Here is a 131,519-nt window from a genome sequence, read left to right as displayed (position 1 = left end):
TGTAGAGCTGGAAGCGACCTCAAGAAATTGTGTTAAATTAAATGAACATTTCTAGATTGAAAGTAGCTTAATACAATAAGTCACATGCAAAAAATCCCCCTTGATACAATATGGAGGTTGCCCAGAGAAGCATTCCAAAAGTAAAGAAGTGCCAATCTTAAGGATGAACCCACAACCTGAAGTTTGCCTATATCTCATTACTCAGTCTTTACATGCTATACTGTAAGTAGTAGTCTCTTCTATGTACATGTAGGATCTACTAATATTTGTGTCATCCTTATGCACAATGGTAATCTTTAATAACTTAAAGCCCAGTTTAGTGACTTCTATGGACTTATATACATAATAGACAACAAGACCTTGTCATATTCAGTGTATTTACATTTTGTGCAGTGCAACTTACACACCTCATCATAATTTCCCCTTCCCCTCTTTGGGTGCAGCTACTCTTCTGAGCAATATTTTACTAATTGGTGTAATGGTTTACTAAGGGTGAAATTCATGCCTGTGCTCCGGTGGAGGGTGGGGGGGTGGGGGTGCAGTTTCACTCTAAATGTTGCTCAGAGAAATACTCCCGGAGCTTGTTTTTCCTCTAACTCACACTGAATTTACAAAAGAACTCCACTGAAGTTTCATGGTTGAAGTTTGGTTAAATGAGGCACACCAGACCTATAGAGTTGCATTAGCAGGATGGGTATTCTAATGCTGTTTGTTTTACAGTGGGCAAGGTGTAAGTCAGCGTTGACTTCAGTGGCAGCTGTTCCAGTTTACACTGTGGGGATCTGGCCTTACGTCTTAAATCTAGATATGTATGTTGTTCTGTGAGTATTGGATGTAGTTAGAATATGGTAAAACGAATTGTTTCATACAGTTCGTTGTGCCCTTGTTTATCCCTCCCATAATTCATAGAATCATAGAATATCAGAGTTGGAAGGGACCTCTGGAGGTCATCTAGTCCAACCCCCTGCCCAGAGCAGGACCAATCCCCAACTAAATCATCCCAGCCAGGGCTTTGTCAAGCCTGACCTTAAAAACTTCTAAGGAAGGGGATTCCACCACCTCCCTAGGTAACGCATTCCAGTGTTTCACCACCCTCCTAGTGAAAAAGTTTTTTCTAATATCCAACCTAAATCTCCCCCACTGCAACTTGAGACCATTACTCCTTGTCCTGTCATCTGCTATCATTGAGAATAGTCTAGATCCATCCTCTTTGGATCCACCTTTCAGGTAGTTAAAAGCAGCTATCAAATCCCCCCTCATTCTTCTCTTCCATAGACTAAACAATCCCAGTTCCCTCAGCCTCTCCTCATAAGTCATGTGTTCCAGACCCCTAATCATTTTTGTTGCCCTTCGCTGCACTCTCTCCAATTTTTCCACATCCTTCTTGTAGTGTGGGGCCCAAAACTGGACACAGTACTCCAGATGAGGCCTCACCAATGTTGAATAGAGGGGAACGGTCACGTCCCTTGATCTGCTGGTAATGCCCCTACTTATACAGCCCAACATACCATTGGCCTTCTTGGCAACAAGGGCACACTGTTGACTCATATCCAGCTTCTCGTCCACTGTCACCCCTAGGTCCTTCTCTGCCAAACTGCTGCCTAGCCATTCGGTCCCTAGTCTGTAGCGGTGCATTGGATTCTTCCGTCCTAAATGCAGGACTCTGCACTCATCCTTGTTGAACCTCATGAGATTTCTTTTGGCCCAATCCTCCAATTTGTCTAGGTCCCTCTGTATCCTATCCCTACCCTCCAGCGTATCTACCACTCCTCCCAGTTTAGTATCATCCGCAAACTTGCTGAGGGTGCAATCCGCACCATCCTCCAGACCATTAATGAAGATATTGAACAAAACCGGCCCCAGGACCGACCCTTGGGGCACTCCACTTGATACTGGCTGCCAACTAGACATGGAGCCATTGATCACTACCCGTTGAGCCCGACGATCTAGCCAGCTTTCTATCCACCTTATAGTCCATCCATCCAGCCCATATTTCTTTAACTTGCTGGTAAGAATACTGTGGGAGACCATGTCAAAAGCTTTGCTAAAGTCGAGGAATAACACGTCCACTGCTTTCCCTTCATCCTCAGAACCAGTTATCTCATTGTAGAAGGCAATTAGATTAGTCAGGCATGACTTGCCCTTGGTGAATCCATGCTGACTGTTCCTGATCACTTTCCTCTCCTCTAAGTGCTTCAGAATTGATTCCTTGAGGACCTGCTCCATGATTTTTCCGGGGACGGAGGTGAGGCTGACTGGCCTGTAGTTCCCCGGATCCTCCTCCTTCCCTTTTTTAAAGATGGGCACTACATTAGCCTTTTTCCAGTCTTCCGGGACTTCCCCCGATCGCCATGAGTTTTCAAAGATAATGGCCAATGGCTCTGCAATCACATCCGCCAATTCCTTTAGCACTCTTGGATGCAACGCATCCGGCCCCATGGACTTGTGCACGTCCAGCTTTTCTAAATAGTCCCGAACCACTTCTTTCTTCACAGAGGGCTGGCCACCTCCTCCCCATGCTGTGCTGCCCTGTGCAGTAGTCTGGGAGCTGACCGTGTTCGTGAAGACAGAGGCAAAAAAAGCATTGAGTACATTAGCTTTTTCCACATCCTCTCTCACTAGGTTGCCTCCCTCATTCAGTAAGGGGCCCACACTTTCCTTGGTTTTCTTCTTGTTGCCAACATACCTGAAGAAACTCTTCTTGTTACTCTTAACATCTCTCAATAGCTGCAACTCCAGGTGTGATTGAGCCTTCCTGATTTCACTCCTACATGCCCGAACAATATTTTTATACTCATTCCTGGTCATTTGTCCAATCTTCCACTTCTTGTAAGCCTCTTTTTTGTGTTTAAGATCAGCAAAGATTTCACTATTAAGCCAAGCTGGTTGCCTGCCATATTTACTATTCTTTCTACACATCGGAATGGTTTGTCCCTGTAACCACAATAAGGATTCTTTAAAATACAGCCAGCTCTCCTGGACTCCTTTCCCCCTCATGTTATTCTCCCAGGGGATCCTGCCCATCAGTTCCCGGAGGGAGTCAGTCTGCTTTTCTGAAGTCCAGGGTCCGTATTCTGCTGTTTTCCTTTCTTCCTTGTGTCAGGATCCTGAACTCGACCATCTCATGGTCACTGCCTCCCAGGTTCCCATCCACTTTTGCTTCCCCTCCTAATTCTTCCCTGTTTGTGAGCAGCAGGTCAAGAAGAGCTCTGCCCCTAGTTGGTTCCTCCAGCACTTGCACCAGAAAATTGTCCCCTACATTTTCCAATTGATTCTAGTTAAATCTATTTCTGCGTTTAACAGTTAAACTAAAGTGAAAACTGGCTTTTTTCTGATTAAGGACAGAAGTTGTATGTGTTTTAAAATGTTTATTTCTTTGTCTTGAACAGTACATTAATGGTAGTTGAATCATGCAGTTCTTTGAAGTCAGATGGGAGTTTGGACTGGATAAGCACTGACAGAGTGGAGCCAGAAAGATTTTTATATTGCTCTCTTCATGAAAACAACATGATGTGGCTACTGAAAGAGCTCTAGCTGCTGGTTTAATTGTCAGCACCTAACACTACTCACTGTTACTGCATTTTGCTACAGTGCAGCAGTAGTCGGTTGCTTAAAATTAATGAGTTTTGTTTAGGAAATGTCTTTATTACAGGAAAATAATTAGTAAATTGTCAATATTTTGCATCTTAAAAAAAGCTACTCAACTGCTCAAAGGTATGAAAGATCTTGGCTATGATGATTGGCTAGGCTTGGGTTAAAGACTGCACAATTTGGGAAAGAGGAGGCTATACGGTATTTTAATTCATAGATATTAAGGCCAGAAGGAACCAGTATAATCATCTCTTCTGACCTCCTGAATAACACAGAGCAGAGAATTTAATCTAGCAAATCCTGGATCAAGTCCAGATCTTTTGGATGAGCTCCAGCATCTGTATTAGAAAGAAGACATCCAATCCTAATTTAAAGACTTCAAGTGATTGAGAATTCACCACAGTCTTGTGCAAATTGTTGCAACAGTTACTTACATTCCTTGTTTTCAGCCAGAATTTGTCTGCCTTTTGTTCCAGCAACTGGGTCTGGTTATGCCTTTGTCTGCTAGATTAGAGAGCTCTCGCAGAAAGTTTTCCCAGGTAAATATTTCTAGACTGATCAAGACCCTTCTTAGGGAGCTCAGTCTATTTAGTTTATCCAAGGAAGGCTAAAGTCTTTCACTGTAAGGCAGGTTTTCCAGAACACAAGTAATTCCTGTAGCTCTTTCTGGAACTTTTTCCCCAATTTGTCAACATCCTTTTTGAAATTTTGACATCAAAACCAGACACAGTTTTCCCAATAATAGTCTCACCAATGCCATAGACGGAGGTAATATGTCATCCCAAATTCTACTGGACATTCCCCTGCTCACACATCCCAGGATCGCATCACCCTGGGAGCTCATATTCAGCTGGTTACACACCATGACACTTCTGTTCAGAGTCTCAACTTTCCAGGATACAGTTACACATCCTGCAAGTATGACTTAAATTTTTCATTCCTAGATGCATGACCTTGCATTTGGCTGTATTAAAATGTATCTTGTTCAGATGAGCCCAATTTCCCAAGTGATTCAGATCACTCTGTAAAACTGACCTCCTGTTTGCCACTCCACCAATCTTTATCAAGGATTTGGAAGGAAATGTAAAATAGTTACTGGTAAAGAGGTTGACTAGCATGCCAACAACAGATTCCTGGGGGACCCCACTAAGGCCAGCTCCTTTGAGGGAGAATTCCCAGTTTACAGTAATGTTTTAAGATATAGTTTTAGTTTTGAATATTCAACATTGATTACAAATTAGCACTGTGCAAAATCAGAATGTCCTGCAATACGAAGTCCAAGTATGTTACGTTAGTTCCTTTATCAACCATACTTCTAATCTTATCCAAAAGGGTAACAAGTTTGAAAAGACCGGTTTTCCATAAACCCATGCTGCTCAACATTAACTGTGTTAGCCTTTAGTTACAGCCTTTTAGTAACTCATATGCAACAAGAAGCCAATGGGGTCATGGAGGAGGCCCCCCTTTGAACTATACAGGGAGGGCACTTCTGGAAATTAAAAACGTTAGATGCATCATATGCTCCGCTCCTCCCCTCCCCCGGTAATGGTGTCTGTGTGAGGGGGTGTTCACCCCACATTAACCTCAAACTGGTTAATGGAGGACAGATGGGCCAATTAACCGATCAGGTTGCAAGATGAGGGAATTAATCATAGAATATCAGGGTTGGAAGGGATCTCAGGAGGTCATCTAATCCAACCCCCTGCTCAAAGCAGGACCAATCCCCAATTTTTGCCCCAGATCCATAAATGGCCCCCTCAGGGATTGAACTCCCAACCCTGGGTTTAGCAGGCCAATGCTCAAACCACTGAGCTATCCCTCCCCCCCTGAGGCTGAGAGGAAGGGGAAGCTCACCTGTGCCAGAACAAGCAGGGGGCTTCTCTGAAGCCAGGGAACTTATAGCAGAGAGGGGCTGCAGGGAAGGAGTCTGCAGTACCTCCTGGGGGAAGGCAGGTGTGTTTGGGGCTATAAAGGCAAGTAACCTACAGTTAATCTCTGGGAGGATGGAGCTGTGGGGCTGTCGAACCCAGAGGAGGGAGAGCCGGAAGGAGTAGGTAGGAAGGGCTGGGAAAAGGTTTGAGATGGAAAAGACCCTGGTTGCTGACTAGAGGGTCCATGAGCTGGAACCTGGAGTAGAGGGTGGGTCCAGGTTCCTCTACCAGCCCCCGGGGAAGTGGCATCATAGGGGCAGTGAATGGGAAGACTGCTGGTAAGGAAAGGCTTTGATACCCCAGAAGGGGTAAACGCACAGTGACTAGCTGGAAGGCTGAGTCTCAAAGAGTGAGCAGCAGAAGGGGGGCCTTGTACCTGGAAAGAGCTAATCCCCAGAGCAGCCTGGAGGCTGCACCACCTGTGGGGAGTGGGTGCCGTGCCAGTCCGGTTCTTTGGACCTTGGATGTGCTGACGATCCATGTTACTGACACAAGGAAAAGGAATATTGACACCAGCCTCCTCTCTGGTCTGCTGGGCAATCTTGTAAGCACCCCCGAGCAGAGCAGTACGCCTTCCCCCCAGGCTCCATGTAGTTAGGGGATGAGCAGTACCATGCAGAATTGGGTCCCTAATGCTTAATTGTAGCAGTTGCTCTGGGTCATGGTGATCAGACTGGGGGCAGGAAGGAAATTCTTTCATTTTTTTTTGTAGGCATTTTTAACCCCCCAAAAAAAAGGGTAACGAGCAAAAACTTGTTACCCTTTTTCCTCCTCCTTGCCTCTGCAGTATTGAATTGTATTGAAGGTAGTTCCTGTGCAATGCAGCTGCAGAACAGTAGTTATTGGTGCTCTTGTTGTTTTAGAGCTGTTTCCCCAGCCTTCCCCTGGCCAGGATGTAGGAGGTACGCCTGGCCGAGGCTGCTCTTCCCTTCTCCAGTCCAGCTTCTAAACTGGTGTAGCAGAAGTGACTGGCTGCCAGAGGCTGTCATACTCCCACAGAGGAGACTGGCTGCCAAAGGGCTGATCTCTCAGACACAAAGCATGCTTGTGTGCCCTGCCTGGAAAGTTCCCTGCCTTTATACAGCTTCCAGAGCCACGTGTGTTCTCAGTGCTACTTTTCCCCTTGCCTCTCTATTTATGGCACTTATACACTCTCCATTATTGTATTATCTAAGCACCTCTGAACTGGCAATGGATTTATCCTCCCCACCCCCTGGGAGACAGGACAGCGCTGTTATCCCCATTGTAAAAATGGCAACAGCGGCAGGGTGCAACAGAGGGTTTGTCTACACTGCAAAGTTAAACCCGTGGCAGGGAGGCTCGTGCTAAAAGTAGCATCATAGATGTTCCTGCTTGGACTGGAGCCTGGGCTCTGAACCCTGGCAAAGGGGTGAATCTAAGAGCCCAAGGTGGAATGTCGACAGTGCTATGGGGCTAAAATTAGCAGGAGCCTGGGTCAGGTGGCCTGGACTCTGAGACGTGTCCCCCTTCAGGTTTTTTGGCAGAGTAGCTGTACCCTAAGTGACTTGCCCAAGATCTCATGAAGTCTGGGGCAGTTCAGGTCCCTCCTTCCTCTAATATGTTACCATCCCTGTCTAGAGAAGTAGCCGCTCCATCCCTGTCTCTCAGGGAGTGCATGGGTTAGCCTTCAGCCTCAGAAAGGAAGTGGAATTCTTCCTCGCAGCGCTTCAGCCCGGCCCAGGACTACCACCAGCGTGTCAGCAGCAGCAGCAACCCATGATACCTAAAAGGTCACTTCTTCAGTATTGCTTGGCCCCATGCTGCTGAGCACATGCCGAAGTGGATGCAATAGCAGGTCTGTGTTCATGTCATGCCACAGGTTCACCCAAGGCTCTGCCACTGCAGATAATGATGGTGACAGCTGCTCAGAGGTTCTTGGTTCCCTCGCAGGAACCGGGAGGAGGCACTTGCTCAGCACCATGAGGAAGCACTGGGTTAGCCTTCCTGACAGGAGGGCTAACGAGGGGGGTTGGCTCCATGCCGCTGTGCCCAGCTCAGGGTAGTGAGGGGGGATGGTGAAAGGGTTAACCCGAGTACCAGAAGGTGTTTGGGGAATGCATGCAGAGAATGTGCACTTTGTGCCAACCACTTAGCCATCTGAAGAGAGGGCTGTGCAAGCATCTGTCCTGCCCAGAATGATCAGCCCTGCCCTTCTCCATAAGCCTTATCTAATATTTTTAGATTCTAATCCCCATAGCGGGGCCAGATTATTCCCCACCCTGGGTTGTGTAATTCATACAGCTAAGGGGTATTGTGAGAGCCAAGGCACGGGGGAGCACAGACTTTTGGCAGGATTGCTGAAGTGCAATGTTTTTCTCCAAGCATACCCCTTGATACAGTGTTTCAGGGACTAGTCCAACTTCCTCTGCCCTTGTACCATCCACCAAAGCCAGCTGCATGCCTCCTTCAAACACATGACCGTAAGCATTGGGACCAAAGACACCAGCAGTGCTTTCTAGCATAGGCTTGCTGCAGGGATGGGATTTAACCATTCAGAGGAACCGTCCATTCTTCTTCGAATGATTGTTCCCATCCATTACAATGAGGTGTGTGCACACCGCATGCACAGAAATCGGAAACTTTTTCCCTTAGCAGCTCCAGTCGGGATGACAAGGGAGCCCTCTAGAGTGGCGTCCTTATGGTGATGTATATAGTACCCTGCCAACCCAACCGCCCTTCAGTTCCTTCTTACTGTCCGTGGCGGCGTTGGAACGTTCTCTCTCTTGCTTGCGAGTGATCCATTAGCCTTTGTCTTCTAGTTGGAATTGTTCTTAGATAGTTATCAGTTAGCTAAATACCATTGTATTCAGGTGTCTGGAAACTAGTTCCAGCACCAGCCCTGGGCTGTGGGGCATGCCGCAAGCCCAGGGTTTCAAATCTTGTGCCATGTGCCGCAAGTCTATGCCTAACAGTGACCCCCACGACTCCTCTCTCCGGTGTCTGGGAGAGGCTCATCAGGCAGAGCACTGCAAAATCTGCAAAGCTTTCAAACTGCGCATTAAGAAATAAAGAGACTTTCGCCTTAAGCAGTTGCTCATGGAGGCTGCATTACAACCACCAGCCCCAGACCAACCAGCACTGGGCCCGGCTTCCTCAGAGCAAAGTGCCCCAGCATTGGTGCATGATCCGGCACCGCCCAGGCACTGTAAATCGCCGGCACCGAGGCGGGACGACCAACCTCGGCACCAGTCGACCTCTCTGGCACTGACTAAGCATCACAAGAAAGGGGAAAGAGCGCTCTCCTCAAAGAGCTGCCAAGATGCTCAGAGAGGCTCCCACCACGCAAAGACAGGTTGCGGGCCCGAGCCAAGAACTGACACCTTCGACTCCGACACCACAGGCCCCGTTGAGTCCGGTACCCAGCGAGTTCAGTGCCGATTAATATCTGAAGGAGGTCCTGGAACACCCCTCCACGCCTGACATGTTTGAGGCAGTGAAAAACCTCATTGACCTGTTGCCGCCAAATCCCCTCCCGTGCAGGGAAAAGCCTCCAGCACCGCCTAGGAAGGTGCAATCCAGAGAGAAGCCAGCAATAGTGCACTGCTCGAGGTCACCGTCTCTGCACCGCTCACGGCACCATTCCCGTTCGAGCTTGGTGTCCCGCTGCTCCCCAGCACCCGTGACCCAGCGCAAGGTTACGGCACCGGAGGCGAACCTACCAGCTGTACCCGCGTCAACTACATGCCAGTCCATGATGCCATTGGTTGCCTGGTGCCGGAGCACAGCACCAGCAACCTTACCGCCACCGAGTGAGAGGCTCCAGTCCCGGTCCCGAGACTCTCGGTACCATTCGTGGTCCCAGTCAGCCAGGCACCGCTCCCTGACATGCACCTCGCAGCACCCTACAGCTGCTCGTTTGGCACCGCCCTGGTCCTCTCCGTCTGCATCCTCTGGCTCCAAGGCCGACTCTGGCCACTCCAGATATAGCAGGCATCAAACTGTGGCCAGCAGAGAGTCCCACTCAGCATGGCAGCCACCCTGGCCCTTCTGGACCCATGGGCCTACCATCAGCAATAGGTCACCATCTCCAGAGCCTCCAGGTCTGGGCATTCCATGTGAAGCCATTCCAGGTCTCCACACAGGCACACATCAATGGCAAGGGAGGCCACCCTCGGATACCCAAGAGCAACTGGCGATGGCAGACCCAGTGCCCGCGGCGGTACCAAGCACTACAACACCTCGAGAGGTGTCAGCCCCGTTGGGCCCTGAGGTGACCCAGGCCTATGGGGACCCACAGGAGGGTCTAGACAAGGGCACCCAGCAGCAATTCACATCCTCCTCTTCCCCAGACAAGGCAGCGGCGGGTACATCAGTCTCAGGACCGCTACCAATCGACCACAGGGCTCACCAGGAGCTGCTCTGCAGGGTGGCCCTCAATATGGGCCTCCAAGCGGAAGAAATGGTTGAGCAGGAGGATCCGATGGTGGACATCTTGGTTCCTGAGGGTCTCTCCAGAGTAGCGTTCCCTCTCATAAAGATCATACTGACAAATTACAACACTATATGGCAAACCCCGGCCTCCATCACGCCGATGGTCAGGGGAATAGAAAGGAAATACTTCACCCCATCCAAGGGCTACGAGTTCCTGTTCTGCCATCTGACTCCCTGCTCCCAAGTCATTTCAGCAGTCAACGAGATGGAATGGTAGGGCCAACAAGCCTCAGCCCCAAAGGCCAAGCGTCTGGACCTCTTCAGTAGAAAGGTCTACTCATCCAGGTGCCTCCAACTATGTATAGCCAACCAGCAGGCGATCCTTAATAGACCTAACTTCAACTCTTGGATGGCCATGTCCAAGTTTAAGGATTGCCTGCCCCAGGACTCGCGATCGGAGTTGGCTGCGTTAATCGAGGAAGGAAAGGCAGTGGCTAAGACTTCGCTACAAGCCTCCCTCTATTCAGCTGTCCCTGCGACCAGAACCACTGCCTCGGGGGTAGTCATGAGATGCTCAGCATGCTCCAGGCATCAGGCCTCCCTCTGGAGGTCCAGAACACCCTCCAAGACCTCCCTTTTGAGGGCGCAGACCTTTTCTCGAAGCAAACCGACTCCAGGCTGCACGGCCTTAAGGACTCTAGGGCCACTCTGAAGTCACTAGGGATGCATATGCTGGCAACCCAGAGAAAGCCCTTCAGGCCTCTGCAGCAGAGGCAGTATCAATTCCGCCCCAGACAGGAGCCATATCACAGGTGGGGCAGAAACAACAGGCGTAGCAGCAGAATAATGGACCTAATCAAGGCCAGAATAAACCCCAGCCCGGAAACAAGCAAGGGTTTTGAAGGCACGCTCGAGGACAGTGTACTAACACAGTCCTCTGTTTTTAAACCAGCTATCCCACTTCTACCGTGCGTTGTCCTGTATAACATCGGACCATTGGATCCTACGCACGGTACAGGTGGGATACTCCCTCCAGTTCTCCTCTTTCCCTCCCTCCCACTCACTTTCCCCGTCCCTCTTCAGGGACCCCTCTCACGAGCAATTCCTTCTGCAGGAGGCCCGTTCACTGCTCGAGATACGGGTGGTGGAGGAGGTTCTGCAGGAGCTAAGGGGAAAGGGGTTTTACTCCCGTTACTTTCTAATCCCCAAGGTAAAAGGGGGTCTCCGACCCATTTTAGACCTTCGCGGACTCAACAAATTTATGGTCAAACTCCGGTTCCGCATGGTCTCCCTAACCACTATTCTCCCATCACTGGATCCGGGGGATTGGTACGCTGCCCTCGACATGAAGGATGCCTATTTCCACATTCACCATCCATCCGGCACACCACCGCTTTCTCTGCTTTGTCATAAATCAACATCACTATCAGTTCACGGATCTCCTGTTCGGCCTGTCCACAGCCCCCCGAGTGTTCACAAAATGCATGGCGGTGGTGGCGACCTTCCTACAGAAAAGGCAGATTCAAGTGTACCTGTACCTCAACGACTGGCTACTGACAGGTCATTCCAAGGACAAGGTCCAGTCCCATGTGATAATGGTCATGGACACCTGTCATACATATAAAGGGAAGGGTAAACACCTTTAAAATCCCTCCTGGCCAGAGGAACAACCCTTTCACCTGTAAAGGGTTAAGAAGCTAGGATAACCTCGCTGGCACCTGACCAAAATGACCAATGAGGAGACAAGATACTTTCAAAGCTGGAGGGGGGGAGAAACAAAGGCTCGCTCTGTCTGTGTGATGTTTTTGCCAGGAACAGAAAAGGAATGGAGTCTTAGAACTTAGTAAGTAATTCTGTATAGCCCAATCCATTCAGCTGGAAGCTTCCTACCTTCCAGGGGTACAGAACAAGCTGGTGGATCGCCTCAGCAGGTCATACCACGTGCACGAGTGGTCAATCAGATTGGACATCATACTGTCAGTCTCCTAAAGGTGGGGTTATTCCCAAGTAGACCTCTTTGCCACCAAGAGCAACACACAGTGCCCTCAGTTCTGCTCATTCCAAAACCACAGTCTGGGCTTGATTGCCAACACGTTCCTAATCCCGTGGGGCAAGGGGCTGAAGTACGCCTTCCCTCCTATCCCGCTGGTCCTTCTCAAAATTTGCAGGACAGGGTGCAGTAATCATGATTGCCCAGTCCTGGCCATGGCAGCATTGGTACACGACCCTCCTAGAGCTGTCCGTAGACGCCCTGATAGCCCTGCCTCTCCACCTAGATCTGATCACGCAGGACCATGGGCGCTTTCTCCACCCGAACCTGCAGTCTCTACATCTCATGGCTTGGAAACTCTGTGGCTAAATCCCATGGAGAGCCAGTGCTCTCAATCAGTGAGAGATTCTCCTCGGTAGTAGGAAACCTTCCATTAGGGCTATCTACCTGGCAAAGTGGAAAAGGTTTTCCTGCTGGTGTGAACCCAAGTGCCTTCAACCGCTCCAGGTTCCTATCCTGGTTATTTTGGACTACCTCCTACACCTTAAGCAACAGGGTCTGTCCCTTTCATCCATCCATCAGGGTGCAGCTGGCAGCCATTTCAGCTTTCCATCCAGGAGAGTCTGGGCCCTAGGTGTTTTCAAATCCCATGGTGGGGAGATTTCACAGAGGGCTGGAGAGTGTGTTCCCATATTCTTGCCCGCCAGTCCCAATCTGGAACCTGAACCTGGTCCTCTCCAAACTCATGAGCCCTCTGTTTGAGCCCCTGGCCACTGGTTCCCTCCTCTACCTTTCTTGGAAGGTGGCATTCCTGGTGGCCATTACAATCGGCAAGGAGGGTGTCCAAACTGAGAGCTCTCGCCTCCGAACCCCCTTACATAGTGTTGTGATGAAGTGGGTATGTTCTTAATGTTTTCTCTGAATACTGTGTGAGTGCCTCAGTTTCCCCTATGCAGTTCTTAAGTATCTAGGTGGTGGGATAAGCTGGGTGATTGTTGCAGAGCCTCAGAGGGCCAGTGTGATGCTGTCTGCACAGAGAATGGCCAATACCCTGTCTCCTGGCAACTGATGGCCTGGCCCCCTCCTCTGCAAAGGTGCCAACTGAAGGTGTTGGAGAACAAAGATCAGGTGGCCTCCTGGCCTGGGAAAGAGACAAAGGCGAGAGGAGAGGCTGGAGAGTTTTTTTGGAGCTGGCTGAGGAAATGGAGGGAGGCCCAGATGGGGCTCTGGCCTCCCTGCCCCAAAAGACAGACCTGACTGAGGGGTCCTGTTCTCTGTACCTACAAGCTCTGTTTTAGACCATGTTCCTGTCATCTAATAAACCTTCTGTTTTACTGGCTGGCTGAGAGTCACATCTGACTGCAGAATTGGGGTGTGGGCCCACTGGCTTCCCCAGGAGCCTGCCTGTGCGGACTCGCTGTGCAGAAGCGCACTGTGTGAGAAGGGGATGCTGAATGCTCAGAGGTCAACCCCGGGAAGGTCGAAGCTGTGGAAGCTTCTTGCCCTGGAGACAGACTGCTCAGAGGGAGGAGGCTCCCCCAGAGTCCTGACTGGCTTTGTATGGAGTAGTTCCAGAGCATCGCCGGTGACTGTGACAGGTGTTTCATAAGGACAAGGTGCAGCTTAGACCGCATCCCAAATTCCTCCCCAAGGTGGTCTCCCAATTCCCCATAGGACAGGACATTTGCTTGCTGGTGTTCTTTCCAAAACCCCACATGAGCCCGCAACAGCGCCGCCTACACACGCTGGATGTTCAAAGGGCCTTAGTGTTCTACATAGAGCGCACTAAACTTTTCCACAGATCAACCCAATTGTTTGTTGCCATAGCTGATACAATGAAGGACCTTCCGGTCTCTGCGCAAAGCATATTGTCCTGGATCACAGACTGCATTCACATGTGCTACGAGCTGGCCACGGTCCCGGCCCCAGCGATTATGGCCCATTCGACCAGAGCGCAGGCATCTTCGACTGCCTTTCTGGCTCAGGCCCCCCATCCAGGAGATCTGCAAGGCAGCCACCTGGTCTTCAGTGCACACATTTACAGCTCACTAGGCTGTCACCCAACAGGCCAGAGATGATGCGGCGGTTGGCAGAGCTGTTCTTCAATCAGTTGTTCCATGACTCCTACTCTCCTCCAATGTTAAGCTTGGAAGCCACTTAATTGGAATGGTCGTGAACAATCACTCGAAGAAGAAAAGACTGTTACTTATCTCTTGTAACTGTTGTTCTTCGAGATGTGGTGTTCATGTCCATTACCATACCCACCCCCCTTCCCCTCTGTCAAAGTCAATGGCAAGAAGGAACCGAAGGGGGGTCGGGCTGGCAGGGTACGATATACACCACCATAAGGGTGCCACTCTAGGGGGCTCCCCTGCCATCCCAACGGGAGCTGCTAAGGGGAAAAGTTTCCGATGTCCGTGCACGTGGCGTGCGCACACCTAATTGGAATGGACGTGTACAACACATCTGGAAGAACAACAGTTACGAGAGGTAAGTAACAGTCTTTTCCATTACTGTCTTGCAGCAACACTTTAACTCCAACCGAGTCCTATTCCTCTCTCCTCGTTGAGGCTAAGAGATCCTCCTCCTACAGGTCACCCACCAGAACTTTTCCAAGCCATGGCCTGTTTTGTCAACATGAACACACCATGCTCCAGGCATGAGAGGAGCCACTTACATTCACCCACCTCCAGGAGGTGCTGTCTGGACAGCAGCCGCCGTACATGGAGCCCACAATGGAATCCACACCAGCTCATTGTCTTACATGGGCAGAGGAACATGTACGAGTTCTTGCCAGTTGCACCTTTGCTGCTCTGCTTGCATGTGGGACTGAGCAGCCCTGGAGCAGACCGTCAAAAATTATGCTAATGTGCTATACTCAGAGACCTGCCATGATTATTCAATATTTATACCGTAGTGGTGCCTGGAACCCAGGAAGACCAGGGCCCCAGTGAACTAGGCTCTCACAAACCTAGAAAATGATTGCCACTGCCCCAAAGGAACTGCTGCATGTCTGAGCTAAACAAGCCCAGACTGTGCAATGCAGGTACGGCAGTTGGCAAACTTGCTGAGCGCCAGAAGAGAAGATGCATTTGCTCTTGACTGAGAACTCTTGAGGCAGTCATAGATTTTTCTCCTGTATTTACCTTCAGGGCAGCCGCTCCTCAGCTTGTGTGGGATCAGGGTCAAAATTCAGCCTTCAACACGTGCACCAGTGCGCTCCTTGGTCACTGCTCAGAGGGGCCTGCGCTAGGGTCAGGGGAGTTGTCCTCCTATTTATTGCCCTCCCCACCAGGCAGGACAGGCAGCTGCCTCATACAGCCTCCTTCCATATTCCCCATCCACCACCATCCCCCTACCTTCACTTACCCCGCATATTTCCCCTCAGTCTCCTGTCCATCATGTTCTCCCTGCCACACCCTCCCATCAATCTGTCCACCCTCCCTTCCCTTAACTCCTCAGTTGCCCATCCTGTGCCCCAGCCCTTCCTCTCTTCTGCTGCCCCCACCATCCCATTCTAGCACCTCCACCTTCCCTTGTGCCCTGCCTGGCCCTACATAATGAGTAAAAGGCTGCCATCTTCCCTCAGAGCAGCTGGCCTAAGCCCCCCTGGGAACAATGGATAATGGCAGCCATCTTTGGTAGTGCAACCTCAATTTCATCTACCAAGGACCATGGCAGCTATCTTCCTGAGGGTAGCCTGTGCCTCCAGGCCTACTGCCAGCAAAGGGAGGTGGTGGCCATTGGCAAAACTTCCGCAGACCAGGGAAGAAATGGGAATTTCCTAAGAAGTTTAACAATGCCTCCAAATCACAAGACTCCCATTAAACACAGGAGTTAGCAATGCTGTGACTCTGCCTCTCCCTGCCCCATCTAGGACCAGGCCCCAGCCTGGGGCTGTTTGCATCCTCAGACAAGGCCCTTGTCCTGTTTAGAAAACAGAAAGGAGGTGCTGATCATCGGAGCCCTCTCCTTACCGTGCCCAGCACATGCCCACGCACCCACCCACAGTCTGTGTATCAGCTGTCACTCCAATGGGGCTCTCCTTGGCCATCTTCCTCAGTCTAACCCTTGAACTCCAGATGCTGATTTACTAGGATGTTCTTGCAAGACCCAGTGATGCTCCAAGACCTGCCCTCCCCCACCCTGCTGCTCATGTATCCGATCCCCAGTATGTGGCCAAATCTGAATATCACTGATGCTTGAGCTGTGCACTAGCTTCAGCTCCTGCTCCCACAGCTTTCAGGTGGCTTTCTGGAACTCAGCTTCAATAGATGGCCAGGACACCTGGAAGCAGCCCCACTATTTAAGATATGGCACTTGCCCAGGGATCAATAGCTTCCCCACTGCCTTCCCAGGCACAGCGCACAGCTCTGTTTGCAGCAGTAAATCCTCAATGTTCTAGACTCCTGGCAGATCTGTTACCTCAGGCCTTTTCTTCCCTCCTTATCGCTGTTCCTGGTTCTCCTCTTTCATCATCATCCCTGTGACCTCAGAGCTGAAGGGGAGATTACGGTGGTGACCGGAGCTGTAAATCTCACTCATGAGGCAGCGATAATATGAGCACAGGCATCCGGCTATAAGTGCGCTCTTATCAAATACATTCCGCACAGCCAGGAGTGGCGCTGGGCCCAGCCGAGAGCACATTTCCACCCTCCCCATCCCAATATGGACGTGCTGTAGGGAGCCCAGCGGGTGGGTGGGGGTATTGTCTCCCTCACCAAGCAGGTTAGAGATCAGAGGAGTGCAAGCTCATATCTGGATGTGCTCTGTGGCACCTCTGACAGTCTGTTGTACCAAACTGGCTCTGGGTTTAGCTGAAGCTCCTCTGTGCTTGGATAGCAAGTAAATTAGAAGCAGGACACCTTAGAGCTGTGCATTCAGAAGCTAATCCAGCCCTCCATGGCTGCCAGTAATTGGACCAGAGCACAATTTCTTGGTTTGCCAGACCCAGAAAATTTATTCAAACAACTTAGGAGGCATTTGTCATAGGCCTCTAACTCAGATCTATTTATTCCATCCTATTGGCCATTTCCCCCTCCATTTCTCCCCCCCTCCCCCAAGCTGTTGCCACATTACCCACCTCTGTCCAGAGGGTGATGGGCTTGCTGTCCCTGCCTACTTTGATAACAACTCGGACACAGATGCCTTTAAAGGAAACAAGCTACAAGCAGATTTCTGTAACTCTGAATATAAGTAGTGAAGTGATAAATCAATGACATATTCTCCCCCCTCTCCCCGCCCCACACACCACCTTCCAGGGCCTGGAGACAGCTGACAAACTGTGGCATGTGCTTCTTGACAGATTCCAGCTGGGAATGACTCCACTCTGTCCCATCTACCCCCACTCAGCCTGCAGCCTCTTCAGGGGGTGGCTGGGGTGGCTGCAGCTGCAAGAAGTAGTTACTAATTTTTACTCTCCATCTATGCAAGGCAGAGAACTAAACCCTTTCCTTCAGCAACAGTCCTGGACCCCTCTAAGTCCTCCTAGGCCCAAAGAAACAGTAGCCTTGTGTACATACATGGTATCCCTCTCCTTGGCTCGGCTGTCTGCTGTATTCATGTGGGGCTTCTCAAAAAGGCCTTAAGGGGAGATTTTTATTTTTAATGCAGTCAGGTCATACAGATTCCCTAGGCAGGCCTGCAAGTGGGTGTCAGGTAGGAGGGGGAAGAGTTTGAGCACAGATTGTGTGGGTTGCAGGGAGGTGGAGTTCTTCCAAGCCAGGCGGTGTAGGTTGGGAAAGGGTCCAGAGCAAAGGCAGTGGGTCTGAGCTTCGGAAAGTTTAGCTCTGAAGAGAAGCCTGAGTGGATAGAGATGTGTGTTTGTGGGAGTCTGGAGTTGCTGGAGGTGAAGTCAGAAGGGTCTTGAACATTCTGAGTCAGGAGGGGATGGAAGCAATTAGTGACTGACCATATGAGTGAATTCATGGGAGGGGGGGCAGAAGAGAAGGAAAGACCTAGATGGAAGAAGGAAAAAGTTGGGAGAGCACACTGAAGAGTTTGGAGAGATTATAGGCAGCACTTATCTAAAGTTAAGATTGTCTGACACTTATAAGACCCTGTTTTCAGTTGCCTATAAACTTTGCCATGCTTTAACCAGTTGGGTTGAAGTTGTATAGAGCAGGTTTCTGTCTCAGGCTGAACGTTTTTGGAAGGTTTCAGATTAAATGGTTCAGTCATTTCTGAGAATAAGGTTAAGGAAAATGTTTGTTTACCCTGTGCTAAATTCTTATAGCCATTCAACTGAAAAGTTCTAGAGCAATGGTTCTCAAGCAGGGGTCTCGGGGGCTGTGAACAAGTTTCAGGGGGTCCTCCAAGCATGGTCAGTGTTAGACTCACTGTGGGCCCAGGGCAGAAAGCCGAAGCCTCACCGCATGGGGCTGAAGCCCCAGGCCCTGAGCCCTGTCACCTGGGGCCAAAGCCTGAGCAATGTAGCTTCGTGGGGGCCCTTGTGGCATGGGGCCCCAGGCAATTGCCCTGCTTGCTATCCCCTAACGCCAGCCCTGGTTTTTATATGCAGAAAACCAGTTGTTGTGGCACATGTGGGCCAGGGAGTTTTTATAGTGCGTTGGAGGGACATCAGAAAGAAAAAGATTGATAACTCCTGCTCTAGAGGCTCCGTGCTCTGGAAGTGGGACATAGAAACATAATGGCCATACTGGGTCAGACCAATGGTCCATCTAGCCCAGTGTTCTGGCTTCTGACAGTTGCCAATGTCACGTGCTTCGCAGAGACTGAATAGAACAGAGCAATTACCGAGTGATCCATCCACTATTGACATGAAAGTTAATTTGGGGGTGCGGTATTGTCCTGATATCAAGCTGTGCCTTCTCCTTCCCCTCTGAAAATCTATCCAAATTTGACCAAGTTATAAGATTCTGACATTCACAGCTCACATATGCACAGTTAGAGGCCAGAAGCACTGTTATTTGAAGGTTTCAATCTGCACCGAGCATGCTCAGTCCCTGCACAACTTCTATGTGCCGCCCAGGCTATGTGTCTTCTACACCGAGGATGAGAACGTTCATCCTTCACAAAGCTGCAGGGCTGGAGTAGGACTTCTCCTGCAATTCCTCCTATGCACAACTGGTGGGCCACCATGGTGCCAGGCACAAGATCTGAGACCAGGGGAGACTCTCTCCCTGCCTTGTTCACTACACACCTTCCAACGCCTGCAACAAATGAGGCAGGGGTCCTACAGACAATAGTGCCCCCCGATTCATCCCCAGAATGCCCCCCATCCCATGCATGCACTGAATGAGGCAGGGGTCCTGTGGAAAAATTAGCATGCACTCATGTAATGAGTGACTGACATTGCAACCTAAACACTTAACTTTTTATGTGATTTCCCCTTTTTAAAATTAAGATAAAAGGCAAAAATGAGTTCCATTCTGTACAACCAGCCCTCCCCTTGCATCATCATTAACATTTGAACCCTGGGCTTTCAGCACTGCACTTCAGCCTGCTTCCACTTAAGGTACAGGATTAACCAAGTTGGTGGCAGTGGGAGATGGCCACTGGGACTCTGTGCTGGGTCAAGGAAGCTTAAGGGGGCACCCAGCCCCTCCCTATCTTGTCCCTGCTTCCACACACATCCCCACTCAGGAGTTGCAGGAGCTCCTGCCTCACAGGGATGCCCCCTTAAGGGGGATGAGTACAGGTTGCTGAGGTCATGTGCCCCTCCCACCCCCAAGTCCTGAGGCATTCCCAGTGCCGGCCGCACTGGTCCTTCGCTGGCAGCATGGGCCCAGCTCTTTACAATGTTTGTTTTCAGCTATTCAGTTAAAGTTAGGGTAGTTTTGAGTTATCAAAATAGCCATAACAGGTCAGACCAATGGTCCATCTGGCCCAGTATCCTGTCTGACCATGGCCAAAGCCAGGTGCTTCAGAGGGAGTGAACAGAACAGGGCAATTATGTGATCCATCCCCAGTCATCCACTCCCAGTTTGTGGCAGTCAGAGGTTTAGGGACATCTAGAGCATAGGATTGTGTCCCTGACCATCTTGCCTAATAGCTAGGGGCCTACCAAATTCATGGCCATGAAAAATGCATCATGGACCATGAAATCTGGTCGTTTATGTGCTTTTAGTCCATGCTATACATATTTCACGGGAGGGAGACCAGCATTTCAGAAAAAATTGCAGGGGGGGGCACAGTTATTTTAGGGGAGTCACAGTCTTACTAACCTTGCTCCTGTGCTGGGTGGCTGTAGAGTGGCACCTGTTGACCAGGCACCCAGCTCTGAAGGCAGCACCCGGCCAACAGCAGCGCAGAAGTAAGGGTGACAATACTACACCATGCCACCCTTACTTCTGCGCTGCTGCCTTCAGAACTGGGCAACTGGAATGTGGCAGCTGCTGATCCAGCTCTGCAGGCAGCAGTAAGGGTGGCATAGAATATCAGGGTTGGAAGGGACCTCAGGAGTCCAACCCCCTGCTCAAAGCTGGACCAAACCCCAACTAAATTATCTCAGCCAGGGCTTTGTCAAGCCTGACCTTAAAAATCTCTAAGGAAGGAGATTCCACCACCTCCCTAGGTAACCCATTCCAGTGCTTCACCACCCTCCTAGTGAAAAAGTTTTTCCTAATATCCAACCTAAACCTCCCCCACTGCACTTGAGACCATTGCTCCTCGTTCTGTCATCTGCTACCACTGAGAACAGTCAAGCTCCATCCTCTTTGGAACCCCCTTTCAGGTAGTTGAAAGCAGCTATCACCCCCGCCCCTGCATTCTTCTCTTCTGCAGACTAAACAATCCCAGTTCCCTCAGCCTCTCCTCAGAAGTCACGTGCTCCAGCCCCCTAATCATTTTTGTTGCCCTCCGCTGGATGCTTTCCAATTTTTCTGCATCCTTCTTGTAGTGTGGGGCCCAAAACTGGACACAGTACTCCAGATGAGGCCTCACCAATGCTGAATAGAGGGGAATGATCATGTCCCTTGATCTGCTGGCAAAGCTCCTACTTATATAGCCCAAAATGCCGTTAGCCTTCTTGGCAACAAGGGCACACTGTTGACCCATATCCAGCTTCTCGTCCACTGTACCCCAGATCCTTTTCTGTAGAACTGCAGCCTAGCCCTTCGGTCCCTAGTCTGTAGCAGTGCATGGTATTCTTCCATCCGAAGTGCAGGACTCTGCACTTGTCCTTGTTGAACCTCATCAGATTTCTTTTGACCCAATCCTCTAATTTGTCTAGGTCCCTCTGTATCCTATCCCTACCCTCCAGCGTATCTTCCACTCCTCCCAGTTTAGTGTCATCTGAAAACTTGTTGAGGGTGCAATCCACACCATCCTCCAGATCATTAATGAAGATATTGAAGAAAACCGGCCCCAGGACCGACCCTTGGGGCAGTCCACTGATACCGGCTGCCAACTAGACATGGAGCCATTGATCACTACCCGTTGAGCCCGATGATCTAGCCAGCTTTCTATCCACCTTATAGTCCATTCATCCAGCCCATACTGCTTTAACTTGCTGGCAAGAATATCGTAGGAGACCGTATCAAAAGCTTTGCTAAAGTCAAGGAATAACACGTCCACTGCTTTCCCCTCATTGACCATACCATGCCAATATGACAATGCCATACCATGCCATCCTTACTTCTGTGCTAATCCTGACAGGGTGCTGCCTTCAGAGCTGGACTCCCGGCCAGCAGCCGACGCTCTCCAGCTGCCCAGCTCTGAAGGCAGCGCTGCCACCAGCAGCAGCGCAGAAGTAAGGGAAGCACTACAATAACCTTGTGACCACCCCACAACTCCTTTTTGGGTCAGGACCCCTACAATTGAAACACCATGCAATTTCAGATTTAAATAGCTGAAATAATTAAATTTATGGTTTTTTAAATCCTATGACTGTGAAATTAACCAAAATGGACCATGAATTTGGTAGGGCCCTACTAATAGCCTTTGATGGACCTATCCTCCAGGAACTTACCTGATTCTCTTTTGAACCCAGTTATACTTTTGCCTTCATGACATCCCCGGCAATGTTGTATGTGGTTGTATGAAGAAGTACTTCCCTTTGTTTTAAACCTGCTACCTATTAATTTCATTGGGTGATCCCTGGTTTTTGTGTTATCAGAAGGAGTAAATAACACTTCCCTATTCACTTTCTCTACACTAGTCTTGATTTTGTAGATCTCACGCCATCTCTTAGAAAGTTGTTCCCAGGGTTATTTACCCTCACTGTTAAAAACTGCCACCTTATTTGTGGTTTGAGTTTGTCTAGATTCAGGTTCCAAATATTGGAACTTATGCCTTTGTCTCCTAGGTTTAAAGAGCCTACATCTCATGTGGACTGCTCAGGTCACCTCTTAACCTTCTCTTGGGTTGCTACCAGCTCCCCCCCCATAATGTAAGTGCATGTGTGTCGCTGGAGATTTTTGTTTTACTGGCGTTTTGATTCTTCCGTGGATCAGTTTGAAAAGTGTCTCCTCACTAAGGGAGCTGCCAAGGAAGAAATACGTGCGGCAGCATTTTTTGTTTTAAGGGGGAGAAAACCTCAGAAGGTATTTTTGACAAACTTAGCACCACCACAAACCAGAGTAAAAAGGCTTAAAAGCTTGATTTGGGGGAGGGAGAAAGAGAGGGAGAGAGAGAGAGGTTTCCAGCACAAAGTTAGTTGTGGAATGTCTTAAAGTTGTACTTGCAGATCCAGCTTTGATTAGATCCAAGATCCTCAAAGTTCAAAGGGGTTAAAATATTGTGTTCTGGTTCTGATCCATCTCTCTAGGGCAGGACCTAGCTGTGAAATTAAGGGACGAGCTCGGACAGCCTATGAAAGTATTGTATTTAAGTCCCTGAAGACAGCTTTAGACAGGTGTCATGTTATAAACCATCATAATCCATCGCTTGTGGGATGATGTGCCACAAAATGTACATTCCACCTTTCAGCCCAGACCTGGGGGGTAAGGGAGGAGGGTGAATCGATACAGAGGCTTCATAGATTCCAAGGCCAGAAGGAACCATTGTGATCATCTATAACACAGGCCAGAGAACTTCCCCAAAATAATTCCTGGAGAAGATCGGTTAGAAAAACCATCCATTCTTCATTTAAAAATTGCCAGTGATGGAGAATCCATCATGATCATTGTTAAACTGTTTCAATGGTTAATTACCTTCACTGTTAAAAATTTACACCTTGTTCCCAGTCTGAATTTGTCTAGCTTCAACACCCAGCCATTGGCTAGTGGTCTACCTTTCTCTGCTAGATTGAAGATCCCCTTATTAAATATTTAGTTCCCACGGAGGTACTAATAGACTTTGATCAAGTCACCCCTTAACCTTCACTTTGTTCAACTAAATAGACTCAAGGAGCTCAGTCTATCATTATAAGGCATGTTTTCTAACCTTTAATAATTCTTGTGGCTCTTCTCTGAACCCCCTCCAATTTATTCATATCTTTCTGAAATTGTGAGCACCTGCACTGGACACAGTACTCCAGAAATGGTCGCACCAGTGCCAAATATAGAGGTAAAATAAGCTCTCTACTCCTACTCAAGATTCCCCTCTTATGCATTCCAAGGTCATATTAGCCCTTTAGGGCAGAGTGTCACCCTGGGAGCTCATGTTCAGTTGATTATTCCCCATAACCTACAAATCTTTTTCAGAGCCGCTGCTTCCCAGGGTAGAGGTTCCCATCCTGTTAGTATGGCCTACATGCTTTGTTCCTCGATGTACACATCTAGTATTAAAAGTGCATATTGTTTGCTTGCACCCAGATCACTCTGAATCAGTAATCTGTCCTCTTCTTTATTTACCACTCCAATTTTTGGGTCATCTGCAAAATTTATCAGTAATGATTTTGTTTTCTTCCAGGTCATTAATAAAAATGTTAAATAGCATAGGCCAGGAATGGATCTCTGAGCAACTCCACTAGAAACACACCTGATCAGTGATTATTCCCCCTTCACAATTATATTTTGAGACCTACTATTTAGCCAACTTTTAATCCTTTTAATGTATTCATGTCATTTATATAGTTCTAGTTTTTAAATAAAATTGTCATGTGGTACCAAGTCAAATTCCTAACAGCCATCTAAGCATATGATGTCAACACTATTAGCTTGGTCAACCAAACCTGTGATCTCATAAAAAAAAAATCAAGTTAGTTTGGCAAGGATATATATTCCATAAATTCATGTTGATTTGCATTAATTACATTACCCTTCTTTAGTATTTTATTGAGTCCTGTATCAGCTACTCCATTATCTTGCCCAGGATTGATGTCAGACCAACAGGTCATCTCATTTACCGTTTTAAAATATTGGCACAACATTAGCTTTTTTCCAGGCTTTTGGAACTTCCTCAGTGTCCCAAGACTTGTTGAAATCAACATTATGAGTTCAGCAAGTTCCACAGCCCCCTCTTTTAAAACTCTTGGATGCAGGTTATCCAGGCCTGCTGATTTTAAAATGTCTGACCTCTAGTAGCAGCTGTTTAATGTTCTCCTAAGATACTAGCGGAATGTGAAGTGTGTTATCATAGGGTATGACTACATCACCTGTTCCCCCCCCCCCCGTACAGAACAGAAATATGTATTGAACGTCTGCTTTTTCTGCATTATCAATAATATACCATTTCCATGTAATAATGGACCAACATTATTGTTAGGATTCTTTTTGTTTCTAATATACTTTAAAAACTTATTGTATTTAACTCTGCTGGCCATAGAATTCTTCTTGAGTCCCTTTTCTTTCCTTATCAATTTTCTACAGTTTCTAGCTTCTGATTTATATTAATCAACATCAACTTTTCTTCTTTTCCCCCCCCTTTTAAAAAAAAAAAGGACCCTTCACTTTCCCTCTAAACCAGCTTTGTTTAACTAACATGGGCATTGATTAACATTTTGCTTAAGAACAGTTAATAATTGGGAATATTTGTTTATTAAATTCTCCCTCCTGGCTGTTTTGGCTCAGTTGTTTTCAGCTTTGTGAAATTGGCCCTTTTAAAGTACCAAGTACATATTACTGATCTGGACTTTATTCTGCTTGCACATGATAAATGTGGTCAAGTCATTATCATTTGTGCCTAAGCTATCCATTAATATTTAGTTTGGTGATCAGTTCCTCTTTGTCTGTGAAGACAAAGTCTAATACAGAATCCCCCATGTTGGATGCAACACTTCAGTTAAGAAATTGTTATCTATAATGTTTAAAGAAAAGGAGGACTTGTGGCCCCTTAGAGACTAACCAATTTATCTGAGCATAAGCTTTCGTGAGCTACAGCTCACTTCATCGGATGCTCACGAAAGCTTATGCTCAGATAAACTGGTTAGTCTCTAAGGTGCCAAAAGTACTCCTTTTCTTTTTGTGAACAGAGACTAACATGGCTGCTACTCTGAAACCTATAATGTTTAGGAATTCCAAGGATGTTTTAGTCCTGACAGCATGAAGCCTTCCACATATGTCACTCGTATGAAGTCCCCTATGATCAAATAGGTTTTTCTCCTATGGATTACAGATATCTGTCCTCTTCCTAGTGTGATTTGGTGGTCTGTTGCAGACATCAACTATTACCCCATCTTGCGCTCTCTCTGTTAGGACATTGATCTATAAAGCATTCAAGATCATCTTTTTCAGAGGTATCAGTGACTCAGAAACAGGTAACATCTTTTAACAGAGTGCTAATTCCCCTCCCCTTTGCCCACTTGATCCTTCCTGATAATTGATTTTAACATTCTAGTCTGGGAGGGGGGTTTCCTTCCTTGCTTTGCAAGGGGCCTCAGAGCGGGAGAGGTCTCTCCAGGCTGCCCACGAATTAGTTCCCCCCGGCCCACACACACACACTTAATGCAGGGTACACCAGGCCCCCAATGCAGGCTGACACCCCATCCCCACCCCAGTACATAGAGGGGAGAACCACATTCACAAACTGTGGCACTGCTGTAGCTTCTCAGGGGGAGAAGCCAAGTTGCACCCCAGAGCGAGGAGCTCTGCTAGGCTGACATGTCATAGGGAGAGGTGAAGTAGGAAGAGCCTGGCATAGCAGCTCTGGTCACCCCCCACTTCTGCTGAGATTGGAGCCATCCTTAGGTACACACAGCTGTGTAGGGCACCTGAAAATTTGGGGCATCCTTGGGTCTTCATGTCCACCTTCCCACCTCTTCCGACCCTTCCTGTAGGCTCCCACCACAACCAGCTGCTGCAAGCTGGTGAGTCTTCCTCCAGAGGGGATCTAGTACTTAAAAGTGAAGAAGTCTTCCAGACCTATTAGTACAACAATTAGGTATTGGTTCATGGTCTCTGTGTGTATATAATGTCTACTGCAGTTTCCACAGTATGCAGCTGATGAAGTGAGCTGTAGCTCACGAAAGCTCATGCTCAAATAAATGTGTTAGTCTCTAAGGTGCCACACGTCCTCCTTTTCTTTTTGCGAATACAGACTAACACGGCTGCTACTCTGAAACTAGTACAACACTGAAACTGTTAAAGAGCCATTCAAGGGGTAATGAAGCCATTTAACAGGCATTTGCCAACCCCAGGTATATACTGTCAGTTTCTGAATTTACTGACAAAAACAGTTGTTCTAAGTAAATATTACAGTAACGCACATGTTAGTCTGCAGGACCGTAGCTTAAAATTTGCTTTAAATTTATTTCATTAGTGTGTTGAAGATTATAAAAAAGTCACATTTCTAAAAAATCCTTGCATAGATTTTTAGATGCACAATCTGTATATTCATCTTTAGCCTTAAATGCTTGGATCTTCAGACATGGATTTATTTTAAAATAAATCCTTCAAAAGACCACCCTTACCTAAAATATACATGCCGTCGGGCATAGGGGCACCAGTTTAGTAATACTGCATAGGGCCCCATAAATCCTAAGGATGGCCCTGCCTGGGATAATGCCTTAATGCAGCAGCTCCTCTCCATCTTTATTCCTGCCCTCCTGAACAGGTCCTGTCAACACAGCTGCTCCGCCAGCCTCCCTGTTCCTGGGAGCATGAGGCTCCGTGGCTACAGCAGGACATGATGCAGGGCAGGGGGACAGAGCTGCTGCTGGCTGCCATGGGGGTGGGCATACCACACTGTGCCGTGCAGCAGATAGCTGTCAGTTTGCTCCTTCCATTGCAAGTTCTTCAGGGCAGGAACTGTCTCTTGCTCCACATACAGCAGGCCCCGATCTCAATTGATATCTCTAGGCACTGACTGGAATTCCAGTAATAAACTCCATGTTCCCAGCAAAATCCCAGCCAGGTGAAGGGAATGCAGCCAGCTTCACCATGCAAACATGTCTGCTGGTGTGGCACAAACCTTTCCCCAGCCAGCAGCCCCCTACCTGTTTCTTGTATCTACCCCAGGCTGGATTACTGAAAGGTTACTGAGCCTCCACTGCTTCTGGGTTCAGTTAGCTATTTCCTTCCTGGCTTGGAGCCCCCGGCATCCTTCCGTGGGCCCACCCCTAACCATTCTGGGCCCTAGAGGAACAATATATCCAGTCAGATACTTTGAAAAGGGCAGATTTGGAGTCTACCAATTAGAAAAAGAGGACTTAACAGGAGCCTAGATATTTAGGAGTCAGGGCTGCAGGAGGAGGAGAGAACAGAGTGTCAAAGATTACTCAGGGTTTGTGACTGGAGGCCAGACTGATAGTGAAAGTGTCAATGAAGCCAGGGAGACAAGAAGCAGTGTTCTGATGAGGCTGAAATGGTGTCCAGACACTGCAAGAAGAGGCAGTGAATAGAACTGGGTGAATTTGCCCCCTAAAATGTAGTTTCAGGGCACTGAAACTATCTGCAATTTCAGGTCAAACTCATGATTTGCTTCAGCCAAAAAATTAAGTTGGCATATTTTGTTTCACACCCATGGAGTCAGCGCCTAAGGTGCCACTTTTGGCCAGTTAAATTTAGAAGCCCTTTTAGAACCAGTTGTCCCTCATTGAGCAACCGGTTCTAAAATGACTTCTAAATTTAACAGGTTCTAGCGAACCGGTGCAAATTGGCTCCAGCTCACCACTGATGCTGCCCCTTGGCAGTCCCCCACAGTTCTGGGTCTCCCCCTTCCAGGGGAACCCCCCCACCCACAATCCCTACCTCACCTCAGTCGTAGGCTCTTGCCAGTCACCAGCTAGCCCCTGCGCCCTAGGACGGACTGCAGTATGAGCCACTCATCACAGGCAAGGCTGCCTCTGCAACTCCTGTACCTAATAGGCCTTCCCAGGCCTGCGACCTGGGGCTTTCCTAGGCCAGAGCTCCCCAGCTCCCTTGGCCTTTCCCCAGCCCTGCTCCAAACTGGGTCCTCTATTCAGCTCTCTGCAGCCAGGTCCCTCCCTCTCAGAGCTAGAGAGACAGTATGCTCTTCTGCTCCAGACTTCCCTGGCTTTTATAAGGCCCACTGGGTCTGTTTGGGGCGTGGCCCCCAACTGTGGCTGCTCTGCTAATCAGCCCAGCTCTTCCCCTGCCCCAAAAATATGAAAGCCCAAGATGCTGTTTTTTACAGTCACTTTTCAGAGAAGTTCCAGCTTCTGCTCTAGGTGTTGTACACAGTGAAATACTAGCCACAAGTACCCCAATGGCCAAGACTCAAAGAGTAACTCTGAGATGGTCGCATGACTGACTGGTAAGGGTGGTGTATTGAAAACTGTTAAAATTGTAAGCTGTCACTTGAAATTCTCAGGGGGTTTCCTGGTCCTGCTTTGTAGGTAAGTGTGTGACCTGTGTCTCTTTCAGCAGACAGCCTGCAAAGAATCAGTTGAGAATGAGGTGGGCTGAGTTGTGCCTCACTCCTTAGGGAACAGCCTGTTTTCTCTCTCTGTATTAAGGTTCTGGATTTTAATGCAACTTTCCAGAAAGATTAAAAACAAACTATTCTAACTTCTCTGTGTGCTGCAGTGTAACAGCTGCAATGCTCTTAAGGAGACTTGGAAAGCTCTCCTGCTTTGGCATTTGTGCTCCCAAATATAGGAAAGCTGACTAGTGGCTGATTATGATTTGGCTGGCTGAGTAGGGCTGGCTGGTTTGTTGTTTAATTTGCAATCGTTAATAGTAATACTCTATTTATAGATCCTCTTTATCCAAGGATTTCAAGGTGCCTTGGAAAAATTAACCTTTGCACATGAAACTGGTAAATATAACAGGTGGGGAAACTGAGGCAGATAGAGGCTGGGTAACTTGCCGAAAGTCTGATAGTAAATCAGGAGCTGCCCAAGATTAGAACCCAGGACTCTGCTCCAACCCTGACTGCCATTTCCGCTTCCACCCTGCCTGATGTCTTTTATATTTCAGTATTTAAAATATTAAAATTAACATGTGAAAATCCTTGTGCAGCCATTTATGTTGTTGAACACACAGTCTGAGAAACCATACAAACTCACCCACTCTGCTGCTTTGTGCAGAAGTTATGCAGGGGGGGTTGGATAGAGGGCAGGAGAGTTTGGGTGGTGGTCAGGGGCATGGATGGGGTTGGGGGGTCAAAGGGCAGGGAACAGGGGGGTTGAATGGGAGCAGGGGTTCCGGGGGGGGGCAGTCAGGAAGGAGAGGATGGGTTGGATGCGGTATCAGGGGGTGGTCAGGGGACAGGGAGCGGGGAGGGGGTGTGGATGGGGCAGGAGTCTCAGGGGGGCAGTCAGGAAGGGGGGGTTGAATGGGGTGGTGGGGGCAGTTAGGGGCAGGGGGCAACTAGGGGCGAGAGGTCTGGGAGCGGTCAGGGAGAAGGAGTGGTTGGATGGGGCAGGGGTCCTGGGGGGGGCAGTCAGGAAGGGAGGAGGTTGGATGGAGCAGCGGGGGGCAGGTAGGGGCAGGGGCTCCGGGGGCAGTCAGGGGACCAAGAGCAGGGGGGGTGGATGGAGCAGGGGTCCCCAGGGGGCCATCAGGGAACAGGGGAGGTTGGATTGGGCAGGAGTCCCAGGGGGGCTGTCAGGGGACAAGAAGCGGGGGGGTTGGATAGGGAGCGGGGACCAGGCCATGCCTGGCTGTTTGGGGAGGCACAGCCTTCCTTAACAGGCCCTCCATACAATTTCAGAAACCCGATGCAGCCCTGAGGCCAAAAAGTTTGCCCGCCCCTGTCATAAAGAATACCCCCTTGTTTTGGTGCGCATGTGTAATTGGGTAATTCTGGCAATACAGAAATCAATAAATATCAAATATTAATGCCTCACGCTGTCATATTTATTCAGCCAACAAAGCCGGAAAGTGGAAGCTGCTCAGAAAATCTGGCTGCTGTTCATGGTGGATCTTTGAATGAGAAGAGGCTGAACTGACAGGCTGTCTTGCTGTGTGATTGGTGGAAAATGGGTCACTTAGCTATCAGGGGAATAATTCACTTCCCCACTGCGTCGCATTAGACTTCCAGGATACATGTGCTAGGAAAGCTCATGCTAGGCCTGGTAGACTGGAGAGCCATCAGGAGGGTGTGTTAGATCAGGGGGCTCACAAAAAAATTTTTGTCGGCCTCAGAGTGTGGCCACCAACCCTTGCTGGTGGCCACTCTGACAATTTTTTCTAAAATAGTTAATTAACTTTAGGAAAAACAAATACATATGCACAGATCCATGTCCAAATCATTGTCATTTATTTATGTAGGGTATTATTACAGACTCAATAATAAAAGTAATGAGCAGTTGTCTCTATGCTTTACTGGACCTAAACAGAACAGAAACAAATAAGGTGCTTTGCATGTTCTTATTTTTTGTTATTTCTTTTGGGAAGTTTTTTGGTTGCTTTTTTTTAATGTCTTGCTAGCTAGTAAGTCTGTTTCTGTGAAAAGTGATATTTGTATGTTTAGCACGGATCCCCTGGCCCCATCATCACCCAGGAGGCTGTGATGACACGAAAAGCCCCTAGTGGCTGCATCTGAGAAATGCTAAGCTAGATCCATGTCCCTTCAACAGTGTTGTACTTTCCTTCCCAGTCCTGTGAGCAGGGGTGGTGGGCTGAGGTGTTGCTGAAGACGCCTCTTCTGTTCTTTACTTTGTGGCCTAGGATGCCAGTTTTGGAATTTGCTCTGCATTTGAAGGGAAAAAAGGCCAAAAAGAGCAGTTGTGATGTAACATCAATTGCTATTGCTAGGGAAACCCAGACTCCTCACTCAGGTCTTGGCAGGTAAGAGAAGGCAGAATCAATTGCCCAACTGTTGATTTTAATATGCAGCTGTACCTGTCACTTGTTCAAGGATGCTGAAAGGTTTTTCTACCTGATCTAGGGTCTTGGAGTGGATGGTTCTTCCAAGCGGTTCTAGTGCATCTATAGACAATGCCCTGGTCTACACTACAGGGTTAGGTCGAATTTAGCCACGTTAAGTAAATTTTAAAATGAATGCGTCCGCACAACCAACCCCATTGCGTTGACCTAAAGGGCTCTTAAAATCGACTTCTGTACTCCTCCCCGGCGAGGGGAGGAGCACTAAAATCGACCTTGCTGGGTCGAATTTGGGGTAGGGCAGACGCAATTCAATGGTATTGGCCTCTGGGAGCTATCCCAAAGTGGTCCAATGTGACCGCTCTGGACAGCACTCTCAACTCCGACGCACTAGCCAGGTACACAGTAAAAGCCCCGGGAAATTTTGAATTTCATTTCCTGTTTGGTCAGCATGGCGCGCTCAGCAGCACAGGTGACTATGCAGTCCCCCCAGAATCGCAAACGAGCTCCAGCATGGAGCGAACAGGAGACACTGGATCTGATTGCTGAAGAATCTGTGCAGGCTGAACTCTGATCAAAAAGGAGAAATGCTAATATATATGCCAAAATTGCACAGGGCATGGCGGAGAGAGGCTACACCAGGGACACACAGCAGTGCCGCATGAAAGTTAAGGAGCTCAGGCAAGCCTACCAAAAGACAAAGGAGGCAAATGGTCACTCCGGGTCAGAGCCCCATACATGCCACTTCTATGATCAGCTGCATGGCATTCTAGAGGGGGACCCTACCACTACCCCTCCACTGTTCATGGACACCTGCAAGGGGGGAGTCTCATGCAACAGGGAGGAGGATTTTATGGATGAGGAGTAGGAGGAGAATGCACAGCAGGAAAGCGGTGAATCTGTTCTCCCCGGCAGCCAGGACCTTTTCATCACCCTGGAACCAATACCCTCCCAAGGCGGGATCCCCAACCCTAAAGCCGGAGAAGGCAGCTCTGGGGAGAGCACATTTGTAACTACAGTACAGAGTTTAAAAGCAATAGTGTTTAATGTTTGATTTGCCCTGAAGAATTGAGATGCATTCGTGGCCAGTACAGCTACTGGAAAAGTCTGTTAACATGTCTGGGGATAGAGTGGGAATCCTCCAGAGACATCTCCATGAAGCTCTCCTGGAGATATTCTGAAAGCCTTTGCAGAAGGTTTCTGGGGAGGGCTTCCTTATTTTGTCCTCCACGGTAGGACACTTTATCACATCAAGCCAGTAGCAAGTAGTCTGGAATCATTGCAGCACAAAGCATGGCAGCGAATGGTCCTGGATTTTGGTCACATTCAAGCAACATTCAGTCTTTATCTTTCTGTGTTAGCCTCAGGAGAGTGATATAATTCATGGTCACCTGGTTGAAATAGAGGAATTTGTGTAAGGGAACAGTAAAAGGACCACGTTCATGCTGGGTCATTTGCGCTTGGCTAAAAGGGATCATCCTGGAGCATAGCCACGCGGCGGGGTGAGGAGTGAAGGGATCATCCCAGAGAATAGGCATGCAATGGGGTGGGGAGAGGTGTGTGCTGCACATCCACCCGAAAACCGCACATCCACCCGAAAACCACCCTCCTTTGTTAAACCCAACCGGCATTACTTGCTATGGGAAAGGATGGCGCTGCAGTTTGAAACCATTCCCTCATGTTATGAAGGCGTAAGATGCCAACCCCGCAAACCAAAAGGCTTACCATGGCTGCCTGGAAACCGAATTCTGTTGCCCAGCCTTGTGTGATGTGTCACCCTACTGGCAGGCACTCAATATAAAAGGCAAAATGTGACCTTGTACCTAAAGCACATGTGCTCTCTGCTGTGAATTGCTTGATTCACTGTAAAAGAGTCTCCCTTTTGTTCTCAGAAATGTATCATCTTAAATTTTACTCTCCCTTTTTATCTCCCCCCAGGTGCAAATGTGTCTATGCTCCCCCTATCATCTGCGTCCCTGAGGTTATCGCAGATTAGAAGGCCAAAAAAACGCACTCACAGTGACATGTTTTCTGAGCTCATGCAGTCCTCCCGCACTGATAGGGCACAGTTTAATGCATGGAGGTATTCAGTGGCAGAGGCCAGGAAAGTATTAAGTGAGTGCGAAGAGCAGAGACAGGAGGCAATGCTGAGGCTAATGGGGGAGCAAACAGACATGATGAAGCATCTGTCGGAGCTGCAGGAAAGCCAACAAGAGCACAGACCCCCGCTTCATCCATTGTATAACTGCTTGCCCTCCTCCCCAGGTTCCATATCCTCCTCACCCAGATGCCCAAGAATGTGGGGAGGCTCCGGGCACCCAACCACTCCACTCCAGAGGATGGCCCAAGCAACAGAAGGCTGTCATTCAAACAGTTTTGATTTGTGGTGTGGCTACAATAAGCAATGTGTCCTTGTCCTTCCCTCCTCCTGCACCTCACCCCACCTGGGCTATCTTGTCAGTTATCTCACTTTTTTTTTAATTAATAAAAAAAGAATGCATGGTTTCAAAACAATAGTTACTTTATTTCCTTTGCCAGCTGTGATCGAAGGGGGGAGGGTGGTTGGCTTTCAGGGAATTAAAATCAACAAAGGGGGCGGGTTTGCAGCAAGGAGAAACACACAGAGCTGTCACACTGTAGCCTGGCCAGTCATGAAACTGGTTTTCAAAGCCTCTGATGTGCAGCGCGCCTATCTGTGCTCTTCTAATTGCCCTGATGTCTGGCTGCTCAAAATCGGCCGCCAGGCAATTTGCCTCAGCCTCCCACCCCGCCATAAACGTCTTCTCCCTTACTCTCACAGATATTATGGAGCACACAGCAAGCAGCAATAACAATGGGAATGTTGGTTGCGCTGAGGTCTGACCTAGTCAGCAAACAGCACCAGAGAGCTTTTAAACGTCCAAAGGCACATTCTACCACCATTCTGCACTTGCTCAGCCTACAGTTGAACTTCTCCTTACTACTGTCCAGGCTGCCTGTGTACGGCTTCATGAGCAATGGGAGCAAGGGGTAGGCTGGGTCCCCAAGGGTAACTATTGGCATTTCAACATCCCCAAAGGTACTTTTCTGGTCTGGGAAGTAAGTCCCTTCTTGCAACTGCTCAAACAGCCCTGAGTTCCTAAAGATGCAAGCGTCATGCACCTTTCCCGGCCATCCCACGTTGATGTCGGTGAAACGTCCCTTGTGATCCACCAGTGCTTGAGAAGTACCCCTTGCAGTTTATATACTGGTTGGCAAGGTGGTCTGGTGCCAAGATAGGGATATGCGTTCCATCTATTGCCCCACCACAGTTAGGGAACCCCACTGCACATTTCCCAGAGTCACTACCCTTGATAGCAGAATGTCAGTGATTGCACTGGCTGCTTGGATCACAGCAGTCCCCACAGTAGACTTGCCCACTCCAAATTGATTCCCGACTGACCAGTAGCAGTCAGGCATTGCAAGCTTCCACAGGGCTATCACCACTCGCTTCTCAACTGTCAGCTCTCATCTTGGTATTCCTGTGCTTCAGGGCAGGGGAAAGCAACTCACAAAGTTCAAGAAAAGTGGCTTTACGGATGCAAAAGTTTCGCAGCCACTGTGAATCCTCCCATACCCGCAACACTATGCAGTCCCACCAGTCTGTGCTTGTTTGTTGGGCCCAGAATCGGCCTATTTCAACCAGCACCACTGCCACCATGATGTCCCAATTGCCACAGCCCTTGCTTTCAGGAACATCTGTGTCCATGTCCTCATCACAATCGTCCTCGTGCTGGCGTCTCTTAGCCCAGTTCTGCACATACTCCAGGATAATGCGTGAGATGTTTACAATGCTCACAACAGCAGCGGTGGGCTGAGCAGGCTCCATGCTTGCCGTGGTATGGCGTCTGCATGGGTAACCCAGGAAAAAAAAGGCGCGAAACGATTGTCTGCAGTTCCTTTCACAGAGGGAGAGAGGGAGGGAGCTACAATTGACGACATCTACCAAAACCATCCTCGACAATGTTTTTGCCCCTTCAGGCATTGGAGCTTAACCCAGAATTCCAATGGGCAGCGGAGACTGAAAGACCTGTGGGATAGCTACTCATAGTGCACCACTCCATAAGTCGATGCTAGCCACGGTATTGGGGACACACTCCACCGACTTAATGCGTTTAGTGGGGACATACACAATCGACTGTATAAAATCGATTTCTAAAAATCAACTTCTATAAAATCGACCTTATTTAGTAGTGTAGACATACTCACTGAGATGCATTGCTGTCCAGTTACCAAGTGGTGGCAGATTTGGGGGCCTGGCAGGAGGTGAGTTTCTGTTGGAGAAGAAATGGGTTGCACAGTCAGGATGTTTTCATATTTACTTACCCGATAGATACATGCTCTGTTTACCTGAACCAGAAGTGGTCACAAATGTTGTCAGGTCCCTTTTGCAGACCTCAGGCTGTCACCACTCTCTTGATCCTGTCTGCTTAAAAACACTGTTCATTCTGTGTGGCTAGTGCCCCTCACCTGGGAAAGCCCTAGTCCAAAGCTGTTCTCCCAGGACACCAGAGGAGCCTGGGCATTAACTTTCATGCAGCTGTTCTGCATCAAAAAGAAGCCACAGAAAGGTCTAAGGCATCCACAGACAATCCCCTTAATGACTGTTCGGCAGTAGCTACTGTACAAGGTCCCTTTGCTTCTTACCAGAGAGGGTTTCACACTGCATGTGTATATTTCAGTGGCTCATAACACGCATGATTTTGGCACCATTTGCTGTGTGTGTCTGTGTTAGCCCCAAACTCCACAAGGGATGTATATCTTGATCTCACTTTAGGAAATTATATACAGCCTCAACCCACATTTCCTTGTGCCCTCTTCTCCCATAACAATCTAGCAGTCCCTCTTTTCCACACAGTCTGGATGTCTCACTCAGAATTGGTGGCCCTTTACCTTACAATTAAACTAATAGTAAAAGGAGAGGGTAAAAAGAGGGAAGATATGAGCACTCAGCATAAAATTGAGATATTGAGAACAAACTTGACGGAGAAATCAAAGGATATGGAGAAGCAATTATTGAATTGCCTGTACACCAATGCTCGGAGCCTGGGTAACAAATGAGAGGAATTGGAATTGCTAATTAATGAGCATAAATTCGCTCTAGTTGGTATTAGTGAAACCTGATGGGATGATTTGCATGACTGGAACATTAAAATCAATGGTTATAACCTATTTAGGAAGGATTGAGTGGGTAAAAGGGGAGGGGCAGTGGCACGCTGTCAAAAATGGCATTACCTGTTTCTGAGTCTCTGATAGTTTTCTTCCAAGTTATCTTGAATGCTTATGGATCCGTGTCCTCACAGATAAAGCACAAGATGGGGCATTAATTGGTATCTGTTACAGACTACCAAATCATGCTAAGGCAATGGTTTTCAACCTGTTATCCGCTGACCCCTGGGGTCGTCCCAGACTATGTCTAAGGGGTCCGCAAAAGGTTGCCATTACCATAGAACAGTGGTTTTCAACCTGTGGTTCTATTGACCCTTGGGGGTCCTCAGACTATGCCTAAGATTTCCAAAGGGGTCTGCACTTCCATCAAAATATTTTAGGTGTCCGCAAATGAAAAAAGTTTGAAAACCACTGTGCTAGGGAACAGTATGACCATCTCCTTGTGCACCTATCTACAGTGTGTAGGGAGAAAAACTGTGTGATCGTGGGAGACTGTGAACTGAGCGACATGTACTGGAGGAGTAAACACCCTTGGAATTTCTAACCATTATCAATGACAGTTCCCTAACTCAGAAAGTGTTCCATCCAACATGGGGGAATTCTGCCCATCTGGCAGTGACACCAGAAGCACCTGCTCTCTTGGGCATTTCAGCCCTGCCCTGCCCTGCCTGGGATGGGAGCCCAGAGGAATTTTTGGGTCAGGGAGGGGGAGGCAGAAGCAGATACCATTCTCACAGGATGGGAGGGGAAAGGAGAGAGCAGAAAGAGCCCGCTCCCTCTTCCCCCACCCCCATGAGCAGTGCATCAGTCTGCCCTGTGCTCCCTGCTGCCCCTCCCTCTCGGAAGCAATGGGTCACTCTGCTCTGTGCCTCCGCCCTCCCTACAACACCAGGCCTGGAGGAAAGGAGAGGACCTGTAGGGACCGGGGCATGGGTGGTCATGTCTCTGGAAACGGAGCTGGATCAGAGGCAGATTGCCAAGCCAAAGTTCAGAGCCGAGAGAGTCGGGCACCAAGCCAGGGTCAGAGATAGAGTCAACATCGGAGGCAGGACGTAGGAGCAGGAACTTGGAGTGAGGCAGGAACTGGGAACAAATTAGAGTCTGGGATAAGGAGGACAGAAGCCAGGGACAGGCTGGGAGCCAGGGGTCTGGAGCCAGGCAAATAGGCAGAGGCCAATGTAACAGCCTACCAGGGGTTGTTCAGACAACTTCCTGTGCCTCTTTCTGGCTTAAGTAGCGCTTCCCAGTTAGGAGGTTCATAGGCAGGGCCCTTTGTGAGCTAGAGCTTTGTTGGCCCTCTCCGTCAATTGTTCAGGTGGGCTTCTGGGTGGTGGCCATGATCTGAGTACTGCCTTCGGCCCCATCCTCCCGCACATTGCACCCTGAGGTGGTAGTTGGCCAGGTTTCTGAGGCTGGGATAACCTCAGATATCAGCGGGAGATAGTATTAACCCTAGGAGTTCTAGGGAGGACTTATCAAAGGCACAATTTTCTACCTTCACATAGAGGCCATGTTGGTGCAGCCTCTTCGGGAAGGAATGGACATGCATCCTGTGGTGTCTGGTGTTGGCCAAAAGAAATAAAGCATGTCACCCAGGTATGCTACCATATACTGATCCAGGATGTCCCTAAGTACATCATTAATAGACTTCTGGAACATTGCGGGTGCAGTTGTTAAACCGAAGGGCATCATGGGATAGTCAAAGTGACCATAACATGTTCAAAAGGCAGCCTGCCATTTGTCCTTAGTTCTAATACGTACCAGGTTGTATGACCTCGGAGGGCTAGCTTTGTGTATAGCAGGGCAGTGCTCACATGGTCCATTAGCTCAGGGATTAGTGGTAACGGATATCGGTTTCTAATTGTGACATGACTTGGGTCCTGATAGTCCACACGTAATCAGAAGCTTCCATCTTTTTTTAAACAAAGAGGACTGATGCTCCCACAGGCAAAGTGGATTTACTTATAAAGCCCTTGGTTAGGTCCTCCTGAAGGTATGTGCGCAGTGTGGCTAGTATTCAGGCTCCGACATAGCATGTATACACCTGGCCAGAATGTCTGCTCCTGGGTGTAGCTTGATTGGCCAATCACAGCCTTGGGTGGCAGCAAGGTGTCTACTTTCTGTTTATTAGAAAACATCTTTGTAGTCGCTGTATTTGGATGGAGGTCAAAGACCAGAGTCAGCAGGCAGCTTTGCAGAGCCAGCTACCCTGGCATGCGACCCCTGGGGAACTACTGCACACTTCCTGGGGTCAAGCAGTGCTGCTGGCAGAATTCTGAGAGAAGTTCAACTCCAGGATCAGAGGGAAATGTGGGGAACGGATGAGCCTTGGATGTCCTTGGATAGTGACTTTGAGAGGAATGGTTTCTGTGGCTACGGAGCCAGAGGATAAGAGGGAACTGTTGATCATCTCTATCAGATCCAGAGAGATCTGGCTTGGGCCACAGGGGAATCTGTAGTGGTTGGGCTGCCTCTGAATTGATACAGTTGTCTGCTGTGCCTGAGCTGATAAAGACTTGTGGTGGAGGAAGTGGTTGGGGATGACCCAGGATTTGTACTCGTAGATGTGGTGCCACTTGACGGGAGATGGTGTATGTTCCTGTCAGAAGCTCAGGTCGGGTTTCAGGGAGCATTTTTTCAGGACACTCAGGCTAGCCCCTTTCACTGAACCTGGGCTGGCTCATTTTCTGGATTCCTTTGGACTGGTTTCCTCGTGGGGCAATTGGAGGTAGCCTGACCCACCTCACCACAATGATAACACAGGTTCAGGTGTCACTGGGGCATTCTCTTCAGAGGGGAGTTGTTGGTGGCTCAGGTCTATCTGCATTGGTTCAATTGGTGGGGCAGAATCCGATAGTGGGGGGTGCAGTTGTGATGCTCCTCTTCTTTCTTCCAGTCACTCTCACAGGTACTTTTCAGTACAGATACAAGATCTATGACAGTGTCCAGACCTATTGGGGTCTTGACTTGCCAGTTTGTCCTTAAAATTGTCCCACAAGCCCGGAGCCAGATTAAGACCTTTAGAGGCCCTAAGCACTGAAAAGATTATGGTGCCCCCACCATGTAATTCAAAATAAAAACAATACTATACCATAAAATAAAATTTAATTTTTTGAAATGACACAAAACTTATATGAATGTTGAAATTAGAATAACTTCTTTCTAGATTTTCTGATTGCAAAATTCTGGATACGTTCATCGAAGCATGTCCGCTTCCATACACAATAGGGAAAGTGATTCAAGTCTGTCCTGACACATTGTAGTTCTCTGAGGGTTTTTTATTCTTTTCAGCTGAGAAAAAGAGTGTTCTGTGGAGCAGTTAATAATCATCAATGATAGAAAAATATGTAGTGCGAGCTCTACATTTGGAAACACACATTGTATTCCGTCTTTCAATATTGTGTCATGAAGATCAGTGTGACTGAATTTCATTTTACCTGTTTCATTAAACTTTGCATGCATATAACAGTGGAACTGCCTTACTTCTCCACAGAGATTCATGTTCAAGTCAACAGGGTATGAGTCAACTAGCTTTTGGGAACCTTGTGACTATTGTTCGTCAGATAAGTCCATGTCATTTAGAAAAGAAAATCTACTTGATACTTTTGCTCATGCTGTAAATAATAGGAGAAAAGATCCTGGTATTTAGGTTGATTTCAGTACCGATGACATAGCTTACTGGATGGATCATGGACCAAATGACTGTCAGCACCACACTTGGCCATTTGAGAAATCACGTTGGACTTTTATCAATGGCAAACAAACAAGTTATTGACTACAAAAAATATTTTTCGGCATGAAAGCGAATGGTGAGAAATATACTTGAGAATGGCTACTGTGTTCACCATCAACAGGGTCTGTGTACCGTTTTGTTTGCAAACTTTTTGCATATAAAGCTTTAACATCCCGGTTTGCTGCAGATGGATGTAGTGACTGGTGGAATACTGTTTTAATTGAACAACATGAAAATAGCACTACTCACAGAGATTCAATGTTGACATATTTAAATCAAAGACAGGGCTTTGGATTGACACAAAAATTGAAAGAACATATTAAAAGGGAGCGTGAATACTGGCAACATGTCTTGCAGCGTGTTGTAGTTGTTCTTCAAACATTAGCTGAACGTGGTCTGGGGATCAAATGACACATTTGGATCATTGCAGAATGGAAATTTCTTGGTATTGTTGGAGCTTGTGGCTCAGTTTGACCCATTTTTAGCAGGCCATATCTCAAAATATGGGAATGCTGGCAAAGGTAACCCATCATACTTATCCAAGACAATATATGATGAACTCATTGTTTCTAATGAGTGACAAAGTTTGTTCAGCTATTGTGGATGAAATAAGTACTGCTGGGTATTTCAGTTTATCTGTCAACTCTACACCTGATCTTTCACATATTGATCAATTGAGTATTGTACTAAGATATGTGTCTCCCACAGATGTAAAACCAGTTCAACGATTTATAACATTCCTCAATCTGAAAAGCCACACTGGTGAAGAAATGATTGATTGTTGTCGGGTGGCAGTAAGTTTTTTCTCAACAGTCCAGTTACTTTATACATTTTTCTCTGCCTCAACACACCGATGGGCAGTTCTTAAAACATATTTGGGCAATGGTCGTATATTGAAATCTCTTTCTAATACTCGCTGGGAGACACATACTGTGGCAACAAGTCCGATTCTGGAGTCCTACTCAAAGATTGTGGATGCATTAGAAAGTATAGCTGAAGACCAATCACAAAAGGGAAAAACTATACATGAGGCAGAAAACATTGCAAACAAGATGCAAGAACTAGAGGTTGTATTCATGTTGACCATGTGGAATGAAATTTTACAACACTTTTACCACACAAGTCAAGCTCTCCAAGAAAAAGAACTGGATTTGAAAACATGTGCAGACCTCTGTCAACCATTAGCAGACCACTTACACACCTTGAGGAATGATTTTGAAAGATCTGAAGACATATCAAAAGATATATCTTGGCTGATATTAACTACAAAGAAGCCCAGTCCTGCAAGCGAATCAGGAAAAAACAAGCAAATGATAGCAGTGCAACAGAAACAGCATTGAATCCTAGTGACAAATTTTGTGTATCTACTTACTATGCTATAATTGATACACTTGAAGCTCATATGAAGAGGAGAGGTGAAGTGTACAAAGAAGTATCAAGTAGATTTTCTTTTCTAAACGACATGGACTTATCTGACGAACAATAGTCACAAGCTTCCCAAAAGCTAGTTGACTCATACTCTGTTGACTTGAACATGAATCTCTGTGGAGAAGTAAGGCAGTTCCACTGTTATATGCATGCAAAGTTTAATGAAACAGGAAAAATGAAATGCAGTCACATTGATCTTCATGACACAATACTGAAAGACAGAATGCAATGCGTATTTCCAAATGTAGAACTCGCACTATGCATTTTTCTAACATTGATGATTACTAACTGCTCCACAGAACGCTCTTTTTCTCTGCTGAGAAGAGTAAAAAACCCTCAGAGAACAACAATGTGTCAGGACAGACTTGAATCACTTTCCCTATTGTGTATGGAAGCAGACATGCTTCGTCGAGTCAGCTTTGATGAACGTATCCAGAATTTTGCAATCAGAAAATCTAGAAAGAAGCTATTTTAATTTCAGCATACATGTAAGTTTTGTGTCATTTCAAAAAATAAAATTTTATTTTATGGTATAGTATTGTTTTTATTTTGAATTACATGGTGGGGGCACCATAATCTTTTCAGTGCTTAGGGCCTCTAAAGCTCTTAATCCGGCTCTGCCTGGATGGCATTGTTTAATGACCCAAGTGGTTTCAACAGCAGACTTACAAGAGAGAGAATGGCAATAGTCTTCTCTGAACATAGAAGCAAAAGTAATCCTCCAGCCTCACTACTTAGATATATCCCATCTTGGTAGATACTTTCCAAATCCAGTAATAATGGCTGGAGTAATTTTAAGACAACAGCCAAGGATCGCTCATGAGAAAGCCAGAGGGTTTTCCCAGGTTGGACTAATTTGAACTTCAGTCCCAGTGTAATCTTCTATATTTTCCAAGAAATTCAGTCTTTTTGGACTCTTGCTGTAAAAAGAATATAATGAAGACATTAAATGTATAGCTTTTTAAATGTCTTTTGAAGAGTCTGCAGCTCGTACTAGCGCTAGTTGGAGTAGATGGCCTCTGCAGTGCGTATAGGAGAGATTAGGGTTACACTTTTCTCTGAGCAAAGCTTATGCTCCACCATGTCTTCCAAAGATGTTTGCAGCTCCATCAAAAGCACAAGCAGCTATCTGTTTAGGGTCCCGTTGTCAAGCATTTAACTCTTCTAAGATGTGGGTTGTCACAGATGCAGCCAATCTGTCTTCTATAACTTGAACATCTAGAAATACATCTACTGTCCTACAACTGACATCAAGATAACATACACAGTGACTTAATACTTGATGACTTCATCAGCCATGTATGCAAATTTTTGAATGTGGTGAGAGAGTTCTTCACTTTTCCAACTGTTGAGTCTTTCACTGTTGCACCACATGTGTCTAGCCAGTCAGTTGAGTTTGCAGAAAGATAGTGAGCATTTGCTGGTCTTGTTCGGAACCAGTGTTCAACTTCAGGATGAACAAGTGACAATTCACTTAACATTGGCCTCTAGTTTGTAGTGTGTGGTATCTCTTGCTTAAATAGAAAGTATGATGCCACGGCCATGTTTGTTCGCGTGAACTGTGTTGTGTCTCCAGCATTCTTAACAGCCTCATTAACATTCACCGGTGTTGTCCTTGGTCAGTGGAAACTCAGAGTTCAGAAGTGCTTTCACATGAGTTCACCTCCCAGGTGGGGGCAAGAAGGCACCTTGCTCGTTTCTCCAGTTGCTCACTGTTCGCTCTGGCCACTGTTGTTCGCTGTGCCACCATTCACTCCATCAATCTGTTGCCAATGGCCCTGCACTGTCACCTTCTCCTGCCACTTGCCACTGTGACCTCTGTGAGTTGGTCTCTTGAGGTTCCACCCACCTCTCAGTGATTTCAGCTGCGCTCTCAGTGGGAAAACCTTGCTGCTAGTGCAGACTGGGCAGTCACTTCCACAGAAACACTGTCCCACAGCAGGTCTAAGCACTTAGATCTGATTATCAGTGATTTCAGCTGTAGTGGTCACTTAACACAACAAAAGACTATCTATGGAGCCTAATCAGCTCTGTCTTTAAACAGTGGAGAGGGGCAGGTCAAATAGTACTTGTGACTCAGGCAGACCATCAAGAAAACACCTGTCCCCACCCTCTCTTTTGATGCCCTCAATCAGCAAAGGCTAAGTACAGTTCTACTTCCCTTTACTCAGATAATAAGAATAACAACATTTCATTATTCCTCCCACCCTCTGTATCCTATCCCTACCCTCCAGCGTATCTACCTCTCCTCGCAGTTTAGTGTCATCTGCAAACTTGCTGAGGGTGTGATCCACGCCATCCTCCAGATCATTAATGAAGATACTGAACAAAACTGGCCCCAGGACCGACCCTTGGGGCACTCCACTTGATACCAGCTGCCAACTAGACATGGAGCCATTGATCACTACCCACTGAGCCCGATGATCTAGCCAGCTTTCTATCTACCTTATAGTCCATTCATCCAGCCCATACTTCTTTAACTTGCTGGTAAGAATACTGTGGGAGACTGTGTCAAAAACTTTGCTAAAGTCAAGGAATAACATGTCCACTGCTTTTCCCTCATCCACAAAGCCAGTTATCTCATCATAGAAGGCAATTAAATTAGTCAGGCATGACTTGCCCTTGGTGAATCCATGCTGACTGTTCCTGATCACATTCCTCTCCTCTAAGTGCTTCAGAATTGATTCCTTGAGGACCTACTGCATGATTTTTCCAGGGACTGAGGTGAGGCTGACTGGCCTGTAGTTCCCTGGATCCTCCTCCTTCCCTTTTTAAAAGATGGGCACTACATTAGCCTTTTTCCAGTCGTCCAGGACCTTCCCCGATCGCCATGAGTTTTCAAAGATAATGGCAAATGGCTCTGCAATCACATCCGCCAACTCCTTTAGCACTCTTGGATGCAGGCCATCTGGCCCCATGGACTTGTGCTTGTCCAGCTTTTCTAAATAGTCCCGAACCACTTCTTTCTCCACAGAGGGCTGGTCACCTTCTTCCCATGCTGTGCTGCCCAGTGCAGCAGTCTGGGAGCTGACCTTGTTTGTGAAGACAGAGACAAAAAAAGCATTGAGTACATTAGCTTTTTCCACATCCTCTGTCACTAGGTTGCCTCCCTCATTCAGTAAGGGGCCCACACTTTCCTTGACTTTCTTCTTGTTGCTAACATACCTGAAGAAACCCTTCTTGTTACTCTTAACATCTCTTGCTAGCTGCAACTCCAGTTGTGATTTGGCCTTCCTGATTTCACTCCTGCATTCCTGAGCAATATTTTTATACTCCTCCCCAGGGCCGGTGCAAGGTTGTTTCGCACCCGAGGCGAAACGTCCACCTTGCACCCGCCCCCCGGGAGTCCTTTGGCAGCTCCCCCCCCCAAGGCTGCCCCCGCAGCAGCACCCCACCCCGCCCTGAGGCACCCCCCCACGGCAGCTCCTCTTGGCGACCCCCTGCGGCAGCTCCCCTTGGCCCGGGGAGCTGTGTGCGGCAACTCCCTGCAGTACGGCAGCTCCCCGCCCCAGCTCACCTCTGGTCCGCCTCCTCCCCAAGCACGCTGCTGCCGCTTCTTCCACCTCCCAGGCTTGTGGTGCCAATCAGCTGTTTGGCGTGCAAGCCTGGGAGGGAGAGAAGCAGAGCGGGGCAGCATGCTCAAGGGAGGAGGCGGAACAGAGGTGAGCTGGGGCGGGGAGTGGTTCCCCTGCACACTGCCCCCCTCATACTTGCTGCAGGTGGCCTGCCCCGTGCCCCCCTGCCCCAGCTCACCTCCGCTCCACCGCCTCCCCAGAGCACGCTTTTGGCCGGCCCCAACCACTTGGCGCCCTAGGCGACCATCTAGTTCGCCTAGTGGTTGCACCGGCCCTGCTCCTCCCTGGTCATTTGTCCAATCTTCCACTTCTTGTAAGCTTCTTTTTTGTGTTTAAGATCAGCAAGGATTCCAGTGATTTGTAACCCAACCCCAACCAAAATCTATCACTTGGGCAACACAGCTGTATTTGCTAGATACCTAGGTAGATTAGGTGTGAATGTAAATCCAATCTGGTCCTGAAGCCTTTCCCCGCAGCCCCCAGCTCATCACTAGCTGTCAGGGAGACCTTATTTAGACTTTGCTTACAAATCATAATTTGAAATTATTAGGTTGGTCAACATCACTGAAATGAATGCACTGACATGGTCATAAAAAACAACAGCTGTATAAGGAAACTGTTCATACTTTTCAAATCTATTATACTTTTTCAGATACACGTATTTTATGATACACATTATATGCTTCTAAAGTGTGTATTAATGTTTCGATTTCAATTCAAATTTCCAAACAATCACTAAATTGGCAACACTGCATGTAACTAGTTCAGAAAATTGGGGGGCGGGGGTGTTGGGGAAATTCGGGGGGTAAACACGCCCATAGGGGGCATGTAGGGAAATCCCTGGACCAGGGCATGGGTGTTCAGGCCTAATGGTTATAGAGTCAGGAGCTTGGAACAAAGCCAGGGTCAGAGTTGGGTACCAAACCAAAGGTCAGAGCCAGAGATGGAGTCAGGAGTCAAGCTAGAGGTTAAAGCTGGAGTCAGTATCAGGGGTAGGACATAAGACCAGGGACCTGGAGTGAGGAAGGAGAGCAGGAACTGGGACTAGAAGAGGGTCTGAGAGAAGGAGGGCATGAACCAGGAACAGGCTGGGAGTCAGGAACAGGTAGGAAGGCAGGACGCAGGGCTCAGGCATCAGGCAGGAACATAGGGCCCACTGTAGCAGCCAGCCAGAGTCCTCTAGTTGGCTGGACAACTTCCTGTGCCTCTTTCTGGCTTAAGTACAGCTTCCTAACCAATCGGTGAGGCTGGATGTCTTCTCCAATCAGGAGTTTCACGGGCCGGGTCCTTTGTGACCTAGACATTTGCGGCCCCGCCAGCCCCCTTCTCCAGTCATTGAGGTGAGTCGCTGGGTGATGGCTGTCACCTGAACACTGCCTGGGGCCACTCGGGCTCAGGTTTGAAGCCTGAAATCTCTCACAGGACCCTGCTGCAGCTGCCTCCAAGGCCTAGGATGGGGGGTGAAGAGCCCCTAGGGCTCCAGGAGGAACTCATGTGGGATCTGGGGGCTGGGCAGATGTGGGGGGACACCCAGGAGAATGCTGGGATTGGGGAGAAGCTGAAAGCTCTGTCAGACCACAGCGTGAGCTGCTGCAGCAGAGCCAGAATCACCTTGCTCAATACCTGGGGTGACACCAATTGTCTGTCTCACACACACACACATACTGAGGCAAGCACCTGCATGCACACACTGAGATGGATGCACACACTGAGACAGGCGTGCACTCACACACACAGTGAGGTGGGGTAGGGAATCAAATCAAAAGACAGACTAAAGATGGACAATATAATATTTAAAAAAAGCCTGTGATTTTGCTGGGGGGAGCCTGAGTTCGGAGTTTTTGAAGTTTGGGGGATGGCCATAATGTAACTGCTTAACTATGAAACCTCTTTCTCACAGGTACTCTTTCTCACTCTGTACATTAAAATCTTTTTTTTTTTAATGGGGAAGAAGAAAATCCACTCTGTATAAGCTATGAGCTCCAGCATGGGTTGCCAGCAGGGTTTGATCTCCTGCTCCATCCATATTCACACCGGGAAACTGCACTGAAAACTCATCCAGTTTCATTCTTGTTAGATTTCAGAAAAAACATTTTCCCTTCTCACTTGTCTGATTATTGCTGGGATTTGCAACACCGCCTAATGGCTTTAGCTACCTAGCTCACATTGAAAGTCATCAGTGCCCAGCTCCCTCAGGCCGCCTTTAAAGAGCCAGCCTATAACTCCAAGAAACTGTGAGTAGGTTAGGGAAGGAAGAATTCTAATGTTAATGTATCCCAGCAAGATCAGGGAGACTGATATTAGCCCTGAGAAATTACACAAGCCAAAGAGATTGTTTGATGACATCAAAATTCATTGATGGCTGTGCAGGCCATGATGAGAAAAAAAACCCGTTTTGCAACAATAGAAATACCACAGATCAACAGCCAGAGAGAAGCTTGACTACAACATGCACTCCCAGGCATACTAGAATAGCCAAATTAAATCGAAACACAAATGCAGCAGGAATGTCATGGTTCCAAACATAATTGCGGTGCTGTAGTATTGAAACAGGTAGTGTTCCAGGAGCTGCTGAGGTTGCTGTGCTTGCATTGTGTGGTTTCTATGTATTGCCACTTGAAGGTTTTTAAATGCATTGCAGGCATTCCGGAAACTGCAAGGGGACCTCAAGGTCTCAGGTGAGTGATGCCTGGAGTCTTGGAGCTGAACTAATGGAGGTGGTAAATTTCAAATCCAGTAGCTCAATGAATACCTGGAGCCTCCCCAAAATCCTTTAATATATTATGTAAGATCAGGCTACTGTTGGCAGGCAGCATGGTTGAATGGACTGTGCATGGGCTGTCAGTGAGAAACTCAGGAGTTCTAGTCTCATTTGCTATGGAGCCTGCTGTGTGGCCTTTGGCACATCTCTTAACTTCCCTGTCTAAGCTGCCTCATTTGTATAATCAGGGTAATTATGATTTATGGAGTGCTTAGTACTTCGCAGGTAATTCAGAATGATAGATCCTGTGCAGGGGAGCTTTTATTGTGCCTCAAAGTGTCATTATGAGCGTGATGTTTATACAGGCCTAGCCTAATGCACCACGGAAGTACTAAATATTGCTGCTAGGTAGAGGGTCATTTTAGAGTGAGCAGTTCCTTGTTGGAAGAGAAATCACTGACACAGACTTGAGACTCTTTTCTCTTAATTACCATGTGGACCTAAATCCTGGTCACCTGGAAAAAAGATGGGAAAAATTATTGTAAGACAGTTCCCCTCGAGAAAGCCAGCTAATGCACACAGTTCTCAACATCTCTTACCAGCAACTTCTCCCTCTGACTCTGTGCTGCTTCCAGTATTCCAGCTGCTAAAACTGGGCTGGATGGAGGTTTCCAGGCCACAAAGCCACAAGCAGCAGCAGTGGCATTTGTGGCTAGCGGCACCAGTCAGGGATCGCAGTGCCAACATGTAGGGTGCTGGGGGGCGGGCATGCAATAGAAAGTTTGCAGTCTCTTTGGGGGTCAGCTTACCTATGTTGTGACAAGAAGCAACAGCTGGGGGAGCTGGACAAGCAGGGTGTGTGGTGGGGGAAGAAGGTAACAGTAAAGAGAACAAGGCGTAATACAATGAGTAGGGGGTCTTGGTGCAGCACCTGCCTAGCCAGTGCCACTGGGCTGCTCTGTAGGCAACAAGGCAGAAGTAAGTTTAACGGACTCTCCCTGAGCACATGGACTCACTCATTCTCACTGTTGAACTGGCTAGTCTATCTGTTCTGGCTGTTAACGCCCTGCATCCAACTGCCCTGCAACACAACAGCCCTCCTTAGCTAGGTTCAACCAGCAGCCCCATCCACTGCAACATTCTTCATCCACACGGAAGTCTCACAGTCACCCACGGACCCTTTAGTGACCATGCTTGTGCCAGATCTTTTGACCAGGCCTCAGAAGAAAATATCAAGTGTTCCTAAAATGCTAACTCCATACCATATGTTTCATTCACAGTATCAGGTAGTAGTTTGTTCCAATAGATGTGGCACTAGCCTGAGGCCCTGCTGACCTGGCTGCTCTTCCCAGCTCCGCCTGCTGTGTGACCTGAGGCCAGTTGCTTTGCCGGAGCTGCTGGTTCAGAAATCCAGAGCTTATATAAAAATGGACTAATATGGGCGACAGCTGAATATGCAAGTACGTTATTAACAAACATAAATGACCAATGTCCTGGTTACCAAGCTGCTGGGTGGAACACTGTGCATTGTGCCCAAGTAACTCTGGCAGCTCCTGGGGTGGGGAGGGCTGTTGCTGTGTGATTGCCCTGGGCTGGAAAGGTGATCTGGCAGCTCCAGGGATCAGCTGAGGGATATTGTGGCTGGGTGTCCATTTGCTCCCTGGCTGGGGTGAGAAGGTGGGGAATCTTTGGCTACAGTTCACCCTAGCTGTCGTTCCAAGCCTATGGCCGTGGGTGGATTGGAAGGCACTAGGCTTACAGCTCTCTGGTCAGAATCCTCCGGCTGGTGCTCTGTGTGGTTAGACTCCTGGAGGGCTCTAAGCATAATGCAGAGCAGCTAAACCAGGAGCCTTCTGGCCAGAGCAGGTGACTAACCAGGCCTGCAGCAGCTTTCAGGTTAATACCCTCCCTGGCAGAGGTACCGCCCTGGGTCTGTTTTGTCTATCTAGATTGTAAGCTTTTGGGGGCAGGGAGTTTCTCTGTTGACATGTCTGCACACTGCCTGGCACAATGGGGCCCTGGGCCCTAACCATGCTATTGTAATACAAATAATAATTTAGCCAGGACTAACGCTTACTACAGGGGTGAAAGTAACTTAAAGGATTTACCAGTATGCTGGAGTCCTGAGCAGGGGCGTGGCCTCAACTGGAAAAGGTGGGGACTTCAAAGATTTAAGGGCCCCAGGGCTCCAGCTGCGGCTGGGAGCCCTGGAGCCTTTAAATCACCCTCGGAACTCCCAGCTGCAGAGGCGGCTGGGAACCCCGGGGCTCAGGGGTGATTTAAAGGTCCCGGGGCTCCAGCTACTGCTACCACAGCGGAGCTCCGGGTCCTTTAAATCACTGCCCAAGCCCGGCTGCCTGAGCCCCAGGGTAGCAGCAGCAGGGCTCAGATGGCACTTTAAAGGGCCTGGGGCTCCTGCCGCTGCAGGGAGCCCTGGCCCCTTTAAATCAACAGCCTAGGGAAGCCGGTCTGGTCTGGCACGGTGTATCAGCTCTCGCCGATAGGCCATACCAGACCGGCTTACTTTCACCTCTGGCTTACTATAAAACTGTGTGGGCATCTCAGCCCCAGCTGCTGCTCCCGCAGCACTCCTGCCTGACCGCTTTCATACCTGGAGCAAAGAGGCATGAAGGGTCTTGGCTCTCGCTGAAGACATTGCGCCCCCCTTGCTGGAGTGCCTGTGGGATGAAAGGTTTGATTCCTGCTGTCATCCTCTCCTGCGTATGCCCTCTTTATCCTCCACAGCTTGTCCAGTTAGCTCTGAACCACACAGCCCACCATGGCAGGATGAGCCACCCTACCAGCCCTGTCCAAGTGTGCAAAGGGATAGGCCAGAGACCAGCCAGATGTCAGCCCAGACTGGGGAGATGGGCATAGAGCTACATCTGTTTGGGGATGTTTTGCATATATAGCTTCCTGGGACCTCCTTGGACTGACAGCCACATCTTCCTGCATATGTGAATCTCTGTTTTAGGAGCAGGATTAACTGATGACAACTGTTGAGTAGAGCTGAGCGAATAATTGATTTTTTCCGTACAGTGGCTAAACCAAAAAAGAAAAAAAAATTGGTTTGTTTTGAACCCAAACTGATTTTTTTCACCGTTTAGTCTCACCAAAGCGAAAAGCTGAAACCATTTGGTTTGGGTCAAAAACATGGATTTGAAACAAACTGCCGAAATGCTTTGTGGTGACATTTTCAAGAGGAGACGTTTTGTTTTGTAAAGGGGGGTAATGTAATTAATGCCAATGAGCATGGGTTTATGGAAAAACTGATTGTCAGACTGACTTGATTGCTTTTTTTGGATGGGATTACAAGTTTGTTGATAAAAGTAATAGTGTTGCTATAATATACCGAGACTTTTGTAAGGCGTTTGGCTTGGTACCGCACAAGATTTTGATTAAAAAACTGGAATGCTATAAAATTAACACGGCATTACAATGGGATACATAAACCCTGCAGTGGCATGGAAGGGGTTAAGGAGCTGCTTTGAGCTGCACCTGCAAATCACTCCAGGACTGGAGGAGGTGTTAAAAAGAGGGACGTCCATGCAGATGGGGGCTGCTCTAGGAAGGGAAAAGGCTGAGGTTCTCTGGCCCTGGAGAGAGGGCTGACAGCCTGCGGAGCCCCTGCCCTTGCAGAAGGAGGTGCAGATCCCCTGAGTTGAAGAGGAGAAGAGCTGAGACTTGTACTGGAGCCCAGTGACCTCTGATGTGGACAATGACATTGCTTCTGAAATCAGAGGGGCCCATAGCCCTGAGGAAGCTGCCTACAGGTTTTTCTTTTCCGTTCTGTTGGTGTAACCCCTTTTGTTGAATACAGGCTGTTTGGTGGCATTGCCAGGGACACAGAGTGGGGAGGAGACAGTTGAGAGGTCCCGGACCGAAGCTGAGTGCCAGACAGCTAGAAAGATGCCCCACAGCATCCGCTGGGGTGGGGCTGGAGTAATTGGACTCATGTGCATGCACTCCCCATATAGCCTAAAGATGGTGCCCTACCACAGATTCATGACAGGTACACATTAAATGGATTAAAAACTGGCTAACTGATAGGTCTCAAAATGTAACTAAACAGGGAATTGTCCTTGAGTGGGTGCATTTCCTGGGGGTCCCGCAGGGATCAATTCTTGGCCCTCCACTATTTAACTGTTTTATTGATGACCTGGAAGAAAACAAAATCATCACTGATAAAGTTTGCAGATGACACACAAATTGGTGGAGTGGTAAATAATGAAGAGGACAGGTCGCTGATTCAGAGTGATCTAGATCACTTGGTAAACTAGGTGCAAGCACACAACCGGTGTTTTAATACTGCTAAATATAAATGTATACATCTAGGAACAATGAATGTAGCCATACTTACAGGATGGGGGACTCTAGCCTTGGAAGCAGCGACTCTGAAAAAGATTTGGGCGTCTTGGTGGACAATCAGCTGAACATGAGCTCCCAGGGTGGCATCGTGGCAAAAAGAGCTAATGCGATCCTGGGACATGTAAATGGGAATCTTGTGTAGGAGTAGAGAGGTTATTTTACCTCTATATTTGGCTCTGGTTCGACCATTACTGGAATATTGTTTCCAGTTCTGGTACCCACAATTCAAGAAGGATGGTGATAAAATGGAGCGGGTTCAGAGAAGAGCCACAAGAATGGTTAAAGGATTAGAAAAAAAGGCCTTACAGTGATAACCACAAAGAACTCAATCTATTTAGTTTAACAAAGTGAAGGTTAATGGGTGGCTTGATCCCAGTCTGCAAGTACCTACATGGGGAACACATTTAATAATGGGTTCTTCAATCTAGCAGAGAAAGGTATTGCATGGGCCAATGGCTGGAAGTTGAAGCTAGACAAATTCAGACTAGAAATAAGGCATATGTTTTTAACAGTGAGCGTAATTAACCATTGGAACAACTTACCAAGGATTGTGATGGATTCTCCATCACTGACAATTTTTACATCAAGATTGGATGTTTTTCTGAAAGTTCTGCTCTAGGAATTATTTGGGGGCAGGTCTCTGATCTGTGCTATGCAGGAGGTCAGACTAGATGTCCACAATGGTCCATTCTGGCCTTAGAATCTAGGAATCTATTTCAACATAGATGGAATTTTGGTTTTCAGGGTTTTTTGACTGAAACTGTTCACTGAATTAGACTCAAATTCACAAATAGTTTTGATGCCCTGAAAAATGCATTTATCTTAAAATTTACTATTTGCTAAAATAAATCAGCCAGATGAACTGTTGGACTGAAATCCAGTATCCAGCCTAACCTGTCTCTCCCCCGCTGTCCCTTTTAATATCAGCAAGGAGCCGTCTGCCCAATACCTTTGCTAAAAACCCTAGCCAGACCCTTCTGAACAAAGAACAAGGTCTCTGTCAGATCTCCAGGGTTTCATCTTGAGTCTTCTCTCTGTTTAATAAATAGCTGAAGGAATTTTGATGCTGCAGTTGCCATGGTAACCAAGCAAAACTCTGCCGCAAGTCCCTGGGCACTGCTAGCTGTTTGATGATCTGGCAATAAATGAGGAATAATCCTTTTAATTTATTTTTGCAAGGGCTTGATGCTGCTCAGGCTTCTGTGGTCCTGGAAGGGAAAGAGGGCATATCTCTGTACCTCCCAGCTCTGGGCAGAGTCTGGACACACAGGGGTGAGGAGGGGCATGGGGGCAGATCCTTCACCCTTGGAAACAAAGGGTGGTGAAGCAGCTGTATTCCCCAGATCTCCACAAGACATGGTGGCCTGGAGCTTCTGGGGGTCGTACATCTCCCAGCAGTCCCCATATGGGATGTGACTGAGGACCCACAGTTGAGCAATGAGTGTGACAGAGTTTGCTACCCATCTGGGGTTCAAGAGATGCAGGAATTCCTCCCTTTCCTGGGTTTGTTGGCAGGAGTCAGAAGCAGGCAGGAAAGGGCCTGAAAGGTCATGGCAGGGGGAGCTCATTTGCGACTAGGCCCTGCTGCATCATACACCCCGGAGGGTGGGGCTGTGCTGACTGCTGGAGAGAGCTGCTGGCTTGGTCACAGTGTGGAGGTGACCTGGTTACTCTGGGGCAAGCTAACTGTGTGACAACCAACACTTCTGAGCTTCACAGAATTCCAGCTCTTCCAGCAAATACTAAACCCACCTGCTTCAAAGTCAGGGAACGTCTCATTAAAGACATTATCTATCCCACACTGCCCCGTGAGAAACACACTCGTACTGCGGGCAGTTAAAAAACCCATGTCATCACAACCACCTTAACTAAATGTTAAATAAATCAGCTAGAAGAGTCACCAGAGTGCTAGGTTAAGGAGTGGCATTCACTGGACAAGGAGAAAATGGCTCCTGTGGAGCACTATATCCTTCATTGTACACCTGACACCATTACAGAGCTAATCTAGCCCTGCAGAGTGAGCAGCACCTTCAATACCGGCTAGTCAATGTGATGGCACACCCACCTATGTGCTCAAGTTTCCACAGCCAATGCCTTACCCACTGTGATACCAGGCCTCGTGTCCAGGCTACTTAATCTTTGGGGTTTTTTAAATTATCCTATATCTGGGAAAAGCAGCTAATAATAATACATTGCACATACACAGTGCTTTTACCCCCTGGTAGAGGTCAAAAAGCCGTATTTTTACAGGTAGCCTAAATAAGTACAGAGGCATTAAGCTGTTTGCATCAGAGGCACTGTGACCCAGTGGCTCAGATGTGAGCCCATCACTTCCCAGTTCAGTGTTCTTTCCCCAATTCTGCCATAGGCTTTCTATGTAACCTTTGCAAATTGCTTAAATCTTCTAGGCAGTCTGTGTGACTGCCGCCTTGTAACCTACATCTGAGTAAAATGCCATCATTTGGACTGGGTATGACTGTGCTCGGGTAGAAATAACTGCACGAGGATCATCGTCGGGGACAATCAGGCCTTCTGTTATCCCCTCTGGAAAACAGAAATGGGTTTTTTTGCTCAGACCCTCAAAGATATTTAAGCACCAAACTCCCATTGATTTCTGTTGAAGTTAGGAGCCTAACAACTTTTGAGGATCTGGGCCTTTTCATCCTAGGCCAAGTGGGAACTGATGGGAAGGACCGACTCCAGCAGTTATGAGGTTTGCCTTGACCTTTGAAAAGGTGCAGGCTAACAACAAAGACATTACCCATCAATGCCACTTTTTGTGTGTCTCAGCTTCATTGTCTAGTTTTCAAAGAAGGACTGTTTCCGAAACCCTTTGCTATTCTTGCTGTTGAAAACTGCCTCTCGCTGGAGGCAGTGTTCAAACCTACCTGTATCTCATATGGTGTGGTGGGATGTTTTCAAAGGATGCACAGAAGCATTAGATGCTTTGTAAACGTTATCAAATGGCGCCATTTACCTATAAGTCTTTAACAGGCCTCCTTACTCAGACAAAGCAATATGTTCAGAAAAACGTCCCTAGTGTAGGAATGCGTCTGTGAGTAACGCTTTCTACCATCTTTGGCTCGGAGCCTCCACCCCATTCTGGCGGATGGAGACGTGGCCTCAGTTCTTCTTGCCTTTGTCACCTCTTGTCTGGATGACACCAGTGTGATACAGCTGGGCATGAAGCCTTCAGCCTTTGAGACATTCCAACTAGTACAGAATGCTGCAGTGCGTCTCCTCAACAATGCAGGCTCAGTAACCACCTGCACATCAAACCTGCCCTCCACTCCCTACACTGGGTTCCCATATTTATCAAGTCAGGTTCAAGGTCTTGGTCCTTCAAGGAGCTCCATGGCCTGGACTCAAGGTGCATGAAAGGGCCTAAAGCCCAGGCTGAGGTCCATGGCTGAGAACTTCACTCCTCTGCCACAGTGGAATTCTCTAGCCCAAGGGGAAGGCTTGTCTTTGCAGACGCCAAACCTTTTGTGGGGGCTGGTCCCAGATTGTGGAATGAATTCCCGCAGAAACTAAGGATCACCCTAAACCTCACCACCGTCAGCTCCAAGAGCAAGGCATGTTTCTTTGACATGCCTTCACTAATGGACACATAGAGCCACATATGTGTGTATTAATTTTTTTTCCAAAACAAAACACTCCCCTGCACACCCTTCTCCCTACGGGGCAAGGATGAGAGAACAAACCCATGACAGATGCTAGTCAGGTGCACTACAGGAAGGCACTCAGCTACTATAGTGCTGAACATGGCATAAGAACCTATGTAGAATGGATCTGGTTTAGGCGTTGGCTATTGCAGAACCCTTATGAGCAATATGTGCACACACACCCAGAGCCTGATCCTGCTCTCCATGGGTATTCAACTCCCATTTATGTGAATGGGAGCAAGAAAATCCCTCTTGTCTCCTCCTCCTGATTTGAAAATGGATGGTTGGTTCCCTTTGGAACGTTCCCTGTAGTTAGATCGCCTTCAGCTCTCATGCCCGGGCTCTGCTGGAAGGAAAGAGGTTGCAATTAAGCAAATTGATCAAAGAGTTTTGTTGTAGGTAATTTTGAGCACAATCCTGCTTCCTTTGATTTCAAAAAGAGGTATGGACCCAATCCTGCTCGTCTCCCCTATCCCCATCCTCCTCTTTGCCCTTTCACTGCCACCTGCCACCGAGGGCTGGTGGGAACCATCACCTCCGCAGCTGGCTAGGAGCGCTGTGCCCCCTGACTCACTGTCAGTGCCTTCCCATCGCACATGCCTTTCTCCTGGGCTTGGGCCTCTTCATTTGCTATCAGTTTTGCGCCTGTCACTCCCTGCAGCCTTGGGGGCTGGCGTTTCTACACATCCAGGGGAACTTGCCTTCCCTGTTCAGGTGGGGCCAGCGTGGCTGGGCTGCGGGGAGGGTGCGAAGGGGACACCTGGGGGGCCCCTGTCCTGCTCTGCCCAGGTGTTTGGGACCGGACACAGCCCCGGGCAGGGTGCAGCTCGCTCTGGGCCAGGGTCCGTCCGAGGAGCCCTGTGGCTCCCAGCCTCCCGCCCTGGCTCTGCGCTCAGCAGGGGCAACCCCCCGCTGGTGCCCGGCAGCTGTCTCCAGCCGGCCCCGGTTCCGGCCCCGCGCTCGGGGGGTGCAGACAGCGCAGCCCCGTGTGCTGAGGGGGCGCCTCGTGCAGCTGGGCGGCGGGGGCTGCTCCCTGCACCTGCTGGCGCGCCCGGCCCCCGCGTCGGTCTCAGCAGCGGCGCAGCGCGGGGAGGGAAGGCGAGGCGGGGACGGAGTCGCCCCCAGCTCGCCAGCGCGGCCAATGGGCGGGCGAGCCGGGCTGTGGGCGGCGCGGAGCGGAGCTTGGGCCGGGCGGAGCAGGGAGCCCGCACACAGCAGCGCGTCTCCCCGGCTGCGCGACCCGCGGCATGGCAGCCAAGTGCCCCCGGTGCACCAAGACCGTCTACTTCGGTGAGTGCCCGGTGCCCCCTGCCTCCCCAGCCCGGGGCATCCCCCGGGCACGGACCGGTGCCCCCCGCCCTCGCTCCCCAGCCTGGGGCACTCCCGCCCGGGAACAGGGGCTACCCCCTTGCGCTCCCCAGCCTAGCCGCAGCTCTTCCCCCCATCCCCACTCCTCGGAGGGACTAGTACCTCCCTTTCACACACGCCCCGCAGCCTGGGAAAAGGGAAGGCTACTCTCCCTCCATCCTGGGTGCAGCCCCAACCCGGCAGTAGGGGCTGCGACCCCCCCCCGCCCTGTATTCCCCCCCCCTTGCACCCCCCCTCCCGAGAGCTGAGCCCATCGCCAGTCCGTGCGTTCTTCCCGGGGGCGGGGCGGGCAGCTGGTGTCTCCCTTCCCCACCCTCTGTGCACCCCTACCTGGGAATAAGGGGGCTGAGCCCATCCCCAACCTGGGTGCACCCCCTTTCCAGTTTGCAGGCTCCCCCTCTCTGGGAACAGAGGGCAGCTGAGCATGTTAGACCTTGGTCTGTGGCTCTCTGCTTGGATTTAACATGATGAGTAGAGGCTATATGGATAGGGCGTGGCAGGGAAAGGGTTAGAGCTAAACCTCTGCTGCTTTGGTTGGTTAGGGGGGAAACACCTGCGTTGTTTGTATTTGTAAAGTTGTGAGGGCTCCACCTGATCTGGTCCTCTGGTACCGGCTCCCTGGGAGAGTCCCTGTGTGCGCTTACTGGGACAGGGTGATTGGGATCTCTGCTGTGTTGTCTGATCCCCTGCCCAGATGGGTGTGCGTGGCTGGGCCAATCTCTCAAGTGCTCGGTTCTGCAGCTCGGACCAGATTTTTCAAAACAGCTCGCGTCTGTCCCACACCCAGTGTGTTGAGATCATAGACTCACAGAAAGGTAGGGCTGGAAGAGACCTTGAGAAGCTATCAAGGCCAACCCCCTGGGTTGTGCAGGGCCAAATAAACCTAGTCCATCCCTGGCAGGTATCTGTCCAACCTGTTCTTAAAAATCTCCAGTGGCAGGGATTCTACAACCTCCCTTTGAAGCCTATTCCAGAGCTTAACTACTCTTATAGTTGGAAACTTTTTCCTAATGTCTAACCTAAATCTCCCTTGCTGCAGATTTATCCCATTACTTCTTGTCCTGTCTCCAGTGGCCATGGAGAACAAATGATCCCTATCCTCTTTATAACAGCTGTTAGCTTATTTGAAGACTATCAGGCCCCCCCCCCCCCCCGGTCGTCTTTTCTCCAAACTGAACATGCCCAGGTTTTTTAACCTTTCCTCACAGGTCAGATTTTCTAAACCTTTTTATCATTTTTGTTGCTTTTCTCTGGACTCCCTCCAGTTTATCCACATCTCTCCTAAAGTGTGGTGTCCACAACTGGGGTCTCAGCAGTGCCAGTAGAGCAGGACAATTACCTTCTATGTCTTACATACAACACTTCTGTTAATACACCCCAGGATATTACCCTTTTTTGCATCACATTGTTGATTCAGATTCAATTTGTGATCCACTATAAACCCCAGATCCTTTTCAGCTGTACAACTGCCTAGCCAGTTATTCCCCATTTTGTAGTTGTACATGTAGTTTTTCCTTCCTAAGTGATGTACTTTGAGCTTGTCTTTATTAAATTTCATCTTGATAAATTGAGACCAATTCTCCAATATGTCAAAGTTGTTTTGAATTTTAATCCTGTCCTCCAGAGTGCTTGCAACCCCTCCCAGCTTGGTGTCTCCCAGAAATTATATAAGCATACTCTCCACCCCATTGTCCAAATCATTAATGAAAATATTGACGAATACCAGACCTGGGACTGACCCTTGTGGGACCCCACTGGATTTACTCTCCTAGTTTGACAGCAGCCCTTTGATAACTACTCTTTGACTACAGTCTTTCAACCAGTTGTGCACTGACCTTACAGTAATTTCATCTAAACCACATTTCCCTAGTTTGCTTATGAAAATGTCATCTGGCACTGTGTCAAAAGCCTTACTAAAATCGAGGTGTATCACATCTACTGCTTCTTCCCCATCCATCAGGCCAGTAACCCTGTCAAAAAAGGAAATTATTTTGGTTTGGCATGATTTGTTTGTGACAAATCCATACTGGCTATTCCTTGTAACCCTATTATCCTCTAGGTGCTTACTAATTGATTGTTTAATAACTTGTTCCAGTATCTTTCCAGAGAACGAAGTTAGGCTGACTGGTCTGTAATCATCTGCAAATCTCACACTGATTGTGGGTGCTGAGTAGCTTTGATCTGACCAGTATTGCCAGGATGGCGGTGCCAGGAGGCCCGCCTGAGTTAGGACACATTGACTTTCCAGAGGATGGGCAAAGTTGTTTTTGGAAAGACAGGAGAACTTGGCAGTAGTGGGAAGAATGGGAGGTAAAAGTCAGAAATGAGTTCCAGCAGCATCTACAGACAGCAAAGAGCTAGAATGCAAAGGTTAACTACATGTGCCCCCCCACCCCTCAATTCTGCATGTTGAAGTACAGAGCATTTCTCATCCAAACCATTTCCAAAATCTCTGAATTGCTTTGTTCTCCTTTACTGTAAATTTATGTAAAATACTCTTATAGCGCACTTTTCACTAATGGAGCTCACAGCACTTTACAAAGGTGGGTAAAGCAGTATTAGTTTCATTTTACAGATGGGAAAACTGAGGCACAAAGACACTTAATTATATTTTAAAAAGTGCCTTCTGAATTTGGGGATATCCATTCTTGGGGTGCCCAGCCTGAGGCACCTTGGACCCCATTCTCAGAAGCACCGAGTACCCACAGTTCCTGCTGACTGCAGTTGAAGAGATGGCTGTTCTGCACCTGTAAAAGTCAGACCCTGGGCGTCTCCGGTGGAGCATCCTGATTTTAGTGACTTTCCCCAGTTTACAGAGCTGGTCGTGGCCAATCTCGGACTAGAGCCCAGGTCTCCTGACTCCTTGCTGTGCCTTGCCACCATTTGACAACTTACCTCTTCCAATACCGCTTTTATTACGTGAAAAGTACATGGTCCAGACCGTGGCTTGGCACCAACTAGAACCTAGCTTTGACTTGCTCCCTTGTCCAACCTGTCATGGTCTTAAGAGTCCTAAGAATTACTGTTGAAGATTAGGATAATTTTAAAGGCATGGGGAATTAATCTCCATTACCCAGATCACTTTCTGATTGAATTAGTTAGCTTTGCATTCCGGCTTAGTTTTGGCTAGTGCTGCTTGCAGGTTATTCCCACCCTGGAGAATAGTTCCCATCTCCCTCCTATGATCTACTGCCATGTAGCAAAGTGTGTGACTGCTCAAGCATCCATCTTCCCCAGTCCTTGCTGCTCCTGGTTGTTTATTTTGGTAGAGAAATACCATGGGGTTATGATAGCATCTGAGCGTTTAAAGCTTTGGGAAGGGTTGTGCACTTTCATTCCGCTGCAGCCATCTCCAAGTAAACATTGAGAAATAGGAATTTGCTTTTTCTCCCCTTCTAAGTCTTTTTGTGGGGGCGGGAATAACTCAGCCTGTTGGATTTCTTCCCTTGTGTGTGAATCTTTCCCTTTTAAGCTGAAAATACCGTGTCTGTTTTCCTGGAGGCCCCAGTCTGATGTTAGTTTCTTTCTCCCTGCTCTCTGGGTGACTCTGTTCTTGTGGAATCACTGGTTGCTGTTGGTAGTGGAGAAGACTGTCCTCTCCTGACTGCCCCAGCTGCAGTCAGGGAGATGGGGCCATATTTTGCCCAAGCAGAAGTACCCATGGGAGTGAGCCAGAGGAACCATGATCTTGCAGAGTTCACTTCCAATCTTCCCCGTTTAGGGAGGAATCAGGTCAGCATTCCCAGGATTTGTGATGAGTGGAAGTGTCAGTCCTGCAGAAGATCTAGGCTCTTTTACTTTGCCCGCCCTCTTGCCCCACGGTCCCAGGGAAGATGGGTTTATGCAGGTGTCATCCACCCACAGCTACATAAATGAGCTGCCTAGATGCATGGAGCAGGTAATAACCTAGAGAGAGGAGACACCCTATGCTCCCTACTTTGCAGCAACAACATGCAGAAATCCGCTTGGATAGAAGCCATCTTTGCATGCCATGGGCTGTGGCTGCTCCCTTGCTCCTCCCAGCCCCAGCTCAGCCTCCGCTGCCTGACATCCCATGGAGACCTGGCTTTATTTGTGGGGGAGGGCTTCTGAGGGGTCTGAGGAAAGGGGTATAGGGGAGACTGTGCCACAGAGCCAATGCTGGTTCTATGCCAGCCAAGGTGGTCTGTGTTCAAGAGTGGCGAGAGCAATCAGAGTCAGAGCTGGTCCAAAATTTTCTGTTGAAACACTTTTTTGATGGAAAATGTTGCAAAAACAGTATGCTTTTGTTGAAATATCTTGCATATAACACCCCCCCCCCAAACCCAAATATCAAAACATGTTCATTTCTCTTGGTATGAAAACAAATCAAACACTTTTTCTGCAAGTTGGGGAAATCATTTCCTGACCAGATCTAGTCCAAACATATCAGGAAAGTGGCAGAAGAAGAGGTGTTTTCCTGCTTCTTGTTTCCAAGGCCAGTTTTTATTTTGAACTTCCACTGCAATTGACCAATAAATCACATAACCTAGTGGGAAAGCAATAGTGGAAGTATCTTCCACAGGTTGCGTGTGTGCATGAATTCCTTTATTGCCTCTTAAGGGAGACTGATTAATAAAGTCCTGCTTGTTTGGAAGTGTTACTTCCTTGTGATGAATGACCCTTGGTTATAATTATTTTAGATGACAGGAGTTGTGATTCTGAATCTCAGGAAAATGTAACCAAATTATTTTTCTCTTCCCTCTGCCTGACTTTGTTGAGATGCTCATGTACTGAAATGGGCAGCTGTCCAGAAATAACGGTAATTTTATTTATGGAAAATTAACTTTCAGTCTTCCTGTTGCCTTTTACTCCACGGAAAAATCTGGCAGATCCTGCCTCTGTAATGAGAGGGATGTGGGTGTTTCCTGAAGTGCAGAATGAGGTTAAAGTACAGGAAAACATAAAAATAGATTTTTTTTTTGTTTTTGTTTTGAAAAAGCACATTGTGGCCTGGGATGTTTTTCCCAGTAGCAGCTGGGCCATTGGTTAGTCTACCTTTTTTTTACGATGTGATTTGAAAGATCCAGTGAATACTTGTTGGGACTATTTAAGTGAAAAAGTAACTGCTTGATGCTAATTCTCCGTAGCTGACTCCTAGACCCCTAACTGCAAATAGCCCATGTTTTGGTCTCTTCCACCAGGAAGAGTTGGTGGTCACAGTCACCCTGAAGCAAAACAACTGAGTATTTCCTAAGCTACCAATACAAAAGAGAGGCCTCCAAGTGAGTTTTGCAGGGTCACTGCCTTTGTGGCCTGTGCCTGGGGGAAAATTCTGAATTGCCCCTCTCTACCAGCCTTTGTTTTCAAACTAGTGAACTGCAGAGAGAAAACTGCAGCAGCTGGCGTCTTGCTGCTTCTCTGTGCAATGTTTATCACAGAATTCTGAGCTTGAATACAAAGTTAAAAAGACAAAATATGTAACAAGTACATGCGATTTATTGTCCATCTGCTGGAACCCAGGCAGGCAGATAACAAACAGGCATTTTTTGTTCTTGATTGCATTGTTCTAAAGGACCTCGTCTGGCGGTGGGTGTGTGAACGCGCATGCAATTACAGAGTCAGGGAGCTTTGCTGCAAGGGGGTGGCTTTTCTTTGTCCAAAGAAATGCCTATGGGTACATGCCAGCCCATGCCAGAGGAAGAAGTGGCCAAATAGCCCCAGAATTTAGCATTTTTGTGCAACTGGCAGCAGCAGCGAGTGCTGAGGTATTGGGGGGAAATTTTGTATGTGTGGAATGAGGAGCCTGTTGTCTGGAGGCAGCAGGGAGAGAGGCTTTTAGCTTGGGATCATTTGATTGCCAGTATTGGCCAGCATCTGAGGTTGGAGAGTGCTTTTGAGTTGGGCGGCGGGGGGTGGAGGGTATAAGGCTCACAGCCCAGCATCAGCCTCTGTAGCTTGGGCCAGCAGTAACCAGCACCATAGGAGAAGAATGGAGGCAAGCTGCCTCTCACTGATACCCTGGGGGAGCAGTCCAAGCTTCCCACAGGGGAATCCTTGGTAAGCAGCAGCCCAGCATCACAGGAAAGGGGAACAAGTGTTAGCAAGAGGTGAGCAGACCCCTTGATCCATGGTCACTGCAGCTGGGTCTGAGCTGAGTAAACGGGCCCATTGGCTGGTGTCAAAGTGCCCAATGCTCATCATTGCTACACCGGTCATCTGTGTATCAGCTCTCCTGCCGCTGTATTTAGGAATACAATGTCCTGGCCAGTACCGCTTCCTTCTGTGCTTTGCAGAGCTCTGTGCAGGCTTGTTTGCTCTGGAGAAATTCAAGCTAGAAGAGCAGAACCAGCTCTGCTATTAATAAGTAACCACTGTCCTTGGAAATAGATGCTTGCTGTTTTCCAGTGCCCATGGCCTGAAAATCTCCAGCCCAGGCCGGCTCTGCATGGCTGAGTGTGAGGATTTTGTCTGTGCGTGTATTATAGGTTTTCTTAAAATATTGAGAAAACTCCAGCCTTCTCTTCAGCACAGCCTGCATGGCAGAGACCATATGGGTGACTTAAGCACAGCTGCTTTATTGCCAGGGATAATGCTGATGGCCTGGAAGCTGGCTCTTATATAATCTCCTATTTTGATGTCTGAGAGGCTGCTCTCTGGGTGTGTCCATCTAAGGAGACAGGGTTTCTAGCAAGTTGCCGCCTGACTCCGGTATCAGAATACAAGCAGCTGACGGGGATTTAGCTGTGAAAGTCCTAGAGAGCAGGAAATTGCCCAAAGCTGCAGAGTGGGGTGACTAGCACAGTTGTAGTGTACTTGGACAAGTACTACAAATGACAGAAAATCACATAGGCCTTCCTGTAGTAGCAGCCCCTAACCTTCCTTCCTGTCTCTTCACTGGGGGTATGTCTGCAGCTTATTAGCAAACATTTCTATAGCAGTAATGGCTAAGGGTCACATCAGGGTGTGCCCACTCATAGGTGCCGACCCCGTGAGTGCTCCGGAGCTGGAGGACCCATGGGGAAAAATTAGTGGGTGCTTTGCACCAACTGGCAGCCAAGCTCCCCTCAATCCCCACCCCACCATCACCACCTCCTCCTCCCCTGAGCGTGCTGCGTCCCCATCCTCTGCCTGCCTCCCAAGGTTTCCCGCTCAGCCACCGCCAAACAGCTGTTTGGCAGTGTTAGCTCGCTCTGGGAGGGAGGGGGAGGAGGGGAAGCTGGGGTGGGGATTTGGGGAAGGAGTTGGAATAGCAGCAGGGAGGGGGCAGAGTTGGGCGGGGACTTTGGGGAAGGGGTTGGAATGGGGGCGGTGCAGGGGTGGGAAGGGGCAGGTCCTCAGGGAAGGGGTGGAGTGGTGGCGGAGCTGAGGCCAGAGGGGGGTTGAGCACCCACGGGAAAGGGGGAAAGTCGGCGCCTGTGGCCCCACTGTGCTCAGTGCGGTGCAGATGTAAATGCAAGCTCTGCTCCCAAAGAGCTTGTGGTTTGAAAGACAAGATGCCAGTTGTTAACTGTGTTTCATAGATTCCAAGGCCGGAAGGGATGACTGTAATCGTCTAGTCTGGGTCCTGTGTAACCCAGGCCAGAGAACTTCCCTGAAATGATTCCTAGAGCAGATCTGGACAGGTTAATTAACATGCCTGGTTAATTAACCACTTGTTCCTATCACTTGATGCATCTGAAGAGTGGGGTTTTTACCCACAAAAGCTTATGCTCAAATAAATGTTAGTCTTTAAGGTGCCACCAGACTCCTTGTTTTTGTGGATACAGACTAACACGGCTACTCCCGGATACTTGTTCCTACCTGTGTTCCATCCCACAATTAGCATAGACCCAGCCTTGCAGAAACCCCTGCAGGAGGTGAGAGCACCTAATATGCTGCTGTGTTTCATCCTTGCAGTTCTCAGTGGCTCCCCTCCTCCTCTGCTGTTCATTGGGAGCCAGCTCACAGCTTCTCCTTGCAGAGCAGCTGAGGGACAGATTGGGTGTGCCTGGGACTGGCAGGAGACTCCCCAGCTGAGGGACAGATTGGGTGTGCCTGGGACTGGCAGGAGACTCCCCTGCAAGCCAACTAGTATCTAGTTTTTCCATACTGCTCATTAGGTCAGCAGGGAGTGAGTGGTGCTTCCATTTCTCACTGAACTGCTGATTGACAGCAGGTGTGGCGAGAGCCTAGGCCCTGATCCAGGGAACGCTCCCGTGTGCTGTGCAAGTGTCTTCAGGAACAGGAGCTTAGTTTTTAGGCTGCAAGCAAGCAGTTAGAAGGGAGCTTCATATTGATCACTGTCCAGAGCATAGGGAGGGGGAGAGAAAATAGGAAAGGGGAAATTGAGAGAGGGGGAAAGGAAATTGAATGGAGGGGGAAGAAAAGTTAGAGGCACAACTTGAAAAGAGGCAGATAAAATGGGGTGGCGGGGAGAGAAACAAAAATAATGAGGCAAAACAAATTTTCCATACAGTTATTAAGAAAATGTTACAGTAAAGCACAAAGAATGAATAGCTTCTGTTACATCACACGTAGGTCTGACTTTACGTATGCAGGGTCAGATCTGTGCCTAGTACCTAATATATATTACCTCTGTTGCCTTTAGACTAAAAGCCATCCTGCTCTTACTACAGCACTATGCATGCTGAAGGTGCTGTATAAGCAGTACTGAGGACAAGGGTTGGGAGACCTTGCTGAGAATGGGAGCTGGGTCCCAGGTGCCCAGTGCGGGTCAGTAGAGAACCTGCTCTGATTTTGCTTTCCCCTCTAATATTAGTGTTGGCTTTCTGCATGGCTTTCTTCCTGGTTTTGTGTGTGCCTGATGGGTTATACCAAACAAGACCCAAAGGCCGCTGGGTCAGAATGGAGTTTTGTTGGCTTTCTACCAGGATGGAGGCAGGTAGATTAAAAAATAAAATGTCTTAAATCTTGTAAAATGCAGGAAATTACATTGGACACCCTACAGATGTCCCTGGGCACATCGCTTCATGGTGATCTTTTCTGTGCTTGTGCAACCCATGTAAGGAGAGGGGGTTCTTTGTCCCCCTCTAGTGACTGGTTCTTCTACAAAGTTTGAGTCCACTAATGGACTTTGTCCTCCAGCGGTAAAGGCTTATAGCACTGAATGGCTTGGGTTCAAACCCCGCTGACAGGCCAAGTGGGTTTGGTTAAATTTGTCCACGTGAGTTTCCAGGCTGTTGCATCATCCACCCTGTTCACCCTCACCTTTCCATGCAGGCCTGAGAGGGGACAATGCCTTTCTGGGCTGGGAAGCTATTGAAAGAGTGGTGCAGGAGGGGAGTTGACAATGTCTCTGGCTTCCCTTCCTAGCACTTGAGCCCACATGGCATTTGACACCTGACTCTTTGGTCCAGTGGGCTTCCTTTGATTAATTTTAGCATGGATAATTTTGAAGAGCGGGTGACATCCTGCAGAAAAAGGAGAGTGCCTGCAATGCATTGTGGCACGGGTCCCTTCCTAGCCCTGGAAGGAAGGAGACCTTTTGTCTGCCTGTTTCAGCAGGAAACCTGGCTGCGCTGCACACTGTGTTGGCAGGTGACTTTGCACCAGCAGGCCCTGTCATTCAGTTACTTCCACCCAGTGGTGAAGGGTAATTATCAGATCTTTTGTTCCCTGAGCGAATGCGTGGTGTTATCTGTGGGTAGCTTGAAGCTCTCCGGGACCCTGCACTATAGGTTTGTAGGAATACATGAGTGGAAGGGCAGCCAGTATGTGCAGTTTTCAAGGCTCGGATACATCGTGAAGCAACAGGTCCAAGGCTGTGGAGGGCCTCCAGCAGATGAGGAGTACACGCAGTGTGTGATGCCATGTGGACTCCATGTTTGTATTAACACTTTGGCCAGTGGATTCCTGGTGTCCTGTGTGGTGCTGGGCTCTCATCGGCACAGGCCAGCCAGTCAGATTGTGCCTCCAGACCCCACTCTGCTCCTGTTTCCTCCCTTAAAAATGGGTGTTGGTCCTTGTCTCTCTAGAGCTGCAGTTCCTGGAAACTATGGGGCATACTGAAAACCTGGTGTGTTTCCATGGGAGAGGGCAAGAATGAAGAGTGTAGAACTTCCTTCTGGGGCTTGGAAGGTGATGAGGAGATGAAGCACCTCTCTGCCTCACCAAACCAACGGGCTCCAGAAAGCAGGCCCCGGTCATGAGCAAATCAGGGCAGGTTTCAGAGAGAGCTTGGCCCTAGCCATGAGCGTTATCAGTCTAGAGCCTTGTGTTCCCTGCCATGGAACGGGATGCTATAAAGACCAGTGTGGTTTCTCCCAAACCTGAGGAGAGCACAGGACAAATTAGCCAATTAAAGACATGCATGCTGGATTGGAGGGGGTCACTGACTGGACCAGCCGTGTTTCTTTTACTATGTTTGGTCACAAAATCTATGTAACTTTCTATGGACCCGTGTTGGCAGGCAGATGCTTTAGTGCTTTTTTTTTTTTTAAAAATAAAACAAGCCATGGCAACAAGATGTCAGCAGCAGCTATGATCCCATCCCTGTGGCCCCGCAGTGTGTCTGGTGCACAGAGAACATCAGCCAGAAGACTGACTGATAGAGTTTGGTTTGCAGCTTCCGCAGGCTTGTGGTGGAGAGGGCTTGACAATGATAGTGATCCTATGGGCAGTGCCTGGGCTCCGAATTGGAGAAAAGATTAAAAATGTGAATGGCAGTGGATGGATATACATCAGGGTGGGGACAGAGGGGACAGCCTAAATGATTCTCAGCAGGTGGGTTACAAATGCGTATAACCCAGCTAGTCAGAATGATTTCCTTCTTCCATTACCTTTCAGGGCTGTGTGTTTTTCCTGCAAGTCTTGCTGCTGTTACAGAGAGCTGCTCTGTTTTCCAGTGTTGCGTATTAGAGGAAATCTCCTGGCTAGCAGAGAGCAATGCAGAGCCTCAGCTTCAGGCCCTAGTAGTTAGCAAGCATGGAGGTTCATCGCTCAGCTGTCCTTCTCTGCCATTTTTCAGGCTACCAGCATGACCTGTTATATTTAAAAGAAACTGATTAGTTTAAAAGTAACTGATGTTGCCAGACCCTCGGACACTGAGCTGAAGGCAGGTACACAGCAGGTGCAAAATGTTACTCAGTTGGAGTGGTAACTATTTACATTTTTCAGAGTAACAGCTGTGTTGTTCCTTTTCCTTTTGTGAATACAGACTACTTGTGGCACCTCGGAGACTAACCAATTTATTTGAGCATGAGCTTTCGTGAGCTACAGCATCCGATGAAGTGAGCTATAGCTCACGAAAGCTCATGCTCAAATAAATTGGTTAGTCTCTAAGGTGCCACCAGTCCTCCTTTTCTATTTACATTTGACATTCACCCCAGTGCAAAACAGTGCCAGGGCAATGGAGAATTGGGCCCCAACTGCCTGAAGAAGCCACTGTCTCCTTGAGGGCTTGATTCAGCTCTCACGGATGTCTGTGGGAAGCTCTCCATGGACTCCCCAGATTTGAGATCGGGCCCCCACCAAGGACGGGGAATTGAAGATTCAGGTGGTTAAACAGAATGCAGGTTGATAATTTTGGCATCCGCTGCTGAGCAGGAAGAACATGGCTGGCTTCCCTTTTGAAGGGTGGGCTGTTGCCTGCAGGAAGGACGTCCCTGAGAGAGTGAGAGATTTAGGGCTTGTCCTGGCAAAGGGGAAAGGGAGATTTCTAGAGCATGTTAGCAACCACATTCTAACACATGAAGGTAGACAAGGCAAGTTGTATCCCCACATGCGCTAGCTGGTTGAGCTGACCTGTGGGATGAGCCTGGGTTAGACTTGAAGTTGTGTTAGAAGGTGCAAGCAACATGATCTAAAATCCTACTCCTCTCATCCTAGTCCAGACATACCGTTAGGAAAGGCCGGGTCACAGCCTGACTCTGAGCTCTCCGCCTTTGCCTGTCATCGTTTCCTCTGAACTAGTTTTGTGTATTTTTAACTCTGCTAATCTGGGTCCTGTCAGCAGCAAGAGGGGGAGAGGAGCTGTGCCTGGGGTTGGGATGTTCTTGTTTGGACACTCGCACAAATGATTAAATAAGACAGAACGGGTCCTGAGCTTGTGGGCAGAATGGTGAACCTTTCACCATTCCCTGAGTGCTGGGAAATACACTAAGAAACACAGAAAGTGCCCTGGACCGAATGCTAACGCTGCACTGCCAAGGCCCCGGGCATCAGCAAACGCCCAGGTTCAGAATGGCCGTACCTCTGTAGCCCTCCCCCTTGTGTGTAGACACTTAGATACAGGTGCTGTGGCAATTTAAAAGAATCACATCTCAGTGTGAATTTTTCTTGCTTGTATTTTGTTGAGGCTCCTTATACTTTGTATAAGTAGGGGCATAGCGAGCAGATCGAGGGACGTGATCGTTCCCCTCTATTCGACATTGGTGAGGCCTCATCTGGAGTACTGTGTCCAGTTTTGGGCCCCACACTTCAAGAAGGATGTGGATAAATTGGAGAGAGTCCGGCAAAGGGCAACAAAAATGATTAGGGGACTGGAACACATGAGTTATGAGGAGAGGCTGAGGGAGCTGGGATTGTTTAGCCTGCAGAAGAGAAGAATGAGGGGGGATTTGATAGCTGCTTTCAACTACCTGAAAGGGGGTTCCAAAGAGGATGGCTCTAGACTGTTCTCAATGGTAGCAGATGACAGAACAAGGAGTAATGGTCTCAAGTTGCAGTGGGGGAGGTTTAGATTGGATATTAGGAAAAACTTTTTCACTAAGAGGGTGGTGAAACACTGGAATGCGTTACCTAGGGAGGTGGTAGAATCTCCTTCCTTGGAGGTTTTTAAGGTCAGGCTTGACAAAGCCCTGGCTGGGATGATTTAACTGGGAATTGGTCCTGCTTTGAGCAGGGGGTTGGACTAGATGACCTTCTGGGGTCCCTTCCAACCCTGATATTCTATGATTCTATGATTCTATGACTGTCACTGCAAGGGAGTAGGTGGGGAAAACATTTTCCTCTATTGTTTTCTTCTTTGTGTGATTGACAGCACTCTGTATGCTCAGTTCTGCTGTTTCCCCGGTGTGGTATTAGGCCCCAATCCTGAAAAGTGGTGCTGCCCTTTTACTGCAGGGAGTCCTATGAGTTCAGGCTCAGGACCAGAGCGATTAGATTTTCCCTCTGTTTGTGTGGGTCTCATGCAGCAGCTGGAGGGGGAGAAGCTTCCTTTAGAAAAAGGAAAATATGGTGATAAAGCCACAAAGGAAAATGTGATGATAAAGCTACAGAGGCTGGCAGGGGACACAAGGCTGGTGTGGTACCAACACAAGCTTAAACTTCTTTGGAGTAGAGTAAGTTTCAGATTCATGATGTCTCTTTAATTCCTTGGTCCCATGCTCCTTCTGTAATACAAAACAATATCCTACAGTTCTGACTAGCACTTTAGATAAACATAGATAGCATCTTGTGACAGCATTCTTCATTCTTACATATGGATTCCTACATTAGTTGCACTGTCCTGGCGCAGTGTATTTGCATTCATATTATGCGTGACCTGGCAAACGCTTACACATGTGAGGCACTCGATCTGCATGCATGAGAGTTTGTAGAACTGGGGGGAGGAGGTGTTAGACTTCTTATACAAAAAGCTTTTAAAATAAAGAGGCGCAAGCTGAGGTCCAGATTCTGCTCTCATTGAAGCCAGCAGAAAACTCCCATTGAAGTCCCAATAGAAAACTTCCACTCAGTGAAGTCAGTTCGATTCACCACAGATGACATGGGATGGTGCCTAGATACAGTGGTGACGGGCACACTGGAATTGCCTCAGACAGACGTGTGGGTGACATGCAGCCTGCTTCTAAGATCTGATCAGTGCAACTGCCCCACCCAAAGCCACTGCAAAGAAGACAGAAATCTACAAAAGATTCTGCCCCCCTCAGTTCTCAGAAGTCCTTGGGGGGCCCTGCCAGGGAGTGGGTTTGTGGAGGCTCAGGAACTGGGTGTCTGGCGGGGTCCCCCTCCAAGTCGGTGTCTGTGAACACAGTCCACAGTAGCAAACTAAAGTACCAGGCTCTGTATATCAGCTGCCTGGTGCAGCAGTCTGTGAGTCTCCCATCAGGCTTTTATCAGGCGCTCTCCTGGTGTGCTGCTGAGAGGCTCCAAGCTGTTTGAATGCCCCTTTCTCTTCCCAGCTGGAGGGAAAAAGGAAATGGCCTCACTGGGAAAGGACTTTGTTTTTCATACTGTTACTGGCATGGGCCTCCCGCCTGCAAATCACGCTGCAGATGGAAGATGCTCTACATCTACCCCAGAGGAACTGGTAGCAGTTTGCCCCTGTAGTATCTGGAAGTGTTTGTAGTGGATGGAGTTTGTCCTAGTGCACATAGCCGAAACCTGCTGGGCTAGTTATTTGAACTGGAATGCTAGCGTACGTGGGTGCAGTAGGAGAAGGCTGGTGCTGAATATCACTAGCCTTCAACATTAAACGGAGTAGTATACTTTGGGGTGAAAGGTGTTGCATGATCCAAAAGAATCTCACAGCACATCACAGAATTTACAGCACAGTAGCCATACCTGTCAAGTGAATCCATTACTGAAATGCACCTACTTCTGGGGTCGAGTGAGTCAAATGCTTAACAGCTCACAGCAGTGCCACACAACACATTAGAACAAGAAGTGTCCATGTTTCAGAACCAGTCTGATTCAATTTAATAAGGAGGGTATGGCAGCCAAATGTCAAATAATAGAGAAATTGCAGTGGGCAACTGCAACAGATTCCCCAGGACAGGAGGAAAATGGGTGAAGAATTCCCAGATGAGCTGGAAGAAGAGTGCACAAAGTTAATTAAGGATTAAAGGGAATAGACAAGGGTAGCAAAAAAGCAGAATGCATTAATGCAGAGTTCTAGTGTTATTGGACAGGAAATAAAATGAAATGCTAGCTAAAGCATCTGGGGTAAAATAATCTGGAAGACAGCTATTCAGTAGGAGTGGGAAATCTGGAACGCAATGATGTAGAGACACTGGGGTAATAATGGAGCACAAATCAGACAAGCAGCGTGGCTGCCAAAAAAGGTCAGAGCAATTTTAGGCTGCGTAGCGAGATCCTGATTCTGATCCCACTCACAGTGGTGTTCTGGTAGGCTGGGAGAACTCGCTTGGAGCCATTCCTGGTTGATCCCCACAGAGGTGATAGTTCTCCTCTCCGTGGGTGAGACTACACTGCGAGAATGCTTTGTGCAAGTCTTGGAGGGACTTCAGAGAGAGAGCAACAACAGTGACTCTGGGGCCGGAGGGATTGAATTACTGGTAAAGAACGAACTATGTATGTCTTGGCTGCACAAAGAAGTGGGGACATAACAGCTAACAAATATGTGAAGGCTGGAGATGAGAAGGAGGGAGAAGAATTGTTTAGAAAAGTCCGGTTTCAGAGTAACAGCCATGTTAGTCTGTATTCGCAAAAAGAAAAGGAGGACTTGTGGCACCTTAGAGACTAACCAGTTTATTTGAGCATTATGCTTATGCTTATATAAATTGGTTAGTCTCTAAGGTGCCACAAGTCCTCCTTTTCTTTTTAGAAAAGTCCGAGGAAGTAGGGGTGAGAGTGTAATGCAGCTAAACGTCAGAAAAGATTTCCTACTGAGGGTCTGTTAGGCCACAGGATGGAGGCCAGTAGCGTAGTTCACCTAATACTGGAGCCCTGGAGGATATTCTGTAGGACGGTGCCCCCTGCACACAGGAGAGGGACAACTTGACCTAATAAGTCTCTTCTAACTCCCATTTCTGATTTCCAAAAGGAGAAGGGGAGGAAAGCCCAGCCATCCTGAGACACCAGAGGGTGGGTCAGGAGACCTACAAATGTGGGGATGCTTTGAATTTCCCAACAAAGTATTGAAGAAGGCATGAGTCCATAGATCATGCTGGAGGCTCTGACCAATGGGACACAGGTATTGGCAATGGAAGAAAACTAGGGGCTTGTAATCTTGCATGTGCAGTGGCTTTGTTGGATGTTCTGCTGTGAATGGAAGTAGCAGCTAATATTCTCAGCTGCCTGGTGTTTCTGTTGGCTTTGTTTTCAATGTAGCCTGTTACTGGGTCCCATTTTCCACTGTTATCTCCATTTCCTCTAGGCCTAGAACTCTTTGAATTACTGCTAGACACACTTCAAAGGCTTCCCTCTCTTTCAGGGTTGTTGCTCATCTTCGTCCTTATGTGTCATGCGGATCTGATCTCCCTTTCCCTTTCTACAGTTGAACACTGCTGTTTACATCAGGAATGGAGAGGCGTGGGCCCAAGGTTACAGACAGAGTCCTTTACACTAAAGGAAGGAATCCCACAGCTCTGTCCAGTTCTGGCAATGGCTAATTTTTGTGTGGCCCTTGTATTGGGTCTCACCTGTTGCTTCCCACATTTGAGCCATGGCAAGGTGACGGGCATGGATTGGAGGATATTCTTTTTAGTCTTCAGACTGGCCAGACAAAATGAATCCATTGAATCTCAGACAGGTTGTGGAAGCTTCTTCACTGGAGGATTTCAAAACAGGGCTGGATAGTCACCTGTCTTGGATGATTTAGACAAAACAAATCCTGCATCTTGGTAGGGGGTTAGACTAGCTGACCCTTGCGATTCCTTTTAACCCTCTGGTTCTGTGATCGTAAGAAGACGGGCACATACACTTAAGTGTCTTTTCCTTAGTGAGGACCAACTCCAGTCTCCAATGAAAACCCCCTCAAGGCGACAGTCCCCTTCAGTAGTTCACCAAGAGCGTTATTTAGCACAGAGTAGAGTCCAGTGGTGGAAATGCACAGAGGAAATCAAGCTTTCCATGGACCCAGGTTAAGATGGCTGCCTCTCTGTGGTGAAGCTGGGAGGACTAACTAATCCCTTCCACTTCCCATCCTGAGGAGCTGCATGCCCTGACACTACCCTCCTTTTCTGGCCTATCCTCTCTAGACTCCTGCTCTTGTGCCTTATGCGAAGGGTGGCTGCCTGGCCTGAGGGTTGGCAGGATAATGAAGGAACGAGTCTCTTCGTCTCTCGGGGTGGGGTTCTTGGAACAATCTCTCGGCAGACAGGTTTCCTTCACTAACTTGAATTTCATCTGACAATCCTGTAGTCTGCGTTTTTCCTCTTAGCAGTCCTCAGCCATAAATATCCCTGCATGGCACACTGCTTCCTGACGTGCGGTTCATGATGGGTAACACTCCTCTACCCATTATTGTCAACTGTTGAGAATAGCCCACTTCCACCTTAATTGAATTGGCTCATTAGCACTGACCTCCCGACATTTGGTAAGGCAACTCCCATCTTTTCATATGCTGTGTATTTATACCTCCCTACTGTATTTTCCTCCCTACTGTATAGCCCACGAAAGCTTATGGCCAAATAAATTTGTTAGTCTCTAAGGTGCCACAAGGACTCCTCGTTGTTTTTGCTGATAAAGACTAACACGGCTACCCCTCTGAAACTCCTCACTTAGAGTCACACCTGTCACACCCCAGCTTGGACTCAAATTCACATGCCAACTCCTCGCTGTGCCTTTGCATGACTTGCTTTTGAATGGCAGCTAGGAACCTGGCTCCATAAGGTAACTGACTTGTTGCCCATCTTACTCATGGGAGTAAAGAGGGTGGGGTTTGACTCTGTGTGTGGGAGCCTGCCTGGAGAGGGAGAAAGCCTGTGTGAGGCGGTGATGGAGGCAAAAGAGCCTTTGAAACCTTCTGTGGCATGGCAGAATTTGCTGGGGAAAACCTCCATTCCCCCCCCTCCCAATTTAAATTGGTTGCCTTTGCCCAGTTTTTCAGAATTTCCCCATTGCTGGCTGTGGCCTGAGTTACTTTCTGTAGCTGGTCCTTGTGAAAGATGGCAGCTGAGCTGTGGGTCACAATAGCATTCCAGGGGTTGGGGCACAAATGGCTGTGGGGGGAGGGCCAGGAAAGGACTGGCCAAGAGGCGCAGTTGAGTGGAGAGCCGGGCGGGACCCGAGCACTTGAGAGGACGGTGAGGTGGTGGAGAGGAGACCTGGCCGCACGCTGAAGGTGGAACCCTCCGTAGTGTGGACGTGGGAGAAGTGATGTAGCTGAACCAAGCTATGGGAGACAAAACTGGAGAAAAGAAGGGGCTCCCAAGCCTTCTGCTTGGCTAACTGATAGGGTCAGACTGGGTGCTGGCTGGAGCCAAGACAGGCCCATGTGTAGCATGAGTTTGAGTGTCTGGAAGAGGTCTGTGATATTCTGCCAGGCACCTCCTGCTTCTCCTCACCAGGGAGGGCTGTGGAGTATAGCTGTCTGAGCACTTGTGCAGCACAGATGTGCGTGGCTTACTCCTAGCTGGGCTAGCATATGCCAGAGGGCACTGGATGCAGCCGTTGGCTGGGATGGGGTGTGTGCATGCTGAAACAAAAAGCTTTCTCAGGAGCCGCAGGATGATATGTTCCCTGGTATGCCCTTGAGGGGGCGGATTGGATGGGCTCCCCATCGGTGAAACTATGAGAGCCCTGCTGAGCAAAGGCAGGGGAGTTGTATGAGCATCCGTGTGTGTGTGTCCAGTCAGACAGTGCCTCTATGTGCCCTGCCAGCTGATCACAAGGAAACCCAGCTCCCCCGCTAGCAATCCGTGGGATGTGTGTATCTAGTGACTGGCATAATGCAGGGCGGTGGCTGAGTGTAGCCCTCCTCTCCCCTTCCCAGGCAAGGCCTGCTACCTCTTAGCACCTCTGTGAAACCAGCTGGAAAATCGGATTAATACCTGGAGCCTCGCAGGAAACTAGACACTGCCTCTTAACTGAGTGTCCATGAGGTGCTGCATTGCCAGCCACTCTGCTTCTGAACGGCAGAGAACTGCGCCATGCTGGTGGGTTCGATCCCTGTTCCTCCATTATCCTTGTCCTTTGTGTGTTACTTGGGATGGTCTACTGCAGCCCTGCCATGCTGCATGCTGTGTGTGGCTGAGGACTGCTTTTCCTATGCACAGCGCCATGCTGTGCTCCGCAGGCCCTGCCCCAGATACATGCCCCCATCCTTGAGCGAGGGGAGGACTGGTAGCGATGGACCAGACCGCGCTTGCAGGTGTTGTGAGTAATCACCTGCCACCTGCTCCTCTCAGTGTAGCTTCAGACCTATTCGGTGTAGCTCTTCCTGCGGTTTTCTCTGCTCTGTGTTCTGCTGGTTGGACAGCTACTCGGTCAATTGCTGCTCACAGACCTGTGGCCTGGTAATGACATTGCTAGCTATGGGAGATGGTGTCTTCCAAGCGCAGTGCTGCAGAGGGATGCACTCAGAATGGTTGCAAACCGTGTGTGTTGCTCTTTGAAATAGTTCCCGTGGTGGTCCTGGAGGCTCATGCTCAGCGGGAGTGTGTCTGATCCGTACCAGCTGCTTCCCACAGCTGCAGCCAGGCACAGATGTGCTACTGTTTCTCAGCAGCAAGAAGATGGGGGCAGGCAGTGTCAGCAGGAGGGTCTTTACAAACAGATGGCCTGGTTTTTGTTGTGTTTCTTGTCCCTCACTGGCTGACCTGGCCTGCTCATTAGAGCAGGAGCCAATCCAAGCAGATCCTCCTTGCGTGATGCTCAGATGAGCAAGTAGCTCTTGGCCACACAGCTATGCTCTCTTTGCCAGTGTCCAGGACAGAGGGGGACATGGGAAACACGCCCTGCATACGCAGCATTCCCACTTGGGCAGAAGGAGCCTCCCAGTGAAGAAGCTGGGAGAGGGACTTCACCCTGCTGCCCTGAGCATTGCAGTGTGACCCCAGAGGGGCTGTCGGCTTTTACGTCTTTTTTCTGAGATGGTTTGCAGGAGGTTTTGGCAGCCGCTCCCATGTTTTTGCCCTGACTCTAGTCCACAGTCAGTGCTTGAAGCCAGGTTGTTGGAGCGGAGAGACACCTGGAAGAGGTGGGAGTGAAGCCTGCAGCAGGCGAGGTGCTCTCAATGCAGCCACCACAAGCAGCACATTCAGGCAAAGTGCAGGACTGAGCAGTGCGCGGATTGCCTCTGCTGTCATGGGCACCTCCGGGAGGTGCCGTTCCTGGGGCAGAGAGGGAAAAGCAGTCTGATCTCCTGCGTGTGTTCACTGGGCCAGGCTGCTCCCTCGATCCCTGCTGGGTAGCACACGTAGGAGCCACCCAACAGGAGTGGTAGGGAGCTCTTGAGAGCTGAGGCACTGAGCAGCTTGTGTGCAGAGCCTCCCCTGTCCTGGCCATAGGCACGCTCCCAGAGGCAGAGACTTGACGGTGCTCCCCGTGCATGGTGCACACTAGGGTGAGCTGAGAGACCAAAGTGCGTGTGCTAAGACTCCGACATGCCAGGTTGCTGGGAGGCAGGCAACTGCTTGTGCCCCTGCAGAGGGGCTCTCTGGGTGGCTCATACCCACAACTCTTGATATGAGGCTTGGAGAGGCTGGGAGGCACTAGCCCTACGGGCTGATTTGTAGAGCAGCAGCAGTGTGGGTCTTTGAGGCTGGGGGAGGAAGGGTGGACACCGTTTCCAGATCATTCCCTTTTGGATCAGAAACAGGCAGAGGCCCTATAGCCCCCCAGGGGAGAGAGCTTGGGTGCCAGGCTGCAGTGGTTTCTCAGCTGCCTGTAAACCCCATTTTTAATGAGATCAAAAGGATTCTAAAGCTCTTGGGCCTGGCGTGTGCCTGTTGGCCTCAGTGGACTGCCACTGGCAGGGTCTTTGTCCCAGGGAGTGTCATAGAATCATAGAATATTAGGGTTGGAAGGGACCTCAGGAGGTCATCAAGTCCAACCCCCTGCTCAAAGCAGGACCAATCCTTTTTGCCCCAGATCCCTAAATGGCCCCCTCAAGGGCTGAACTCACAACTCTGGGTTTAGCAGGCCAATGCTCAAACAGCTGAACTATCCTGATGATCAGTTGGCAAGAGTAAACAGGGCAAATGCCCAGTTTTGCCAAAAAAGTGGGGTGTGACCTCTGGTGGGGCACGGAGGAACATGTGAGATGGGGGCAAGCAGCAATGTCAGCCCTGTGCTGGAGGGGAAGCTAGGGAGAGCGGCTTGGGCCAGCTGGCCCTGCACATGGGCAGGCAGCAGGGGTCTGGGACCGGGCCCACGTGGGTGGGGGGAGGGAGGCCACCATGGGGAGAGGGACTGTGGGCAGGCAGTAGAGGGCCTTGGGTTGGCCCCATGTACTGGGAGGGATGGGGACCTTGGGCTGGCCCCGTGCAGGTGGGAGGCAGGGAGAGCTAGGGAGAGGGGGGCCCTGTGTGCTGGTGGGCAGTGGGGGGCCTCGGGCTGGCCCTACACTGGTAGGAGTACGGGGACCTCAAGCCAGCCCCAGGCAAGAGGTAGGGAGGGCTCAGGCTAGCCCCGCGCACAGGTAAGGGGCCAGGTGGGCTTCTGGCCGACCCATGGGGTGCCCTGTTTTCCCTTTGGGAAAATATGGTCTCCCTAATGTGAGGCCCAGGGAGGGATGGGGCCACTGTTGAGTATGACGAGTGGGGACTGATCCAGGCTGGGCTGGGAGGGAGGTGAAAGCACCCCATCTGCTGTCCTGTGCTCTCTAAGCTGAAGTGTCGAAAGCTGGCATGTGGGGGTGCCAGGCTGCCATCCAGAGCATACTCCCTGGTCTCTGAGCCCAGCAGAGGCAGTGCTTTGCCTGCTCGTCAGTCCAGCCTGTGCCATGAGTTGTGGACTGGGTCTCAGTTCTGGGGCAGCCCCACAGGGTTTTCCTGGCTCTCCCTTGGAAGTGCAGAAATGCTAGTGCTGCCCTGTGTCCCCCACCCCCTCCTTCAGCAGGGCAGCCATAGCTCTCCTGGTAGGGATCCACCCGCTGTTGGAGGAGAGGGAGCAGTGACGCAGGGAGCTGAGCTTCCAGGGAACCAAGACTCCAGACAAAGGCCTGATTCATTCAGCTGGGTGAAGCTGTCTGTCATTCTGTGACCACTCCTCCATGGCCTTGGCAGGGCAGAGAGGCCTTGGGGAATACGTCTCTGTCCGGAATGGAGCAGGGCTTGGTAGTGGGGCTGGAGAAGGGCTACTGCAGCCTGTGCCAGCTGGGAGCATGTCAGCGACCAGAGGAGGGGGCTTGAAGCCATTACTTCTCTCAGGGAGTATGCTGGAGTTTACAGGAAGGAGCTGAGAGTCAGGAGATATAGACTTTCTGCCCCAGCTCTCTGACAGTGGGCAAGTTGTTCCCTTGCTCTGTGCCTCAGTTTCCCCATAGATAAAATAGGCATAATGCCTCCCTTACAGAGGAGCTGGTACTATGTATGTTGTTGATCTGCCCTTGCTGTCACTACCCCTGGCTTGGCATGGGGACAGATACCCCAGGTCCCTCCCTTTCTGATCATGTTGTAACAGATCATTGGTAGGGGAGTTGGGGTTTGGATGACTTTCCCTTTTCCATCACGAGGCTAGTTGTTGTGTGGCTCTAGGGATTCCTTAGCTCTGAACAGAGCAGCTGCCACAAGAGTTTGCTAGGGAATTGGACCCAGGAAAGCAGGCAGCCTCCCCATGCTGGTGGGGCTCAGTGAGAAATGTTGTAGATGAAGGGGGTTCAGGTATCACTTCAGGAGATTACTGAAAGAAACCCTCTCTCCACCAGGCCTGAAGTGCAGCCTCTTAGGTCAAGGTTTGGCTGCTGTGATGTCCAGCTCTTTCCTTCCCTATGCATCACCCCCTAAAATGGGCTCCTCACTGACCTGCAGGGGCTGTGCTGAGCAGAGATGTTGTTAGAGGCTGCCACGGTTCTATCCCAGGAAGGTTCTATCAGGAGAGATGTCGTGCCCAAGGCTGCCCTCTCTGCTGAGTGAGGGGCAGTATCCTGCCTGACAGGGAGCTGGCCACACCAGCTCTGCTCATCAGGCACTATATGTGTGATCCAGCTGAGGCCCCAGGATTAATTTCACAGCCAGGGGATCTGTGGCCAAAGGCAGTTGGCCACCTTTCTCTGAAGACTGTGGTGTTGTTTGAAAGATGAGCAATCAGATGTTGCAGAAGGTTAGTTTGGAAGTTGAGCATGTCCATCCTGGAGCCACAGCCTTTACCTGTTGATTGATTGCAACATGTGATATCCAAGGGCATTGCAAGTGCAGACTGCAGGGAGTAAGGCGCTTCCCTCCTCTTTGCCCACCATTGGCAATCAGAGAGTTTACATGGATCGCAAGGTTTACCTTTTGTGAGTTTCATTGCACCTTGGGCAGGTATTGCTGTTGCCAATTCCAGCAGCTGTCTCTTATATATCTTGTCTGTGCCGGTGATTATGAGTCTGGCTAAGGGGAGGGAACATGGAGTTCTTTACTGCTGCACTCTGTGCAATAAAAAACACATTGTAGTGTTTTCTGAGTGTCTTCATTTCCCCTTTTGGAGGGAACACTGAGCTTCTGTGCAGGCAGCTGGCAGAGCGTTGCTGGATTCTGAAAGTGGAACATTACATCATTGCCGCATCCTGCGCTGGAAATCTGGCTGCTAAATACAGAACTCTGGTTTGGAATTTGGTTTTTTAAAATTTTTCCTCTTCTCCAGGCATTTGGATGCTGGAGGGAGGTTCTTGTGCAAGTTACACAGCCCCAGATGCAACAAAACCTGCTCCTGAATACTGCTGGAGTCTAGCAGACCTCCTTGGTGGAGACCTGGGGACCCCTTGCTGACTCACCTCTCTGAACCTGAGGGGCAGCGGATCCAATTCCCACCTGCACAGGCAGCCTGAAGTGTGTTTCAGGTGGGCTAACAGATACCTGGCACAAGGGGTCAGCCCAAGGCCTCATACCACTTCAGCCCTGCTTAAGGTGTGTGTAGATCTGTTACCATATAGACCACTTCCAAATGGGCACCTACTTATTTGCCAGAATCTTTGCAGCAGCGAGAAGAAATCACAACAAAGGGCACAAAGCCCACTTTCCGTTCTTTCATTGGTCACTTTTCGCAGGCTGATGAGAGGGGGCTAGTGCAGAAAAGGTCTTATGTCTGCTGGTTGGGGTGGCCCCTGGAGTACAGACAGCTCCTGCTGGGCAGCTGTGAGCTGAGACGGCTGTCTCTCCTACTCTGAGTGAGTGAGTAATATACCTGGAAAACACTCCCCCCGGACGTTCCCTAGCCCTGAGCCATGGAGCTGAAGGCCAGAAGGGAGCACTTGATCGTCTAGTCCAGGGGTGGCCAACCTGAGCCTGAGAAGGAGCCAGAATTTAACAATGTAGATTGCCAAAGAGCTACAGTAATACGTCAGCAGCCCCCCACCAGCTCCCCCACCCCACTCCGAGCACCTCCCACCCACTGGCAGCCCCACTGATCAGCACCATCCCCTCCCTCCCTCCCGGTCAGCGGTTTTGTGGTATGCAGGAGGCTCTGCAGGGGAGGGAGGAGAAGCCAGGATACTGCAGGCTCAGGGGCGGGGGCAGGAAGGGCTGGAGTGGGGGCAGGGCCTGGGGCTGAGCCAGGGCTTGAGCAGTGAGCACCCCCGGCACATTGGAAAGTTGGCCCCTGTGGCTCCAGCCCCGGATTCGGTGCCTATACAACGAGCCGCATATTAACTTCTGATGATCTGCATGTGGCTCCGGAACCACTGGTTGGCCACCCCTGATTTGGTCTGACCTCCTGGATGCAGAGGCCACTCAGTGCTGTATACAGCCTTGTTCCCTGCCAGTAGCATTCAGAATGGGTTGAATTCCCTGCTAACCTGTAGCTGCAGCAATGTCTGTACAAAGGCCATCTCTTTATCAGACTCTGAAAGCAGCTATAGCTGTAGCAGGGGCCATGTCTGAATCAGCCATGGAAAATCTAAAGGAAGAAGTAAGATTCAAGGGCTAAGTTTTACATTTTGCTCCATCAGTGGTGCAAAGGGGACAGAAGCTGGCTTCAGCTGCCCTCCCTGATTCTTTACCTGGTTCTGGCTCCTCAGCAGCCCAGCAAAAGGGATGTGCCATGGAGGGAAAAGACTGTGGCCAGGCTATGCTGCGCTCTGGTGATCCCCTCTGGGGCCGTTATAGCTGAGAGCAGCCCCTGGGGCCGGGATCTGGCTTTAGGAATTTAATGCATTTTAAGCAATAGAATTACAATGTGCCGATCTGTTAAAGATGGGAAGCAGGACAAGAGTTAAGTGGGTGCTTGGCTGATTTCAGATGTCAAATCCCCATCACCCAAAACATAGGGGGCCAGCGAAGAGGACAGAACTGCAGAAGTTATGCTCAACCTGCAGCAGGTTAGTAAATCTGTCTCTGCTGTGCCATGCAAGTCATTGCTGTGCAACTCCCCAGGCTATTTTATCCCTTGGTCTTTGCAGCCTGGCTATTAAATCAGTTATGATTTGCAATGGGACAAACCAGTATGGCCTGGCATGGGAGCCCCTAAGTCTCAGACTCTTGGGTGCTGTGGGTCGAGTCTCTTTCCTGCAGCAGGTGCCTCTGAGGTCTTGAGTTTTCCAAGAGCCATGAGTCTGGCAGGTGCTTCTGAGATGCGTGTGGGTGTGTGCTCAGATACATTCCCTCTGAGTCAGCAGCATGACTGTCGCCATCCTGGATGTTGACTCTGGTGCTGGTGGTATTCCTAGGTATGCCATCAGAGCATCACCCCACTGCCAGTCCTGAGTCGCCCCTTCTGGGAGGGGTGTTCAGAAACAGCCATCTGAAATGTCCAGCTGCGAGTAGAACAGGCGCTGGGTGGGTGCGTGAAGCTGGCCGGGGCTGGAGCTGTGCTCCTGGGTTAATCCGTGATTGTTTTAGGGCTGTTGGAGCACCTGGGCATGTGATTCTCAACCAGTGTGGAGAAAGCAAATGGGGCTGGAAAGGAAACAAGAAAATGTCTCCCCTGAGGTAAGGGACATTTTTAGCCTTCATCCCAGTCATAGAATCATAGAAGATTAGGGTTGGAAGAGACCTCAGGAGGTCATCTAGTCCAACCCCCTGCTCAAAGCAACACCAATAAATCATCCCAGCCAGGGCTTTGTCAAGCCGCGCCTTAAAAACCTCTAAGGATGGAGATTCCACCACCTCCCTAGGTAACCTACTGCAGTGCTTCACCACCCTCCTAGTGAAATAGTGTTTCCTAATATCCAACCTAGACCTCCCCCACTGCAACTTGAGACCACAGCTCCTTGTTCTATCATCTGTCGCCACTGAGAACAACCTAGCTCCATCCTCTTTGGAAAACCCCTTCAGGTAATTGAAGGCTGCTATCAAATCCCCCCTCGCTCTTCTCTTCTGCAGACTAAACAAGCCCAGTACCCTCAGCCTCTTCTCGTAAGTCACGTGTCCCAGCCCCTTGACCATTTTCGTTGCCCTCTACTGGACTCTCTCCAATTTGTGACATCCTTTCTGTAGTGGGGGGGCCCAAAACTGGACGCAATACTCCAGATGTGGCCTCACCGGTGCCGAATAGAGGAGAATAATCACTGCCCTAGATCTGCTGGCAATGCTCCTACTAATGCAGCCCAATATGCCGTTAGCCTTCTTGGCAACAATGGCACACTGTTGACTCATATCCAGCTTCTCATCCACTGTAATCCCTAGGTCCTTTTCTGAAGAACTGCTGCTTAGCCATTCGGTCCCCAGCCTGTAGCAGTGCATGGGATTCTTCCGTCCTAAGTGCAGAACTCTGCACTTGTCCTTGTTGAACCACATCAGATTTCTTTTGGCCCAATCCTCCAATTTGTCTAAGTCACTCTGTACCCTATCCCTAACCTCCATTGTATCTACCTCTCCCCCCCGCATCTTAGTGTCATCTGTGAACTTGCTGTGCTATGCTGCAGCCACGCCGTATGCACTTCCATGGCAACGTGCTGTGACATCACATTGCTTACCATTGGGATCCAATGGTGGGAGGGCCAGGAGTTGGAAAGAAGCAAAAGGCTGGGGCTGGTTGTCAGGTAGACTGAGCAGAGCCCTGTTAAATGGCCCTAATGATGGGAGACCCATTCAAATTAGTAACAAAATTGGATTCCAAGAACCAACACAATCCTGGAGCAGGGCTAGTGTCTCAGAGATTCCTGCAGTTGTTCGTCTTACCCATCGCAGTTGGGTTTAATTATTCATGACCATCCTTAGCCGGCTTGTGAGCACTCTTGAGTGTGACTGGGAGCAGTGCTGAAGTCTTGGTAACGCGAGCACTCGCTCCAGCGCATCTCTGCTCTTGCTGATAGAGGGGAGGAGATGGTTGCTGTGTGTGGACGGGAGCGAGTGAAGTCCTGTTGGATCTTCAGGAAATGCAGGTGGAATGCAGAGGAAACCAGTGGACCAGGGTACAGCTGGGTAGCAATGCTGCATCTTTATAAGGCAGCCCCTCCTTTCTCTGTCCTGATGGCAAAGTAACTCTTCCAAGGGCAGCATGTCAGTGTAATGAACAGCGTGCTGGGGACTTCGGTATGTGCTCTGGTTAGTACTGACCCCGACTGGCATAAAGAGGGTCTCTGACGGAGCTGCTTCTTGCTAACTCCTCTGCACTGCAGGCCCTTGATCTCCCTCCTGCATCATCTCCAATTCCATGTGTCTGTTGCAGCATTGGGCTGGCATGGGACCCATGCAGCCATGGCTTTCAAGAGCTTTGGGATCATTTCCCCCCCATCCCCTGTGATGGGAGCATTGCTGTTGATCCAGTTCCATCCTCGCTTTGTGCCCTGGCCAAGATGATCCATAGCCAAGTGCATGTCGTAGGAGCCAGGACCCTGGTGATTGTTGAGCTGACTCTGAGATGACAATCCCACCGTAAGTAACAAGGAACAAGCTCACAAGTGGAGAGGATGTTGGGCAGGGTGCCTGCCCTCCCAGGTGTGAAAGCAGGTGCTCTAGGCAGCTGTCCAAGGGGACTCATTGCACAGGGGACAGATGCACAGAGAGGCTAAAGGAGGGCTAAGTTGACTGAGGATCTGTTTCAGAGTAGTGCGTATCTTCCCTGCAATGGAAGGTCCCATACAAAGAACTATGTTGGGGGGATTGTGAGGACGTAGAGTGAAGTGCTTGAGTCAGGAAATACCAAATTTCATGTTCCTGTGTAACCATAACTCTGCCCCATGGGAGGTCACATTATGATGCAGAGTTTAAATGACAAATGGCCTGCTATTTCTCAAACCTAATACCTTGCTATTTCTCTGCTATAGTAACATACCTGATGTCTTACTGATTTTCTCACTTCTAATGGCCATAAGTCTCTCTGGTGCTGTTTTCCATGTATGTAACGCTGCAGGGGAACCAGGGGCCTTGCTGCAGGCTGAGCTCCTCGGCCTGGAAACTGAGGAAGGGATGCAGAACGGAGCACATGTGCCATGGTGCAATAGCAAAAGGACCAAAGCGGACAGCATGGTAGACTAGCCCCATCGTTTCAGGCATACAGCTGTAGAGGAGCCCCTGGTGGCAGAAACAGTGGATTTGAATGTGGATGAGTGTACATTGTGTTGGGTGGATGGGTATCTCACTGCACATCCAATCCTTGATTAACTTATGCGAAGCCTGCACTGTCGCTGTCCCCACAGAGGACTGGCTGGATTTGGGATCTGATTTGCCCAAGACCATCCTTGAAGAGACTCACTGCAAATATTGAGCTGGCTGAAATCTCAGCATGTTGCTTGGTCCCAGGAGGGTCATGGTGAGTGGGCTGCAGTCTCAACTCTGTGCTGTGCCTGAAGCTGTACCCTGGAAGGGGACGGCGATTGTGTATTTATAGAGCAGATACGGCGAAGCGGCAGGAAATTGGAACTCTTTTTTTTTTCTCTCTCTGAGTGGTGATTTATAGGACTTTGAACACAAATGGGATGTCAGTGCCCTGGAAGTAGGTTGGGTGTCTCCAAGCTATTTCCTCTGTTGGGAGTAAACAATGCAGCCTGGAATACTCCCTTGCTAATCCACTGGCTGACGGCCTGGCTAAGCGGTGGCTTGTTTGCGCTCCCTTGGGGAGCCGTGGGCCCATTGTTCAGAGCAAGATAACTTTCTGTAAACATCTGCCACATGGAATCAGAGAGCTCAGCTGGGCTTGACTGCACTGTGGCCCAGCAGGATGTCTGGTTGAGAGCTTTGTTCTCCAATGGAGGGATCTGGGCTGGGCGGAATGCCCTACCCCCATCATGTTGAGGTGTACGGTCTCACTGATGTCAGAGTTACTCCTTTAACTTGAGGGGGATGATGTCTTAGCAGGTCTCCTACTCCCCAGTGACCCCCTTAACAGGGGTTGCGAGGTCCTGTTGGAGTCTCTTCCACTCCCTGGTGCCGAGGAGGAGTTCTTAGCCCGTGAGCAGCCTGAGTGTATGGCAGGTTATGATCTCAGGAGATTTCCTTCCGGGCTCTGCTATTTGTGTGGGGTGGGGGGTGGGTTTCTGAGCTTTAAAGCTCTCCTCTCCCTCCACCCCCCATGTTTTCCACTTCACCTCCCACCGCCAGGCCTGGCTTCATGGAGAATTGCCTGGTGCTGAGGTGCCCTGGATATGGCTCCTGCTGGACCCTCAGGGGTCGCTGCAGAGTGAGACAAAGTGTTCACCCCCCTGGGTCCCAGGCCTTCCTGTGTCAGAGGGTGCCAAGCGTCCCACCTCTGTGGTGTTAGCCCACCATCTTTGTGAGCATGGGCTTTGGAGACCCTTCACAGTCCAGAGTCCTTCCCTAAGGATCTGGTTACAGTGTGGTCACGGCCAGTAGCTGAGCCGTGCCTGCTCCGCCTTGTGAACAACCAGCCTGAAATATTAAAAAGCAGCCGTCCAGTGCTGCCAGACTCACAGAGAGTCTTGGGCGTGGAGGTGGAAACGCACTTGGCCGGTGGCAGGGCTGTAATGGAGACAGCCTCTTTGTCGTGATCTCTGGCCATTTCCTGCTGCAGTTCATTGCTGTAAGAGGGTGATGGCTATTGTTGATGCTCAGAGCAGTGGGGAGAGGAGAGTTCCTGATTGATGCTGCTGAAATTCAATCCAGGGGTTAGCCTGACCTTCTCTCCACCATGACAATGCTGCTCACGCCGTTTGTGCTCTGACACCAGGCTCAGCTTACAGCTTTCACGCTCCATTTCCCCTGCCAGGAGGTCTGTGGGGGGCCCGGTAATGCCAGACAGGCCCTGTGTGCCTGCCTGTGGGGTGGCAAAGTGCCTCCAGCTGTGACCCAGGGCAGAGGGAAGCAGGTGCTTAGGAGCCATGCTTGCCTTTGGAAAGTGCTTGGAGAGACATGAAGCTGTTTAAGGCTAAGAATGGTTTATTTGTGACGTAGCTTTGGTTGTCTACAGGCACCGCAGGTTCCATCCCCTGAGGCAACTGGGAGCTGGGGGGGAGGGCATGCTCTGAGCCCTGATCAGCACAGGCCCTTGTTGCATGCTGGGCTGTGATGTGTGGTGCCGCTGTAGTGCTGCGCCCTTGTAGCTTGCTCCTCAGGAGCAGGGAATGGCTCCACGTCATTTCCCTGGGTTCGCTGATGTTGTGTTGGGGTGGGGGCTGGCTCCCTGCCCTGGATTATATGGGTCAGGGGCAGTGGGCTTTTGCGGTGACAGGAAGCGTTAGGGACCCACATCTGAACCCAGACCCAGTTCATTGCCTTCAGCTGGTTCAGCCAATGAACCTGGCATCCTTATTGTGTCTGTTCGTGTCTTCAGCCATTCTTAAACCCTGCAGCCACCCTGGGTCTCTGGTCGCTCAGTAGTGGTCCATGCCCACAGCTGTGTTCTGGTCCTGCTTCCTGCTCCTGGCCCTCACTCCTTGTTCCTGGCTCCTGCTCCTGGTTTCCTCCCGCTGGCTGCTACCCCCTGGTCCGGCTGATACTCAGGTTCTGACCCTCAGATTCATCTCTCTGCCTAGACATGGTATTTAGTGTCTAACCACAGCACTGGGAACGTCCACACTGCAGTAAAAGACCTGCAGCATAGCCGTGGCTGGCCCAAGTCAGCTGACTCGGGCTCACAGGCATTGGGCTGCGGGGTTAAATGCTATGTAGACATTTGGGTTCAGGGTGGAGCCTGGGATCTGAAACCCTCCCTGAAAATGGGGCCTCAGAACCACAGTTGCCAACTTTCACGTGGTAAATAAGCACCCTGACTTTCACAATAAGCCAAAAATCAAGCTAATCCCATTTCAAAACAAGGCCAAAACAAGCCAATCCCTAAGAATCCCAACACTCTAAGTGACTAGATTCGTCTGGCGTGCAGTCTGGGACTGTTGTGGGGCTGCTGTGCACCCCTCACTCTCTCTTCTCCCTTGCCCCTTCTTGTCCCCCCTTGCCTCTGCTTGCAGGGAGCCGATCAAAAAAAAAGAAGCAACAACCTGCAACAAGTCCAACAAGCTACAAGCCAAAAACTAGAAAACAAGCAAAAACAGTTTCTGCAGTTTCTCGTTTAAGTCTCTTTTTGAAGTGTTTTTGTTGAAGAATGGCCACTTTTAAGTCTGTTATTGAATGTCCAGGGAGATTGAAGTGCTCTCCTACTGGTTTTTGAATGTTACAATTCTTGATGTCTGATTTGTGTACATTTATTCTTTTGCATAGAGACATCAAGAATTGTCTCCCTGGACACTCAATAACAGACTTAAAAGTGGCCATTCTTCAACAAAAAAAAACTTCAGAAAGAGACTTCAGCAAGAAACTGCAGAACTGGAATTAATTTGTAAACTTGACACCATCAAATTAGGCCTGAATGAGACTGGGAGTGGCTGGGTCACTACAAAAAATAATTTTCCCTCTGATACTCATACCTTCTTGTCAACTGTTGGGAATGGCCCACATCCACCCTAATTGAATTGGCCTCGTTAGCACTGACCCCCCCACTTGGTAAGGCAACTCCCATCTTTTCATATGCTGTATATTTATACCTACTCACAGTATTTTCCACTCCATGCATCTGATGAAGTGGGTTATAGCCCATGAAAGCTTATGCCCAAATACATTTGTTAGTCTCTAAGGTGCCACAAGGATTCCTTATTGTTTTTACTGATACAGACTAACATGGCTACACCTCTGAAACCTAGCCAACAATCATCTCACAAGCCAATTAAGCCAAAACAAGCCCAATTTCTATGGGTTTGGCATGTCTGTTCAGAACCCAGGCTCCAGCCTAAACCTGAACCCAAATGTCTACACTGCAGTTTTTAGCCCTGTGAGCCTGAGTCAATTGACGTGGACTCTGAGACTTGATGCTGTGGGTTTTTATTATAGTGTAGATGTTCCCTCTGACCCTCAAGTCCTGATTCCTGGCTCTCAGCGCCGGCTCACTCCTTTGCCTTGGTAACTTGGCTCTTGATTCAGGATCTGGCTGCTAGGCCTGGTCACTTCTGTGCCAGCCTCCCGCCCTAACCATGAGGTGAGACCACCCATGGTCCGGTTCCTAACAGAGAGGCGAGGGGGAATGCCTGATGCAGCTGGGCAGCCCCCACTCAGCAGAGCCAGGGAGTCCCTGGGTGCATGTGCAATCCATATTGGATTGGTGACTCTCCCCAGTCCAGAGTCTCAGGGCAAGCCTGACCTGTGGGAGCCTTACTGCCCTGTAGATTGCACCGCCTGGTTGTGTCTCTGAGGGCCAGTGGCCAGGGCCTGTTGGGATGCCTGGCCTTGTCTGAGTTGCTGGCTCCGGGGGGAGGCGTGGACAGGAGTAAGGGGGATGCAATCCTGAAAAGTTTGGGAACCACTGTTCTAGCTTCTGGGCCAAATTCTTACGTTTCACCTGTGCAGCTCCACTGGAGTCAATGAAGATGTGCAAGTATAATGGAGAGCAGAATGTGGTCTGCAAAGTCCTTGTTACTGGGGACTTTGAGTGAACCAGAAAGGACCCAGCTCAGCTTTCAGATCCCAGATAGTGCAGGTATGACAGGTAGAAAAAACCTCTTGTCTTGCCCCCTTTTGACCCAAGGCGTTCGCCAAAGTTCAGAGACTACCAGTTTGTTTCCATTAGGAGGAGAAATTGGTGATGGATTCAGGTATTTCTTGGAGGCAGTTCTGTTTGTTTACAAAGAAGTTGCATAAAGTCCTGAACGCAGTAGGGATTACACAGCAGGAGGTAGTTTCTTTGCTTCCAGTTCCAAGCTTCTTTCCAGCTAGCACTTTGCCCAAAAACCCTTTCTTAGCTTTTTCTTAGGGTCATGTTACCAGGGCTTATTTAGTCTCACTGTGTCTGGGGTGCCTTCTCTATGTACTTCTGTGGTGTTCCAGCCCCTTCTCTCCCACATGCACAGCTGGAATCAAAATCAGTTCCCTATCCCGGTATTTACATTCACGCCACAGAGAAACCCCTCCGCCCACATAGTTCAGACCCCTAAGCCGCCTGTTGTTTTGGAGGGTGGCTCCTGTTGTTCTGGCTATCCCTAAACAAGAGGGGCATTTAATTGTTCCCTCATTTAGTCTGAATGGAAGGCAGCTGTTACACCCACCACCTCCAGTGTGGTTTTTCTCATGTTCCAGTATAACAACATGTAAGCAAAACAAATTTGACATTCCTCCCCCCACAATGAAGCCAATGAGAATACATAAACAAACCCATAATGCCATTTTCAGTCACATTTAGAATAGAAGTGCACTTCAATCCTGCTGCTTTATTTGCCTGTTAAATATTTCATTTGGCTTTTTATGACTTCATTTTATGGCAACTTTAATTGAATTTTACCATATTCCAGCTGTTGTGCAGTGCCCAGAGTGTGTGCACCCACGTCTGTATGTGTCAGAGAGAGAGAGAAAAAACAAAAATGGGGAATTAGTGGGTGTGAAGAACAAAGACGGATCCCAGCCCTCAAGAGGAAATGGGAAAGAGGTGGGAGGCAGCGTAACAAATATACTTGGTTAGGCATGCGAAGAAAAGATAAGGGTAGCAAAATGAATTAATGCTGCCAGAAGGGGTTTGGGGTAGAACAAAAAGGACTTTCATATAAATATCTTGGGCGGAAAAGAGAGATGGAGGGTGGAGTGGGATGGAACTGATTCAGAAACAGCAGAGATACTGTGCTTATTTAGATTCCTTTTTAATAATATAAAGCACAGATGCCTGGGCAAAGAGGGAATAAGGAAGGTTTTGTCAATATGTTGGTAGCTGTTGATAAAAACCCCCATGAAGTAACCCTGATGGAGGGCGTGGGAGAATGTTGTGTATGTGTCTGCAGGTGTGGGTGACGTGTGTCCAATTTTATAATGCTGTAGGAACTGATTTATGGGTTTACAGAGCCACTGACAATGATCCATCGCATTCTAAGGAGAGAACCAAGAGATAGTAAAAGAAAAGGAGTACTTGTGGCACCTTAGAGACTAACCAATTTATTTGAACGTAAGCTTTCGTGAGCTACGTGCATCCGATGAAGTGAGCTGTAGCTCACGAAAGCTTACGTTCAAATAAATTGGTTAGTCTCTAAGGTGCCACAAGTACTCCTTTTCTTTTTGCGAATACAGACTAACACGGCTGTTACTCTGAAAGAGATAGTTAAGCATTTGAAGGAAGCCGATGAGACACCAGTCCTAAAGAAAGGCAGCATGGCCTAACCCGTTTCTATCTGGTAACTCTAGCTTGGGTTTCTGCTGAAGGAAGTGGACAAACATTGGGGAGAGATCTAAGCGGCAAGAGGATGCTAGAATCCCGAGTGAGAAGTGGGCCTGGCGCACACAGCCAGCCTGCCTACTGCATTGCTCCAGTTGTGTGCTGGTATAATGCGCTGGTTCCAGTTCTGTTAACCTGGTATAAGGGAAGGGGGAATCGGATCGCTAAACCTCCCAGGCAAACACGGTGAATTTAGAAGGCTAATGGCTGACTGGAGGGCGGAGGATGGTCTTCTAGGGAAGGCATTTGGGGCCTGGGATCTTTCTCAGAGTAGGTGTGAGTGCAGTGACATGGCCTGCTAGCTGCCCAAGGATGCTGGGGGTAATGCTAAATAGCAACATAGAGCGTAGGGATGGCAGGAGGTAGGTCTGGAGCAGGGTACAGCAAGAGTCATTATGGGCAATTATTCTTCAGCCCCCTGGGCCCTCACTGGCTGGTGTTCCAAGGTTCAGTCCTTTTCCCCCTCCTGTCCAATATTCTTGGAGCTGTAGGGAGAGCCAGCACAGAACCAGGGCCGCAGTGCCAGGAGTACCTGGACAGCACACATTCACAGCACAGTCCAAAGGAGGGATTGCAGCTGTTGGGACTAAGCCCTGATGCATCTGAGGTGATGGTGGAGGAGGAGGGACCTTGCCACAGACGGCACCTGTTGGATCTGTCCGCAGCCATGGGGGCTCCTTGGCTGTGTCCTGTGCCTGAACACACAGATAGCCACAGTGTGAGAAACACCCCCTTCCTTCTGTGCCTGGCCAGGGGATGACCTTGGTCCTTTTAAACATCAACCTGATACACACTGTAGCCTTAAGACTCAGCTCCTGCCATCTCTTACACCTGGGAATGGAGCCTTGGGCTCTGTGGAAGCTATCTGTGGCCCAGAACGCAGCAACGTGGCTGCTCACTAACATGGATTGGTGTGATCACCAGTCACTGCGTGGGCTTCCCATTGAAACCAGAGTCCAGTTCAAGGTTGCTGCTCTGGCTTTCGAAGCCTGGCATAGTAGTGGCCTCAGAAGGTGTTGATAAATTGGAGGGGGTTCGTTCAGACAAGAACAACGGGAATGAGTTAAGGGATAGAAACCATGCCTTGTAGCAAGAGACTCAAGGAGGTTGGTCTATTTAGCTTAACAAAGAGAAGGTTAAGGGGGGACTGACATGGGGAACAGATATTTAATAATGGGCTCTTCAGTGTAGCAGAGAAAAGGTCTAGCACGATCCAGTGGCTGGAAGTTGAAGCTAGACAAATTCAGATTGGAAATAGGCTGTAAATTTGAATAGTGAAGGTTACAAACCATTGGGATAATTTTCTCTATCATGGCAATTTTAAAGTCAAGACGGGATGTTTTTCTAAAAGATCTGCTCTAGAAATGATTTGGGGGCAGGTCTCTGGCCTGGATTTTACCGGAGGTCAGATTACCTGATCACAACAGTCCCTTCTGGCCTTGGGATATATGAATTCCAACTCTTCCGTGCGGTGATGAGCTTGCACAACAGCTTGCTCCCTTGGGGGAAAAGTAGTCAACAAGCAAGAGGAGCCCCGTTTCCACAAGACACAGAACTTTCCCAGAACCTGGACTCAGGCTCTTGAATGTGCTGCCTTTCAACATAAGAGACCAGCACCCTTACCACATGCAAACTAAATGCAGAACCTACCTCTTCTGCATGGCTTTCCCCTCATGAGGCCCAGAGGCACAGAGGCATCCTTGCTTCACATAATGAAAAATTCTAGTAAGCTCTGCTCCTTCTAGCCAGCAGGGCTGGGGGGAGAGAGTTTGAAATGTTTAATCTTTGTGGAAGGCACAGCAAAGGGTGACCTTGCAAAGCCTAGATAAGATCGGTGTTGCTGCTGGATCTGGTCTCACATAACATCTTTGTTTAGTGTGCTGAGTGGGAGAGGAGAGATACTAGATGTATGGGCAGGAAACACAAAATGAGATTTCACTTGGCCCGGTTAAGCGAATGCATCTGGGATAAACAATCAAAGCCATTCCTGTTCAGTAGGTGGGAGAAGTCTGGGGAGCAGCGATAGAGAGACTGACCTAGGGTCAGAGAGATGAACTTGTAATGTGACTGTACTGCACAAGCAACTGTGATTTTTTTTTTTTTTTTTTTTAGGCTGAATACACAGATGCTTTCCAAAGTGTGTGGTTAATATCGTCCCTTACTATATATGGCTCTGATGTGACCACACCTAGGTGACTGTGTTCCTTTCTGAGCTCCTTCTCCAAGAATGCTGACAACCCAGGGCCTTTAGGGATGGATTGGACACAGCCTTGTTGCTAAAAGTCAGTTGTGTGTAAACGCTCTTTGTCGGCACTTTTGCCTACAAAATACTTCCAGCCTCGCAAGCGCTGTTAGTTTTGTCGTCAGGAGAGTGCTCCTGCCAACAAAACCGCGTTCACGTTGCCACTTGTCGGCAAAACTTTTGTCTTTCATGGCGGGGGGGGGGGTACCCGTGAAAGTACAAGTTTTATCGACAACTTCGCAGTGTAGATATACCCTTATTAGTGACATGGCCGTGTCGCTAAAAGCTGTGTAATGTAGACAAAAGGGGCTGAGTTGGAGTGGAAGTGCTAATGGACTACAAACATTTGAATAGCAGCGGGATCTTTAGGGCGGTACAAAGAGGTATAAAGAGAATCAATAAATAAAAGGGAACATCTCTGATATTTAGCCTGTATCTTCCTGCCAGTGAGATTATGAAATGGTTGGAATAGTCGCCAACGCCCAGATTCTCAAGGGACTCCCTCCCACAGCTGGGGCCATTTTTTTCCAAAGAGCCCAGCTCCGTTTAAACAACTACAGAATTGCCAGACCTTCAGCAGTGCTCTGCCCCCAGCAGCTCCTGCTGGGACACCCGATTTTAACATGGGGTGCTGAGCTCTCTTGAAAATCTGGAACAGTTGGAGACTCCCAGGAAGCTGCATTCCTGAAGACATCTTAAAAATCCTCTGGGACTAGCAGGCAATCGGGACTGATCCCCAAACCTACCCTTTGTATGGGGAGATCCTGAGCTCCCTCCAGTCTCGCAGTGCTGCAGAGAGGTGTGTGGGAGGGGGGAGACACTAGGCCCACCCCTGACTTGTGAGGCAGTGCCCTCTGGCAGTGCCCTCAGACCCTCCTCACTCCAGCTGTCTCAAAGGGCTCTGTTCACAGGTCTCTGTCAGTTATGCATATAAGGTTCTCACCAGGGAGAATGTCCCTCTGGGAATTGGGCTGATGGGAGGAAAAGGGGCAAATTCCCATCTTCGCTCATAAGCTCAGGTCTGCTCAGTGTTGTGGTGGGAGCGCTGAGCTACACTGAAATGTATTAGGAGTCAGCAATTCAGTAAGGAGATGCTCCTTTCACCAGGACATACCATGGTGCTGGGGGGCTGTGATGCAGGAAGAGCAGGCTGACAGATGAGACGTAAAATCCAAAGTCTTGACCATTTGTGGTTATTGATGATCCCATGATGCTTTTCACAAGCATCAGCCGTTAACTCCGGAGTCTTGGCTAAAATCTAGCTCCAGGGAATTGTAGTCTGCCTAGAGTGTAGACTTCATCCTGCAGAGCTTTTGTTTTTGTGTTTTTTGTAAAGCACCATTTATACTTGCAGAATAAAACTTCCATCAAACAAGGGATTCTTCTGCCCTTCCTGACCTTACAATATGGGGAAGTGTCACTCTGAGCAATTTAACTGCATTTTGTTAGTGAGCCAAGTGATTCCTGTGCCTCTGTCTAGTTGGTAGAGAGCTGTGGGGTCTTTTGGAGTGAAAGTCAGACAATGAATTTTTCCTCCCCCGTCCTGTCCTTTAACTTTCCCTGATAAGTCAGGCTTCCCTAATAGGTCATAATACAGGAGAGAAGAGAAGCAAGGTGATTAATTCATGCTGCAGACAAAGTCAGTATGTAATGTTTGCTAAGAGCAGTAATTGCCATTAGATACAGACTCCAACAGACCTGAATCCTGCCCCTCTAGCTTGGAGTGAGACTGCTGGGCCCTGTTCTGCAGATGTTTGCTTTTTGCCTTCTCTCTCCAGCCAAGCTGGCTAACCCTGCTCTTTCTCTTGTCTTTCATGCAGCCGAGAAAGTGACCTCTTTAGGCAAGGACTGGCACAAGTTCTGTTTGAAGTGTGAGCGCTGCAACAAGACCCTGACCCCCGGGGGCCATGCTGAGGTAAGAGCAACATTAGAGCATCAGTTATGCATTTGCCCCACCCTGGGTTGGGGAAAACGTCCCAGCGGCATGTGAGTGGGTCTCAAGTTTGAGATGATGGAGAGTCAGAAGATGCTGTTGCTTCTGCTGGGATGGCTAGGAAGCCCACCAGGGTAGGGCTATTACCCCAATAACCGGGTCTCATCTCAGGGGATAAGAACTGGCTGTAATAATATACTAGAGGGTTGCACGCTTTATTGCTTACATAAGCAGAGCTGGACACTCAGCCACCTCCTCACCCCCCCCCCATGTGGATGCACTGCCCGGCTGGGAGGCCTGGTTTGGGGGTGGGGGGGTAGGGAGTGAGGGGCCTGTAGCAGCCTGATCTCCACTCAAACCAGGCCCACAAAGTGCCTGTGTGGTGCTGCGGGTGGTGATGGCTCTCTGGTGCCCTGACCTGGAGGTCGCTGCCTTGCCCCTGTATCTCAACTTGTAGAATCATAAGTTAGGTTGGTGGAAAACAGGCTCTTCCGGTTTTATGATATTCACCAAAACCAGTAGGATTCTGCCCATTGGTACCTCAAACATTCCCTGAAATTTTGGAACAGCTTGGATGAGATTTTCAAAAGTTATTGTGTTGCAAACAGACGGAGGAATGCCATTGAGTTGAGTGTAAAGGCCTCACTGTGCTCTGCTAATTCAGAGGGTCCTGGATCTTCGGACGTTTGGGAAAGCGGGAAGCTCTTGTAGCCCTTTACTTTCCCATTGCACAGAGTGCTCCTAGTGCTACCTGAGTTATCATCCCAGGTGTTTTCACTAGGCTAAATGTTGCCCGTTCTGCCATGTGTGCAAGGTGAGAGAGCTGCTGGGGAAGGAATGGAAGATAGCACAATCACCAAACTCAAATCAGCATTTGGGAAGATGCCCTGGGCAAATCCAAGACAAGCAGTGCTGGCTCTGAGCTAGACAGGTTCAAACACAGCCTTTCCAAAGCACTCCACCCAGCCATGGTAAAGCAATAGAAAGAAAACCCTGTCTGCAGAGTCCCCACCCAGTTAAAATGAAAAGGAGTGGGTTACCCAAGCTCTCAGAGATGGGTGCAGGCGAGGCAGGAGTTGGAGATGCGGAGCTTTCCAATTTGCATTCTTCATACAGCTATTAATGGATAAGAAAATCTGAATTCATTTTCAAATGTAAATATTTGGAGAAAGATAAGAACCAAGGCCCTGCTGAACTTTGGGGAATGACCTTGCGCAGTGCCAGGATCATCTTGTTTAACTCTCACTTGGACTCCACTCCCTTCAGAAGCCCTTTAGGAACCAGTGAGCAGGGGAATTTATGGAATAGGGTTCTGAGGGATGTTGGGGGATGAAGGTCTGAATAGAGATGTTGGGTAAATGGGGCTGTGAGTGGATGGTTACCCATGGTCATGACGTATAATGGGGAGGGGTCCACTGGAGGCCCTAGAGGAGCAGACGGTTTTCTATATGCCACACTGCAGATTCTCCCCTCTAAGGACATACAGCCTCCATGTAAACCTGTGCTGTGTAGCTGGAGATGACACTCCCCAGAAGGCTTGGTGGTTTTGTACTGCTTTTCTGAATCTCTTGGTTCTGGAAACCGGGCTGGATGTCTGGTAAAAGTGGGCTCCGTTGTGAGGCTTCTGGACCTTGATGCTGCTGATACGGTAGTGAACACGCCAGTCAAAGTTGCAGAACAGAACCATTTCTGTTGTAACCCCCATTTTCCCCTCCTTCCCATGCTTGATCTCAGCTGAAAGGAGAACTCCATTGGGAAACGGGAGCATAGTTCAGTCAGCCATTGCAGTTGCTATAATAGAGTGATAAATCTGGCATAGGAGCTGGAACTAGGGATGCTGGGGGTGCTGCTGCAGTCCTTGGCTTAAAGTGGTTTACAGTTTGGTTCAATGGCTCTCGGCACCCCTCTATACAAATTGTTCCAGCACCCCTGAAGTCTGGTCTCTGTTAGCCTGACCACTAGGTATTTCTCCTGCAGATAACTTAAACAGTGAAGAGTTGAAGCTCGTCACACATTGTCCTGAGGCTTGGCATCTTTCCTAAAATTGAGGGGGGACTTAAAACTAAACAAATTCTAAGAGCATAGACAATCCCATCTGAACTGAAGCTACTAAACAGAGGCAATTTCTGTTTGGGTCTTTTTTAAAAAGCAAAAACAAAAGGGAAATTAAAACCAGTTTCCCTTTTTTTAAAATTGCCAAAAAGCAGGCAATTAAAAGAATAAAGGTTGTCATGGTAGCATTGGCTGGGCCACTTTCACTTCCTGTGTATCTCTGGTATGTATTTAACAATTTAAATGGTAATAAGTTACACATTTAACAAGACAACTGGAATAGAAAACTGTCCATCTGTGCAATGACCCTTGGGCCAGATCCTCAGCCCTTGGTTTGTCCTTTGGTGCTACTTCCACAGAGTAAACGGCCAAACTCCCAGTGATTGCAGTGGGAGTAGAATTGGGCCTCCGTTACCTTCTCAGAAATCTGTTCCTCTATTCAGGGCAATAAAGGTGGCCCAGGGAAATAGCTGAATGCTTACTCTGCTCTCCAATTTGCTAATACAAAGCACACTAAAGTTTATCACACACCAGCCTTTGCAGCAGTCTGCTCCCAGTCAGCCCCCTGGACATGAGCCTGGTGTTCCCTTAAGCTCCTGCAGTCCTAGTGCCCTTTTAGCGTGTGCTATGTGGTTTCCGTTGGGGGCAGCAGCTGGTTAGGGAAAGGAACCCATGTGAGGCTCAGTGGTTCTGCCAGGCCTTTTCTGCTGCATTATGTCCTCTCCCTGCTCATGGACCCAAAGTCGCCTCCTCATTTTTAGGCAAGGTTTGCTTGATCTTGCCCCTGCTTGTCACAGGAGATGCGGGTGTATGGGAGGACCTTCAGAACTGACTTAGCAGCGTGAGCCCCATTGCAAGTCACTGAGGCACTTTTGAAAATTCACCATGCAGTGCACATAGCTGGTGCTAGACACTGCCCTCGTAGCCTTCTGCCCTCGAGGAGCTGGACCTCTGGGTAACAGATACTATGCTGAGCTCTGCCACTGGGAGCTGTTCGTTGTCAGGATTACCCTTGCTCCCACTGTTCTGCTTGCATGCTTTCCCAGCTGGTCCCATTTGTTTGTTCCTGTGGAATCAAACAGCACAGAGAGGTTCTGCAATGAAGAACTATCTAAGAGAAGTCTCTGAGTTGGGATGGTGCCGGTTTTCCCCTCTGTCTTGCTGTGAGCTTGTACTAGGATAAAGGGCCAGTGGTTCGTTGCAAAGCTTGTGTCTTTCTGCTCAGTTTTCCCTTCTCGCAGCCTGGGAGCCCCTCCCCGACGGCTGACAATCCCATTTCTGTCTCAGTGGGTTTGGCTCATTGGCTTCTTCCTTGTGTTTCTAACAGAACCCAGGCCAACAGAGCTATACTGTGATTATTGCTTCCTCCTCTGTGCTTCAGCATCTGCTGTCATTACAGTCCTTATGTTGCAGTGGCAACTACTGCAGGCAGATGTGAGAACAGTGGCACGTGGGTCTATGTCAAGCTGTTCTGTGTCTTGGAGACAGATTTATGGCACTCTGTTTTGTATTAAGACTGAATTCACAGGACACTTTACCTGTTTGTAGCAGTTTTAAGATCTGTCTGATTCCATGCTCTGCTGCTTGAGTAACAGAGCCTGTGTCGGAAAATGGTTCCTCTTGGCCTGTGTTCCCATCTTGGAAAGCTGGTGTGTGTGTGTGTGGGGGGGGCTGCTGGGAACAGAGTGTGCTGTGTCTGTGTCCAGAGGTGCACATGGAAACCTGGGAGTCCCTGATGGGGACCTGGCAGAGCTTAGCAGAAAGAAGCCTTCTCAGATGTCTCTGCTCAATCCATCTAAAGCCAGTGTCACAATAAAAATGGAAGGAGGCAGCTTTAGCTGCTTCCATGAATGGCAAACTGCAGCCTCAGCCCGAGGCAATGGCAGAGATGGCATGCCTGGAACAGGAGGGCTTCCCTTTCCTCCCCTCCAGGTGAAGACTGGAGGGCACTGGGAAAAGGAAGAGTTTATGCCATCTTGCTCAAAGGTGGCAGGTCTTTCTCTCTCCAAGGCCAGGTATAGCTTTGTGCTTGGGCTTACGCAGTCAGTGAAGTCTGGCCAAAGCACACAGGGTCTGAGCTGCAGGTGTCCCTGATCCAGGGACGAATCTGCCAGGACTTTACTGGAACACTGAGAATCCAGGTGTGGTCTGCATGGGAATAGGCTCAGCCTAAGCCAAACACCTGCTCAGAGGAAGCTAGCTGTCCCACAATCACCACTGCTGTCACTCAGTCTCTGTTTTGTATAAATTGGGGATCTGTGTCCCTGGAAGCTGGGCTGGTCTCTGCTCTCATGGCTGTCCATCTTGGTGTTACTGCAAACGGTGTCCTGTCCTGGGCTATGTACACTGCAGCTAATGAGCCACCTAAAGGGCTTGCTGGTCAGCCAAGATAGTGCCAATGATGGTAGGCTGGCAAGCTGCGTTGGCCCATCCTGAGGCCTGGCAGGCCCACTTGTCCTCTCCCCCTGCCATGTGTGAGTCCTGGGGTGGGGCAGGCTATAGGAACAATAGGAATGGCCAGACTGGGACAGACTCGAGATCAACCCAACCCAGGCTCCTGTCTCTGGCAGAGACCAGCACAAGATGCCACAGAGGAAGGTGCAATAACGCCATAGTTAATATTCCTTGGACTAGGGGGGTGCTGCCCAGGCCCCCCGGGCAGCAGAGAGCTAGCATAGTCCCATGTGCACAAAGGCCGCTGCTGTGTGGCATTGCTTCCCCAGGCTGCAGATGGGGATAGGGTGACCATATTTCCCAAAAGGAAAATGGGACACTGCGTGGGGCTAACCTGAGCCTGTCCCTCCACCTGCACAAGGCTGGCTTGCGCCGTTCACCTGAGCCTCCCTCCCCATGCTGGGCTGGTGTCGCTGCTCACTCGAGCCCTGCTTGCCTGCCTGAGCTCTGCCTCCCTGAATCCTGCGCAGGGCTGGCATCGCTGCTTGCCACCCCGCATGTTCCTCCGGACCCCACTTTTTGACACCATTTTTCTTTATCAAGTTGGCAAGAGCAAATGGGACAAATGCCCATGTTTGTCAAAAAAGTCGGGATGGCCAGGACAGGGCTTAAAACAGGATGTATGGTCACCCTAGACAGGGGGAGCATCCATGGGGAAACTGTCTCTTCCTGGTGGTGCAGGGCAGGAGGCACTGGGGAAGGGGGTCCTAAAACCTGGCACATGACAGCTGCCGCGTAGCCTGCTGGGTCTTCAGGTCTGAGCACCATGGAAATGCTCTGCCCCTCTTGTCAAGACAAACGCTGGGGTGGCTGTGGCTCCTGCAAGGTGGGGAGGAGGTGCGAAGCTCTGTGTCCCCCCACTCAATCCAGGTGGCGCGGGAACAGACAGAACAGGCCACTGGCCTCAAGGGCTCTGAACTGAAAGATGCTCTCTGGCAACTGGCCCATCCTGCCCAGCCAAGAGAGTGAAGCCGGAAGCGAGTGATTATGGGTGACACAGGAGTTAGGGCGACCAGACAGCAAATGTGAAAAATCAGGATGGGGTGGGGGGTAGTAGGAGCCTATATAAGAAAAAGACCCAAAAATCGGGACTGTCCCTATAAAATAGGGACATCTGGTCACCCAAATGGGAGTGTCTTTCACTCCGCTCCGATCCTGGAGCGCTGGAGAAGGCGGCTCCCAGGCACACCTGCCTACGCTCGAGGGCGAGGGGATCCCATCTGTGATAACACTGTGGAATAGAAATGAGGAGCAACAGGTGGGGCTGTCTGGGCAGGCTCCATAGAGGAGAGTTCTTGATCCCAGCTGTGGGCTGGGCTTCGCATGGGGAGGATGGGCAGAGCTGTCATGGGCCGGGGCTCCTGTGGGGAGGCTGGGCAGGGCTTTGATGTGATCTGAGGTGTAATCGTTGGATGCCCTCAACATCAGGGAGGATCCTGGGCTCAGCACCATGAGGGAAAGGCTCGGGCTTTTCCCTCTCCCAATGTCAGGGGTGCAGTGCCCAGAATGCAGTGTGGCCTGCCCGCAGGGCTTAGTAATGCATGGCGTACTGGTACCTGTGCATGGTTTGCATTGTCCCAAAGCGTGGCATACTGGCACAGGTTCTTCCTGCGCACCTCTTGGTCACTTGCTTTCGTTCTTGCTTGCTCTTTTGCTGACTGCTCCTCTGTTTAGAAACCTAGGAACCTGCCAGACCTCAAGCAGGACAACCTGAGCCCAATGAATAACAGTCTCCAGGTAGTGAGGGACCCAAGAGCAGCCGCTCCTGCTCTCGGGCTGACCTAGGAATACTGGCTTCTGGGAGAAGTTCCTGGCTGTTTGGAGTTTGATCCGAACACTGAAATGGGAAGATGGGGGAGAGGGTCTTGTCAGCAATGACATGGGGCTGGTGGTGGGGAGCGCTTGGGGTACAGAGAGCCCAGGGGATGTTTGTGGCTGTCTTTTTATGTTACTTTATATACACCATGACCAAAGCTCGGGGCTACTGCGGAGTCCTTGATCTGTATCTCAGTCTCGGGTCTGGGATCAGAGGAAGAGTGCTCCAGTCCAGACAAGCTCTTCATCCCCCTCCGATTTAGGATTCCCTAGTGTAGACCCTGCCCATTTCTGTGACTGCCATGCTGCACTGCCACCTGGGGCTGGGTGGGGTCAATCACAGCTCCTTGCACCACTGCAGGAGAGGGTATGGTAGCTGAGGCTTGAGGATGACTGGCAGAGCTTAGTGGGGCCCAAGTCTGGAATGGCAGAGGGTGATGCAGTTCAGCATGAGACGTGTTGGTGAGAAGCTGTGGGGGGACGGGCTTAGAAATGGAATAGTGAAGTACAGGGGGATGGTAAGGAGCAGAATGGAACAGCAGGAGGCGCAGCAGGTCAAAGACAGGTGTGTTGGGAGTGTGGCTGGCAGAGCTGGCGTGCTACACTGACTCCTAGTCAGACTTGTTCGTTACTCCGTTTCAGGATATGCTGCAGCAAATAGAACAATTTTTGGGGTGTGAAATGTGTGGAAAATCTTGGTACGTTTAAACCAGCAAAGCAACATGGCACGCGAAGTGTCTTGCACCTCTCCCCCTTCCAGGAAGGCTGAGAGTGCCCAGTGCCTAGCAGGAGGAGAACGCTTCTGTTGGTGACTCACCCCGGAGGCATGTGCTTTGGTTCTCCAGAGTCCCATCTGGATGCGCCCAGGCCTTCCAGTGTACTGCATGGGAGGCAGCGAATTCGGCCCCTGGGGATGCATTCCACATTTACCAAGGAGACAGACACATGGCCAGTTGACTTCCTTTTTGGCTCTTTGCGGAGCGGTGTGTGCTCAGCATCCCAGCCCTCGCAGAGACCAGCTGCCAGAGCCCACAAATACTTTCTCTTTTCTTTGACTCACTTCCCACTGGTTGGTGGGAAACTGCTGCTGGGAGCTGGAATAACATTCTCTCCTGCCTGCTGGCTGTCCCAGCCCCTGTCCCACCCTGCCCCTCCAATCAATGGCAGTGCACATGCTCCAGTCCTCGTGATAAGGGCATGACATAAGGGGGGAAAACTCTTGCTCCTTATCACTCTGTCCAGAGAGAAAACTGCTTTTCCTCTAAGCAATCCGCCCCTGTTCGATAATGTGAGCAGATAATGGCTCTGATGAGGCAAGCACCATAGCAACCATGCCTGGGGAGGGACCGAGGAGGGAATGGTATCATGGCTTCCTGGAGATGTTCTCTCTTTGTCTTGCTAGTGAGACTGGGGTGCAGAGTGGAGATGGGGGGAATGAGGGCAGCAGCAGGAGAATGGCATGTATAAAGGGGTTTATTGATATGATTCGGGATGGATGCGTTATGCACGAGTGAGTTATTCATGGTGTCAAATGCAGGCTGATAATACCTTATCCAGTCCTTCCCCCTGCACGTGCCGCCATGTTGCAGAAAAGCTATTTAGAAAGGAGGTTTTGTTTGTTTGTTTTAAATGGACTGGCCCCCTCTGCTCCATCTGAGCCTTCGTGTGTGATAAGTTCTCATGGTAACGATCACTGGGAATTTCAGAGATTTTGGGAGGGGTTTTCATTCCATACGTTTTCAAACAGGACTTTTTTTTTTAACCTTTGACGTTTTCAGCTGAATCGTTCATTGGTTTTCTTTGTGTTTGTTTCAAAAGAAATGCATTTGGAAATATCCCCTGGTGTGACGAAACTGACCAGTTGGAAATTAAAATACCCCAAAATCAATTAAGACAGATGAGCACCGAAAAATGAAGCTATGTTGCAGCTCCACAGGCTGCACAACAAAGGGTGACCAAATTCAAAACAGAGAGCTGGAGCTATGGACATTCTGACTGCTGATAATCGGACCAATTAGTTAGGGGTCTATATACGGATTTAGGGGTGTCACTTTTAAGCACCAAAGCTTGAAAATCTGACCTCTGTTTATATATACAAACTGCCCATGTCCAAGTCTAAAAGTATTATAGTAATAATGCAATCTGAACTTCACAGTAGATGGAAATCACTTAAAATAAATGGTCTGGTCTCACCAGGATGTGTGGCTCCCAAGACATTAAATAATCCCCCAAAATAAGCATATAAACAAGGGAAGTCCAATTCACAGAATACGTTAAAAAGCAAAATCGTATGTTACCGGATCCTTGTGTCATGTTGCAGAGTTTCAGCTCTGAGAGCCCGCTGAGCTGAACTGCCCGTGAGTTCTGATGTGCCCTCTCTCTCATGTGGTTATTTTATGGGATAATTGAATTCCTTTGGGAGATACATAAACATGAAACCCCCAGAATATTCACAGAAGTGAACGCCCGGGGCTGTGTATTTAGAGTGTTAGTTATTGAAATGGATGCTGTGCTCGGCTCTGGATTCAGCTGTGTATAGCCCTGAGATACCTGAAGGAGGGCACAAGGTGCTAGTGACAGATGAGTTACATTTGGTTCAGTTAGTGCTTTGTGGTAGGCCCCTGATTCACTGGAGTGGGGCTCCACAATTCCAGCACGGGGGGTGGGGCGAGCCATCTCTGGGTCTGTACATGTTACCAGTGGTGAGTTTGTGTTATGGATCCCTCTCAGTGTTGATCTACACAGAATATTACTCTGTAACAGCCCTCAGCGACAGGGGCTTGGTTCTTGAGCTCAAGCTGTACCCATTCATGCTTCCAGCTCTGGATTTCTGTGGTTCAATCCCCCAGTGGGGTGCTCACCTGCTCACCTCAGACAGGGGGATGTAAACCTGAGAAATCTATCTAGAGCCTTGCAAGGTCCCCTCTGTCACCACAGTATCTGAGCACCTCAGTCTTCAATGCTTTTTTCCTCACAACTACCCGGTGAGGCAGGGCACTGCTGTTTTCCCATTGAACAGATGGGAAACTAAGGCAAAAAGTGACTAGCCTAAGGTCATGCAGGGAGTCTGGGGCAGGGCAGGAAATGAACCTGGGTGTCTCAGGTCCCAGGATAGTGCTGTAACTGCTGGGCTATCAGAAAGGAAAGCCGGTGGGCTATTGATATTACTGTAGATCAGGGGTGGGCAAACTTTTTGGCCCAAGGGCCACATCTGGGTATGGAAATTGTATGGCGGGCCATGAATACTCACGAAATTGGGGTTGGGGTGCAGGAGGGAGTGAGGTTCTCTGGCTGGTGGTGCGGGCTCTGGGGTGAGCCAGAAATGAGGTCAGGGCGCAGGAGGGGGCTCCGGGCTGGGGCAGGGGGTTAGGGTGGGGAGGGGGAGGGCTCTGGCTGGAGGTGCAGGCTCTGGGGTGGGGCTGGGGCTGATGGGTTTGGGGTGTGGAAGGGTGCTCTGGGCTGGGATCAAGGGGTTCGGAGGGTGGCAGGGGGATCAGGGCTGGGGTTGGGGCATGGGAGGGTCTCAGGGGTGCAGGCTCCGGCAGCGCTTACCTCAAGCAGCTCCCGGAAGCAGCGGCATGTCCCCCCTCCGGGTCCTACGTGGAGGTGCAGCCAGGTGGCTCAGCGCTCTGTCCTGTCCACCGATGCCACCCCTGCAGCTCCCATTGGCCACAGTTCCCAGCCAATGGGAGCTGCGGGGGCAGTGCTTTGGGTGGGGGCAGCGCGTGGAGCCCCCTGGCTGCCTAAACATAGAAGCCGGAGAGGGGACATGCCGCCGCTTCCGGGAACTGTGCGGAGCTGTGGCAGGCGCGCGTGGAGCCAGCTGCTGACCCCGCTCCCCAGCTGGAGCGTGGGAGTGGGACAAGCCCCAGACCCTGCTCCCCAGCAGGAGCTTGAGGGATGGATTAAATCAACTGGCAGGCTAGATACGGCCTGCAGGCCGTAGATTGCCCACCCCTGCTCTAGATGAAGCTAATGGTGGGCTATGGGAGGTGTTCTTGGGCAGGGCTGGAGGTCTTTTGTGAGGAACGCTGTACGTAAGAGGTAGAGCGCAGTACATCTTGCTGTGACGTTCCCTCCTCTTTCTCAGAATGCTCTGCCTGTCTGTGTAAACTGTTTGACGAGTATGTGTAACAGGACTCCCTCAATGTTGGTTTACAAATTCATTCCCTTTTTGTCTCTTCATGTATATTTTACAGACACTTAATGAACGTAAGCTCCTGCCCCTCAGTAATGCCTGGTATTGCAGCTAGTGTGTCCCAGGGATTTGGTGTCTGGCACTAGAGATGCCAGGGGAAAAGCCCCTGCTAACCTCTATTCCTAATGCCCCTTCTCTCTCTCTCCCTCAGCATGACGGGAAGCCCTTCTGCCACAAGCCATGTTATGCAACATTGTTTGGTCCAAAAGGTAAGTCTGCCTCCTGACCAGCCTCCCCTTGGTATGAGAAATGGACGTCCAGAGGCAGAAAGATGAATGCTGCCCATTTTCAGGGCTGCAGTGATTCATGCAGCTATTCAGAGCATTTATCCTATCCTAGGTTTTAACAGAAGAGTTTAGGGCCCTGACAACTGCCCCAGACTCAGGACAGCACAGGCCAAAGCTGTGTGAGGGATTCCTCCAGGGGAATCCAAAGAGCCACCATCTTAGCACTTCACAGCCCCAAACCCCACACTGAGTGGCACCAGATCGGCAGTGAGTTCAGTGGAACTTGCTCTTCACAGAGCTGGAGGTTAGCTGTTTCAGGGGAGAAGTCATGACAGCTCCCCTGCAAACCACAGGGAGGGCTGGTCGCTCAGACAGCTTTGCCTCCCAGGAGGTAAAACAGTCCCAGGAGAGAGCCATGTGGGGTAGAGCTGTGGTGGTGACTACCTCCAGCTTGTGGACAGGAAAGGGGACAGGAGGCCATTTGTAGGAGGCTGCAGACATGCCCCCTTCCCAGCTGTACATCTCGGGAAAGGTACGGTGAGAGCACATCTGGCAGGGCATGTCCCTGGGCCGGCAGAGCAGGAGTGCTGGAGAGACCGGCAGCTCCAGCCGGAGCTGGGAGTGCAGACTGGCCAAGGCTTGCCTTTCGTAATGGCCCTGTGGGAGAGGTGGAAAGACCAGAAGGGCATCTTGGATCCAACAGCCTTAAATGCTGATACTCCCATTGCAGGTGTGAATATCGGTGGAGCTGGCTCCTATATCTATGAGAAGCCTCAGATGGAAGAGCAGCCGGCTTCTGGGCCCATTGAGCATGTTCCGAAGGTAGAAGAGAAGAAAGTCAGTGGCCCACCGAAGGGGCCCAGCAGAGGTGAGTGCCGAAGTGGGAAATAGGCTGGAAAGCCAGCATGGAACTGCACTCTGCCGTGAGAACCTCACCAGCTGACCGGGGAGCTCCGGCAAGGGGGAAGATGAGGCAAGGGAGGGCTGGGTGGGGACGGCAGCTAAGACTTCATGGCCCTGGTTCAGACCTGCACGTGTGCCACTAGCTGCTGCGTGGCCAGGGACTTAGCGCAGCGACAGTGAAGCTCCACTGTGAGTGGAATGAGGGCACTGAAGCGATTCTGGGTGCTCCCTCTTGCTTTGCATGCGCTGATTGGAATGACCACTAGGGGGCACCCATAGCACACGGTGCACGTGTTGCTGTGGGACTCTCCAGAAGGACCGTGTCACTCCAGACAGGAGCTGCTGCAGCCTGCATTCAGGTGCATGTGGGTCCACACCGTGGCCTGGATGATGGTACAGTGGACCTGATTACGCTCTGGTGGGGGTCTTTGCAGGGACTAGGCCGTATGTCCCCACTGACACAACCCCTGAGGGCTGAGTGGGTGCTATAGCAGGGGGTTGAGCAGGTTTGAGCCCACGGAGCATGTGTGTCCTTGCTGAGCTGCTGAAAGAGCCCTTGCAGGATTGCCCTGTGGTAGCCCTGGTTGAAGCTGTTTCTGATGCGGTGCCCTTTGGGTACTTACCCCACAGTTCCTGGCACAGCTCCCAGAAGCAGTGTGCTCCGGGGATAGCTCAGAAGGCACTATGGGATAGTAACAGTAGGACTGTCAGAACTATATCAGCTTGTCCACATCCAGACTGGCACCAAACCAGTTCCAGAGTGAAACCCCTTAGAGTGAGCTGGCTCATAGTCCTGCTGAGAGCTCGTCTTCTCTGGCTGCTGCTGAGATGCTTATAAAGCAAAGTCGTCACATGGGGGTAGCCTGGCTGTTGCCAGTGCATGTCCCCAGTGTAGATTCACCCACCCTTGGCCTGCCTGCCAGCTCTGAAAGCTAAAGTGCGTCACTGGGTTTGCTCCCGCAGAATTCTCCCAGGTGCTCTTGAAGGCCTATGTCTTCACTGCAAAGTTCACTCGAGTGTTGCCCGTAACTCAAGCTTCGTCCACATGCACAAACCCTTAACCTGAGTGTAGTGGGGCTTGAACTAGAGTTCAAGTGGCTGGCCTCTTGGGGGTACAGGCTGCCGCTTGCATTAGCACAGCTCATCATCTGCTAACCTGATGCTGTGTGTTGCTCGAGTGTTGTTTCTTGCTCAGTCTAACTGCAGTGAAGACATACCCTCGGGGATTAAAGAGCATTGTGAGGAGCTCATGTCTGAACTTTCTCACCCTCTGCCCTTGGGGTGCTCCCCTTCCCCTTGTTGTGCGTCTGCCCCTCCACATCTTTCACCAGCCCTAGGCCTTTCTCCCCTTGCACACTGCTCTGTCTCTCTCCCTGCCATCCCTAGCTGTGCATCTCCCATGTTGCAACCCCCCCCCCCCCGGCTTGTTAGCCCTGAGAGTGTTATCTCCATGTTCATGTTCCACCCAACCTAATCTGCTTAGCAGAAATGACCATGACCGTATGCTATTTTCTTTGCACCAGAGCCATCACTCAGTCACCGATGAGCTATCTCCCCCACGCCACTTTCAAAAGCAAATAATGACGTGTACCAATGGGCTGAGATCTCGTCTGGTGGAGGATTCAGGGCAGAAGGGAGGGCGCTGTTTAATGCAGGCCCTATGCTCATTAAAGAAACTGGGGATAGATCTACACTTGAAACGCTGCGGTGAAGATGCTACTACACTAATGGGAGCACGTCTCCCATCAGCTTAGTTAATCTACCTCCATGAGAGGCAATAGCTCTGTCAACGGGAGAAGCTCTGCAGCCGACATAGCACTGTCTACGCCGATTTTTCACAACCCTGAGCGACAGAGTTATACCGATGTACGTTTATAGTGTAGACCTGGCCTGACTCTGATCTTTAATGGTAGCTTTAGCCTGTTGTTTCTGCAGCGAACAAAAGCCCCCTTCCAAGGGCACGGTTCATTGTTGGTTGCCAGCTGGAGATGGTGAGCTCTGAATTTACCTGGAGAGAGGTCCCTTGGGTGCTGCAGTAGCACTGGTGTGTGTGTGGGATCCATGTAGCTGATTTCTTTAGGGCGTTAAAGAAACTCTTCTCCTGTCTTTCAGCCTCCAGTGTCACCACCTTCACCGGGGAACCCAACATCTGCCCGCGCTGTGGCAAAAGAGTCTATTTCGGTAAGGACCAGGGCAGGCCGGCTTCCTTAGTGTTTCCTGCTTATGCCCCAGGGTCACTTGTTTGCACTGTGGGAAGTTCCTGACAGAGATCAGGGCTAGGTGCTGCACATACACATAGGAAGAGAGAGGCCTTGCCCCGCAGCACTTAGGCTAAGTGGAAATGGCCGACAAAGGATTACTAGCCCTGTTTTACTGCTGGGAAGCCCAGAGAGGATATATGACCTGCCCAAGGTCACATGGAGCATCTTTGGCACTTCCAGCAGTGGAACCCAGGTCACTGGACTGAGACTTGGGAGCCTTAGCCACAAGGCAGTCCTTCCTCTGCAGGAGGGTTTCAGCTTCTTAAATGGGGGGCCTGGAGGATGTGACTGCTTCAGCGGAGGGGGTTGTGGGGCCTTTGGGGAGGAGGTATCTGGGAGGCTAGGTCTGGGCGAGTCTAAAATCACATTTTTACCTAAATTGATGCAACGCTGTAGGTAGAGGAACAGATTGTACAGGTAGTAACATGTTTACCTTCTAAGTGGAATTGCACCACAACTAACAATAGGCATGTCTCCAACACACACATGCTCATCCGGTCACCCACGCAGAATTTGTAAGGCTGTTTGTGAGAGCGCCATCTCATGACTCCCACTAATGTTACAAAGGTTTGGGCTACATTCTCTGAAGTCAGTGACATTCTGCCAGCAGGGAATTTGGCTCTTTTGTTACCTAGATTAATATTTACATGGTCCCCGGGAGGCGCTGGAGTTGTCACTTCCGACGGCTGATTTTACCTCTTTGCTGCTGCTGTGGTTGGGTAGGAGACAGCTTTCATTAAGGCTCAGTAACATGCTCAGCAGCATGTCAGGGTATGGGTGCAGCTGACTCCCTCAAGGGAGAAGGAAAAGACCCTTCAGTAAAGGCCTAAGCAGCTCTTTGCAAAGGTTTTATGGGATGCTAGTAACACGTCAGCTCTCCAAGAGCAAAGCCTGCCTGTGGAGAGGGTGTTGTGCAGCCTCTCGCTGCTGGAGGCCTGATTCAAGAGCAGGCTGGCTCAGCTGTCGCACTGCTGCCAGCAGGTTTCCCTCTTGGCTTGACCCAGACACTGGCTCTTTGGGCAGCAGGGCTAAGGGGCTAGGAGCCTGGCAGCTGTGGGAGCGGTGTGTGAGCGCTGAGGCTCTCTTGCCCCATGGCTAGGAAGGGGCAGTTCTCAGGCAAAGGCTCCCCTAGTGTGGCCAACTGGGACATCTGCGAGATTACCCACAATCCCTTGGGCTGCCCCAGCGGGGTGGTCTCAGCCTGCCTGTAGCTGTGTGGATTGCTGCCAGTGGGCGAGCTGACGCTGTGGAACCCCCGCTTGGACGTGGTCAAGCCAAGGCAGGGAACGAAGAGCTCCCACTGGAATATGTCCCTTCTTGTCTCTGCTCCAGCCGAGAAGGTGACTTCACTGGGGAAGGACTGGCACCGCCCCTGCCTGCGCTGCGAGCGCTGCAGCAAGACTCTGACCCCTGGCGGCCACGCGGAGGTAAGGACTGAGCACATGCTGTGATCTGATTGCCCCATGTGTGCTCTAGTGCAGGCTTTTGCCACCACCTCCTTCCCCTCACACTGGTGCATGTGCACGTTGGGCCTAGCGAGGGATGGGGTACGACCCCTGGACGGATGTTTCGTTCCCCTGCCCCTCTCCCGATTGCTGCCTTTACAGCAGTGATGGCCCGTGCCCTGGGGGGGGCAGTGTCTGGAGTTGGGCTGCACCCAGCTGTGATCCCAGGAAGCCTGGTGTGACCCACCCAGACAAGAGGAAGGGATATGTTGGGAGAGCTGGCCTCAGCTCTGGAGCAGAGAGCGTCCTTGCACCCCTGGCTAGCATCCCATCTGACCCTCCCACCTCATTTCACACCCCTGCTGCTCAGCTGGGCACAGCCCCCTGCTTCTCGCCCAGCTTGGCCAATGGCTTTTCCGCCTGTGATCTCTCCCCGGTCCTTGGTGCTTGTTACCTGCGCCTGGGGATCACCAGGGACCCCTAAGGCAGAGTCAGTCATCTGAGCATACCCTGGCTGGCTAATTGTCTGGTGGTTTGAGGAGTCCAGGTGTAGACCCAGGCCAGTACCCAAAATCCTGCATGCCAACAGCCAGGCCTGGGCTCATGCAGTGTAAAGGGAAAAAAGATGTACTGTAGCAGTTCCGTTCCCCCAGAGCTGATCTGTCGTGGTGGCTCCCGTGCGCTAGGTGCAGTGAGAGTGGAGTGTGGGGCTGCCGGGAGCAGTCCTGGGCCTCTAGCGCTGTTTTATCTCTATGCCTCGCCATTGTTGCTGGAGCTTCAGACTCCCATCACTGCCTGCATTCAGACTCCAGCCACGACTGGAGGCCCCTTCTGCCCCCGACTGCTCCTGCTCTGACAGGTCTGAGGCCTTGGCCTCTCTCCTGGGAGGATGCTGCAGTCAGGCAGCATTTCTGGCCCTGCAACACTGGAGGGGAGGGCTGCACAAAGGGCCTGGCCTGTGCTGGACAGACACCTGTGTGCAGTGGGTGGAAAATGCTCGTGGCCTACATGGCCATGTAGCAGTGGCTGCAGCAGGGGCAGGGCAGAGCCCCGTGATGTTCTGATCCCATGACGTTCTGACCCCCCACTCCCCAATGAAGGTCTCATGGGAATAGCTGCACCCCGTAATCTCATCCCAGGGCTGGGGAGCACTCCCCACATTTGTGAGCTGAGCACCTCTCCTGCCATCACGTGCTCCAGTGATCCCAGGCATGCCCACCAGAGGACAGACTGGACTTAAATGAAAAGCTGGGGCTGTTGGCTGGGGGCAGCCCTGGCTGCTGGAAGGCGAGTGCAGACACCTCGGGGAGGTTCCCATTGCTCAGCGCTGCTGGGCTGCTCGCAGCACAAAGGGCTCTGTGGATCCAAGTGATGCAGGACATCAGTGAGATGGAGTCTGTGCTCCATGCGTGCGGGACTGTATATGCCACGGAGGGCAGGTTCCAGGGGCAGACGGGCAGAGCAAGTGCTGAGCTAGCAGGGAGACAGCAGCCCAGGCCTGAGGCCATTGGCGGCGCTGTCGGGAGGCCAGGGCTGTAGTAGCAAACCAGCCACATTGGGAGCTTCAGGGCAATGGAAATCAAACCATGTCTCTCCAGGAGTCCTGTGCAGTTGGGGTGGGATGCTGGGGAGCCCACCCCCACTGTGCTGCCATGGCAAGGCTGTGCCCCGGGGAGAGGCATGGGTGAGCGGCCATCTGCATCGTGTTCTCCTGCATCTCTTGGGTTGGGATGGTACTGATGTGTGTCTTGCTTTGACCCCTCGCAGCATGATGGGCAGCCGTACTGCCACAAGCCCTGCTACGGGATCCTCTTTGGGCCAAAGGGTGAGTGTGCTGCACAGAACTGGAGGTGGGCGGGAAGTGTCCAGAGGCCAGAATGGGGGCGTGGGAGGGAGGGGTAGGTAGGAGTGTAGGGAGGGGGAGGGAGCCATGGGGCAGCAGTGACTGGGCCTGCTGCCTCTGCAGGATATTCTTCCATTTGTAAGGTCCTCACCCGCGCACCCTCCCCCCAGCTGGCCGTGCCATCTATTGGTTTGTAGGGCCCCGGAGCAGATAGCCCAGGGGGGTACGCCAGGTGCCCCAGTACACCCAGAGGCTCCAAGAGGGAGGGCAGTCCCTTGCTAACTGTGCTACAGCCTTTGCCCAGGACAGGGGAAGTGTTGTGGGGCCCATGGATGAAACGGGAGGCTTGCTGCATTTTGGAACCAGGCCAGCAGAACACAGATTGAGCACAGTCCCCTAGTTCCCTCTAGGGGCCAGGGGGTGCACGGGGCTCAGCTGGGCGAGGATCCTCTGACTCCTTCGCGAGGGCCCTTATGCAAATATTTCCCCTACTGCTCAGCCCCCCACTTTTCCATTGGCCCTTTCTGACTAACTGCTCCCCACTTGGGTTCCCTACACTCCCAGCTCATGGAGCGGTGAGTCCTCGGCTATGGGGCATAGTTCCCTAATGTGGGAGGGCAAGCTGCTCACGTTACTAGATCCCAGGCAGGGATGGCCAGGCTCTTGGCCTTCCACTCACCCTCCATCCCTTTTCTGACCTTCCCCTTCCGTTTCTCCACAGCCGTATTGGCTGGGGCTCTGTGCAGCCCCCAGGCTAAGGAGAGGTATCTGTGCTCAGCACCCTGCCTGGCTCTCCTGGCCCTGCCCTTACGTGGGGCTCTTTCTCTGTTGCAGGAGTGAACACTGGAGCTGTTGGAAGTTACATCTACGATAAAGACCCTGATGCAAAGGACCAGCCCTAAGGAGCTCTCTGCCTCTCTCCTGCCCGCCTGCCACAGGCCACTCACACTGCTCCCTCTTTCCTCCGCTCCCCTCTGTAGAAGTAGCTTAGTTCCAGGATGGCCAAGCCATGCGCTGGAGCAGCCCTGAGCCTGGCTGGCTACAGAGCTGTGCTCCCTGCTGTTTATATTCTGGGTGGGGCGGCCCTGCCCTCTGGATTTTATAATATAATATAAGCTTTGATGTTAAAGACAGAAGTAGAAAGTGTCTCTGGTCGCTCCCAATGTGCCTGACTCTCCTGAGCTCTCCCGTGGGGTTCCTTATCCCCCAGGCCCTCTGCCCCCTGCCAGCCATGGGATGGAGGCTTCCTGGGCATGACTGGGATGCACCTGGCATCGCAGTTCATGGTAGCCCCCTCCAAGTGAGCCCGTCGGCAAGCCCTGGATGATGTGCAGCCAGTGCAGGCGCATGCTGCATTGCAGGCTGGGGCAAGCTTAGTCCCAGCTCATCCATATCTAACAGCAGCTCCTTTCACCACTGCGGTTCCTGTTGCAGCAGGAGGACAGAGCCCCTCTCCTCTTTCTGCCCTCCACCCCTGGTAACATGGTATGGGGAGGGGGCGGGGAGGAGTCACGTGGGGAGGTCACGTGCCCCCTTTAGTTGGTTCCCCACTTTGTGTCCCTCCCATGAGTCGCCCAGCCTTGAGCAAATGGTCCCATGGCCTGCCAGCCCTCCAGCTGGGTCTGCCCTAGGCCCAATGGCTGCTGGCATTCTGGGGAGGCCAGTCAGGAACAAATGGCCCATTGGCTGTGTAGGATGGCAGTCTTGCACCTCAGAAACAGTTGTGTTAAGTGCGGGAGTCGTTCCATAGGCAGGCGTTCTCTTCAAGCCCAGTTAAATGGCTTTGGGCTCCATTGTGCCCTCAGTCTGCGAGCTCTGTGCACACACCATGTAGCTGCCCTCCTGCTCATGTCCTTGCCTGGAGCCATGGGCAGAGCCAGGGCACAGCATCCTAGCTACTGGTGGGTTATGAGGCCATATGGCCTATATTCCTTTCAGTCCTACTGTAGGTGACCACGCCGGCCTTGTGTTGATGAGCATGGGCGTCCCGTTTCTGGTATCTGTGCTCTCTGCCGTGTTGCTCAGGGCTAGTGCCTCCTTGGCCCTGAATCCCACCCGCCTGCCTTGTTCTCTGCAGCAGGTGGCAGAATTGGGAGCTCGGACTCTGGGAACAGCTGGGATGTACATGTGTGATGCCAGCCCCTAGTATGTACACTGCATGCCCATTCCCAACCGCTGCGAGCAACTTAGTGCACCCTCGGGACTGCCTAAACAGCTGCTTCTCCGCACTTCGCTGCAAGGGGTGGTCAATCTGTGTGATCCCAAATGTGTTAGCTGGGGTGCTGAGTTTGGCCTGGGAGCTGAGGGTGCTGCTGTGGGAGCACATGTACCCCAGCCTGCACCGCCAGGGACACTGAACTTCGCAGTGCGCTGTATCCAAGACCATGGGAGGGTCCCTGTGACATGGGCCCTGCAGGGGAGGGAGATAAATGTTAGGGTCTGAGTCCATGGCCCTAGCCCGTGTTGGAGGAGGGAGCGCAGGTCCCTTTGTCTGTGCCATACAGCACACTATCGCCCTGGTGAGGGAATGGGCTGGGAGGGGCTGGTGGGAGAGTCAGGGGGTGTTGGAACAATGGCTGGAAGTTGGCTGAGTGGTGTGAAGTGTGCAGGGTTCCCACCTTCGCCCACGCGGAGGAGACTGTTCATGGTGTGTGTTTGTTTTTTAGTCTATTTATAAGTGGATAGAAATGTGCTTTCTGCTTCGGTGAATGGTGTCCCAGGTCACCCCCCAGATCACTGCACTGGCCATTCGCACTGACCCCCTAAGTGGGAATTGAGAGCAAACCTACGGAGCTTGCACTCTGCCTCTAGCCTGGCCCATCACCCTAGGCTAACATGACCTGCAGGGCCAGCTGCTGTGCTCCCACCAGGTACAGGCCAACCAGAACGCACCTGAAGCAAGCCAGTAAAATTGATTTCCTGTTGTTATTGCTGACAATAAAAGTTTTGAACAACAAGTGGCGTGGTCTGACTGTGTGGGGGATGTGTCCTTGATGTCTGTCACCCGGGTTTAACACATATCAAGCACTGATGAGTCAGGATCCTTTGCTCCCCTAGGGCAACCTGGAAAAGCAGACATGTAGTAGCACTCTACCTGTCTCAGCTGCTTTGTGATGGAGAGGCAGCATCTCCGACTGGGGGTTTATTCCTGGCTCTGCCGCTTTCCAGCTGGGTGACCTTGTGTAAGACTCTTTCCTGCTCTGTGCCTCAGTTTCCCCTTCCCACCCTTTCTCATGTCTGTTTAGAAACGCTCTTGAGGACAGGGACTGTCGCACACTATCTTTGCAGCGCCTAGCACAGTGGGTTGTTGATTTCAGTTGGACTCGTGATGCTAGCATAATGCAAAGGAGGCCTGACAAGTTGTGTGAGAGATCCCGGCCTGCTCTACCTTGGGTTCTGGAGAGTTTCTGGCATCACACAGGTCGGGGGGTGATATTTTAATCTAGGAGTCCTGGGCTTCTACCCCCTTCACAGATCCTGCTCTCCCTGGTATCTGGCCCTGAGGACTAGTAGAAGCTCAATGGAGCCGACTGTCTTAGCACACTGCTGTCTGGATGGGGTGAGACATGAAGGACTTGTGTTGTACAGTGGGGTTTCTGCTGGAAGCCTCCATTTGGAGGTGGAATATGCAGGAATTGTCTCTTAACTGCTTCTCATTCTCTGCACCATTTCAGCTCAGTACATGGGAAACGGTCTTAAAATCACTCTCATGCTGGCCTGTCATCTACCTCCAACCCGCACGTTTCTGTTGCTGTGGGGCTTTACTGTCTACTCAGATGCTGCCCCAGTAGGGTGCATGATGCTTCAGATCAAAGAAGGATCCTGGGAGATGCTAGGGAAGGGATGCAGTGTGACTGATACCTGGAGCAGAGCAGTGCCAGGTGCTGTACTGCCAAGCAGTGAGGTCTGAAACCCCCCCTGCTTGAGTGCCCAGTGCCTGGCTATGGGCACTTCCCCCTTCTGTATCCTGGCCAGGGAGAGGCTCCCTGGAGCAAACGCCCTGTCCACATTCTGCTAAGTTGCCTTCCCTTATTTCCTGAGCTCTTCAAAGGGGCATCCCAAACTCTCTACGGAGGCCCTTTGAAATTCATTCCCCTGGGTGGGTCTGGCAAGCTGGGGCTCCTAAGCTTACACAAACATGCTCTTCTCTCCAGGGTCTGCGGGGCGGGGGGGCCTTGTCTGTTTCCAAGCCTGTAGCAAACCCCTCCAGGTCTCACTATGTCAGCTCTGTCCTTCCCTTGTTTGCCATGGATGCAGCGAAGCAGCCCCATAAGGTGCTCTCTCTACGGCATTGTGCTCTGGCAAAGAGCCACCGCTGTGCTCCTGAAGCAGCCAGAATGTATTAGGGAGTTGGGCCCCAGCAGTACACAGAGAGGGCAGCGATGGGGGGCTTTGTGGGGATGGGGGTGGTGGCTCTGCAACGCAAGCCGTCTCTTGCTGAGAAGAACTTCCCCAGCTTGCTGTAAGCTGGTCGGCGTAAGGTGCATAGGGCCCAGCGTGAGTGGAAAAAGGAAACCCCAAGTGCTGAGAATTGGCTCCAGGGAGTATGAGCAGAGCTAGCTAAGGGCAAGCAGCCCCCTGCTTCAGAGGCCGCTCACCTAACGTTATTGGCCTCATGTGGCTTTGTAAAGGAAATTGGACCCAGAACCCAGCCGCACCCCAACGTTAACCCTCCAGCCCGAATAGCCCGGCTGGGGCTTGGGGCTGGAGTATGGTGGCTAAGCCTCAGCCCTGCAGGTGGGGGTGATGTGAAGTGGCCCAGCCTAGCAGTTCCCAGCATTGCTCCTTGTGCATGGTACAGAGGGTGGGACATGCTTTGCGCATGGCCCAGCCGCTCCCTCACTCTCTATGGAGCCAGGATTTCTGGAGAAAGGCAGGTGCAGGTAGGAACTTGGCTAGCAACCCTTGTGCAGCCAGGGCGAGAGAGCTTCTTGCTCGCCTCTCTGTCCCTGCACTGCTCTGGACAGTCAAACCCTTGGAGGGAGCTGAAAGGTGCAGGGGTTAATGGAAAAGTGCTGTATGGGCCAGACTCTAGCTAGCTGGCCTAGAGCTTCCCCTGTTTCTCAGCCTCGCCATCCCAGGCCACTCAGTCAGCTCACTGCTGAAAGGGCCATGTGGGCTGAGCCAAAACCTTCCCCTCCTGTCCCCAAAGGGAATGCCCAGCCACAGAACGTGTGTGGAAATGGGCACTAAAGTAGCATTGGCGGAGCAAGCAGGGGTCCTGACGCACAGCCCAAGGTTTTGCTGTTGGTGTGCAGGCCTGAAGACGGCTCCTTGAACATGAACCAGCAGTCGCCCAGCACCAATGGCTTATAAGCTGGAAGGGACCATCATGGTCATCTAGTTTGACCTGCATGTTGCAGGCCGCACAACTTCACCCACCCCCTCCTGTAATAGACCCCGAGTCTCTGGCTGAGTTAGTGATGGCCTCAAATTTTGATTTAAAGATTTCAAGTTACAGACATTCAATCATTTACTTGAGCTCAAATCAGCAAGTGATCTTGTGGCGCAATGGTAGTGTGTCTGACTCCAGAGCAGAAAGTTGTATGTTCAAATCATGCCAGGATCAGGTGTTTCATTCTTTGATTTTTGGGCAGAGGGATAGCTCAGTGGTTTGAGCATTGGCCTGCTAAACCCAGGGTTGTGAGTTCAATCCTTGAGGGGGGCCATTTAGGGATCGGGGGGAAAAATTGGGGATTGGTCCTGCTTTGAGCAGGGGGTTGGACTAGATGACCTCCTGAGGTCCCTTCCAACCCTGATATTCTATGATTCTAAGTGCCCCATGCTGCAGAGGAAGTCTGCCAGTCCGACCTTGGGAAAATTCCTTCCTGACCCCAAATATAGTGATCAGTTAGACCCTGAGCATGTGGGCAAGACTGACCAGCCAGACACTGGAATTCTGTGTAGTAGCTCAGAGCCCTCTCCATCTAGTGTCCCTCACCAGCCACTAGATATAGTTGCCTTTAGCCGACATGGCTGGGCCACATGCCATTGTTGGCAATCTCATCACACCATCCCCTGCCATAAACTTATCAAGCTTAGTCTTAAAACAAGTTAGTTTTGCCCCCACTACTCCCCTTAGGAGGCTATTCCAGAACTTTACTCCTCTGATGGTTAGAAACTGTCATCTAATTTTGAGCCAACACTTCTTGAGGACCAGGTTATAGCCACCTGTTCTTGGAGAGGAGTTATTTATCCCTCTGCTGTAGTTACAGAGTGCAATCCTATCTCCCCTCAGCCTTCGTTTGATTAGCAATGCTTTGAGTCCCCTCTCGTAAGATAGGTTCTCCATGCCTCCAGTCATCCTCATAGCCCTTCTCTGCCCCTGTAGCTCTCTTAGAATCATAGAATCATAGAATATCAAGGTTGGAAGGGACACCAGAAGGTCATCTAGTCCAACCCCCTGCTCGAAGCAGGACCAATTCCCAGTTAAATCATCCCAGCCAGGGCTTTGTCAAGCCTGACCTTAAAAACCTCTAAGGAAGGAGATTCTACCACCTCCCTAGGTAACGCATTCCAGTGTTTCACCACCCTCTTAGTGAAAAAGTTTTTCCTAATATCCAATCTAAACCTCCCCCACTGCAACTTGAGACCATTACTCCTCGTACTGTCATCTGCTACCATTGAGAACAGTCTAGAGCCATCCTCTTTGGAACCCCCTTTCAGGTAGTTGAAAGCAGCTATCAAATCCCCCCTCATTCTTCTCTTCTGCAGGCTAAACAATCCCAGCTCCCTCAGCCTCTCCTCATAACTCATGTGTTCCAGTCCCCTAATCATTTTTGTTGCCCTTCGCTGGACTCTCTCCAATTTATCCACATCCTTCTTGAAGTGTGGGGCCCAAAACTGGACACAGTACTCCAGATGAGGCCTCACCAATGTCGAATAGAGGGGAACGATCACGTCCCTCGATCTGCTCGCTATGCCCCTACTTATACATCCCAAAATGCCGTTGGCCTTCTTGGCAACAAGGGCACACTGCTGACTCATATCCAGGTACAGTATGCTATTGGCCTATGCTAATAAGTATGCTAATAGTCTCTTCATGCTATTGGCCAGGCAGCCAGCCAGGGCATCAGGGTATGACACAGCTGGATGGCATTGCTGTATTAGAGAAGCTGGGGCCGGAATGGAAGGGCACTCTCTAGGGCTCAATGGACGCGTGGTGGTGGGTGGTGAGCGCCGAGGGCAGTGCTGCTGCCTGATGGATGTCAGGGGAGAGCCCTTTGGCACTGGCTGTGTCTGTGTTACGGCAATGGCTACATGCCTGCTTGGGCACGCTCTGGGATATACTGTACCTGTAGCTCGTGGCAATCGTGTTCTTGCCATGTACAGCTGTACTGCATCTCGGTCGTTGCTTCTGGCTGTGACTGCGCTGGGAACCAGCTTACTGCAGCCAAATGGTGTGTGATGGGTGGGTTCCTGCAACAGAACAGGTCTCAGCGTTTGGCTCAGGGGTGGCTCCAGTTTCTCTGGATGCCCTGCATCTGCCTTTCATTGCTGCTGTTTCCACCAGCCCGCATGGGTGTGGATGAAGATAGTCTGGCTTTGGTGTAGCCCACCATGAAGCTGCAGAGCTGGCTGTGTGGGCACCTCTGCTGGATGCCTAGGAACTGGGACATGAGCTGGGGCAAAGCTAAGAGGGGACGGCTGGCTCTGCTGGGGTCCAGCCTTCCCTTGGAGCTGCCGCAAGGATGAGCCCAACGTTACAGCAGCCTGGGCCTCCTCGGGAGGGACAGGAATGGCCAAGGGCGCCACAGGGCCATTCCTGGCTGAATTCTTAGCTGAAGGGCTTTTGTGGTGCACAAGGAGTATTTACTGAGCTCCACTTTCTTTGCCTTCAGCCAGGGAGGGGGCGGGATGAGGGGGAATGCAGGCGGGGAGGGGGAGGCTTCACTGAGTGGGAATTGTGAGCTGGGTGCAACTTAAACAAATACAATAAAAGGAGAGTGGCTAGTGGCCACTGCTGGGAAGGGCCTTTCAGTGGGAAGGGGCTGCGGGGGCAGGGGCCATCGCTTTGTCTCAGCTAAAAGTCTCTGCTGCTGTTGGGACAAGATCCTGGTGGCTGCACCTCTTCGTTGTACCCTCTCAGATCTGAGTTTTCGCTCCATTGCTCCTCTCCCGGGCGCCATCTCTTTAGTGTGACTGGGGCCAGGCAGGCAATGGGGGTTCCTGGCTCAGCCACTCTGCTCTGTGAAGTTCCCAGGCCAGTGCCAGCTCAGTGCCACTCCCTTCACCAGCACGGTCTGGGCTGTGGTGTTCAGAGCTCACGCCTTGCTTACCGTGCTTGCCAGAGCTTTGTTTTGCTCTGTGTTTGGTTGTGCTCAACAAGGGCTTTAACACGGGCTCATCCAGCCGCTCTGGTGGGGCAGCTCAGCCCTTAAAGGCACAGATTCCCACTACTACATCGGTCTCCTGAGCAAGGCTTGGAGTGCTGTGGCCGTTCCCTGCGGGACACTGACCTTCTGTGCATGTGGGTGGCACCACGTTAGAAAGCGCCAATGCTTAGTGAATGTGGTAGCGTGATGGCTCAGGTGCTCCACCAGCAGCAGCCCGCTCACTGGCCATGGGACACCAGGATGGTGAGGCCCTACCACATGTACAGCAAATTCATGTATTCCCACTTTATTCTGTTCTTTTAGCAGCAACACAAAAACAAGTCCTCCTCAGAGGACTGTTGCACAGCCAGAGCAAACCGAAACTGCTGTTCTAGAGTCTGGCATGAAATTGGAGACTGGACACAGCAGCGCTAGAGTGAAATGCAGGAGGAGCAGGGCTTGCTGGCCAGCTGCTCACCCCTGGCAGCTGCATTTTTACTGCTGAGATACAACAGCTACTGCCAACACCCAGCTTCAGACATCAACACTATTCCCCTTAGGAGGCTATTCCAGAACTTCACTCCTCTGATGGTTAGAAACTGTCATCTAATTTTGAGCCAACACTTCTTGAGGACCAGGTTATAGCCACCTGTTCTTGGAGAGGAGTTATTTATCCCTCTGCTGTAGTTATAGAGTGCAATCCTATCTCCCCTCAGCCTTCGTTTGATTAGCAATGCTCTGAGTCCCCTCTCGTAAGATAGTTCCTTGGGCTCTGGGAACGATGTGGTGCTGCTAATTAGCACTCTAATGCTGCCAAGCCGAGCAGTGACTATAGGAACTTCTGCGAGGGTCAGTCGCGCCTGCTGCTTCTTGGAAGAGACTGTGCTCATGCTTGGATTGGCCCAGGGGGTTCAGCAAAGTGAGCGTGTGTCGGTACCACCAATCGTACCTTATCTATCCACACTATGGAGAGATCCAAAGACGTGTAGTGGACTGGGCATGCAGCGGAGGACCCTGCGGCTGTACCACACACCTAGCACCTGATATTTGCCGTGCCTGTACACCGGGGCCACCAGCAGTCACTGTGATCAATGGCTTTACAGCAGTGTCAAATGGTGCGATGAGGAGACTTGGCCCGACAGACTGCAGCAAGCTGCTGCCGCTTCATCTTCAGCCCACGCTAGGGCCCCATAGTGCCACTTTCAGGAATGGCCCCCTGTGTCCCTGCCCTGCAGTATGTTTGTTGCCTGTCCCAGTGCCAAGCGGGTGTGAAACTCTGCCATTGTGGTGTGGCAGGGTGCCACAGCACTTTGCCCAGGGGCAAATGGCTGCCCAAGCAGCACAGCAGGAGAGAGTTGGGCATGGTGTGGCTTAGACTGGAGGGAGCTCACCTCGGCCAGGGAGAACCTCTGGACCTGCTAAAGCACCAGTCACTGTTACATCCTCTGTATGGCAGGCCTTTGCTTCGCATTTACCAGCGCTGAAGGCCACCTCTGCCCTCTATGGGCATCAAGAAGCAGGTGAGTTGTCTCATCTTATCTCTGTTGGACCTACCCAACCCGTACAGGGTGATACCCACACACTGGTCAGGGCCTTGGGATAAGTTTAATCCTAACCCACCAGGGCCTGACTTGGAAGGGTTTAGTCTCTGTAGACACACCCATACATGCACACCTCTCCCCAGCAACAACAGGATGGGTGGGACCCCAGTAGATATTGTCAATTGGGAGGGAGGGACAAAGGCTCCACCGCTCTGGGCCTCCCAGCAGCATGAGGTCCCTCTTCCCCAGCCTCATAAGAACTTAAGAGCGGCCATACTGGGTCAGACCAAAGGTCCATCTAGCCTTCTGACAGTGGCCAATACCAGGTGTCAGAGAGGGAATGAATAAAATAGGTAATCAAGTGATCCATCCCCTGTCACCCATTCCCAGCTTCTGGCAAACAGAGGCTAGAGGCACCATCCCTGCCCATCCTGGCTAATAGTCATTGATGGACCTATCCTCCGTGAATTTATCTAGTTCTTTTTTGAACCCTGTTATAGTCTTTCCTTCACAACATCCTCTGGCAAGAAGTTCCACAGGTTGTGTGAAGAAATACTTCCTTTTGTTTGTTTTAAACCTGCTGCCTATTAATTTCATTTAGTGACCCCTAGTTCTTGTGTTATGAGAAGGAGTAAACAACACTTCCTTATTTACTTTCTCCACACCAGTCATGATTTTATAGAGCTCTATCATATCTCTCCTTAGTCATCTCTTTTCCAAGCTGAAAAGTCCCAGTCTTATTCATCACTCCTCATATGGAAGCTGTTCCATACCCCTAATCATTTTTGTTGCCCTTTTCTGAATCTTTTCCAATTCCAATATATCTTTTTTGAGATGGGGCGACCACATCTGCACAGAGTATTCACGATGGGGGTGTACCATGGATTTATGATATTTTCTGTCTTATCTATCCCTTCCTTAATGATTCCCAACATTCTGTTTGCTTTTTTTGACTGCCGCTGCACATTGAGTGGATGTTTTCAGAGAACTATCCACAGTGACTCCAAGATCTCTTTTTTTGAGTAGTAACAACTAATTTAGACCCCATCATTTTATACATATAGTTGGGATTATGTTTGCCAATGTGCATTACTTTGCATTTGTCAACACTGAATTTCATCTGCCATTTTGTTGCCCAATTACCCAGTTTTGTGACCACCAGCTCCTCTCCAGCACTACACATACATCTATCTCGATGTCTCTAGATATCTCCATCTCTGTATGGTACTTAGATCCACCATTACATAGTTTCAGAGCCTGTCACCATCTTTTAATGTACGTAATTATCTTCTCAACCCCTTGTGGGGCACGGCAGGGCAGTGCTGCTAGTCCTATTGTACAGATGGGAACTGAGGCACACAGAGCTCAAGTGACTTGCCTGGAGTCACAGAGGGAGCCTGTGCAGAACAGGGACTTGAAGCTGGCTGTCTCAAGTCCTAGCCTAGCACCCTTTCCACTTGATCTGCCTTCTTCAGTGGCCCAATTCCCTTCCTCAGCTCTTCCTAGGCTTTAGCTGATGCTCACCTCCTCTGAGTTTCCTTGTTGCATTTGGACTGGACTGGGGTGTGCTCCCCCTCTCCTGTATGGTTTGTGCTTCCTAGACTACACCTCCCATGATGCACTGCAACACAGCGACTGCCACAATACACCCTGCAAGAAGGCTGATCATGATGCATCATGGGAGATGTAGTCAAACCAGCAAGTCTCTCCCATAAAGAAAATGGGATCGTGAGGCACTGAAGCAGAATTTCCAGATCAATATATTTTCTGCTATTGGCCAAAATACTTTCTTTTATTTAATCTATTTATTTATTTATTTTATTGCTGCCACCACAACATTTTCCACAGGGGGGAAGCGCCATTTTGCAATCTGCTCCAATTATCCATTTTCCAACCTGCACACTGGAAACAATTTTGAAACTTGTTGTGAAAGTGGCGTTTCCTTTCTTGATCAGCTCTGCCCTGCTTCCACTTGCCTCTCCTTTCTAAGGCTTTTTTTTTTCTCAAAGAGGACATTCAGAAGTCATTTCTTAATGGAAAGAACATGCTGGAGTGTGGAGCTCAAGCTGTTGCATTTGCAACGAAGTCCACAGCCATGAAATCTAAATCTGCAGGGTTCAAGCGATATGTAATGGACATAAAGGGAACTAGGAGGAATTCAGTGACAAAACAAGTCACAAAAGCTGTTTTTTCCCAGCAGCTAGTTGGAGGGATTGAAATAACAAACAGATTTCCTGAGTCAGGGCCAACTTCCCAGACACTATGAAATCTCATCAAAAAGCCATTTCTTTTGCCAGGGGAAAGCTGATGGGTGTGTTTATGTTTCAAAGGTGTCTCCATGGAGACTAGCACCCAGTGATGGGGGTGTTCGTTTGTATGTGTCGCAAACACAGCTGCTTCAGCAAGCACAGTCTCCGGGACCTTTCCTGACTCTCAGGCTGTCTCAGCAGAGATTGATGTTGGAGGAGCCAACATGGCAGTCTCCATCCTGGGAGGAGGAGGTGTGACCTTGCTAAACCATCTGCAGGGAGCATAAACTGTGGCAGGTTGCGGGCTATAATAGACCGGGAGAAACCGAAATGCCATGCTGTCACATACAGCTCCCTAGGGCACATTGTGTTTGCTTTCAATAAAGCCACTGCTGTGTATTAAGAACATCCCCCTGAGTAGTAATGCCCGCTGCAGTTTGGAGACACAGTTGTTACGTCTTTCTTCATTTCTCCACCCCAAAGTCTGCACTCAGTGCCACCACAACGGTTAATCCAGAGTGACTTCAGTGGCACGAGGCGCTCTGGCTTTATGGAGAAGCTGGGTCTGTAGCCGTAATATCCTGTTGTTAATTTATGACCAGGCATATAATATTCACCTCTTTTAACAGACTTGCTCTTCGCTAGGCCTCAGTCTAGCCCAGAGGCAGGCAAATTATGGCCCAAGGGCCATATCTGGCCTGCGGGACTGTCCGGCCTGGCCCTTGAGCTCCCAGCCAGGGAGACTCGGCCCCCCGGCCCCTCCCCCGCTGTCCCCCCTCTCCCGCAGCCTCAGCTCGCTGTGCTGCCAGTGCTCTGCACAGCGGTGTGGCTGGCTCCAGCTGGGCTGCGAGCTCCTGCTGCTCTGAGCAGCATGGTAAGGAGGGGGGGCTGGATAAGGGGCAGGGGGTCCTGGGAGGCCGTCAGGGGACAGGGAGCAGGATGGGGTTGGATAGGCATGGGAGTCCTGGGAGCCTGTCGGGGGGCAGCGGACTGGATAGGGGTCAGGGCAGTCAGGGGATAGGAAGCAGGGGGGTTTGGATAGGGGGGTGGGGTGATGGGGGGCATTTAGCGGTGGGGGGGGTCTCAAGAGGGGGCAGTCAGGGGACAAGGAGCAGGGGGGGTTGGATGGGGTGGAGGCTCTGGGGGGTGTGGTCATGGGATGGGAAACGGGGGGTTGGATAGGCGTGGCAGTCCCGGGGGGGGGCCTGTTGGAGGGTGGGGGGGTAGTGGATAGGGGTCGGGGCAGTCAGGGGGCAGGGAGCAGAGGGGGTTGGATAGGGGGTGGGGTCCTGGGGAGCAGTTAGGGATGGGGGGTCCTGGGAGGGGGCAGTCAGGGGACAAGGAGGAGGGGGGGTTGGATGGGTTGGGGGTTCTGAGGGGGACAGTCGGGGGCAGGAAGTGGGAGGGGGCAGATAGGGGGCAGGGGCCAGGCTGTTTGGGGAGGCACAGCCTTCCCTATCTGGCCCTCCATACAGTTTCACAACCTCGATGTGGCCCTCGGGCCAAAATGTTTGCCCACCCCTGGTCTAGCCCCGGGAACGCCCTTTAGAAAGAAGGGTGAGCACAGATGACAGGGCTGTGGCTCCAGCCCATGACTGGGTTAGGCACGTGTAATGATGACTTGCCACAACGTGGTGAAAGCACATGCGAAATCTGAGCTGATGGTTAGCAAGGACTTTGGGTGACTAGTGGCCTTCTGAAGGCTGGCTCTAATCTCTACTTGAATCCTGCTTTTTGTTGGACTCTTACAGCAGCACCAATTTTGCTTCACTCTCAGGAAATTTTCCCCTAACGTCTCACTCAACAAGTCCAAGTCAGTTGCAAAGCTGTACAGGGGACTGTATAGACATTTCCTGCGGGTGGTCAGAGCCCCACAGCCAGAGTCAGTGAAGCCGTGTAGACATCGTTGACATTATGAGTCCTCTGAGGGTTCTTTGAATTAATGGCCTGCCAGAACTAGCAGCTCCAGGCATTAGCAGAACAATGCGCTGCTTTGCATTAATCTCTGACATGCTGATTCAGCAGGTTACTGGAATTGCTTCTAAAAGCATCACTTAGGTGAGGCTGGTGGGTTCCCAAGAGCAAGGAGCTGTGCAAGTTTCCTCATGAGTTCCTGCAAAGCTGTGGCCCTGTCATGCTTAGTATGGCACACGGGCAATGATCCCCACTGGCACAATGGGTCTGTGGGCACCACTGCCATGGAAAACCCAGAAAAGAGAGCAGCTTTTCCAGTGCAGCTTGCTTGAACGAGAATTGTCAGGGACATGGCCAGCAGCATCCAGTGCTTAGAGAGGTGGATTCTGGGATACTAGTGCTAAAAAGGGCAGTGCATTATAGGTGAACATGTTAATTTAACAAAATGGCTGACATTGCTCCAGTGCATAGACCTCCCTCCCCCCTGCACACCTCGTTATCAAATGACACCCTTTGAAGTCCCATGGCCAGGAGTTTCAGAAGTGACTAGTGACTCGGGCACCTTCGTTTTTGGGTGCTCAACTTACAATTTGCCAGACAGCACCAGGCACCCCCTGTGCTGGCTATCCAGACCTGCGAAGGTATGTCAAGTTGGGCACCTAACCTCACCAGTCACTTTTGAAAATCGTGGCAGCATCCCCCGTGAGATTGTCTCTCTCGTGTGATTCTTCTGAGCTCTCCTTTCATGGGACTCTGCAAAGGAGCAAAGCCAGCTGAGTGGCTGCATGCTGGGATACCAGTATTTTCCTATAAAGCTTGTGAGACGCCTCAGTGCTGGCCACACAACATCCCGGCAAAGGCTCTCACTGAGCGCAGAGCTGAGTGAGATAATTGTTTTCCCCAGCGAAGAGTCAGACAATGGGATGCTGTCAGTCAGGATCTTTCATGCCCAGTCTAGTGAGTCATTGACTCTGGACTCCAATCTAATCCTCTGGGATTTAGACACACTGGCTGTCATGCTGCGGCTTCTCACACCCTGCCTCTGTTTCTGTAAGAGACTGCAGGACTGGAACTTGGGACAATGGGCAGTTTGGGGCTACTGATGCTTCTGTATCACCCCTGGAAGCTTAGGCTGGAGGGCCCTGTGAAACTAGATGCTGCAAAAAATACTGCCCAGCAGATCCTGAGTGGTGGCTCCCTGCAGCCGTGTGATTGGCTCATGCCAGTATGTAAACCAGGAAGCCATTCTAGGGAGCTGTCTGCACACTGATGTAGCCTGCCTGCTGCTGCTTCAGAACTTGCCCTGCTGGGGACCCTCGAGTCTGGCTTCTGACCCTGGTTTGTCCCCGACTCTGCTACTTGCCGCCTGCCTGCCTGCCTCTGCTTTGCTGGTATCCTGACCCAGCACACCCCAACCCCGCTACTTGTCTCCTGACTGCAATGCCTTGAGCCTGGCCCAACCACTTTCATTCTTCCCAGGGCAACGGGGAGCTGGTCAGAGTGAATGATAGCTGGAGTATGGAATGAGGAGCGCTGGAGGGTCTTTCTTCTAAAGCTAATCAGAGCCACACCTGGGCCGATGCTGTGATGGGCCAAAGAGGAAAGCATTACCATGATGCTGAGACAAAATCCCATCACTGCACAAACGCAGCCCAGACACGCTCCCTTCTTGTACGTACTGTGAGAATGAGAGGGGAAATCAAACAAGTTCTGGGTTCCATCCTGTGCTTCCTATTTGGGGTATGTCTGCACAGCAAGTAGACACCCATTGCAGACTTGGGCTCACAAAGTTTGGGCTGTGGGGCTGTTTATTTGTGGTTGAGTCTTTGGCTGCAGCCTGAGCTCTGGGACCCTCCCACCACACAAGGTCCCAGAACCTGGGCTCAGGTCCAAACCTGGAAGCCTTCACAGCAAAGAAACAGCCCCACAGCCCCAGCCCTGTGTGCCCAAGTTGGCTGGCATGGGCCAGCAGTGGGTGGCTAATTGCTTTGTAGACCTTTGTAGACCTTTGCTACCCACAGCAGCAGGCATACAAGCTTTCTCTGCACGCCCCTTCCATACTCATGTCACAGCCACTAGCCACTCTGTTACCAATGCTTCAGAGCTCAAGACTGGGGCTCTAGGGTCATCCTCCCTATTAAATTATCCTCCTCTACCAGCTGGCTCACCCTGGGCTGAATTTGCAGCAGCAGGCCTCTCCTGTCACGTGCCTAGTCTTTGTGACGATGCAATGTTTTGGTCATTGTCTCTTGTGCACACGTATTGGATGCCCTAAAGCTGTGTGCATGTGGCTGTACGTGTTAAGCAGTTGTATATCCAGAGGAGGAATATGGATATGCCCCTCTCCTATGACTATGGAGGAGCGGGATCAATGGCCTATTGCAAAGGGGAGGCAGTTAAGGGTAATGTATATGGGGTATGATGTATTCTGTTGGGAATGTATGCAATCCAGCAATATAACACTTGAAGGCAAAATCCTTCCAGTATATGACCAAATTATGAACTTCTATGCACTGCCACTTGGACTATGGAGCACCAATGGATCAGTGGACTTAATCATTGTAAACAATCGAACCAGCACCTACTACTCCATGCTGTACCAAGCAGCTGAATTGGTTTGGACAATACCAAATTTTACTGTGGATATTCAATGGACACACAATATGGACAAAAGTACACAAAGATTACAAGAGCAACTTGCTGCAAGTGCCAACAGTTGGACACACTTACAATACACACTACAGGATGGCGCTGACAAAATTTTAACCCTATCAAAGGAGGAGAAGCAGTGTTTTTGATGGTGGCCAGGATGTTGGACCATACTGCAGTGGTCAGGACTCTCAGTGTTGCTGTGGATTATCATAGCAGCTGGTGTATTGTTAACTGTATTTGTGTTACGTTGCATATGGAAACGATCAACGGGGGCACAACCCCCTAGCAAACAGCCACTAATTATAACCTATAAGTAATGTAGTAAGCCCTCCCCCCAGTGTACTAGACAACCTGGACCCAACCTTCTCGGGACCACTATAATGGGAAATCTGGAACACTAATTGGAATAGGTGTGGTATGCCCGTACGAGAGAAGGTGCAGGGCATTGTACTACACAAGGGGCAGTGGGACAGATGGAGCATCAACTCCTTCCACCATGATGCCTGGCCCTATTAGGAAGCGTGTTGCCATATGTCCTATGCTTTTCCAGGGATACCTGGGCAGGAGGATCCCAAAAGAAAAAAAGGGGGGAGTGTTAGGATATAGATATTCAGGCCTGTCTGTAAAGGCCTATACTTTAAGAATTTAGGTATATGTTTATCTTTTAGCTAGTTATAGAAGTATAAAAGAAAGAATTTGTGTAAGTGCCTTCTCTCACTGTGACAGTCTGAGGCTCTGTTCTTAGGCCAGTGCCTTTGGCCAAGCAGCAGAGGCAGCCATAAGCTGGGAAGCGACCAGTCACATCCTCACATCCCAAACTAGTCATATTGAAATAAGGCAATCTGGGGCTGTTAGAAAGGGGATCTGATCTATCACCTCTAGATAAAGGGAAGAGCCTAAACGGTGGTCTCCAAACTTTTTTGATCGCGTACCCCCAGGGAAAAAAATTTTTTTGCTGCAGGCGTGCCACTGAAGAAAAAAGGGAAGAGCTGCGACAGGCGTGCCGCCAAAGAAGAAAAAAAAAAGGGAAGAGCTGCTATGCAGAGGAGCTGCCGCAGGCATTCTGGCAGCGTTCCTCCTGCCATGCATCCCCAGGCATAATCTTGCCCACCCCCTGGGATGCATGCACCCCACTTTGGAGACCACTGGCCTAGAAGATGTAAAAGGAAATTTAGTTTGATAGTTTTCTGTTTGGTAAGAACTCACTTTTCAATAGACACAGCTGGGAAACCCTTATGTCTTTATAGATGTAGTTGTGAAATCCTCACTTCTGTATTGTTTTATCATTATAGTTCCCCCTTTACTATTGTTTATTTGCATGGTCTCTGTCTGGTTCTGTGATTGTTTCTGTCTGTTGTATAATTAATTTTGCTGGGTGTAAACTAATTAAGGTGGTGGGACATAATTGGTTAGCTAAATATGTTACAATATGTTAGGATTGGTCAGGTAAATTTCAGTAGAATGATTGGTTAAGGTATAGTTAAGAATATTACTATATAAATTAGGGGCAAACAGGAAGTAAGTTGGGATTCGAAAATAAGGAAAAAGGAACTTGGATTTAAGCTTGCTGGAAGTTCACCCCAATAAACATGGAATTGTTTGCACCTTCGGACTTTGGGTATTGTTGCTGTCTGTTCATGCGAGAAGGACCGGGGAAGTCGGAGAGTGAAAGAATAAGCTCTCTAACAGTGCAAAGCTGCCTGGGCTCAGCCAGATAGCGGGTATTTTGAAAGTGGGTCAGAACAGCCCAGCTGCTGCATAGATCACCCAGTGGTGCCAGGAAATGATGAGCCAGTCCCTCCCGTGTGCCGGTCCTTGTTTGTGTTGTGCCACGCTACTGGTGGATCCTGGCCATAAACCCAGAAGAACTGGTACTGGGATGATCACCCAGTGTCCCAGTGCAAAGAGGTCCCCAAGGACCCCTGTGCCATGGGAGGTTCACTGCAGGGGCAGGCTGCAAGAAATGGCAGGGGTGCCCCTACGGTGCGCTGATCCCTGGCTGTTGTTTGAGCCCTTATGGTGCCAGAAGCCAGCAGCTCAAGGCTCTTAACTTACTCCTGGCTCTGATAGCATGATAATGATCACCTCCCAAACAGCTCAGCATGGTATTAGTGTATCTTAGTCTGTAGCACCCTTGAGTGGCTTCCCCTTGCTATATGCAGGGGAAT

General features: G+C 50.1%; 1 protein-coding gene across 1 annotated transcript; it reads left to right on the top strand.

Annotated features, from left to right (window-relative positions):
* Window positions 1-56,792: 56,792 nt before the first annotated feature.
* On the top strand, window positions 56,793-115,637 carry CRIP2 (cysteine rich protein 2). The gene is made up of 8 exons (XM_073356248.1): window positions 56,793-56,924; window positions 95,370-95,464; window positions 106,153-106,210; window positions 106,959-107,096; window positions 109,244-109,312; window positions 110,725-110,819; window positions 112,605-112,662; window positions 113,515-115,637. The coding sequence occupies exons 1-8, from the start codon at window positions 56,882-56,884 to the stop codon at window positions 113,580-113,582; spliced, it is 624 nt and encodes a 207-aa protein (XP_073212349.1). The 5' UTR covers window positions 56,793-56,881; the 3' UTR covers window positions 113,583-115,637.
* The last annotated feature ends 15,882 nt before the right edge of the window (window positions 115,638-131,519 follow it).

The sequence above is a fragment of the Lepidochelys kempii genome, chromosome 8, assembly GCF_965140265.1.
Source record: "Lepidochelys kempii isolate rLepKem1 chromosome 8, rLepKem1.hap2, whole genome shotgun sequence".
Lineage (NCBI taxonomy): Eukaryota > Metazoa > Chordata > Testudines > Cheloniidae > Lepidochelys > Lepidochelys kempii.
The sequence above is the reverse complement of the archived record's forward strand: the minus strand, read 5'-3'. Positions and strand labels throughout refer to the sequence as shown.

What these genes read in the sequence shown, in the direction of transcription:
- CRIP2 (XM_073356248.1), top strand. Translation starts at nt 56,882, where the DNA reads ATGGCAGCCAAGTGCCCCCGGTGCACCAAGACCGTCTACTTCG. An exon ending in CCCCCGGGGGCCATGCTGAG is followed by an intron (nt 95,465 to 106,152) that starts GTAAGAGCAACA and finishes TCTCTCCCTCAG; the next exon opens with CATGACGGGAAGCCCTTCTG. An exon ending in ACCGAAGGGGCCCAGCAGAG is followed by an intron (nt 107,097 to 109,243) that starts GTGAGTGCCGAA and finishes CCTGTCTTTCAG; the next exon opens with CCTCCAGTGTCACCACCTTC.